General features: G+C 32.0%; 2 protein-coding genes and 4 long non-coding RNA genes across 6 annotated transcripts; 2 read left to right on the forward strand and 4 right to left on the reverse strand.

The window, feature by feature from the left end:
• The first annotated feature begins 10,311 nt into the window (after positions 1 to 10,311).
• Positions 10,312 to 76,138, forward strand: LOC143055919 (polyamine-transporting ATPase 13A3-like). Its single transcript, XM_076228972.1, has 33 exons — positions 10,312 to 10,404; positions 10,989 to 11,156; positions 15,023 to 15,081; positions 18,786 to 18,888; positions 19,943 to 20,020; positions 22,453 to 22,535; positions 23,226 to 23,303; positions 23,832 to 23,901; positions 24,582 to 24,716; positions 27,856 to 27,925; positions 28,656 to 28,787; positions 29,275 to 29,436; positions 31,003 to 31,160; positions 33,406 to 33,594; positions 36,207 to 36,268; positions 38,114 to 38,258; positions 38,850 to 38,951; positions 46,930 to 47,041; positions 47,108 to 47,149; positions 50,007 to 50,127; positions 51,702 to 51,826; positions 52,422 to 52,594; positions 60,431 to 60,538; positions 61,270 to 61,349; positions 61,684 to 61,726; positions 62,686 to 62,795; positions 64,031 to 64,127; positions 65,442 to 65,514; positions 67,025 to 67,175; positions 67,883 to 68,037; positions 68,757 to 68,845; positions 69,590 to 69,679; positions 71,573 to 76,138. Exons 2-33 carry the CDS (start codon positions 11,076 to 11,078, stop codon positions 71,777 to 71,779), a joined length of 3,483 nt encoding a protein of 1,160 aa, XP_076085087.1. The 5' UTR covers positions 10,312 to 10,404; positions 10,989 to 11,075; the 3' UTR covers positions 71,780 to 76,138.
• Positions 41,822 to 43,741, forward strand: LOC143055920 (uncharacterized). The gene is made up of 2 exons (XR_012972169.1): positions 41,822 to 42,684; positions 43,318 to 43,741. It is a non-coding gene; the product is annotated as an uncharacterized LOC143055920 (long non-coding RNA).
• Positions 47,567 to 48,849, reverse strand: LOC143055921 (uncharacterized). Its single transcript, XR_012972170.1, has 2 exons — positions 48,774 to 48,849; positions 47,567 to 48,551 (listed from the first exon to the last, which is right to left on the reverse strand). It is a non-coding gene; the product is annotated as an uncharacterized LOC143055921 (long non-coding RNA).
• A 1,676-nt stretch (positions 76,139 to 77,814) lies between the features above and the next one.
• On the reverse strand, positions 77,815 to 88,940 carry LOC143055922 (uncharacterized). The gene is made up of 6 exons (XR_012972171.1): positions 88,821 to 88,940; positions 84,848 to 84,859; positions 84,031 to 84,108; positions 80,958 to 81,130; positions 80,197 to 80,313; positions 77,815 to 77,947 (listed from the first exon to the last, which is right to left on the reverse strand). It is a non-coding gene; the product is annotated as an uncharacterized LOC143055922 (long non-coding RNA).
• A 1,957-nt stretch (positions 88,941 to 90,897) lies between these two features.
• Positions 90,898 to 95,900, reverse strand: LOC143055923 (uncharacterized). Its single transcript, XR_012972172.1, has 5 exons — positions 95,889 to 95,900; positions 94,681 to 94,782; positions 93,392 to 93,442; positions 91,674 to 91,688; positions 90,898 to 90,944 (listed from the first exon to the last, which is right to left on the reverse strand). It is a non-coding gene; the product is annotated as an uncharacterized LOC143055923 (long non-coding RNA).
• Positions 95,901 to 97,153: 1,253 nt separating this feature from the next.
• Positions 97,154 to 108,220, reverse strand: LOC143056159 (uncharacterized). Its single transcript, XM_076229242.1, has 8 exons — positions 108,084 to 108,220; positions 103,981 to 104,082; positions 103,070 to 103,141; positions 102,070 to 102,162; positions 100,600 to 100,623; positions 98,804 to 98,905; positions 97,611 to 97,631; positions 97,154 to 97,236 (listed from the first exon to the last, which is right to left on the reverse strand). Exons 2-8 carry the CDS (start codon positions 104,066 to 104,068, stop codon positions 97,154 to 97,156), a joined length of 483 nt encoding a protein of 160 aa, XP_076085357.1. The 5' UTR covers positions 104,069 to 104,082; positions 108,084 to 108,220.
• Between the last annotated feature and the right edge of the window lie 24,953 nt (positions 108,221 to 133,173).

Consider the following 133,173-nt stretch of genomic DNA (forward strand, 5'->3'; position numbering starts at 1 on the left):
TCTCATTTGGCAATAATACCAACTTCAAAACCACTAACATTTAATAAAAAAAATCATGCATCCAAGACTAAATTATCAATCAGTACACATCCAATTCCAATGGATTTAATGTAAGACGTTATAAACAGTTCAGAGAAAAAACATGGTATTGTGCAATGCTAAGATACAGATATAGACAGATTGTAGATCCATGAATGTATTTGTATATAACAATAATAGTACTTAGTTTGCTTTTATTTTAGTGATATCAAAATCAATATTAATACCAATGAAAACAATATTTAAAGATCTAATTATAATGTTGAATTGGTAATCTTTTAGAATAGGTTTATTTAAAGGATCGATAAGTTTGCCAGGATCTCTCTTAAACATGTTTGTGAGCGCTCCCCTAACCTGGGACTGTGGTGTCTCAGCACAACATAAGAACAAACTGTTAAAATCATTAAAATGGCTTAACTCATCAGATCCATACAAAGCATAACTTATAGCTAATGGCAACACATCATTTGGCTTCTTAAACAGAAATGTAAAAACATCATATCAGAATATCAAATCTCCGGCATATCTGGCGCTAGTCCGACCATATTCGTATTCAGTATTGGACCTGCACACAGTTGAACAGACCTCTAAAATCGAGATGGTCCAAGATCGTGCTGCCAGATACCGATATGTCTGTAACAGGTACCATAACATCAGTAGTCCGACAATCTTGATAAACTCATTAAACTGGCCCATACTACACGAAAGAAGACTACGCACAAGATTAATAAAATTTATTAACAAAATAGTACATCAAATCGTAGCAATCCCATCTGCTATTCTCATAGCATCAGATAGTAGAACCCGCAAAAACATAATCTCATTTTCAGACGCATTTCAACCAAAAAATATACATTAAACATGTTAAAGTTTTCATTTTTTTCCGTATACCATAACTCAGTGGAATTTACTGCCAATCCATAAGTCGCTGTCGCTACGGTCGACTATTTTCAGAGAAAGCATATCATCTATGAAAACATTAAATAGTAGAGTGCGTAAAATTAAACCTTTAGGCACGATAAACCTTTCTGTATGTCAGTCCAACTACTTAGAACACCATTGTCTTTGATTTGTTGTTTTCTGTTAGAAAGATATGAATGCAAGAGGAGTTTGTGCAGTAAAACATTGTAAGGACATTTGTATTTACTACAATATTGTTCTTTATCTCTAAAATACTAAATGAATGTGAGTACACTAATTTTATTTGATTTTTTTCCTGAACTTTAATATTGATATGAATAGATACTTGCAAAGCTCTGATAGGGGCAATGCAGAATATTTAACCACGTGGCTATCGCCAACAGAGTTAAGAAAATTGTGTTCTGACACTAGTCTGCTATACTAAATTCAACAACGGCTTGCCATACGAAACATATATGTTTGCCTCTGTGGACCTACACATTTCGGTAAATATAAAATAGTAGATGTGGTGTGACTGCCAATGGAAAAACTCTCCATACGAGACCAAATGGTACATACATTAACAACTATAGGTCACCGTACGGCCTTCAACAATGAACAAAGCCCAAACTGCTTAGTCAGCTATAAAAGGCCATGCAATGACTATGGAAAAACTTTCCATATGAGATCCTTCGCCTCCTCCTCATCATCCATCAACCATCATCCATTATCAAATAATTGTCAAAACAAAATGTCGAAGTGTCTTGGTTTTAAATGGCTTGATGGTGCTTGTGGTAGTGTTACCACAATAATTGGATATGCGTATAGAGCAGGGGATTTGAACACTATACTCTGCCGCTCCCTAGACTACTTTTAGGTGACACATAAAGCCGAGCGGGTCAGTCTGTTTAGCCAGTACAAAGCCTCAACATGTTTAAGACCTCTACAGTGCCTCTCAGCGACAGCCAACGGTAACTATGGTTTAGTATCCTAGGCTAAACTGCAGAGGATCTTGGAGTAGCAAGGTAACGAGAGGTGTAGTGTGTAGGCCCACCGATGTGTGGATATGCCCTAACACTCATCAACCTGGCCCCAGCTATGGGTAAATAATCAGGCAGATACGGGTTGTAAACCAGGTAAGACAACCTGCACATATATGAGAGAGAACTCTACACAAACTGGGTAGATCACCGCTCATCAGCCCAGCAAGGCAACTGATCTAGAGAACGGGAACCTCAATTATAAAACCCCTGATCCTCCAGGTTGGGGGTTAAGCATGATGCTAATAACCACATCTTATAAAATAAACGCTTATTACAGAAATCAACAAACAGCAGGTATTCCTTGGACGACGGCTGCACAGGTAGCAATATGATTGTGCAAGGAGAAAGCCCAACTCGGGAGGCTTTGGACAGGAGCCGAAATCTCACGGATCCCAAAAAGACCATTCAGATTGGCGCGTAAAATGTGAAAACTATGTTCCAGGTCACAAAAACTGCGCAAGCCATAAGAGAGATAGAAAGGTTCCATAGGAAGATTAGGCATCAGTAAATGCAGGTGGACAGAGTCAGGAAAAATAATCACACAGGATCATACCATCACGATTATACTCAGGCAGAAATGACAGCCAACATACAGAAGGAGTTGCAATCATTATGAAGAAGGAATGTACAAAGAGCTTGATAGAATGGGAACATGTAAACGAGCGATTGATCAGGGCTCGCTTTAATTCCAGCTATACCAAGACATTAATTATTCAGTGCTTCTCGTCTATGCGCGATGCGGAAGAAGAAATTAAAGACGCTTATTATGAAGCTCTTCAGGCTCAAAGTAGCAAAACACCATAATATCTCATTATACGAGACCAAAATGATAAAATTGGGTAGTAAATACAGAACATGAAAGAGCTATGGCAAGGAAAGCCATGGAGTAATGAATGTGAATGGAGAGAGACTTGCAAATATGTGTTCAAATATAATTGATTAATAATTGGAGGAACCCTATTTCAGCATAAAGACATACATAAAATTACATGGAATTCTCCAAACAACAGGGACAAAAATCAGATTGACCACATCATCATATATACGGCAATGGCAAATGGAGACGACCATTGCTCGATACCCGAGCATAAAGAGGAGCAGTCCCGAGCAGATGTGAACTTCGACTATCCTTTAGTTGTAGCTAAACTCCAACTGAAGCTGAAAAAGATACAAGACAATAACAAACCTGAGAGAACGATCACCAATGTCAAGAAATTCATATCAGAAATAGATTTCGAGCAATAAAGGGTCTTGATCAAACTGAAGACAATTCCATATAGAAAAGAGATTGGGGAAATCATCAAAGAGGTGTATCAAATCACAAAAGATCATTGGCTTCCGAAAGAATAGCAATAAACAAAAGTTGACATCAAATACATGGAAAGCAATTGATGAAAGAGCAAAATTCAAAGAAGAGGTCCTCAACACTAGATCATCTAGGTTAAAAGAACAAACACAGAAAGAATATGCAGTGAAAGATAAGGAGGTAAAGAAAAGAGCTAGAAAAGACAAGAGGAACCATCTTGAAGAACGAGCAGAAGAAGCAGAAAAGGCTACCGCCAGAGGTAATTTAAGTACAGTGTTCAAGATTACAAAAGAACTATGTGGACAAGCCAAACAACCACCTCCATGCAGTAGTAAAGACAAAAAGTAAACATCATTACACCTGAAAGGGAACAGGCTGCACATTCAATTCATTGAGTAGAACACTTCAAGGCTGTTTTAAATACTAGTCGATCAGAGCTTATAAACGAATTTCAGGGTTCACTCAAACTTGAAGATCTAGACATAAGCACTGACCCAACATCTAAAGAAGAAATAACAAAGGCAATTAAATCCACGAAATCGGGAAAGGCAGCAGGCATATATGGATTTCAAGCTGAACTACTGAAAGCTGACATCAACACAGCAACAGTCACTCTACATGGTCTCCTTAAAGACATATTAAGGAAAATAAAATCCCAGAAGACTGGGCAAAAGGTCTTATAATTATACTATCCAAGAAAGGTGATCTCTGGAATTGTGACAACTGGAGAGGAAAAGCGTTACCGTCTCAATACCCAGTTAAATGATTTGCAGAATACTGTTAAACAGAATAGACTCTGAACTGGATGACAGTTTGAGACAGGAACAAGCTGGGTTAAGAAAAGGGAAGGGATGTATTGATCAGATATTTGCTCTTAAGAACACCATTGAGCAAAGTATAAAATGGAAGACACCTCTATATATCATCTTTATCGATTTCAAGAAAGCTTTCCACAGTTTACACAGAGAGATTCTTTGGACAATCCGTATATTCTTCGGAATACTACAAAATATTGTAACACTGGCAACTTTGAATGTGCTGTGATACTTAAAAACAAGAAAACTGACTGGTTTGAATCTGGGCTACGCAAAAAAGACTCAAGAAATGCGACTTAAAACAATATCAAACTTAAGACTAAAGACGAGGGAACAGAAATCCAGATACATCTACCTATCTAGGAACTGTGGTTAGTACAGAAGATCCAACACAAAAAAGATAGGCTATAGAGCCAAGGCAAGATCTGCATTTCAAATATATATAGGAAGATGTGGTGTGAGTGCCAATGAGACAACTCTCCATCCAAATAACAATTTAAAAAAAAAACTATTATAGGTCATTGTACGGCCTTCAACACGCGGAGCCTTGGCTCACACCGAACAACAAGCTATAAAGGGCCCCAAAATTACTAGTGTAAAACCATTCAATCGGGAAAACCAACGGTCTAATCTATATAAAATAAAAAAAACGAGAAACGAGAAACACGTATAAATTACATAAACAAACGACAACTACTGTACATCCGATTCCTGACTTAGGACAGGTGCAAACATTTGCAGCGGGATTAAACGTTTTAATGGATCCAAACCTTCTCCCTTTTTCTGAAACAATAGAATAACATCACAACATAGAAAAACACACGGTAAAATATCAATTGGCAGGCTTAACTCAATCAAAAAACGTACATTAATACACTATAAACGAATAAATTTGATCTGCGATATCTGAATGCAAATGCCCAGTTAATAAAATATTAGGGACACACATTCAAAGCCAAAAAGCAAACAAACAAGTCCAAATAAAGCCATGGCAAGTCACCTCTGCGAAATATTTAACCCTACGAAAATATTCACTTTAGAAAAAAAAACTGTTTTAAAAAATACAGGTAAATCTTGAAACTTATACAAATGTAGTAAGAAGAAGTGAAACTTAGAATATATTCCAAATAATCAAAGCTGGTATAAAGACAAGATCCGTATAAATATAAAATAACAAAAAAGCATTATAAACAGTATCAACAGGTCGAATTAACAAGAAAATACGATTTGCGAGTACTCGCAGTTACTGACAGCTAGTTAAAAGCCAAAAATAATTAATATTAAAAAATAATGCATCAGAGACTAAAATCAACTAAAACACATCCCAGGGATTTAGTATTGTAACGTCATGAACAGTCAGAGAAGACATGACTTGTGCAATGCCAACTGAAATAAATGTATCGACAGGTAGTAGGATAGTCGCGGAGGAGCGACTTCTATAGAAATAAAAATTAACGTGTCTATGTCTCTATACATCCCGCCTCAAAAGAAGATACAATTTAGTTATGTTTTAATTTGCTAATGACAAAATCGATATTAGTTCCAATGATAACTATATTCAGAGATCTAAATACAATATTGGTAAGATAACATTTACTTATTGTCGAGCCTGCAACTTTTGTTGCAGAAAGCTTGACATAGGGATAGTGATCCGGCGGCTACGGCGGCGGCGTTAGCTCACTTCTTAAAAGCTTTATATTTTAGAAGGTGGAAGACCTGGATGCTTCATACTTTGTATATAGATGCTTCATGTTACGAAGTTTCCGTCAGTCACATGTCCAATGTCCTTGACCTCATTTTCATGGTTCAGTGACCACATGAAAAAAAAGTTCAAATTTTTTGTAATGTTGAATTCTCTCTTATTATAAGTAATAGGATAACTATATTTGATTCGTACCTTGCAAGGTCTTCATGTCTGTCAGACAGTTTTCACTTGACCTCGACCTCATTTCATGGATCAGTGAACAAGGTTAAGTTTTGGTGGTCAAGTCCATATCTCAGATACTATAAGTAATAGGGCTAGTATATTCGCTGTATGGAAGGACTGTAAGGTGTACATGTCCAACTGGCAGGTGTCATCTGACCTTGACCTCATTTTCATGGTTCAGTGGTTATAGTTAAATTTTTGTGTTTTGGTCTGTCTTTCTCATACTACATGCAATAGGTCTACTATATTTGTTGTATGGAATGATTGTAAGGTGTACATGTCTAGCGGGCAGATGTCATGTTACCCTGACCTCATTTTCATGGTTCAGTAGTCAAAGTTAAGTTTTTGAGTTTTGGTCTTTTTATCTAATATTATATGTCATAGGTCAACTATAATTGGTGTATGGAAATATTTTATGATCTTTATGTCAGTCACGCAGGTTTTATTTGACCGTGACCTCATTTTCACGGTTCATTGCACAGTGTTAAGTTTTTGTGTTTTGGTCTATTTTTCTTAAACTATAAGTAATGGGTCAACTATATATGTTGTATAGAAGCATTGTTAGCTGTACATATCTGCCTGGCATGTTTCATCTGACCTTGACCTCATTTTCAAGGTTCATTGGTCTTTGTTTAGTTATCTTGGTTAATGTTAAGTTTATGTGACAGTTGTATTAGCTTTATATTTAGGACTATCAACATAACATCAATGATTAGTATAGAAGGCGAGACATTTCAGCGTGTGCACTCTTGTAAGTTTGTTTAAAGGTTTGATGAGTTTACACGGATCACATAGTGATTTCCTCGCTTTAAGTACAATATTACCGTAAAATTTAGGATGTGAAATACCATTTTTAATAAGTTTTCTACAGGTATAGCCAAATTTACTAATCAAATCTTTGTATCTATGAAAGAATTTAGAGAAAGTTTTAAGTAATTTATGGTATTGAAATCCCTGACACAGCAATTTCCCAGTGATGCATTGATTACGTTCGTTAACTACGAATTCCCAGTAAATTCTTCATCATCCACACACGAATTTGTCACAGAAAAAAATATTTCTCTCAATTTCAGGTATAGAAATGTGATTTTTATTTTCTGAGACAAGTGCTTGTGACCACTTGCGATCACCCAATGTACAGTACTTCAGTACTTTGATTTGTTTCTTTTTAAAGGGAGGTAATAGTTCCCAGACTTTTACGGAATACCTTTGGAATTATCAATGTATTTTTAGTTCCGGGTAATACTTAAACTTTGCTGTTGACGTTTGCAAGTCCGACGAAATAATTCTTCTGATTGGAATATTAGGAGAATGACACCAACAATACCTTAAAATGAACAGTAAGGATCGTTTAACCACTAATTTTATCGTAATTAACCAATAGTTATGTTCATAATTATAAAAGTGTTTGATTTACAATGATTTATCTCGGACAATTAATTTAAAAAGGGGGATTATTTTCGATCTCCCAAAAACTGTATGAGAGTATGAGAATAACTGTTCATACTAAATACAAAAAGAAGATGTTGAAACTACCTAGCATTGTCTTTTCGGGTTTATCCATTTTCGTTTAAACAATAACTTGTGTCATTATCTAGGACCAATACTTTAAAATAGATTTGAACTGTAAAACTGTTGAACCCACACACCTTATCGCTATTTGTCCGCCATTATCATGATATCGTACAGGTTCTCGTAAAACTTTGACGTCACAATACAAAATATCTGACGCCACAATAGAAAAGTGATTATTGTATGCGTCAAAAGTTCAAGCGGCCGGGTCAACCGGGATTAGCGATAAGGTGTATTGACTCTCTTTGATCACAAACTCTTACATGTAGAACTGACCTTAGACTACTGAAACGAAGCATGTGATACCTCCCAAAGGGTTTCGGTTTTAAACAAGTTGAGTTCGCATGTTACTGTGAGTTAAAAATGTATATATACATTATACCATGACATTGTATACCAATGATTAACCATGTTTACATGTACATAAACAGTCACCTGTCATTTAGATCAATTTTATAGTAACCATGCATTATAATGGAAGCTTTGCATGAAAACAAGAGAAAAACTGATGCATGTATCTACACTGAGACATATATTTTAACTTCATTTGTTAAAATGTTCCTTTTGTTTGGACTGATCATGCTGATACACTGATATCATTAACGTCCAGCACCCACATAGCACGGTCAGTCATGTCAGTAACGAAATTGAGCTTAATTAGCATTGAAATATCGGACAAATTTTCTAAATAGTGACTTAGTGAATTTAAGTCTTCTTCAATGTGATCATGTCAATACAGTCATGACAGTGCATGCAGTGTAAGTTGTTTATTTCAAGTGACATCACTAAAAGCTCTCATGACTTAGAGTAGTGAGGAGACCTTCCAAATTATCATGTGAATGATTTAAATGGCAATATGTTTGGTTTAATTGACATACATTTACCTTCATAACCTTTATCATTGTTTATCTCTCACTTCATTATTTTGGCAGTTAATCTTTTTGAATTTTTTAACATCAAAATTATCATTTCTGGGTCATTCATAAATGTAGCTGTCTATGCAGTATGGGCTTTGCTGAGTTTGCTCATGGTTGAAAGCCATACTGTGACCAATAGTTATTAATTTCTGTGCAGTTTGGTCTCTGGTTGAGAGTTGTCTCATTGGCAATCATACCACATCTTCTTAGTTATATATTTAATAATTATGTCAATAAATGTAAATTCTATCATTTAGTCATTGTTAGTGGCAATTTAGATTCAAATAAGTTTTTCTCTCTTGACCAAAGTGAAAAACCCTGCTTCATTAAGCACAGTCGTGACAGTATGTTTTGGTTATTAAACATTGTTAAAGATTTAATATCAACAATGAATTCACAATTTAAATTTTTTTTATCTTATTTTAAATGCTATCATTTGTTTTAATTGAAATTTGGATCACACATGAATATAAAGAGTACTAATTCTGTATAAAAACAATTAAAACTTATTACTAAATCTTTTCCATTTTCTCATAATACAATTATTATACATATATACATGTACTGGCAATTGTAGATAAATTCAAATTGGGTATAAAATGTTAATAGGGATACATTTAAATAAATATTTCAACTAATTTCATGTACAACTGATTTGATGCTATTAGTAAACAATTGATTAATTATTTGACAATTTGCTTGTACATTGTAAGTCAGATGGGAACAATGGGCAATTTCTAATTCCAATAACGATACGGTACCATTTTCATATATAATCAGCATAGTTAAATTTACATTTTGCATGCCATCATATATCTTTTTAAACAACTTAAGATAAGATACATGTAATATCTACTCACATTTGTCAAAATAATTAAGTGTTTAGGCAACATGCAAGGTTTCTAGCTCAGAAACTTGTTCTCAAGACCAATGAAGACCAGATATATAATTATCAAAAACCCACATTTTGATTTTGAGATATAATAGAATTTTAACCATATTGATAAAGGTGTTTAAAAGTTTTCAAATTGAAAAAGGAAAATAAGAAATTGATTTTAGTGATTGTCAAATATTAAACATGTTATTAACATGTTAAAAGTGATGAAATCTGAAAATCATATTTTTTTGCTGGTATTTAAATGAAAAATGTACCATTTACTATAAAGACAATGAAAGAAAATGATTCTCTGTGTTAAAATTATTGGTTGCCCATGATTGATGAAAGTGCCCACCAAAATAAATAGTTATGGTAGTCATGATAGTGCTGGGAATTTAACAAAAATATATTAATCAAGAATATATATTTTATATATCCTGTATCAATTGCTGTTGTCAAAATTTATAAAAATTGACATTGCTTTGTATCAGTGGCTTTGCCTCACAATGTCACAAAGACACTTAGAAATGAGCAAGAGTGGCTCTTACTGACATGATGATGGAAGTGTTTAACGACCTTGACTGTCTATACGCTACAGCCTGCACACAGTCGGTCCTGCTGACATATATTTAGTTTTCGGCCTTTTATAGCTGACTGCTGTATGGGTTTGATAGTTGTTGAAAGCCGTACAGTAGACCTATAGCTGTTAATTTATGTGTCATTTGGTCTCTTGTGGAGAGTTGTCTTACAGTATTGGCTATAAATTATATCAAACTACACCTTCTTTTTTATATTCTAGTTATAATTAATAGAGTGATTAATATAAAATGCATTGCAAAAAGAATCCTTAAATCTCTAAAACAGCTCAAACCAAAATTAACCTGAAGATCTGTTATTTTTTTACATACATTTATAGGAAACACTAGAAGACGGAGCAGTGATCAGTTGATACTTGATCAGTTACTGGCAAATAGGACAGTTATAAATGATGGCACGGAAGATGAATTGGTATGTTAACCAATCCTATTAACTGTTAGAAAATGTAATTTATAATGCTTTACGTACCTGGTATATCATGTACAGTAAATCAATTACAGTAAATTAAAGAAATCTCATGTTTAAAAGCAGTTTTGAAACTTATACAGGGATGAACATGTACCTATCTAGGTATCTTCTCAAAGATTTTTATTCAAAGAATTGACCTTTTTTTCCTTGAATGCTACGAATGTACATGATTCAGAACACAACATATACATGTATATTGATTGATTGTTTGTAACACTACTTTTACACTATTGGCCTATTTTGTGGCAATCAGATTTTATACACGGAGGAAGCCCACAGAGAAACAGGCTGAGAACCTTCGACTGGAAAACTAAAATTCATAATCACTGTAAGATTGAAGTCAAATGCACCTGCCACATGGGAGATTCATAACCTCAGTGTTGACATGCTAGTGATACAATAGTCATATATACTGCTGAGACCATTGACCACCAAGGCCTGTACATTACATATGCATGCATTTCACTTTAGTAATCTATAGTTTCAGAACTTCATTGTGATTTTAACAAATGCAATTGTTATTTTAGCTTTGCTATGGTTACTGCTACAGCCAATGGAGAGTTATTGTGTTCCCCTTTTTGGTCCTCTTTACTGGTGGATTTATCCTATTATTGATGTCATGGAAACCTCAACTTCAATGTTACCTTAGAAAAAAGAAATGTTCTTTGCAATCAGCTGATCATATACTTGTACAGGTACTGTAACAATGTTTAGCTTTAAATTTTGCTTTTGAAATCTCATTACTTTCATAAAAATATGCACTTTTGGTTCTGTGATTATATATATAGCCATAAAATGACAGGATTATTGTAAAATGGCAAAATATACACTACTTTACGTGCAAATGCTTAGAAATGCCTTATGATAGGAATATGAAGGTTTATGACCATTAATATATATTACATTGGTGAAATTGCACCATTGATATATTACACTTTGAAATTGTGACCCATTCCAGTGGCACGTCTGTGTATACCTTTAGAAAGGAAGATACCTATACTTAGTGTTGTTCCGATGATCGGAATAAGTCGGAAATCAGTTGGTTTGGCCTCACGATGTCGATAATCGATTGGGATTTTGTTCAATCGATTGTCGCTATAGTTTCCGGACTTTTTGCGTATCAACTTCCGGTCCGTTTGCGGTTTGAATTTTATTTGCTCAGTCAAACAAATTGCAACGAAAATCTGAGAACGAAAAATATCAGTCGATGACAATAACAATGTCAAACATCCTATAATTAAAGACAAAACCATTTTTTCCCCTTTAAAACGTGACAAAAGTATTGACTATATATATATACAGATTGATCTTTAAAATAAATAACTTTGCATGAAATACTCTCTCAATACCGGATACTTGTTACTTGAGAGCGTACATGAAATCCTTCAGATTTTAGACAAAATAATTTCTTTACTTCATTAGAGCGTGTCGCAAATTGCCTTTTATTAATGTTTTATCCATTAGTAGCGTCAAAAGCGTCATATTCCTTCCCAAATTGCTTGTCAAACGTCGTTTATTTTTGTAAATTTTCTGAAATTTGTCCGCCATTGAAATACATTAGAATCACGGTTTGGATACGGTTCAACTATGTAATAATTCCGCATTTTTGCATTTATAAGTTCAGACGCTCGAATGACACAATTGACAGAAAAATGATGATCATAAAAGTGAGAAAAAAAAGCATTCTACACGAATTAACAGACATTGGCTGGATCCTCTTTGTTTACTGTATATATTTCAATGCAAATGCATTGTTTTATTTTTATACGACCGCAAAATTTGAAAAATTTTTCGTCGTATATTGCTATCACGTTGGCGTCGTCGTCGTCGTCGTCGTCGTCCGGCGTCCGAATACTTTTAGTTTTCGCACTCTAACTTTAGTAAAAGTGAATGGAAATCTATGAAATTTTAACACAAGGTTTATGACCACAAAAGGAAGGTTGGTATTGATTTTGGGAGTTTTGGTCCCAACATTTTAGGAATTAGGGGCCAAAAAGGGCCCAAATAAGCATTTTCTTGGTGTTCGCATTATAACTTTAGTTTAAGTTAATAGAAATCTATGAAATTTTGACACAAGGTTTATGACCACAAAAGAACGGTTGGGATTGATTTTGGGAGTTTAGGTTTCAACAGTTTAGGAATTAGGGGCCAAAAAAGGGCCCAAATAAGCATTATTCTTGGTTTTCGCACAATAACTTTAGTTTAAGTAAATAGAAATCAATGAAATTTAAACACAATGTTAATGACTACAAAAGGAAGGTTGGTATTGATTTTGGGAGTTTAGGTCCCAACAGTTTAGGAATTAGGGGCCAAAAAGGGACCCAAATAAGCATTTTTCTTGGTTTTCGCACCATAACGTTAGTATAAGTAAATAGAAATCTATGAAATTTAAACACAAGGTTTATGACCATAAAAGGAAGGTTGGTATTGATTTTGGGAGTTTTGGTCCCAACAGAATAAGGGGCCCAAAGGGTCCAAAATTAAACTTTGTTTGATTTCATCAAAATTGAATAATTGGGGTTCTTTGATATGCCGAATCTAACTGTCATGACTGTGTATGTAGATTCTTAACTTTTGGTCCCGTTTTCAAATTGGTCTACATTAAGGTCCAAAGGGTCCAAAATTAAACTTAGTTTGATTTTGACAAAAAATGAATCAGTTAGGTTCTTTGATATGCTGAATCTAAAAATGTACTTAGATTCTTGATTATTGGCCCAGTTTTCAAGTTGGTCCAAATCGGGGTCCAAAATTAAACTTTGTTTGATTTCATCAAAAATTGAATAAATGGGGTTCTTTGATATACCAAATCTAACTGTGTATGTAGATTCTTCATTTTTGGTCCTGTTTTCAAATTGGTCTACACTAAAGTCCAAAGGGTCCAAAATTAAACTTAGTCTGATTTCAACAAAAATTGAAATCTTGGGGTTCTTTGATATGCTGAATCCAAAAATGTACTTAGATTTTTTATTATGGGCCCAGTTTTCAAGTTGGTCCAAATCAGGATCTAAAATTATTATATTAAGTATTGTGCAATAGCAAGTCTTTTCAATTGCACAGTATTGCGCAATGGCAAGAAATATCTAATTGCACAATATTGTGAAATAGCAAATTTTTTTTTAATTAGAGTTATCTTTCTTTGTCCAGAATAGTAAGCAAGAAATATCTAATTGCAAAATATTGTGCAATAGCAAGATTTTTTTTTAATTGGAGTTATCTTTCTTTGTCCAGAATCAACTTAAATCTTTGTTATATACAATATACAATGTATATTCACTTTTTACTACCAACTGATAAATTATAATAAATAACATTCAGTGATAACAAGCAGTTTTTTTTACCTCTTAATATTTTATGATGTATTTAAATGAGTAGTTATTGTTGCAAACTCCATTAGAAATTTTAATTGAGATTAGTTTTGGAATAAGGGAAAGGGGGATGTGATTAAAAAAATTGGGTTCAATTTTTCTCATTTGAAATTTCATAAATAAAAAAGAAAATTTCTTCAAACATTTTTATGCCCCACCTACGATAGTAGAGGGGCATTATGTTTTCTGGTCTGTGCGTCCGTCCGTCCGTCCGTCTGTCCGTTCGTTCGTCCGTCCGTTCGTCCGTCCGTCTGTCCCGCTTCAGGTTAAAGTTTTTGGTCAAGGTAGTTTTTGATGAAGTTTAAGTCCAATCGACTTCAAACTTAGTACACATGTCCCGTATGATATGATCTTTCTAATTTTAATGCCAAATTAGAGTTTTTACCCCAATTTCACGGTCCACTGAACATGGAAAATGATAGTGCGAGTGGGGCATTCGTGTACTGAGGACACATTCTTGTTTTGAGAGGATTAATATTCAACAGCATAGTGAATTGCTCTAAGAGAAAACAAAAATTTTAAGTTCATTAGAACACATTCATTCTGTGTCAGAAACCTATGCTGTGTCAACTATTTAATCACAATCCAAATTTAGAGCTGAATCCAGCTTGAATGTTGTGTCCATACTTGCCCCAACCGTTCAGGGTTCAACCTCTGCGGTCGTATAAAGCTATGCCCTGCGGAGCATCTGGTTTCTGTTAATCTTAAATTTCTTAAAGTAAAATACTTTATATATATCTTTTCTTAATGTGAAACATTTAAATGTTTATACTGCTAAGTTATTGAAATTATAATGTGGGTTACACCATTGAAATTTAGAAAAGTTAGTGTCACTCTTGGTAATTAATGTTGTAATTATGAGATAAAATATGTTCAATCTGAATCTGGATTCTAATTAATTCATTTTTATAATTGCTAAATAAAATATGAAAAGGAAACAGAAGATCAAATATTAACATATAAAACTCTGCAATGAAATGGAATATACACATTAGACATGACCAATGAGACTAAAATGCATGATTTCATTTAAAAAAAGGGCAAAGTATTCTGATGCGATTATAACCGATAGTCGCTTGGTTGCTGTCAAACGATTGTAATAGATAATCGGTTGGTAATTTCAACCGATTATCCAACACTACCTATACTGCATATTTCATGTATTTTACTTATTTCTTTTAACCATTTTTTTTCAGGATACTTTCCATAATTGTCATGTCTGTGAAATAAAAGTAATAAACTTTGCTGCTGGCATGTAAGTATAATAGAAGAGCTGAGAAATTCAAGAATGATTGTTTTTTTTTATATTTCATTTTGACTGAATATGCTAAAAGAACAACAGAAATTTCGAATGCATTTGAATTGCTGAAAACTTTAGGATAGAATTGGGTTTTGCCTTTATTGATCAATGGCATGGTGCAATTGAATGACCATTGTAGCCTTAATGTATAACATAAAACCATAATCTCTGGAAAAAAACTAAGAACTACCATTACCTAACATGCCTATAAATTCTTCTCAGTATGAACTTAAATCAATCATATACTGATGTTGGTGCTGCTGAATTTTAGCTATTTGTTATCATGGATGTTTTTTTTTTTTTTTTTTAAAGATAAATGTATTGGCTATAGCTTGTATTTAATATTAAAAGACTGAACAAAAATGTGAGATTGATTATTGTAATATCAGTAAGAGCTTTATAAGGATATATGTATCAGACAATGTCAGATATCAGAATGCATCAGATATCAGAATGCAAGTTCTTCATTTAACAGTAATGCATCAAACCTATATGATACTCATGTTATTTATATAGCATATTTCTGTCTGTAATTTTGTCATGTATAAAACAACAATAATTTCATATGAAAGGTTAATTGTATAATTCATACAACTGAAGAAAAAAAATTATAATTTGTTTTTTAATTTAAATGCCATTTTTTGCTGAAGGACTTAAATTTTGATCATGATTTAAATTGGAGAGAAAATTATAAACTTAAAAAAGAAACCCCCTCACCTTATATTTTGTAAATATTTATTTATTTGTTCTAACAAAAGGTTAATCATATAGATACTAGTATTGACAGTTAACTAGATAAAGACGATAATGGATAGACATTTAATTTCAATACTTAATGACTAAGAATAATATATGATGTAACAGCTGGCTATAGACGTCAAATAGCTATTTGGAAAAAGGATTATATAAATCTTCATAACAAACAGTCTTGATTGATTCATGTATGTTACTTGGTTTTCATAAAGTTTTATCGTTACTTTTATTTATCATGTTTATATATGAAATCATGTATTTGCACAAACAAATACTCTTATTTTTTCATTCTAATTTGATTGAAAAATTAGTAAATCATATAAGGAACATCTACATGTATTTATTTTGCTTTCTTCATTTACAGATCTTACTAAATGATAATAACCCCTAAACTGTGACAAATAATTTATGAATATTGATATGTAAGAGTGTGACACACTTTACCTTATATTTTATAAATACATCCTCTTCAAGGCTTTAAAGACATAAGAGTTAACAAGTCTTAAACAAATGATGAAAACAGAAGTATATGTTTTAAATTAGTTAATAAAAGATATTGATTAGTCAATGCTCATAGAAATATTTGATAAGTATATATAAGGTCCTTTTAATTTTTTAGCTCACCTGGCCCAAAGGGCCAAGTGAGCTTTTCTCAGCACTTGGCGTCCGGCGTCCGGCGTCCGTCGTCTGTCGTCCGTCGTCTGGCGTCGTTAACTTTTACAAAAATCTTCTCCTCTGAAACTACTGGGCCAAATTTAACCAAACTTGGCCACAATCATCATTGGGGTATCTAGTTTAAAAAATGTGTCCGGTGACCCGGTCAACCAACCAAGATGGCCGCCATGGCTAAAAATAGAACATAGGGGTAAAATGCAGTTTTTGGCTTATAACTCAAAAACCAAAGCATTTAGAGCAAATCTGACATGGGGTAAAATTGTTCATCAGGTCAAGATCTATCTGCCCTGAAATTTTCAGATGAATCGGACAACCCGTTGTTGGGTTGCTGCCCCTGAATTGGTAATTTTAAGGAAATTTTACTGTTTTTGGTTATTATCTTGAATATTATTATAGATAGAGATAAACTGTAAACAGCAATAATGTTCAGCAAAGTAAGATTTACAAATAAGTCAACCTGACCCAAATGGTCAGTTGACCCCTTTAGGAGTTATTGCCCTTTATAGTCAATTTTTAACCATTTTTCGTAAATCTTTGTTATCTTTTAGAAAAATCTTCTCCTCTGAAACTACTGGGCCAAATTAAACCAAACTTGGCCACAATCATCATTGGGGTATCTAGTTTAAAAAATGTGTCCGGTGACCCGGCCAACTAACCAAGATGGCCACCACGGCTAAAAATAGAACATAGGGGTAAAATGCAGTTTTTGGCTTATAACTCAAAAACTAAAGCATTTAGAGCAAATCTGACATGGGGGTAAAATTGTTTATAGGGTCAAGATCTATCTGCCCTGAAATTTTCAGATGAATCGGACAACCTGATGTTGGGTTGCTGCCCCTGAATTGGTAATTTTAAGGAAATTTTGCTGTTCTTGGTTATTATCTTGAACATTATTATAGATAGAGATAAACTGTAAACAGCAATAATGTTAAGCAAAGTAAGATTAACAAATAAGTCTACATGACCGAAATGGTCAGTTGACCCCTTTAGGAGTTATTGCCCTTTATAGTCAATTTTTAACCATTTTTCGTAAATCTTAGTAATCTTTTAGAAAAATCTTCTCCTCTGAAACTACTGTGCCAAATTTAACCAAACTTAGCCATAATCATCATTGGGTATCTAGTTAAAAAAATGTGTCCGGTAACTTGGCCAACAAACCAAGATGGCCACCTTGGTTAAAAATAGAACAGGGGGGTAAAATGCAGTTTTTGGCTTATAACTCAAAAACCAAAGCATTAAGAGCAAATCTGAGAGGAAGTAAAATTGTTGATCAGGTCATGATCTATCTGCCCTGAAATTTTCAGATGAATCGGATAATCGGTTGTTAGGTTGCTGCCCCTGAATTGGTAATTTTGAGGAAATTTTGCTGTTTTTTTGTTGTTATCTTGAATATTATTATAGATAGAGATAAACTGTAAACAGCAATAATGTACAGCAAAGTAAGAACTAAAAATAAGTCAGTCTGACCAAAATATTCAATTGATCCCCTAAGGAGTTATTGCCCTTCATAGACAATTTTTAACAATTTTCTTAAAATTTGAAGATTTTCAATAACATTTTCCACAGAAAGTACTGTTATAGATAGAGATAATTGTAAGCAGCAAGAATGTTTAGTAAAGTAAGATCTACAAACACATCACCATCACCAAAACACAATTTTGTCATGAATCCATCTGTGTCCATTGTTTAATATTCACATGGACCAAGGTGAGCGACACAGGCTCTTTAGAGCCTCTAGTTATTCCCTATCTAGGGACATTATTTTTTTTTTCGGTCTGTGTGTCCTTTAGTTCCTCTGTGACTTTTCAACCTTCCATTCAATCGTTCCTCCCTTTATTCGCTTTAAGTTAAAGTTTTTGGTTAAAGTTTTTGGACAAGGTAGTATTTTGATGAAGTTGAAGTCCAATCAACTTGAAACTTAGTACACATGTTCCCTATGATAAGATATTTCCAATTTTAATTCCAAATTAGAGTTTTTACCCCAATTTTGAAGTCCACTGAACATAGAAAATGATAGTGCGAGTGGGGCATCTGTGCACTATCAAAACATTCTTGTTGATCCATTGATCTGGTTTTTCTATTATCATATTTTTAGGTCCAATTGTTCATATAGTTGGTCATGATTTTCTGTATTTCATTGGGCTACTCATGTAGCCTAAGAAGTTAAATTGAGAAAACCACTTGGGAGTTGTCAAATTTATAAAATGTTGTTTTCATTGTTCTTATGACAGTCCAAGTGATGTTGGGTTGAGCCAGCCAGTGCCGCCTGCAGATGATACCAGTTCAGAATCAAGTGAATCTAGTGACAAAGCCTTACTGGTAGAGAAAAGAAAGGTAAAACTAAAAAAATGCATTTAATCATGGAATATTTATTTATACTTTTACTGAAAATATTTGGTTTTCTTCTTTTCATCATTGATAAGTCGTAAATATGAAAATGAGGAAAAATGGTTTGATTTTAAATGAGACAACTATCTTCCTGAATAAATAAATAAAATAAATAAATAATCTTTATTTTAAGAGGATGATCCCATTAGTTAAAACTAATCTTCCTGAGAGTCCTCAAAATAATAATAACATATTTATAAGTACATAGAGTATTATAAAGTTATATTATACACAATATACAATTGTATTTAGATAATAATGAAAAAGCATATTAATTTGCACAATTGATGAAAAATTTGTAACATTTTGTTTTTAAAAGCTATGGACAAGGAATTATACAACTACAGGACACTGTACTTTCAGTCTTCAACAATGTGCAAAACCCATACCATATAATAAGTTATAGAATTGCCTCTGTGCAAGACAATTTTCAACGCTACAAATACAGATTTTTTTTGGCAAAAAACAATAAATGAAAAAATAAATAGATATGACAGTGAGCAACCAATGACAACCCCTGAATAACAGTTTCCTAACTTACTCATATAATAACTTTATGAATGCAGTCTTTATTTTGTTCTGTGGGGACCATGTAAAACAACTCAAATTTACATATGGATGAATACTTTTATGCTTGTGAATTAATTACAACTGAGAAAAGGAGCTGTGTGGATATTAAATACTTTACTAAAAGCATGTTCAAAGAATGTTATTAAAAATCTTGTCACCCTGAAGAGTTACTTACCCTTCAAATTTTTTTTTTGAATTTTTTTTGCTGCTTTTTCTCATAGATAGAAAAACCTTACACTAAGATAAATATTAACTTTCTTACACATAGGAAGTGTGTTAATTTTTATGATGTAAAACTGGAATCATAGTTAGCAATCGTAGTGTTGTACATATTTTCAATAAGATACGTGCAGAAACAGATAGGTTATGAATAGAACCATATTTTTACAGACATTAAAAATAATATTCTTAATGAAATATTTATTTTTAGAAAGGAGGTGGCCCTATTGGTTCATGGATTGCTAAATATAATAAATTTTCTGACAGCCAGTCTTTTACCAGTTTTAAGGTTAAAAACACTGTAGTCTAGATCTCTAGTGAAATTGTATCCATTGCATGGGTTAACTCCCTTGTTGTCTAATTTATATCAATTAATATCACCTTGTTTCATTTTTCTTTTACTAAATACATTTTGCTGTGACAACAAGCTTTCTATATCACTAATACACCTCTGAATAATATCAATTAGCATTATATATCAATTAGCAAGATTATTGCTAACAAATGTGGTATACATGGTACAGACAAGCTCTTGAATGTGTATCTTGTATTAAACTTTCTTTTTGATATTAATCTGGGGATTGGTTGCTTTAACAGTTACACTATCTTTTTATTTATGCTTTCTCTAACTTTTATATATTGATATGACATATGCAAATAAGAATATTAGTGTAGACACATTTGTGGAGGTAAAATGTTGCTGATTTCCCTTCAGAAGTGTTTTTGTTTGGTCACAGGAGTGAAACATAGCAATCCTACATAAATTCTCTCATAAGCATTATCAACATTTCGGGTTTATGATGAACAGACAGTATCATCAGTATCTAGAATAAAACTTTGAAAATGTTTATTGAGTATTTTTAAGATCGCCATAATTTTTGTTTATTTTACTGGATTTTTATTGATAGACAGACTTAAAGTTTTAAGAACTCAAAACAAACATCTAAATATAATGCTTGAAATAATTCATTAAACTGTTTACAATGTTCATGCTGATCTATTCACAGGATGAGAGGGACTTGTTTAGTGGGTCAGATAAATAAAGGCAACAGTAGTATACCGCTGTTCAAAACTCTTAAATCCATGGACAAAAAACTAAATCGGGGTAACAAACTAAAACCGAGGGAAACACATTAAATATAAGAGGAGAACAACGACACAACACTAAAATGTAACACACACAGAAACGGACCAAGCATCAGACAAGGCGGTCACTATCCTATATTAAACACCATAGGATAGCGATAGCCATTGACAGTAAAACCACGTCTGACCCACTGTGATCTGTTCTGATGTTGTTTTTTTTTATTATCATTGTTCATTTTATTATACTTAGTAGTGCATATTTTATTCAAAAACCTACAATTCTATAATTTCTTTCCTTTAGATGAACTATAGTACTATTAACTGTAAACAGGTAATGGTAACATTACTTTTATATCAAGTCTCCCAATTATAAACCCCCCTAGAATTCATTCAGCAAAAGTATATCAGCTTATTATTCCCCTTAAATAAATACATAACGTAGTATAGTATACAAGGTTTTGCTTGAATTGTCTCCAAGAAAAAGTAGAAATAGAAGTACTTTCTTTCGCTTTAAAGATTTTTATTTTTAAGCCTTCCTTTTAAAGTTCTTTCTTCAATACATTGTATACCACAGTTACTGATTAAGTGGTGGAGTTAGTCTTAAACCTATCAAAACCCTCCAAAAAATGTATTTAATCATCTCCCCAATGGTTTTGTGTACACCCAGTAGTATATTAAATAGGTTATTAGATAGTATATTGTTGTTTGGAGATTTGTATTAGTTAAGATTCATCTAGTATATTGAACAACATTGCTTATAAATCAAATATGTCATCTCTGTGAAAACAAGGAGATGTGGAATAAGGAACAAGAATACATACTGGTAGTCATAATCACAAAACTTTTCTACAGCTACAGGAACTCTAGATAAAATTCAAGTTACAGTAAAAAGAACTTATTTAAAATTACTAATACTGTTACTTCTGAAACTTTTGCAAAGTTTTTATTCTTGAAAAAATTCAAATGAGATAAATGTTGCACAAGAATACAAATTTGCATATTATTTAGGCTCATTTTAATTTCCGACGAGGTGAACACAAAGAAAAATATTTCAGAAAATGATAACAAACCCTTACAAAAATATTAAAAAAAAACAAAAAACAGGTGGATACAATAGTCCTCTACAACCTTTCTTGTCTTGTAACTGTGACTTTGTTACTATATTTATAATGTATATTTGATGTATGTGAAAAAACTGCTAACAAATACACTGCTTTAGTAACATTGCTTTCACACATTTATATTATTGGTTAGAATTAAATGCTTCTTATAGATGAGAAAATACATTCCATTTGATATGTATTTCAAAGTTCAATGGCCAAGGCACTTACAAGCAAATATTAAGGCAACTTAGTCAATTGAATTATGTGAGATTATGAATGGATCTGTATTGCACTGCCCATGTGCTTTTATGTAGGATAGAATATATATATATTGTAATATTTTGCTTGTTTTAAATTTAGAATAAAAAAAGACGGAAAATATATAGATCTTTAATATAAATCATGATCCATACATTCATGAATTCATTCACTCCTATATGTAATCATATATTTTTGGCCTGTACATTTTAGTGTTCTCATTTCTTTTTATACCAATCTTCTTGCTTATAATGTAATGTTGCTTATATTTCAGAGTGACAGTGATTTGAAATATTTTGATTATCAACATATCAGGTACATATGGGACCAAGGAGCAAGGAACTTCAATAAGTTGTTGTAAGTTTGATGTTAGAGATGGTCTGAACTATAAAATGTTTATTAGATAGCGTCAAGTCTTTAGTCAGATACCATTATCAACAATTTTAAGTTGATAATATTTTTGTTTGATTGTAATTGAATATTAGAAAATGTACTGAAATTATCATGTTTTCAAAAAAAAATTCAAATCAGTTTGCACAATATGATTAAAATTAGAGAACCACTAGAATTTGAAAGTATCTAAAACAAATTGGCCAACAAAGTAGATGACAAAAAAGCACCAAAGATAAAAGAAATAATGAACTGATTAAATGCTGAGTTCACACGTAATTCAAATTCGATTCGCATTAAATAATTCGAAATAGTTTAATTCGCATTCGAACGTTTAACGTCCTAGTATCAATTCTAATTCGAATTGGAATGCACGTCAAATTGGCTTAACTGTCCTAACGACATCAACTTTTAATTCAGATAACAAAAACGTATTTCTAATACGAATTAGTTAATGCGAATTAGTTAATTCGAATTAGCCAATTCGAATCAATTCGAATTAAAAAAGAAGAGTATGTGAACGTGATTAGCGAATTCGATTTGCATTCGATTGGAATTCAATTAGAATTAAAGGTACGTGTGAACAAGGCACAACTTTAATTTTAATCAGTTACAGTCTAAGTTAGCAAATTTTAACACATTGCTTTTTTTCGACAGAGATTTGTCAACCAATGTATCGTGCATTTCTATAACAGAAGATTTCCAGGGATTTACATCGAAAGAACAAGAACAAAAGTAAGTGTAAATGGAACGTGTCTATACAGAATCCTGCATACATAACAGAAACCTCACATAATTGTACTTTCTATAATGGAAAAGTCTGTTTTATCTAGGTCCTTGAGAAACTTTTTAAAAGTAAACCCCTTTATAAACAACTAGAAACCTTACTCAATGGTACCTTATACAGCTTCTATAATGGAAAAATCTGTCTTATTTTGATACACAGAAAACTTATTTAAACTGAACTCTGCTAAAACATAAACAATCAGAAACCTTCATGATGAAGAAATCTGTCTTATTTCAATTCTCGAAAAAAGTTTTCTACACTAAAGTCTGCATACAGTAGACTATTTAAAATGAAACCGTCCATACACCATAAACTTGTATAAATCGAACCCTGCATACAGTAAACATGTCTATATCAAACCCTCCATACACCAGAAACTTGTAGAAACTGAATCCTTCCTATAGTTTATGATATTTTGTAGGAGATTGGTGTATGGTGAAAATGTTATAAGTTACTGACTTTGTTATATTTTGTAGGAGATTGGTGTATGGTGACAATGTTATAGATGTAGATGTGAAATCCTATGGTAAACTTTTCATGGAAGAAGTAAGTAAAAATACCTTTAGGTACATTTAAAATCATTAAGTAAAGTTCAAGAGCAGAAAAGCACTCAACTCTGGAATATTGATACTGTTTATGATATGAAGACTTGTGAAGGGTTATAAAGTATGAGATAAGATTTGTACTGGTGATTAAAATTTAGATTATGCAAGTCAAGTTACTCAAGATTTTGAAAAATCGGGGCCATGAAACTCCTATTTATCCTAGTTTCCTGGCTTCGACAGAAAAATTAGTTTGCTTAAATATGCAAAAGGGATGAGATACAAGTTATTCAAACTTATAAAGTCTTCTCATATGCGGACAAACAAAGAAAGTGGCAGGGTTAACCTGGCACAGTGGTGTAAAAATACAATATTAGAACTATTTGTTAAAATTAGTAAGAAAGGTCTTGTCTTATCAGATCAGTAGTAAGTACTTAAACAAAAAGACAAAAAAAAAATAAAGTTCTTATCTAACAGTACTACTGTGGATGTTATAGAAAGTGTTCATGTGGATATGGTGTATGCCCTTATATTTTACAGTTGTGGATGTTTTGCTTGTAAGAGAGCTGTCTACATTCTTGTGTCATGTTTTTTTTGTTGCCATATATTATATCATGTATTATAGAAAAACAAAGGATATGGTTATTCACCCACATATATAATATCATGCTGTTTCTGTTACAGGTGATCAACCCCTTCTACATCTTCCAGATTTGCAGTATTATATTATGGAGTTGTGATTCGTATTATATATATGCTTCATGTATAGCCTTCATCTCACTAGTATCTATTGCTGTGTCATTGTATGAAACCAAAAGGGTAAGTAGAATAGAGGTTTCAGTATTATTTTAACTAATTATAATCGGGGAAAGCAAATATTTTCACACTATAAAATTTCTGAAAAGCAATGAAATTTTACACCATCTTTACAAACACTTAAGGATGTACACCTCTGAGGAGGCAAAAATTTCTAGAATTAAACCTTTTTTTTCTAAATCTGATTTTTGGGTTTATATGACTGTAAGAAACTAATTGGCGAAGAAAAAAATATATGGTGGTGCACTTCTTTTTCTGCTACGGCCATTTGAAAGTACACACATTTGATGATTTTCCCATTTTTCATCAATTTTTACCCATTTTTGGGATATTATTGTGAAAAAAATCACAGTTCCACAATTAAACTTTTTTTGATACTCTCAATAAAGATGAAGTGGACCAATCAGAATAAATTCAACTAAAAACAACTATAGGTAGGTGTTAATACAAGAAAGTTTTATCATATTTTGATGCTTTTTCGTGTCAAATTTACCATGTTGTCAATTTTGTAAATTTGTGATTTTTGTCAGTTTAAAGAACAAAATGCATATTATTTCAACTTCTTTGTAATAAATGATTGGAAAAAATACATATCTAAGAAATTTGAATAGAAAAAGTTATATGGGATGTTCATGTTTCTGGTAAAATCATTTTTTGGGGAAGACGGCTTCAAGCCGTCAATCCCCAATGGGGTTGACCAGAGTGACATTCCCTCACATCATTCATTTTGTTTTTATAGTGTGAAAAACCCCCAACAAATCTTACTGAAAATGATGAGATGGGGAGACACAAATGAATAAATTGACTTTAAACACTTTTTTACACATTTCCCTTATGTTTCTCTCAAAATTATCGTATATTGAGCTCTCCTTTACACTATTTACGTTTCTTTTACAATCCAGAAAAATCAGTATGACGAGATATTCTAAATATATCCAACCTACATTATATTTTATAGTGACGTCATTGTTGGAATGTCACACTACGCATAAGCAGGGATATCCTTCACTGGTTATTTAAATCGTTCTCAAAGATTGTGCACTTATTAAAAAATAGTATTTGTTAAATTTAAACATAATGATGTTTGCTGTAGATGATTCAAACATCAACATGCAATACTTTAATTTGTAGGTCAACAACTTTCAAAGTAAACAGGAAGTCCGAGGGGCTACATGAGATCGGGGAGAGAAACGATCTTTTCCATTTTTTTCTGTAAAACTCTGTTTTGAGAATCTTCCTCCAATTCAGGAGCACCTCAATTTTTGAGCTAATTATCCATTAAAATAAACACTTAAAATGTGACATTTAGTATATGATAAGTAGTCTTCCATTAAAACTAAATTTTGTGTACCAACATAATCATTGTAATAGTTACAAAAAAATTACAAATGTTGCATTTTGTAGTTTAAACCTATTTATTCATGAAATTTTACAAATATTTCAAAATGTAGGATTTGGAAACAAGCTTCACACAGTTTACATCAATCATATTGCTATTTTTATTAGTACCTGTATCCCTGTGATGAGAGATGTAAATGGGAACTTTATCAATGGAAATTTAAAACTGAATAGATTTTTCAGTCCTAACTTTCTTAAGAAATAAATTAAAAATCTGTACTGTCACAAAAAAAGGAAAATGGCCCTAGCCTGCAGTTCAGTCATACACTATTAAGATTTCAAAAATAATTGTAGTTGTTGTTAAATGACAGAATTCAACTAGTTGAATTTTAGATAATTAACTATCAACTTTAATTGAATGTTTAGATTTAGAAGATGCAGATCTCTTCCATTGGTCTAAATTGAATCCTAAACTAAAGAAACGAAATCACATTAAACAACAATTGATTCCAATAGTGTCAACCTTCCACATGTTCTAGCTGTTGTTTTTTTTCATTCTTTATATGAAGATTATCAAAAGATAACCCCCCCCCCCCTTCCCCCCAAAAAAAAACATGAAATAGAAACAAGAGCCATCTTTCCCCTCAGAGCTTTTCAGCTCTTTAATTGTACCCCTCACCTATTTTCTCAAAATTTTGACTGAAAAGACTGACTAGATAAGTAATAAATTTCGAAAATTGATTACTCAAAATTAAAACTACTTATTGGAAATACACAATCTTTTCACAGAGTTAAGTTTGATTATGATATTTATCAAATTCATTGCTATTTTCCACTTGCAACACATGATGACATGTTTTGGAAATAATTTCAGAACGAGATTTCAATGAAACTGAATAAGACTGAAATGTCAGAAGAATACATCCTTAAACGAAAGTCATAAAATCCTTCAAATTAAAAAAAATAAAGAATTACTTGCATGGCTTAGATGTGGAAATAGACTTTCTTTTAAAAGAAAATAATTTATTTATCCAAGTCTTCCCATAGTCTTATTAGCTGACAGCATTTCTGTATGCAGTAACCTTAGCTTATAGCCATGAAACCTGTTATTAGAACTTCTACAATTGCACAGTGCAAGTTAAAATGGAAAATCATGATTGAGAAAAAGTTAACAAACATGGAAGAAAGATAGTATTATCTAAATTTCAAAGAAAACAAAAGAAAAACATCGAAAAGATAAAAAACTAAAAAACAAAAAAGTGAATATTGCTTCATCCCCCACTTCCAAAACACATACTCCATGATTCTGTGTTGATGTTTACCAAGGTCAACAAAACCTGAAAGTTAAGGATAAAAAATCACTGCTCAAAATACTTTTGTTGATTATGATTGTACATTATGAATTGGTAATAAATGTAAAAACAAAACCAAGCTCAGAGATTTTAGATAGTTTAGTATTTATCTATACATTGGTTCAATAATTTTCCTAACACTATAATCACCAGAAACCTGTTTTATGTATTTTAAAAATGTGATGTCAGTTATGAATAATTTATGTGTGTTGTGTGAACTGTTATACACTTTTTTTTGTGAACCAAGTGAAACCTTCCCGCACTGTCATTTCCTCTAGATCTTGGTCAAGGTATTTAAATTTTTGTCAAGTCTATTGTCTCCTTGAATGAATACATTTAGCTCTTGTTGTGTACTTTATTGACTGGGACTTTTAAACTTCTTCTGAGAGAAATTCATTACTCATTGATTATTTTATTTGAGTATACCTACTTAGTTTATTTCTCCATTTCAGCAAAGTATAACCTTACATAATATGGTAGCTTTCTCATCATCGACAATCAGTGTTTGTAGAGGTGGAACAGGTAAGAGATATTCCCATTACTTGAAAGTGGAAGGTTAGAATAGGACTTCTGAAATCCCCTCCCAAACCAACATACTTTTTCAATTAATTTTTACGTATGTCAAATCAATAAACTTTTCAATAGATCAATTGGTCTAACAGTCATAAATGACCTTTGGACTGTCGTTCAGAAATAAAATTCTCCTTGCTTCCCTCACACACTTAAATGGAATAGCTTCAAGATGAATTAATTTGGACAAACCTGAAAAATATCTTGGATAACAATTTAGTGGAAATCAAGAAAGTTTGTTTATATAAGACAAGAAATGGGGTATATTCCACAAACTGAAGGATGAAATGGTAAAGAAATTAAGTGGTCATAGAAAATATGTTTCAACAATAGACAACTGTCTGTCTTGTTTATCAAGCTGGTTAAAGTCTATTGTCCTTTTTGTATCATTACCACTAAAAAAAACAGGAGAAATACATTTACGCACATAATAGACTTTCAATATGCCCAACTGATCATCTGATGTATCAGGTTAAGAACACTATAAAAGAATAATTTGTTAATTAAATTGCAGTTTACTTCTTTAAATGATTTTGTAGTATATTCTGTTAAGAAAAGGTCACCAATTCCAATCTTTCAACAATTGTATCTCTTATTACCATTAATCAAAATCATTATTCATAATCAAAAAGGAGGTTAACCAGGCAATAGTAAATGAATTGAATGAAATATATATTTACAGCATATGAGGATGTTCCTGTTAGTCATTTAGTTCCTGGTGATCTTATATCTATACCACATAATGGTTGTACTATGACTTGTGATGCAGTTCTCACAGCAGGAACATGTATCGTCAACGAAAGCATGCTGACAGGTATGGTATTTGTGATGTTTGACAGAAATTGATTTTGTTTGACATCAAACTTCTTTAACATGTAATAACCATTTGTTTAACACAAAGTATGTTTTATTTTAAAATAAATAGAAGTTGGTAACGTAAATACATAAATTATTGCAAGTTTTTTCTTTATTTGAATAATGTGGCTGGTTGGCTATCGAAATAATAAAAAACTCACATTCTTATATCTTTTACCTATTTTCCTGATACATGTATTGCAATATTCAACTCACACTTTTGCATTTTCTTATTTTTTTGTGTCCCTCAGGAAAGAGTTGACACCACAGAAGGTGCAGACCATATGACATCAACAAGTCAAATGTTGCCAACTCTAAAAACAATTTTCACAGATTGCAAGCCAAATTAAATTCTTTGTCAGTACTAGTTCATCTCTAAGTCAACACATTTTTGTAATGTTTCTTTAATAAAAAAATACATGTTTCTGTTGTCTTTATTATTTCAGGAGAAAGTGTTCCTGTCACTAAAACACAGTTGTCACATCAAGAGGATTCAGAAGTATATTCTGCAGACCTACATAAACGCCACACATTGTTTTCTGGGACCAAAGTTTTACAGACCAGATATTATGGTCATGCCAAAGTCACAGCTGTTGTTGTTAGAACAGGTAATATTTATAAACATTTACACATAAACATTCTGGGAGCAGAAATTTTTAAGAAAAACACGTTATGATCAGACATAGTAACAGCTATTGTTGTTGGATGGTTGATATTATAAGAATATTCAGAACCGTAGCCAGGAATTTCCAAAGGAGGGTTATTTGGACTCATGAACTCGACTTTAACAGTCACAATTTGAAAAGAACGTTGACTTTAACAGTGCTTATTTGGTTTCAAGGAGGGGGTTCGTCCTAACCCCCCAAACCCCCCTGGCTATGGGTATGATATATTTATTATTTAAATAAGCTTAGATTATGCTGAACAATATTCAATATAAATACCTATATATTTTTCTTCCCACCCTGAATGGTCTGGTTTTAAATTTCCGTTATGTTGATATAACATGAAAATCATTAAAGCGCATACATTTTACATCGTAAGGGAGCAGATAGTCATTGCTAGATATAGAACAACTCTTTGGATTTTTTTTTTCAATACCTTTCAAGTTCATTTCCAAATTGTTTTATTCAACCAAAACTGATGCGCCTTTATGTAAACCAAATTAACATAATGCCTATTGAAATATAAATCTGATATCTTTGATGGTTTTTTTGATGTAGCTGTTTATGTACAGTCAGGGGACTTACTTGAATAAGTGATTTTCTAAATCTCTGATTCAAGTAACCTTATTTCCATAAAGGTGAGAAGTTAGAGTTGTCTTTCTTTAATAATCACCTATTTAAGTAGTGCAAATTAATCACTAGAAGAAGTGATTTAATTTTATTGTAGCTTTAAATATAGAATACTAATGATCTAGGGACTAATTATGTTTCTAGACTTATCAGAACCAACATCTGTGTTGTCTAGGATGACCAGGTCATTTCAGGTGATGACCTTGTACTGAATCTAGGATAATGACATAAAAATCACTTGTTTAAGTATCAGACCTCAATTTCCTTCCCAAAAATCACTGCTTTAAGTATCATTCTTTTAATAACCCCCACTAATTTCAACACCTCCGAAAAGTGAAATTTTTATCGCGAACAGTAGAATTTTATTACATAATCTGAAAGATGAAACCTTGAACTTCACAGGAATAATACCCCCACTAATGGGAAAAATCTTTTAAGAAAGTATCAGTTCATTATGTAAAGCCATTATTATAGTATTTTTTCAACTAAAATAGAATTTTCAGCTGAATGATAGCATCAAAGTCGTAAAACCTTGCTACTTAAAAGAAGCAAAAAGTTCATTTTTTTTTTTTAAATTTTACTAATTAAAAGATATTATTTAAACCTATGTGTTTAAAATTTTGAAAAAACTACAAAATCCCAATTTGTGACAAAACCTCGAATATGCTACTCAAATAAGTGATTTAAAAATCACTTATTTCAGTAAGTCCCCTGACTGATGTATGCCCATTGAATCAAAATTAAGCTGCCCTTGAAATGTATGAACATGTTTGGGATCGGTCAGACACCTACCTCCTGCTTTCTGATTCTTTGAAATATCTGTGGGCTTTGCTTATTACCATAATGATTAAAATTGGATGTTTTAATGATATTTTATAGGTTTTAAAACTGCCAAAGGAGAGTTAGTGAGAGGAATTCTGTACCCCAAACCTCTAGGATTTAAATTTTACCAGGATGCTATGAAGTTTGTGTTGTTTCTGAGTGCTATAGCTTTGATGGGAATGACATATAGTGTTGTAATACTAGTCAGGAAAGGAGTAAGTAGCTTAATAGTGAATAGATGATATAAGATAGTTTTTGTCGAGCCTGCAACTTTTGTTGCAGAAAGCTCGACATAGGGATAGTGATCCGGCGGCGGCGGCTACGGCGGCGGTGGCGGCGGTGTTAGCTCACTTCTTCAAAGCTTTATATTTTAGAAGGTGGAAGACCTGGATGCTTCATACTTTGTATATAGATGCTTCATGTTTCAAAGTTTCTGTCAGTCACATGTCCAATAACCTTGACCTCATTTTCATGGTTCAGTGACTACTTGAAAAAAAAGTTCAAATTTTTTGTAATGTTGAATTCTCTCTTATTATAAGTAATAGGATAACTATATTTGATATGTGCGTACCTTGCAAGGTCCTCATGTCTGTCAGACAGTTTTCACTTGACCTCGATCTCATTTCATGGATCAGTGCACAAGGTTAAGTTTTGGTGGTCAAGTCCATATCTCAGATACTATAAGCAATAGGGCTAGCATAATCAGTCTATGGAAGGACTGTAAGGTGTACATATCCAACTGGCAGGTGTCATCTGACCTTGACCTCATTTTCATGGTTCAGTGGTTATAGTTAAATTTTTGTGTTTTGGTCTGTTTTTCTCATACTATATGCAATAGGTCTACTATATTTGTTGTATGGAATGATTGTAAGCTATACATGTCTAGCGGGCAGATGTCATGTGACCTTGACCTCATTTTCATGGTTCAGTGGTCAAAGTTAAGTTTTTGAGTTTTGGTCTTTTTATCTAATACTATATGCCATAGGTCAACTATATTTGGTGTATGGAAATATTTTATGATCTTTATGTCAGTCGCGCAGGTTTTATTTGACAGTGACCTCATTTTCACGGTTCATTGCACAGTGTTAAGTTTTTGTGTTTTGGTCTATTTTTCTTAAACTATCAGTAATGGGTCAACTATATATGTTGTATAGAAGCATTGTTAGCTGTATTTGTCTGCCTGGCATGGTTCATCTGACCTTGACCTCATTTTCAAGGTTCATTGGTCTTTGTTTAGTTATCTTGGTTAATGTTAAGTTAATGTGACAGTTGTAATAAAGCTTAGCTTTATACTTAGGACTATCAACATCACGGGGGGGTAACTTCGATATTTTCTTGGTAGGGGTGTGCCATTTTTGCCTCAAAAAACGTACCCATTTTAATATAACATTCACTGAAATTTAGTACCTATAGTTATATAAATATTTAAGAAAGAATGACCTATACTTATATACAATATTTAAAATATGACCCATGCTTATATAAGCACTAACTCACCGGGGTTCATTTGGGAACTTATTTAAAAGCACTTTGTTTGAAAGGTGAACTTTCAAATGAATTGATTTAATTTAATATAATAATTGACCATTAATAATGTATGATTCTCAATAGCATATTTATATATGATATGTAGATCATACCCCGAATCAATATATAGTTATCAAACGTAAATGCATTTTAATATAAGATGTCATTAAAAAGGAGGGTCATTTTTATATAAAATCTCGCAAAATTATGACCCATATTTTTGGCACATCCCCGTATACCCAATAATAGGAAGTTGACCCTCCGTGATCAACATAATATCAATGATTAGTATAGAAGGCGAGACATTTCAGCGTGTGCACTCTTGTATATATTCTATGTTTCTTAATCTTAACATTATTCCTTATGGTAGACTTATCTGAAAAAAAATATGATGCTTTTGCACTCATACTAAACTTTTACTACTACTTTGAAATGGAACAATTTGTAAGAAAAGGACTGGATGCTTACTATATTGAATTATCTTGGTTTTGTTGATAAAAGATTTCAAAGCTCTTGTCTAACGAATCCATTGGTGACAATCTTCACCATATTTTATGATTGAATTAATATGGAAATTCATGAAAAAGTATGTAATATTACATCAGGACTTAGTGAGAAGTTTTGGTGATATATTTCAGGTTGTGATACCAAAGATAATATTACGTGCCTTAGACATTATAACTTTGATATATTTCAGGTTGTGATACCAAAGATAATATTACGTGCCTTAGACATTATAACTTTGATATATTTCAGGTTGTGATACCAAAGATAATATTACGTGCCTTAGACATTATAACTTTGATATATTTCAGGTTGTGATACCAAAGATAATATTATGTGCCTTAGACATTATAACTTTGATATATTTCAGGTTGTGATACCAAAGATAATATTATGTGCCTTAGACATTATAACTTTGATATATTTCAGGTTGTGATACCAAAGATAATATTACGTGCCTTAGACATTATAACTGTGATAGTTCCTCCTGCCTTGCCTGCTGCCATGACGATTGGAACAGTTTATGCTCAAAATAGATTAAAAAAGACAGGAATATTTTGTATCAGTCCTCCAAGGATTAATTTTTGTGGCAGACTTGATCTCTTCTGTTTTGATAAGGTAATACTTTTTATGAAATTAATAGATGTCATATGACCTTGAACAATATTATATACTGTAGATTCATTTATTGTTCAACTATACCAATTTATGTAGATTGAAGAAAAATTGTCTTTTTGGGGGTGTTTTCGACAGTCTGTACACAAGCCCTTAGAAACAGTTCAATTGAACATTTAAATGAGTGATTAACTTTAAACCACAAATTCACAAAAATTAGTATCCCACTATATGATAATTCCAAGTATTCTGCATTGGTGTAAATGCATATGGAAGGTTATGGGTAAGACATTGATGGAAAAAATACAAACATTTATCAAAGGATGATCTGATTTAACTCAAAATAGAAGTAATTAATGGGATTAAAAATATTACTTAGTCTTTGTTCTAGACATAACCATCTTTTTGGTGGAAGAAGACATCAAGTCTTCTGAAGACCTATGGGGCTGACCATTGAGCCTCTGTATGCCGCATTCGTTTCTGTGTATTACAATTTCGTAACAACTTAGATTCCTGACACCGATTTTTACACATGATTAAGCATCTGAATCATTTAATTTGTAAATTAGGATTGAAAAACAATCACTGTCGTAAATATGACCCTTTTATTTATGTAAATTATTAGATTTCATCTCATCCACATGAACGTTATTTGTTTACTTGTAACCGGATGTTTTTACTGTAGATATTTGTATTACGCATGCGTGAATTTGGTATCGGGACAACTCGCCCTGTTTACAAGTTCGCCCTTGAAGTTACGAATTTGCAATCCTGCAGACAAGAAGATTTTGTTTTTTATAAATAAAAAGGATCTATTTCTTATTAAATTGTTGTCTTTATTCATTGTTTTCCTTTGTCATGTGAATTAGATGCCCTTCTACTTCAAATGGTTTGAATCTATTTATAAAATTATTCAAGACTCAGTTGACAAGAGCAGTACGTTGCTGTTTGGAGAATTTGATTAAACTCTAAATGCTCATAGAAAAAAAAATATAATTGAAACTGAATGTACCTCCTTCTGAATAATTTATTGCAATATAAATATAAATCCCTTTTGACAAGAGAAATCTGACTTTTGTCAGAAATATTTTTTTCACATATGCAAAGGTAATCACGTGTGGCGGCCATATTGGTTTGTTTACAACTATGTCAAGAAGCCTCTAGAACCATGACCTAAACATAAATAGTCTCTGAAAGCGTAAACTTTAAGCAATACTATTTTATCAATCATGAATATTTTCATAAATTTAAATTTGATTATTTAAAGAAATAAAATTATAACAATTACGATTTTAGATTAGAGATTCTACACAGACATGCTTTAATCTATTTATAGCCAAATTAGTTTACCTGTGTGAAAATGTAAATAATTTGTTTACTAAACAAGTAAAGACAAACTATTTATGGAAGATAATAATTTACATAAATACTTCAGGACATTTGATTGATTTTAATAAATATAGGATTTAAAAACTGCAAGTGGAAACAAATTTAATCATTAGCTACATAATCAGCTGATAATTTTTTTTTGCAAACATCGTGGTGATGTTATTGATAAAAATCACTCCATCAATCCTCCAGCCCTTTCACATATTAAGCAATAGATCTACTTATTATTGTAGAATATTCAATGAATATACATTCATCGTCTAATTGAATATATCGGGTAATCGGATATTTTTAGCTGACAATTTGGGTATCCCATTGGCCGGAGTCTACTGTACTACCATAAACATGATAAAGATAGTAAATAGTATTTTTTTCACTAATTTATTGATAATTTATTGACATAATACTGGTTGTAACATATTTTATTTTTGTATTCAGGTTGGGACTCCCCCCCCCCCCCTTTCCCCCAATTATGAGTGGTGTCCCTTAAATGAGGGACTGTCCCTAAAACAAGGGGTCATTTTACTGTTGAAAAAAAATAAAGAACATTTTTAAGATTTTTATTAAACTCAAAAGTGGGAAAATTCATTATATTTGGAACAACTTTTCTAAATGAGGGGTCAAATTAATAAAGAAGATATAAGTTTAGAAACAACAGAAAATTCTTTTGACATGTTTTGACCATTCAGTACTTAATAGATGCATAGTTCTTGGGGAAAAGTTTCATCAAATAATATGAATATAAATGACTTTTTTACAGTGGGTTGTAATGATCTTCCAGTAAGGTTACCCCTCATTTGGAGTGTTGTTCCTTAACCTGTTAAAGGTCCATCTTTGTGCATAATTCAAAATTGGAAATTTCTACAAGCATCTAATATTCTTACTCTAGAAAATAAACCCTGGTCTGCTAGCTACATGTATAATGTTTTACATTGTTATAAATAAAATATGAGAATTTGATTAAAATCGGTGAACATGAATTTGACAGCTAGTGCCCCTTTAAGAACATTTGTCATTCGTTGAACATTTAATTTCGTGGTTTAACTATACCCACGAAATCCATGAAAATTGGTATCCAACAAATAATAATGAATCCACATTATTTAAATGAGTATGCAGCTTCAGAATCTATCTGACACCTGCTTCCTGCTTGCAAGTACCTTGAATAACCAGTATATTTTTACTTAGCACAACAATGTGTGTATTCTTTTTCTTCATATCTTTAGACAGGAACACTTACAGAAGATGGATTGGATATGTCTGGTGTGTTACCTGTTAATGATCAAAGGTACTTAAGAAAAATGTAAAGATAAACAGCAACTTAACATCACAATTAAATCATGCAGTATGTAGTAACATCTGATGACTGTTGTTACCCAAACATACAACTTATCCTTATATCTATAAAGACCTTCTTGAAACATTTTATTGAAACAAAACTATTAAAAAGAGCTTGAGAAAACTGTACCAAACCTTAGAAAAGCTTTAGTTAACAGATCTTGAGGCAAGTTGTCTTAACCTGGCTTGGTGACTTCTTCATTTTAGATAATACTAGAACACACCCGCATTTACATCTTGTAAACTGTTGTAGGATGAATTTTTGTAATAAATTTTATGTCTGGAAAATTTCAGAAAAGGTATCAAAAGCCCTCTCCCTTTTTTCCAAAGTTTCCTATGTTTCCTTTCTATTAAACATGTTAAATTCTATTATTTTCACATTTCTGGCCTCAGATTACAATTATTCTTCCCCTTTGCTACAATGCATTTTTTTTTTGTAAAAGTCAAATTAAATTAAAAAATTTGCACTGCTTCCAACATCAAACATGAAATAAATATAACTGCTTATAGACCATTATCATTCTAACAAAATATGCTTTTTCCACATCTTTTACTTATTTCAATATATATGATATATGCAGCTGATATGGCCAGTAAACATTTCAAAGAAAACAGTAGACAGAATACTTAGGAAGCGTGACCCCATATAGTAATTGGGAACTATATTCCAAGACCATGAACAAAGGAAATTATTTTGATCTGAAGGCTTCTGTATACTATGAACATACCTCTATAATACCATCATAGATACCAGGATTAAATTTATGTTATAAATAAAGTGTATTTGCTATTAACTATCAATTCCAAGTTTCTTCTCTACGGCAATCACTGCTATAGTTATATAGAGAGTCTATGTAAATTATAGAAGAAATAGTATACATGTAGATAAACGTGAAAATAATTGTCCTCTCTTCCAGTACTTGTGCAAGTTTAAAACTAAACTGAATTCTGCTTGTATTACGCTACACTCAAACTATGAGCAAAGTGTAGTAATCAGGTGGGAACCAGCTTAGTTTAATACCAGAAGTCTTATCTATGACTAAAAGACGGTCTGATGACGGAAACAATATCTGACGCCTTTTTTTTTTTCGTTTTTCTCCCAAAATAAAGTCCATCTGAAAAACCATAAGAATGGATGACTAATGCCACTATGCATTGTACCTATAGGATACAGAGGCATGATGATTAATTTATTGTGTAAGGAAGAGATGCAACACACAAAATGTGGTCTTCTCGTTCAATAGTATAGATGGGGTTTAACCATTTTCAAGGTGCAAGTCTCTTACTTCTTTGTAAGTGAAATGAATAAAAAATATCAGACTTAACTACATTAAAAATATCAATATAGCCTATCAAGTTCTATATCTTACAGAAAGTTTTTCATCAGGATTGTGATGAAACTCCTTAACAGTTATTTATAAGAAATGTATATAACAAAACATTCCTGTTTCGTTCATTAGTCAGTAACAAAACATTCCTGTTTCGTTCATTAGTCAGTAACAAAACATTCCTGTTTCGTTCATTAGTCAGTAACAAAACATTCCTGTTTTGTTCATTAGTCAGGCTATAATTATTCTCATAAATATTCTCTGAATATTTTTATACTTTATCATGTTGTGGCCTTCAGAATCATGCAATGCTGTTTCGGTGTTGCTCTGTTTGAAGTCTGAACAATGACCTACAGTTGCAGTCACTGGTCTATTGTTGACAGGAGTCTCATTGACAATCATATCACATATGCTTATTTAGTATATCTGATTTAGTTAGCTATATGTTCTTCAAATTTTGTTTACAGGTTTATAGGAGTGGTGTACAACCCAGCAGAGCTAGAGAGAAACCATGTGATACAATGTATGGCTACCTGTCATTCTCTAACATTGATAGATGGTGAACTGTCTGGTGATCCTTTAGACCTTATCATGTTTGAATCCACCAAATGGGTAAAGTATTTCTTATTATAACTCATATTTGAGTTGGTTTAACTCAAGATGGACTACAATCTCAATGAAGGGTGATTTTGAGAGATAAAAATAGAACTAATTTACAGAAATCGTTTAAATTTTACAATAGTTTAGTTTTAGTAGAGCATATTTGAAAAATATAATAAAAGATAAAGGTCACGGATGAGTTAAAAAAGATATTTCAATTTTAATGCCAAAAAATGGCATTTTTGCACCAAAGGGAGATAATTTTGAGTTTTTTCAATGATATATACATCTTAAAAGTCATCTGGGGCCAAAACCAATTGATATTTTTGGTTGAATTTTGTACCATATGATAAAGTAACAACTAATAAAGTAACAAATAAAATTTATAAAAAAAAAGTTTTAAATTTTTGCTGAAATTTTTGTACCCTCAATATTCCTTAAGGTAACAATTATGAGATCAAAGACTAAGGAATTTAATATCAACATAAACTGAAATTATGGAAAAAAAGAAAGAAAAAAAACAGTGCCTCTAATTTACATGTGCCTGAACATGCTGAATGAGATACAAAAATACTCATCATTTTATTTCATATGTTTTTGTAGATTTTAGAAGAACCAGGTAGAGATACCAGTAAGTTTGATACCATCATGCCGACTGTAGTTAAACCATGTACAAAGGATACGTTCTTGACTAATGCTAAGGAGGTTTGTTATGGTTTGATGCAAAATTATTATTGAATTTCTTATTTAAAGATTTATTTGGATTATTAACAAAAACACAGCTGACTTATTCAACTTAAACTGAAATTATGGAAAAATTATTTTTGTGGCTTACAGAAGAATTAATATTTCTTTGCATTCCTAAAATATATATATATTTTTTTTTATTTCAAGAAGCTATTTATTCTTTTTTCACATAATATTGTCTATGTGTTTGCATGAAATATTTATGATGGATACCTTTTATTTGAAATTTATTACCATTTTGTAATGTTTTATAGCAAAAAGTAAGTAGTCAATTTGCAACTTATATTTCTAAAATTTGCTGACTTCTTTTATTTCTTCAGAAGCATTTTGAATTAACTATGCTAATTTTTCCTTTCATTATTAGCTAGAATGCAGTTTTATAAATCGTCGCTGGGCTTCTAAAATGTCGTAAATGACTTTTTTGGCTAAAAATACTTTTTGACACCAATGGTCTGGGCGGGAGGAAATCTTTGGTATTACAAATTAGCATACAGTTAAACCAATCAAAATGTGTGAAATAAGACATATTACAAAATTGCCAATGTTGTTTGTAAAGTTTGCTTCCAAAATGTTGTATGAAAACTTGAAAATAGTTGTAGAATGGCTTTGGGAAAACAATAGTTGTACATTTCTTTATTTCTGTGAAAATAATTTAAGTTCTTGGATAATCCAGAAATGTCAAAGTTTTTATTTCACTGCTATTTACAAAAATGTTCAAGTTCACATACAACATTTTGGAAGCATGCATTTTGTCAAAATTTTCAAAGCCTGTTTGTGAGATATATTTTTCTTGAAAATTTTGTAATTTACAATATTTTAGAAGCCCAGCGACGAAATGCATTTGCTATATATTAAAAATATGTATATCTTCACCTTCAACATTTTCAACAGTTTAGGAATTAGGGATTCAATGAGATACATCTGATATCTAATATCTTTTTCACTATGTTCCTGACTAATTCCATTTAAAAAACAGATGTTTTTTAAAAGTTCAATAATTCAAGGACTTCTGATAGGTACTGTCAATTTGAATCAAAGATAAATCTTTCAGTTGTATATTTTAGATACCAACAGTTGTAACTTAAATGCCTATATGTGCCCTACACACATTGTAGATTTCATTATTGCCTCGCATCAAGATGTCATAAATTTCCAGTGTGTTTGTATAGATTATAACATGCCTTTTTCCATATTGGCCCTGGTATCATCCCGAGACTCCCATATCGGCATCGAGGCTTTAGCTGAGGGTCGATATGGGTCGAGGGATGATACCCGGGCCAATATGGAAAAGACATGTTATAATCTTTTTATCACATATTTAAGTTCTGCAGAAAAAAGAAAAAAGTTCAATTAGAACAATTTAATGATACATAAAAGGTAAAATCTTAAACAATTTATTAAAAACGTGTCATTCAGGATGCAATGACGTCACGTCATTAGGTACAGGGCACAATATGGATATCTCTTTTTTGCCCCGGGCAATTTTGAGGTTATTGCATATGCAAAACCTAAGGTATTCATAACAAATATGTGATAATATCAGATTATTACATGGCATTTTTCATATCGCATGTATTATCAGCCCGAGGTTCAATATCAGCCCAAGAGCCGCATGGCTCGAGGGCTGATATTGACCGAGGGTTGATAATATATGCGATATGAAAAATGACATGTTATGATCTTTTTATCATATGCTTCAACAATGGAGAAAAATAACAGATTCATGTATTGATCCTTTTACGTGGTTCCCAAATAGAAGTTCAAAGAGTGAAAAGTTCACGGACGTCGGACCCAAAATTTTATACATTCGATATGAAATCTTTCTATCATATGCCTCAACAGAGACGAATCGACAAAAAAATAATTCAACAATATACATAATGAACATTAATTGTTTGGAAATTTTTTTTAAAGTAACTTTCTAAATTATGTTTCAGTGAAACTTTTAAAAAAATGCATTTATTTAATATTTTTTTTGTTTTTTGTTTTTGTTTTTTTTAAGTATTATTTTACACAATATACTTTCCAGTGTTCAAATAACTTGTAATGTACACTACTTTGTAATGTTTTTCACTGAAAACGTAGCATTGAGGTGTATTTTCCGGAATTTGCCGAGTATCACCGGAATGCCATGTGATAACGTTACGGAAAGGCATGTGATAACAATCGAAGCATGTGATAAACTTTTCATATCAGCCCGCTAAGCACCAATTCGAAAAATATGGAATATGCGTTAATTTAATGCTATTATCATACAGTAAAAATCATATGTTATTGAGTCTAAGTATATGATAAAACTATATATATATCCTGGCAAAACAAAAATATATCCCTGCAATAGCAGTTCATGAAAAGCCTTTTAAGCACCTATAAAGTTAAAAAAAAATAGAGGTCAATTTAGGGAGGTTTCTGTATTGACAAATGTGATATGAAACGGCCAATTCTTGATGAACAAAAAGTATGAAAATAGCTTGTAATAAGCTTTTTTACCAATTTGCACAAAACACATTGAATGATGAGCTTCAAGCAAGAAAACATTTAAAATAATTGCAAACACATCTCTAATGTGTGAACCGTTATATCAACATACAAAAGTTAAATTTGTAGAACAGCTGAACATTTTGAAAAGTAATAAATTTTACAAGTTTTACAATGCACTGCAAAACAAATTATAATTGCATGGCTGAAAGCTTTTCTACATTGTACAAAATGCAGTCTATAAGACAAATGCTACTTGAATATACCAGAATGCCATGATAACTCTTAATTTAAGTTGGAATGAATTTACTTTATTTTAAGAATGTGCAACCTCCATAGTACAGTTTTTTTAAAGGCAGTGCTTTAAGGCCTGACTTTCAAGTCATGAGGTTAATCTTTTCATACGCAATCTATGTAGGGGGTCTTTTGGCCAGAAATAGATTCGGAAATGTTCGAATTTCTCCTCTTCTTTTTATGGTATGATATGGTTTTTGTTTCTTTCATTTATATTGGGAACTAAAGAAACGATCAGTGTGTATTGTTCGTTTTATAGAACTTGTTATTAATGTGTATTTTGCATTATAAGCAGTCAACCTGACTACAAACTATCATTATTTGTATTCCGTGTGGAAAGAGGTCGGGTCAATTTCGAGTGTTATCTGACATCTAAAGATTTTTTAATTAGTTCAGACGTTGATATAACAATGAAAAGTCGACTGAACATGATTAATATTGCATCTTCTATAATTCAAAGCGGAATTCAGTTTATAAACGAGAAACCGTAAAGCGTTTTCAATTTCGGTATTAGTTATGTATGTTGTCTACGTATTATCCTGGTTCCCGGTACTACGTTCCGGGTATTAGCTATTTGATATATCTGATGTGTAACATTACGATCAGGTACCAGCCAATCTACGTGTGTATGTGTACATGATTTCCCGCCAAAATGACCGACTTACAGCTATGGAAAAATAGTCCATAAACGTTCCGTATAATGATATGCAAATTCATAATTAATCGTAACTTTTTTTTATCTTTGTATAATAAATATAACAAAATGGATTCCACAAAATTGAAAATAGCATTATTTTACGAGGATTTCTAATATTTTTTTCACTTCCGGGCGCAGTAATACGTATGTTTTGAAGAAGGTCGAAGAAATTGACAAAGTGAATTGAGAAGGAAACGGATAGATATACGTCCTTGCTATCAGGTAAAACAAATTAAATGTACAGAAAAAAACACATTTACTTCACACAAATAGTACAGGCTTAAGCATTGTATTGTCTTATACACGACTGTAGTCTAGTGTTTAAACGACGGCGGTGACCTACAAGGTACGGGTCATACTGGGTCAAGTCTAAATATGTAAACATATCCACGTGCTATTAGGTAGAAAGCATCGTAATGCAATATCTACAATTTTTTCCTCCTTTATACATCGTTTAACCAGATATATTTCTCTTTCAAATACACTTAAACACGGGTTGTATGTACGTATCTTTTCTAGTGTTTTCTTGTCCTTATTAAAGTTCATTTGTTGATGTTTTGAACGACTGAACACAGGAGTGAATAAATGCAACAATTATATATACTGAAGACTTGGGCTGTACAATGATAGTGTACGTATATCATACTGATAATTATTCTAGCAGTAATTATGTTAATTTAGGATGTAATGACAGGAATTCATGAGCTATGCCTCAGGCTTTCTGAAAAAATATCAATGACAATGTAAACAGGAACAAAACATTGACACGAATGATGCTCTCTTCTATTTTATAGTTATTTAGGTATGTGTGTTGCAAAAGTTTCAAAAAAACTTAAGTTATAAAACTTTTTTCAGGGCACAAACCCACTTTAAAGAGACTTGTCTACTGCCATACCCATCCTATTTTCATGCACCATTTGCAAGCAAGAGACTGAATGGTTTGCAAAATTAAAAATCAGGACGGTGTCCAATTAAACCAAAAGAACTAAACTGGATGAATATTGTAGGAGAAATCTAGAGGAAAGTTTTGATTTGTGAAATTGGTTTTCCTGAAAAGTCATTCATCCTAGCCTGCAGAAAGGAACTATAACTGTCCACCACCAACTGACGAGCTAATGTTGAGCTTCACATATGGAATTACTCAAATACCATCAATGTCTATGTTTTCAGCACAGATTTCACAAGTTATGACACACTGACAGCTGTGCTTTTTTTTTATACCTGTTAAAGAGTTGTATACTAAATTTTATTTTTTTATCAATAAATATATCTTGTGTCATTTAAGAACTTGTATTTTGCCAAACGATGCATACTAGTGAATGAAAGTGGTGCAGTTCATTTTGCTTTGGTATATAGAATTGAATTACAATTGTTCATGTTATTGGAATGCATATAAAAATAAGGAGATGTGGTACAATGTATATACATGATATTTAGTGAGTTTATTAAGCAAAAGTGAATAAGAAATAGGTATAAGCAGTTACAGGTACTACTGTACAATCTCAAACAATGAGAAAAACTCATACCGTAAAGAGAATTTCATATTTACAAGTAAGTTTTGTTTTTGCGTTGAATAATTTTCTTCTATTGTTTTAATTGCAAATATGGGAAGTGGTTAAAATGCTGATGAGACAGCTGTTATGGCCACAGAGCCTTAATTGAAAACTTCTTTTTCATTCATACCGGTAGATTTTGCCTGGAGTTAGAAACATATCTGCCAACTTTTCAAAATGCACATGGGGGTTTTACGTGAAAGATGGTTCATATAGTCATACAAAACCTTCAAGGGGGCCTTCAAATGGAAGCAGGACAAGTCGCCCCACTGGCTAATCGCCCACTTTTAAAAAAAACGCCACAAACTGATTTATCAAATCGCCCCACATGTGAAATTGGTTAAATCATGTTAAATATTACTCCTGCCAACCCGCCCTACTTATAAAAAATAAAAAAACGGTAATATTTAGATTAATATATATATATATAATTAAAAATAAAAACTCGCACCACTTTAATGAAAACTAATCTACACAGAAAACAAACAAACCAAAAATTTATTTAATTACTATTATTGATATACTGAAATTATAATTCTAAAAAAAAAATGTATTGTTGAAGAATAACTAAGTTTTGAAGCTTAGTTATTTGCATAACAATTGAAAAGAAACCTGTTAATTGTATCATAATGCAATATAAGGAATTTAACTTATATTCAACGGGATAACATCTTTTTCCATAAGTGGGGAGAGTTGGCATTACTAAATTCATCCTGGTTAATAATATATTTATCTAGATTACACCGATTTCCATTAGGTGGGACCAGTTAGCAGGAGTAATATTAACAGAATTTAACTTATATACAACGGGATAACATCTTTTTACATGAGTGGGGCGAGTTGGCATTAGTAAATTCTTCCTGGTTAATAATATATTTATCTAGATATTATCGTTTTCTATTAGGTGGGGCAAGTTGGCAGGAGTAATATTAAGGGATATAACACATTTCACAAGTGGGGCGATTTGGTTATCCAGGTTGGGGCAGTTTTTTTTTAAAGTGGGGCGAGTTAGCGAAAAAGTGGGGCTATTTGCTAATGGGGCGATTTGTCATGGATTCCCTTCAAATATATTCTAATGTGGTTTTTGGCTTCTTCGTGCATAAACAAGCTCATTGCCATTGTTGAATTAATTGTTTTCTTTAAAATAGTCGACAAAATTGCTCTTACAAAATTTCCATTTGGGAGCCTCGAGCTCGATGGGGAAAATACTCTGCAAATACTGACAGTTGGCAGGTATGGTCATCAAAAAAGTTGATGTGTTACTACGTACATTTACCATTATGTTACTTGATGTTCTTGCTATACACGCAGTACAGAGACTAGTCAATCTTTGTGAACTATTTTTTATGGGAGTCATAGAATATGCATATACAATCAATAATTAAAAATAGTCTATTTATATTGAAAAGGAAAAGTTCTTATATGTCTAAAGAAGAGGGACGAAAGACACCAAAGAGACAGTCAAACTCATAAATTTAAAGCAAACTGACAAGGCCATGGCTAAAAATGCATTTCATGGCGAGGCACAGAAAATATACTGTAAACAGTAGACTATAGATATAGGTGAACTAGGTACAAAAGAACTCTAAATCTTAAATTCTACAAACCACCTCTGTTCTATGGAAGATAATGATATAACTGGACTAGAAATACACACAACCTGTAATTAACTGCCTTTACAGCGCTTTCGCGCTTTGATTATGTAAACATTTTGTGTCATTGTTTAAGGTCGTACTGTGGCCTCTGATAACCTACTACCCCACCTCATTTTAGCTCTAGTGTATAGTTGTTTCATTGTCAATCAATAACACATCTCCACACTTTTATATTCAAACGCTATAAACAACCTTTGTGTTAGGTATTGCTTTGTTGATCTTAAAAGAGACTAGGTCTAATTTGATCAATTTGCCATGAAATCTGGAATTCAAAATTTCTTTAATTTGCAGAATTAAAAGTTCAATCTATATACATCTACCATTACATCATTTGGTCTCTAATGGATAGTTGTTTCATTGAAAATCAATCAAAATGTTTTATTTTATGTTCATAACATATGAAGTTTTGTTGAAAATCTTTTTTTTCCATGGTTAAAATAGACATGAAGTGTCAATGTCGGTAAAAATAGAGAAGTTATAGATAATTTTGCACACACATGCACAGAATAAATATAGAGGACGATAAATAACCAAAACCTTAATTATATAAGTGACACTTGTGCTAATTGATTATATAGCAAAATGTTTCTAAAACAGCTGAGAAGTCCACCATTTTTGTTGGATGGTCATATTTAATGTATAAACACATTTGATTGATATCAACTCTTTTCCAAGCACTTGAGTTATAATCAGTTATCATGCATGTTCTTTCATGTTATTCTTATGTTTAAGTTTGTTTTTCTTAAAAAAATATGCATTAGGTAATTTTTAGGACAACTCTTGTCATTAAAGAATCTTTACATTAAAGACTCTACTCTCCTCACAATAATTTAGGATTCAAATACGATATAGATTCAACTAAAAGTGTAAGAATTAATGAAGTTTAATATCTTTGTAGTAACATATTTATATTTTTATGACATGTATAAATTCTGTCATTAGCGTAACCCCAAAAGTGGTCTCGTGGTAGGTAAGTGCAAAAGAATGGAGATTCTATCCCTGTTCAAGTTTAACCAAAGACTTTGAAATTGTTTTTATTGCTGTTTCTTTTCTAAACATACATCATTAAGGAGTAAGAGCAGAAAACCAGGAAATGAAGTACCATGAAAAAATTCCTGAATCCACAAAAATTTGTACCAACAAAAATACATGAATCCACAGTATTGAAGTGGAAAGGGTCAAAGGTGTCTGTATGAGTGATAAAATTGATGCAATATTTTTGAAAGACTAAATAAAATTTCAACTTCTATATTTTTCAGTCTGATTATGAGATTGGTATCATCCGACAGTTTACATTTTCTTCGTCTCTACAAAGAATGAGTGTCATAACAAGGAAGATTGACGATGATCACATGGTTCTATATTGTAAAGGTGCTCCAGAGAAAGTTACTTCCCTTTGTGATCCTGAAACAGGTATTGTTATTTAGTATTGTAAAGGTGCTCCAGAGAAAGTTACTTCCCTTTGTGATCCAGAAACAGGTATTGACTAATTTATTAGTCTTACTCATTTTTTCTCTTTTAGAGTAATATTAAAAAAAAGAGATTCACTATATAGCTTATATATGTTGTCATCCTGAAATGCATGTAATAAATGTCACTGGATATTAAACAGTGACCAACCCACTTTCTTGGGAATTTTCATAATAGCTATTTTTAATAGTCAGACAACTGTAAAGAAATTTCATTTCTAGATTGATTTCAGCCAAAGTCATGGCTGAGGACTTGTTCAGTTAAGTTTGTAGAAAAAATGAATAATACCAGTTTTCTATTACTGTTTCCTGGAGACATAATTATTCCTTTATTTTACAGAAATGTAGTGCACATTTTAAACCTTAAGGGAAATAAAAATCTTCTATTATATTTTTTATCATTTTGAAACATAATTATGTAACAATCATTTGGTACTCTGTCAGAAACATTTTTATTAGTTTGTCCTAGAGTCTAATTATGGAAACAAGGCTTGTTAAAAACTATTGTATGCAAAACATGTTAAACTGGACTCTGAGCTTGCTGTACATTTGGATGGTTGTAGGTAATATCACAAGAAGTTTCTTCTACAAAAATTATAAATTCTCCAAGGGAATCAAAAGCTTTGAAAATATTGTCATTTATTTTGAAAGTGAGACTTGTATTTTTCAGTTCCGACACTTTTTTTTGCAATTCATTTTCATATTTTTGTAAGTACTTATTCATTTGATGAACCATAAGGAACACTTGTGAATTAGATCCCTGGTTTCTGATGGAACGAACTGCTTTTAACTGCATGTCATTCTTTCCTTTACAACGAAAAGCTTCTAATTCCTGAGACCTCAGGTCAGAGGTGATTACTTCTGATTTTTGATTTACTTCTTTACAGAATTTTTTTTGTAACTGAGTAATTTTGCTGATTATCTGATCTGTCATTGATTTGAAAGTTTCATTTATGTCCTGTCCATTTATGACCATTTCAATGGTAGCTTTATGTCGGTCATCAGCAATCTTTTTGTATGTTTTTGAAATGTACTCCAAGCGATCTATACAATCCAAAAATGTTATTGATTCACGAACTCCATACGATGCAGATTCTATGGGTACTTTGTTTGTACAAGTCTCGTGCCGTTCAGTAAGACAATCTTGACAAAAGAGTTCATCATGGTAACTGCAGAAATATTCTGGATTTTTATGATGAATTTCACATTTCATCTTAAACACAGAACATGAGTCTTTATATTTAATATCCATAATAAGATGATTTTTAAGACCTTTGAAAGAATTGTGTCCAGAAATGCAGGATGAACACAATGATTCTTCACACTCCATGCAATAGCATATCGCTACTTTATCAATGTTACGTGTTTGACATGGTTCACAACTTATACATGTTTTTGTCCCCATTTTTGCTCTGAAAAATTAGATATTGAATTCGAATTATTTATCTTTTATTTAAAAGACATTAAATTTAAAGATTAAGAATTCACTATATTTCTTTGCTTTTATGTGTTTTTTTGTTGTTGTGTATTTACTGATTTTGTGTCATGGATGAATGCCCCTCATCCTTTGTTTTTCTATTCCTTTGATGCGTTCTTCATACTCCCCCTTAAAGGTTAAAATACACTTTTCTTACCCTTTGAATTGTTTTTCCATTGTTGTTTTAAAGATATCTTTCAAATAATTGTAAGCAGTATATTAACATTTAATCAGCGTCCAAAGTCAATTAATGATAAGATATATATACATATCTTAAAACTCCATGTATTAATAGTTTGTTTTAACTTGTTTATTGATAAAATAACACTCTATTTAGATTAAGAAATTTGGTTGTATTTGTTTATTTATTTGATAGATACACACATGTGTTGAATTGTTGATATAAATGTTTGTTGTTTCTCACATTTGATTTGTAAGATTACTTAAGTCATTCAGTTGTCACTTTCTTATTAATTACTTTGGTCACCAAGATCTATACATAGTATCTAAAGAAAAAGTTTGATTCTTTTTTGGAAAACTGTATTTTACTGATAAAGAGACTTGCTTTTAACAGTCAACATTACACTTTTACAGTAATACACTGACAGTAATATCACAGGCAAGACACACAGTTTTGAAGAACCCTTACAAGTATTTCTTGTTGCTAGATGCTCTCAATAAGATTTTTGAAAAGTAGAAAAAGCTTTTAAAGACCTGTGCTTTACCTAACAGATACTGTTAATTCAGAAATTATTGCGAAAAATGCGACAGGGTTATAATCGCAATAATTAGAATTATTTTATGAATCAAACAGGACTTTTTCTGAATATCACAAAAACTAAAATCACATTGTCAATGGTTGTAGTCTTAAAAATGACAAAATCGCAATAATAAATGCACACAATAATTTCTGAATTTACAGTATTTGACATTCATGATTGAGGGAACATTATGAAGGTCTTTCCAAAAACATTTGATGGATAGTTTAATAGATTTTTAATCTATAAAACGGGCTGCAGGATGAGAAAAATGTTCTCAAAATCATGATATACATGTCTATGTCATAAAAAGGGAAAAAGCAGAAGTTGACAAGAATACACACAAAAATGAAATTATATCAATATGAAATAAGAGAATGTGATATTCGGTATGATTGCAAATGAGACAATTATCCACCAAAGACCAAAGCATGAAGAAGATATCAACTATAAGTCACCATACTAGAAAGCCCTCAACAATGAGCAAACACCATACCATTTAGCAAGCTATGAAAGGTTCTGAAAATAAAGTACTTGTCATATAGAACAGTTTTTCAATGTCATAGTGTATAAATTGAAAAGGATTTTATGTTCCTATCTTTTATAAAAGAATGTTATGTTTTATTTTGCAGTTCCTGATAATTTTCATGAAATATTACACCAATACTCAGTACAAGGCTACAGAATTATAGCCCTTGCTTACAGACAATTAGACCCTAAACTATCATGGCACCAGGCACAGAGAATATCAAGGTATCATTTATTATACAATCAGGAGAGACAGGAATCAATTTAGTTAGGGGTTAAAGGGCTGGATGAACTACATTAGGCATATCAGGGTTCATTGAAAACCTGTTCTCTTACTTTTAGTCTTATTATGATAGATTTAAAAATCTTGATATCACAAAGACTACCATACAGGTAATGCAGTATTATTACCACTTATGGTGGATAATTTTGTTTAACAAATACACACAAGTACATATACAAAATTAGCTAAAAGAGGGGCAAAGGATACCAGAGGGATATTCAAATTCAGTGATCGAAAAATAAACTGACCATTGCTAAAAATGAAAAACAGACAAATAATAGTACACAAGGCAAGAAAGGAAAAGTATTGTAGACAGTGTCTATGGTTGTAAACCATTTCTTGATGTTTTTTTAACATTTTTGTCTCGCTTTAACGGAGTCAAAAAGCAAGACATAGGTATGCTGTTTCCGGTGTCGGTGGTGTAGGCTGTGTCAACAATGTATTAGTTTGTGATTAGGTTTAGTTTATGGTGAACGGCAAGTGGTAGGTCAATCATATTTGGTATGCAGTTGTATAAGCATTGGCACATCTCATTTCCATGGAGATTATTTGGTCCTGCCCCCTCTGTCATGGTCTATTGACTTCGAAACTTTTGCTTATTTTTTTGCTTATTTTACATGTATTAGTTTGTGATTAGGTCAGTTTGTGGGAAACCACAAGTGGTACATGTAGGTTAATGATATTTGGTATGCAGTTGTATAAGCATTGGCATATCTCGTTTCCATGGAGATAATTTAGCTCCGCTCCCTTAGTCATGGTCTATTGACTTTGAACATTTTTCCAAGTTATCATGTATTAGTTTGTGATTAGGTCAGTTCAAGGGGAACCATTAGTGGAAGGCCAATGTTAAGCTTTGGCACATCTCGTTTCCATGAAGAATATTTGGCCTTGCCCCTCAGTCACAGTCTAATGACTTTAAAACTTATCTTAGTCTACATGTATTAGTTTGCGATTAGATTTGGTATGCCAATTTATTGGCATTTGCAAGTATTGTTTCCATGGAGATTATAAAGCCCCACCCCCTCTTCATGGTTCATTGACTTTGAAAATTTTACATGGTTTACAAGTTAATGTTTGTATTTAGATTTGGGAACGACTGATAATAAGTCAATGGTATTTGGTATGCAGTTGTATTAGCATTGGCACATTTCATTTACATGGAGATTGTTTAGCCATATAACTCAGTCATGGTTCATTGACATTGAATATTTGCATGACCTTAGTAAGATTTTAGAGTATTGCTATTTGGATTTCAACATTTGCATAATCAAAATTACAAAAAGGCGAGACATACCTCTGTGATGACAGTTTATTGTATCATTTGATAGCTGTTTTATTAACATCACCCCTAGATGTAAACTTCTCTAAGTCAGAATATATTTTTTAAGCAATTTACCTATATACCTTTATAAAAAGATGTTTTATTTAAATTTTTTCTTTTTTATCTCAATGAAATTACTCTCAGTAGTTAAATATGTCTTTTTTTGATTTATTAATGATTTAATTATAATAACAGAGATAAGATGGAACACAGTTTAACATTTGCTGGTCTCCTGTTTATGCAGAACAAACTGAAACAGGAAACCAAACCAGTGATTGGTATACTAAATGCTGCTAACATCAGAACTGTTATTATCACAGGTAAGTTTTGAATAGAGGAATAAAGTGGAAAAGTAAAACTTGAATTAATTGCACTTTTAAGGTAGTTGACAGCTGTTAGGACACTTAAATTTCTATATTTAGCAAACACATGTCTCTTTCCTCATCTGAAACAGACTTTTAGAGACTTGCTGCTGGTTTGTAATGCCTTATTGCAGTGACACATATATGTATTTTGACAAACATTTAAGCAGGCAAACATATATCTATACTGCTCATAACTAATATCAAACAAAAAACATTATTTGTATCATGTTTCCCCAAAAATTGTTTCATTCTTACTCTACTTATTTAATTGGTATTGTGATATTAGAAATTTTTAGAAATGAATAGTGAATGATGGTTGTACAAAATGAAATACAAGAATTGTTTGTCAAGTGCAATATAATAAAGAAGATTTGGTATGATTGCCAATGAGACAACTCTCCACAAGAGACAACAATGATACAGAAATTAACAACTATAGATCTCTGTACAGTTTTACTTTCTTTATTCAACATTATACAGGTATGATATATATTTGTAGTCATTAAAAGATGAATGATTTCAGTAATCAGGTTATATATCCTAATTCCAGGTGACATGATGCAGACAGCTGTGAGTGTTGCCAGGACATGTGGTATGATACCTCCTTGTGATGATGTTGTTATAGCTGATGCCCATCCACCTGACAGTCAGGGACCAGCAAGGATAGAATGGATACCAGTAGAGAATCCAGTTCAGGATAACATTCCAGAAGGGGAATTGCAGGTGAGAACAGATCTACATATAATTTTCGTTCTCATCAAGAATTATTTCTTATTTCTTAGTTGATCATGAAAAAGTTAGGAATTTAATGTACCCCCATTATCTATTTTGCCTCATCAGTGACAAAAGTTTCAGAAGGCTAGACATAGGTGTCATCTTCTTATATAGTTTCAACAACAATTGTTTTAAGTTTTCTGCTTAACTCAGTTTGATAGGAACTACTTTATGATAGATCTGTGATAATTTCTATAAAGTTGCATTACTATCAGTCAATCATAGTTGTCAGCAATTTCAAGGTCTGGCCTGCTAGTTCATGGTCCAGTGACTTTCAATTAATTACAAATTTTCAATGTTAAGTTTTCTACTTCAGTTAGTTTGATAGGAACTATTTCTAACAGACAATGATATTTTCTATAAAGATACATGACTATCATTTCACCTAAGTTTGTTGATTGGTCTAGCCACTTTAAATTAATTAGCAATTTATCAAACCTTTTTATAATGTTGCTTATAAAAGTGTTTTTATACTAAAGGAATACAGAATAATATACAAAGTAAGTGTATTGTTGATTATTGTTTTATACAGTGTTTATGTTATTATATTTACCAATTTGACTTATTTTTCTGCTGACTGGACAGTAAAATTCCGGGTTAACAGTTAATTTGTTTTATTTAGTGGTTTCCAAATTTTACAAAATTGTACTAAGTTTCATTATTGTATATTTGGATTTGTCTTTTTTGTATGTTTCTTATATTTTTATCTGGATCAATTGTTTTAACACAAATCTATTTCAAAATCCTTACAGATGATCTGCCCATAGCTAGGAACACTTGTATTATTACTTACCACTAATTTCTGAATCCGCTACTTGATGTTTATCTGTAAATATTTTTTGTTTGCATTAAAAGATTTTAAGTGATATAAAAATAGTCATCTTCATATAAGTCTGATTCCATGATGCACGGTCTATGAAAATATCAAAAGAATTCGAATTTTTTGCATCAATAGAACATATGATAACCCAGCATTGAGTTTGACATAGATTAGAAGAGATATCTATCTATTAGTGTTGTCAAGGGTTAACTGTCGGAAGGACAGAATACCGAATACCAAAAACGCTAACCAGTTTACCGGACTTTTTTCAATTTAAATAGATTTGATATAAATCTGTATTGAAACCATTAAATAATTTTGTTCTGTTTAAAAATTTCTGTCGAGGTAATTAATTTGACAGATCAATTGTCCAGTATATTGATTGCTATTGTTATTTAAAAACAAAACATGAAATTAATTAGAACTAAAGACAACTTGTCTATCAGCTCGGGGCAAGATCTTTTAAAAGTAAACATCATAAGTAAACATGTTTTTATACGACAGCAAAATTTGAAAAATTTTTCGTCGTATATTGCTATCACGTTGGCGTCGTCGTCTGCGTCGTCGTCATCGTCGTCCGAATACTTTTAGTTTTCGCACTCTAACTTTAGTAAAAGTGAATGGAAATCTATGAAATTTTAACGCAAGGTTTATGACCACAAAAGGAAGGTTGGTATTGATTTTGGGAGTTTTGGTCCCAACATTTTAGGAATTAGGGGCCAAAAAGGGCCCAAATAAGCATTTTCTTGGTTTTCGCACTATAACTTTAGTTTAAGTTAATAGAAATCTATGAAATTTTGACACAAGGTTTATGACCACAAAAGAACGGTTGGGATTGATTTTGGGAGTTTTGGTTTCAACAGTTTAGGAATTAGGGGCCAAAAAAGGGCCCAAATAAGCATTATTCTTGGTTTTCGCACAATAACTTTAGTTTAAGTAAATAGAAATCAATGAAATTTAAACACAATGTTAATGACTACAAAAGGAAGGTTGGTATTGATTTTGGGAGTTTAGGTCCCAACAGTTTAGGAATTAGGGGCCAAAAAGGGACCCAAATAAGCATTTTTCTTGGTTTTCGCACCATAACGTTAGTATAAGTAAATAGAAATCTATGAAATTTAAACACAAGGTTTATGACCATAAAAGGAAGGTTGGTATTGATTTTGGGAGTTTTGGTCCCAACAGAATAAGGGGCCCAAAGGGTCCAAAATTAAACTTTGTTTGATTTCATCAAAATTGAATAATTGGGGTTCTTTGATATGCCGAATCTAACTGTCATGACTGTGTATGTAGATTCTTAACTTTTGGTCCTGTTTTCAAATTGGTCTACATTAAGGTCCAAAGGGTCCAAAATTAAACTTAGTTTGATTTTGACAAAAAATGAATCAGTTAGGTTCTTTGATATGCTGAATCTAAAAATGTACTTAGATTCTTGATTATTGGCCCAGTTTTCAAGTTGGTCCAAATCGGGGTCCAAAATTAAACTTTGTTTGATTTCATCAAAAATTGAATAAATGGGGTTCTTTGATATACCAAATCTAACTGTGTATGTAGATTCTACATTTTTGGTCCTGTTTTCAAATTGGTCTACACTAAAGTCCAAAGGGTCCAAAATTAAACTTAGTCTGATTTTAACAAAAATTGAAATCTTGGGGTTCTTTGATATGCTGAATCCAAAAATGTACTTAGATTTTTTATTATGGGCCCAGTTTTCAAGTTGGTCCAAATCAGGATCTAAAATTATTATATTAAGTATTGTGCAATAGCAAGTCTTTTCAATTGCACAGTATTGCGCAATGGTAAGAAATATCTAATTGCACAATATTGTGAAATAGCAATTTTTTTTTTAATTAGAGTTATCTTTCTTTGTCCAGAATAGTAAACAAGAAATATCTAATTGCAAAATATTGTGCAATAGCAAGATTTTTTTTTAATTGGAGTTATCTTTCTTTGTCCAGAATCAACTTAAATCTTTGTTATATACAATATACAATGTATATTCACTTTTTACTACCAACTGATAAATTAAAATAATCTTTACCATTCAGTGATAACAAGCAGTTTTTTTACATCTTAATATTTTATGATGTATTTAAATGAGTAGTTATTGTTGCAAACTCCATTAGCAATTTTAATTGAGATTAGTTTTGGAATAAGGGAAAGGGGGATGTGATTAAAAAAATTGGGTTCAATTTTTCTCATTTGAAATTTCATAAATAAAAAAGAAAATTTTTTCAAACATTTTTTTGAGAGGATTAATATTCAACAGCATAGTGAATTGCTCTAAGAGAAAACAAAAATTTTAAGTTCATTAGAACACATTCATTCTGTGTCAGAAACCTATGCTGTGTCAACTATTTAATCACAATCCAAATTTAGAGCTGAATCCAGCTTGAATGTTGTGTCCATACTTGCCCCAACCGTTCAGGGTTCAACCTCTGCGGTCGTATAAAGCTACGCCCTGCGGAGCATCTGGTTTTAAACAGTAACTTTAAATTAGTAATCTGATTAATTTTTACGATTTACTTAATTATTTTATTTTTGATCATATCTAGCAGAGACCTATATCTGAATGTGCAACCTTCATCGTGCAAGGCTTTCCTTTAAACAAAATGCCAACTAAAAAATGTGTGATTGCAAATCAACGAGGATGTAATTGATGTATCTATACTTGATGGTATGAGTAATACGCTTAATCCTTTCAAATTAAAACACTTCACATTATTTTCTGAGACATCAAAAGTTAAAGTATCATAGGTTTCAGACATTTTCAATTCGACAAGATCAAGAAGGTTTTTTATGCAGTTAAGCTGCATTATGCGAGCACCCTAGATTTGTGTTCTACCCAATAAATCCTGAAATACTTGCCATTGTTATTATCTAGCTTGCTACTATGTTATATATAACTAATTGAACACTTTTTTAATACTTTTATTCTGGATTACAAAAAAAAATGACCAGAAAAACCTTAAATGATCGTCGATTTATCCAAAAGTTTTAAAGTTACACATAGGAAGTAGTGCTTATTAAGAATCCTTGTGTAGTTCATTATGACTTGTGCTTTCAGCTAAGATGTCAAAGAACAATTGTATGAAATATTTAATCGCCGAAAATCTCTTAAGACAAGTAGTTTAGATTTCCCAAATGACAAAAGTCGTAGGAATATTGTTTGTCATCAATACGTAGTACAACTACATAATAAGTTCAACTGTTCATGCTGTTGGCGGCAATTTCAAATTAGAAAAAGAAATTTTCGTAGCTTTTCAATTTGGAGGCAGGTGTGCAAATTAGAGTGGTCCGAGGTCCGCGACCTTCCACTTTTACAAGCGGAATTTCGACTAGGATAGTTGGTTTCTAGCTACGCCTGACGTAGTTACCTTCCATTTGAAAGAAAATAAGAAATTACTTTGAAAACCTTTTCACCATGTTCACCAAAGTCTCCAATTAAACGAGCTAAAAACTTATTTTTATCATTATTATTCATGACGGCGATGTTCATTTTGTTCAACCGCTAGCTTTATACAGAAAATCGCGGACAAATATTGTATAAATTCGAGTAAAATCGTATCTGATTGACTAAAACAACATTGTAAACACATAACAATGGCGGCCGTGAAGACAAAATTTTACAAAATCGGATCCGATTCCGGAAGCGGATAAGGGTAATTCCGGGTTTGGCGATCTTTTACAAAATAAATCCAAGCAGGTGAAAAAAATACATCTATGCATGTCATGCATGGTAAATGAATATAAACACTAGTATTGTAAACTAAAATATATATGTAAAAGAAAGCAGAAAAATATTTTATTCAGAAACTCAAAATTACTTTTTGACAAATTTTAATTTAAAAATCCAATACAACGTGACAGCTGGGAACAGTATATCTAACAATATACATGTTCATGGTCACAGTCTAAATTTTCTTTATAAATGATAAATGATGATAATGCATGTGAGATGCTTTTAAAGTGTAAACATATTACTGCAATTTCGAGGGGTTATTTGTTTTTTCTCAATTTGAAAGATCAATTAAAGTAGCTGAAAGTTTCTTTCTTTATTTTCACAAATAATGCAACTATATTATATATACCTTAATGTAAGTAAATCATATGACATATAGGTGGCATTCTTTGGGCAATCAGTGTTCTAGGATTTTTTTGGCACCTTGACTTACCAAGGGTAAGATCAATAAAAAAATTACTTACCCGCCATAATAACTTTGAATATTGTAATTTACTGAACAAAGCTGGATTCGGATACGATTGAATTTTGTACAAAATTTAAAAAAAAACGATTTCTTACTAAATTTGACAAATATGTTATAGTTATTACTATGTCATTTATTAAGAGCTATAATAAATGCAACTGTAAGTTTATTTTCCTCCGATGACAAGAAAAAAAATCGTTTATGTCCCGATTTAAGCACCAGTTATCAATCCGGATTTTCCGATTTTACCGACACCGTGACCGACTTTTAGAATGATAGGAGAAGAATGTGGTCTCTTTTGCGCTTGATTACACCTAGTAAACGAGTGCTTGAATAAAAGCGCCGATAGACATCGACAAAATCTTCGATCTTTTATCAAAGTTTTTTCTCGTGATTTAATAAAAATAAAAAGCAGATATGGGAAAATTGAAGAGGACCGGGAAATTTCAAGAGTTTTTCGGCTTCCCCGAACTTGAAAATTGACTTACCACCGGGTGACAAAGGCTAAAAAATGACTTACCCGTTGTCCTAATCCACTTACCCCGGGTAACGGGTAATGGGAATCCTAGAACACTGGGCAACTCTACCCCTTCCTGTTTGATAACTTGGAAACGGTCGAGCTCCCTACCCCTAAACCATATGAGGGGCAGATCCAGGATTTTAGGTTAGGAGGGACGCAAACTTAAATTTTCACCGAGCAGAGCGAGGTTAAAAAAAAATTGAGGTAAAATTATCGGAATATTCTTTATTAAGCTGAGAATCAACCCATGCTTTGCAAATTTAAGGGGGGTGCAAGCCCGCAACCCTCCCCCGTCTGAATCTGCCCCTTCATATATTCAAGTATAGGACAATATAAATAAAAAAATGAAATATAGGGGAGTCCCTGGAGTTACCCCACCCCTCCTGTTTGAGAACTTGGAAACGGTCGAGATCCACACCCCTTAACCATATATATTCATGTTTGTGACAATATGAAAAATCAAATGAAATATAGGAAGAGTCGCTAGGGGTCACCCCACCCCTCCTGTTTTAGAATTTAAAAATGGTCGAGATCACCACCCCTAAACCATATATATTCATGTATGGGACAATATAACAAATCAGATGAAATATAGGAGGAGTCCCTTGGGTCTCCCCACCCCTCCTGTTTGAGAATTTGAAACCCATTGAGATCGCCACCCCTTAACCATATATATTCATGTACAGGACAATATAACAATTCAAATGAAAGATAGGGGAGTCCCTGAGGTCACTGTTCACCCTCCTGTTTGAGAACTTGGAAATGGTCAAGACCCTTACCCCTAAACCATATATACTCATGTATGGGACAATATAACAAATCAAATGAAATATAGGGGAAGTCCCTGTGGTCATCCCAACCCTCCTGTTTGAGAACTTGGAAACGGTCGAGATCCCCACACCAAAACAATATATATTCATGTATGGGTCAATATAACTAATTAAATGAAATATAGGGGGAGTCCCTGGGGTCACCCTACCCCTCCTGTTTGAGAACTTGGAAACCAATGAGATCCCCACCCCTAAATCATATATATTCATGTATGGGACAATATAACAAATAAAATGAAATGTAGGGGAAGTCCCTAGGGTCACCCTACCCCCCCCCCCCCCCAGTGACGGATCCAGAAATTTTCATAAGTGGGGCCCACTGACTGACCTAAGAGAGGCCCGTTCCAGTCACGCTTTAGTGATTCCCTATATAAGCAACCAATTTTTTTCCTAAAAAGGGGGGGCCGGGCCCCCTGCCCCCCTAAATCCTCTGCATACCCTACCTGTTTGAGAACTTGAAAACCGTTGAGATCCCCACCCCTAAATTATATATATTCATATGTATGGGACAAAATAACAAATCATTTATATTTACTATGGGCAGGTCAGTCAGACCTCACCTTTGATCCCTGTTGTAGTGAACATTTGTCCGATTCGTGTCTCATAACTTTTGTACTATAGAACACAAACTCAGTTTTCTTTCCAGGGAAACCAGTCCATTCATACTATTACATGTTAATACTAAGTCAAATTGAACTTCTAGCAGTCAAATAAAACCAAGGTTAACTACCAAGTAGAACAACTGCAATCATTGGGAACTTGTACCACTGCAGACTCACCATAAAAAATATACATTGATATATGCATTGCTTTTGAAACCTTGATAGCATATAAATTATTTGCCTTAATAAATAAATCATTAGATAAACATGAATGTACTATATCTGAATGTTTAATGTTGAGGCAACATTGCCACAGTTTTCATAATTACGGTTGCCTTGGTTTTTGGTTAACTGCCTTCAGCGCTTACAGCGCTTTGATTTCAATCTGCAGTTATTACAAGTGCCATAGTAGATACGGTGTATTCGATTATTAAAAGTCAAAATTCGTCAGGAATCCCCACATGCACACAAACCTTATAATGACTAAAGACAAAGTTCAATTCATTGTATTATAAAAAGCGTACATTAGATACGGTTAACCGGTTAAGTGGTCGAAAGATTATCCGAGTAACCAGTTAGTCAAAACTGTGCAATTTGACAACACTACTATTTATCTATTTTCAAATCTCAAAAGTCTATTTAGGGGATACAAATGTAGGGTAAAAGTACTGAATTGGAGCGTATCATTTGAATTAACTCCAAAAGGAGATAGAGATGTTGTGCCAGGGTAAGGGTAATGTTTCTTTCATTTGACATATGAACCCAAAGCAAGATAAATATGACATAAATTTGTTTTATATGAAAGGGTTACCAGTCAGTAGATATGAGAGAAAACCTGGAGAGAACTCACCTGGCTGTGACAGGGAAATCATGGAAAGTTATAACAGATTACTTCAAAGATCTTATACCAAGGGTATGTAATTATTTATTTAGTTTGTAGCCAATTTATAGTTTTTCAACCAGTTGACTATCTTATCAAACAACCTGTGGTTAGTTTGATCTCAGTTCTTCATTGGTCTAAAACACCAATAATGACGCCAAATTGTTTTATCTTCCTATGAATTTGTTATTTTGAAGTCTAATAAAAAGGTGACCATTGCTGATAACATCACATAAAAAGAACACTTATGTATGCAGATCATTAGAAAAAAGTTTTGAAAGATTGTCTACCATACATATTGTATAAAAATCATTAATGAAACAGATCTTACCACCTATACACAAGGCTCTTTTTGCACTCTCAAAAGTTTAATTGTAAACATCTTTAATGCTCAACAAGTTTGAAATTGAAATTTAAATGAAAAGTGGAAATACTTTGACATAGGATTGCATTGGATTTGTAGGAGATGTTTATATTGGCCAATGGAAAATTTAAATTTGTCAATATTTAAATGAAAATTGAGTAGAAAGTTTTGATTTAAAATAAATATATGTGTTGTCTTTCTGTTTGCTATAGAAAATCAATTGGCTGAAATATCTGCCTCTCTAAGCAGTATTACATGGATGGTGAATTATTAGACACCTGATTAATATGTAAATGGATTCAAAAAGAATTTCCAAAAAGAATTTCCAATAAAATATTTCTTAGTAAATTCCAACAGACAACTGTTAGACATGTTAGAATGTTGTTGCATTTTATTACAGATTTGTGTGAAAGGATCTGTTTTCTGTAGAATGTCACCTGACCAGAAATGTCAACTTATTGAAAAAATGCAAGAAATTGAGTAAGTAATTTATATATAAATTGTAGGTTTGTAAATTATGAGTTATTCAAAAATTCTTATTTACTGAGAATGCAAATCTGTGAAAATTTTGTATTTAAAGGGGATTGAGTGACATATATATAATTTGTTTGAATTATTAAAGTAGAAAGTGATTTATGTGATTGGTTGGATTTGGGACCATTTTAGAGTATGATAATGGAATGTAATGTTTTAAAAAAGAACTCAATTTATTCTTCATTATTTTGATTTCTGTATCATGTATGTTATTTTGGATATGTTGTGGAAGACGACACTTTATTGCATATTTCCTCAATGATTAAATATCTTTTAACAGATACCAGGTTGGAATGTGTGGTGATGGAGCCAATGATTGTGAGGTAGGCAAATAATGAATTATATAGACTTTTTATAAAGCATTTCCTGTGTTTTTATGTACACCTAAGTAGAACTTTTACCTCAATCCTATTTGATAAGAACAAATAATTGTATAGCCCATGTATGTATTAATGTAAAGGAGTAGGTCCGGTAAGGGCCGATTTTGGCCTCAAATTTCAGGTTCATCTAACGAAAGATTTTGGACACTTTTTAAACACTTAAGTGTCTATTTCAATTGATTCAATTAGTTTATGTGAAAGATTTGAACTGATATAGTTATTAAAAACGCTCCGATTCAAGCTTAAATATGAAAAATCTATCAAATATGCCAAAACACGTCACTTTTCAGATGGTTTTTGTCAAATATAAAAGTGGCCGCATCCGTGTTCATCCTCAACCTTTATATATGTTATGTATTATCATCAAATACATTTTATATTTCAATATTATGAATGAACACGAATGCGGCCACTTTCATTTAAGACAGAAACCGTCTAAAATTTAACTAAAATGCTAAAATTGTGAAGATTTCAGTAATTTAGCATGACTTAAGGATGCTAGTACCCGATATATGTGCATTGTATTGTCAAAAACAGCCCATATTTATGTAGCAGAAGCATTCTACTTTCCAGTAAATAGATAAAAGATTACATTTTCACAATTTTGTAAAACTGCTATATTTTGGGGCCAAAAAGGAATCTTACTGAACCTACTCCTTTCAGTGAAAATGTAAATTATATAATTTTTTATTCTTTACATGCTATATGAAAATAAGAAGATGTGGTATGATTTCCAATGAGACAACTATCCACCAAAGTTTCAATGAAGTGTATGTACGCAATTATAGGTAAATGTATGCAATTTACTTTAAAAGTATCAGATTTCTTTTTCTCAACTATTCAAAAATTCAGTCAGTTGCTAATGAATGAATCTAGCTGCAACACCTTTTGTTTTGTTTTAGGCACTGAAAGCTGCTCATGCTGGAATATCTCTGTCAGAAGCTGAGGCATCTGTTGCAGCTCCTTTTACATCACACATACCAAATATAGAATGTGTAGTTACTGTCATGAGGTAGGTGGCAGCACCTAATATAGTATTTGAATAGTACATAAAACATGTTTACAGATTAGGTGTCAAGGTTGATGCATTATACATTAGAAATAAGGAGTCTTAAAGTTCCTCTTATGTACACCAAGGACAAGAGGAAGACAATCATTGCGTGTTTTGTTGACTAAAATAGGAAAGAATTCAAATGAGCAAAAGAATTGTATATCATTTTCAATGAGTTTCCTCTGTTTTATTTCGTTGAATGCTTAAAAAAGTTGGGGTATACTGTTTTACCTCTGTCTGTCCATCAGTCCGTCAGTCCATCCGTCTGTCCTTCTGTCCTTTGAATATTTTTGTCCCATTTTCCTCAGGAACCACAATACAAGGATTTCTGAAATTTGGTTTTCAGGGTTTATATAAGTCAGTTATACAGTGTGATGTGTTTTCAGATTCATCATTCACCAACTTCCTGTTTAACAAACTCTTGTAACATTTTAATAGCCAAGTTGAAATTTTCGTCACATTTTTCTCAGGAACAACGATTCAAGGCTTTCTGAAATTTGGTTTCAGGGTTTATATAAGTCAGCTATAGGTTGCATTTCTGTAAATATTGACAATGCAATTTCCCATAGGAACTCCTTTTACGGCTAAAACTGTACCACTTTTGCTATGAAGTTTTGAAAAAAATCTTATCCTAGAATTGAAAGTTCATATGCACTACAATTTTTTTCAAATGTCAAAATATAGGGCTGTGCGGCATATTTTCAACGTTTATATGCCCTGAACTTTTCATAGTTTAAACTAACACTAATTTTCTTAACTACCCCTACCTCGAATGAAGGGTTACCACAGATTTCAATGTAAACAATATGCACATGTATATTTACTGGTAACATTCCCAAGTTATGTCTCTATGAGATGGAACACAAAGAGCATAACTGGGAACCAGTATGTAAACAAAATTAATTTTCTATGAATATTCTAAATCTCCCCAAAAGAGGCATGGTTTGAGAAACAGCTGTATTTCCAAAGTGCAACCTATACTGTGTGATGTCTTTTTAGATTCATCACTCAACAACTTCCTGTTTACCGAAAACTAGCATATTTTTACACTATTAAAATTATCCACTTGCGGTGGGGTATCATCAGTGAGCAGTAGCTCGCATTTCACTTTTTTTTTTCTATTTTTGGATATTTTGCAAAGAAAGTTATTTATTTAGATTGAACATTAACTAATATTGGTATTCTTCTTGTTACAGGGAAGGAAGGTGTGCCTTAGCGACGTCCTTTGGATGTTTTAAGTACATGGCATTATACAGTTTTATCCAGTTTATATCTGTCTTAATACTCTACAATGTGAGTACAACTATTGGAATATTATGAAATAAAATTAAGATGCAATGAATTTTTATGCCCCACCTACGATAGTAGAGGGGCATTATGTTTTCTGGTCTGTGCGTCCGTTCGTCCGTCCTTCCATCCGTCCGTCCTTCCGTCCATTCGTTCAGGTTAAAGTTTTTGGTCAAGGTAGTTTTTGATGAAGTTGAAGTCCAATCAACTTCAAACTTAGTACACATGTTCCCTATGATATGATCTTTCTAATTTAATTGCCAAATTAGACTTTTGACCCCAATTTCACGGTCCACTGAACATAGAAAATAATAGTGCAAGTTTCAGGTTAAAGTTTTTGGTCAAGGTAGTTTTTGATGAAGTTGAAGTCCAATCAACTTCAAACTTAGTACACATGTTCCCTATGATATGATCTTTCTAATTTAATTGCCAAATTAGAGTTTTGACCCCAATTTCACGGTCTACTGAACATTGAAAATGATAATGCGAGTGGGGCATCCGTGTACTATGGACACATTCTTGTTATTCATATGCCTAAGCAGCTGTTAAGCATAGAATCAACTTATATTGTGCATTTCAAGATCTTACTGAACTTGTTTTCAAGTAATATTTTTAGATGCATATATAATTGCATTTACCTAAATCCCTTGAAGAACTATGTAAAATTGAATAAAAGAAAATAAGAAATATTTCTTAGTATATAACTTTATTTTTAACTTCTAGCACACACATATGTATTTTTAGGATACAAAAATTAGTCAATGAGTCAATTGGTGGGGTGTGAAGAATTTTGTGGAGGTCATACATTTGATCCTCCAGTTGAAGGTGTTAAAAAGGGTTGATCATATCTATGTGGCTTGCTAAAACCATTGGTTGAAGAAAAAACAGAAAACACCTTTTAAAATCTGTTGATATTCTCAAGGTCCACATGATGAAAATAACCAATGGGACATTTATCTATAACATCTTTTCAATGATTGAAAACAAAATGTCAGCCATGTAGTTGAGAGGAAAAATAAAGAACTGAAGAAGGCCAATGGCCGAAACGTCTTGAAAAATTGGTTTATTTATACAATTATATAAAGTATGTTCCCTATTGGAATTTTGAAAACAAGAATAACCAATCTCATGATGGAATAGAGTTACAATTTTGAAGTATTGAATATTCCTATAGGGAAATGTTGACATTATTAGAATCTTCAGTATTATTTTTATTCTCCAGATCTTGTTATATCTGTCACATGTAGCGTTAGAGGGTTTTGGGCTTCAGGAGTTATAAGTACATATGTATATAAAAATGAGTTTCTTTCTTTATTGCAGTACTCCTGTAACTTAGCAGACATGCAGTTTCTATATATAGATCTAGTCATTACTACCTCTATTGCAGTACTCAGTAAGTCTCTATATATAGATCTAGTCATTACTACCTCTATTGCAGTACTCAGTAAGTCTCTATATATAGATCTAGTCATTACTACCTCTATTGCAGTACTCAGTAAGTCTCTATATATAGATCTAGTCATTACTACCTCTATTGCAGTACTCAGTAAGTCTCTATATATAGATCTAGTCATTACTACTTTTATTGCAGTACTCAGTAAGTTTCTATATATAGATCTAGTCATTACTTCCTCTATTGCAGTACTCAGTAAGTCTCTATATATAGATCTAGTTATTACTACCTCTATTGCAGTACTCAGTAAGTCTCTATATATAGATCTAGTCATTACTACCTCTATTGCAGTACTCCGTAAGTCTCTATATATAGATCTAGTTATTACTACCTCTATTGCAGTACTCGGTAAGTTTCTATATATAGATCTAGTTATTACTACCTCTATTGCAGTACTCGGTAAGTTTCTATATATAGATCTAGTCATTACTTCCTCTATTGAAGTACTCGGTAAGTTTCTATATATAGATCTAGTCATTACTACCTCTATTGCAGTACTCGGTAAGTTTCTATATATAGATCTAGTCATTACTTCCTCTATTGCAGTACTCGGTAAGTTTCTATATATAGATCTAGTCATTACTTCCTCTATTGAAGTACTCGGTAAGTTTCTATATATAGATCTAGTCATTACTTCCTCTATTGAAGTACTCGGTAAGTTTCTATATATAGATCTAGTCATTACTACCTCTATTGCAGTACTCAGTAAGTTTCTATATATAGATCTAGTCATTACTTCCTCTATTGCAGTACTCGGTAAGTTTCTATATATAGATCTAGTCATTACTACCTCTATTGCAGTACTCGGTAAGTTTCTATATATAGATCTAGTCATTACTTCCTCTATTGCAGTACTCGGTAAGTTTCTATATATAGATCTAGTCATTACTACCTCTATTGCAGTACTCAGTAAGTTTCTATATATAGATCTAGTCATTACTACCTCTATTGCAGTACTCGGTAAGTTTCTATATATAGATCTAGTCATTACTACCTCTATTGAAGTACTCACTAAGTTTCAATATGACATCACTATTTACACAGGAAGGGACATCAGAGACCTATTTCATTTGTAAATACCCTCTCAAGAGAGGACAGGGTTTTTCCTAAAAAAAGGATAGTAAATTCATTTCAACACCTTGCACATTTTTTTTGAATGAGATATTAGACAAAAATCGGCCAGAGACCAAATAACGTAGATGTAAGCAACTATATGTAACAATACAACTTTTGAAAATGAGAAAAGCCCAAACCATATGGTGAGCTATAAAAAGCCTTGATGTTACCAAATTTAAAACAATTAAAATTTGAACATAATCTACAAGTTCTCTATTTAATACAAGACATTTGGAAACAGACTTTGTGACTTTGTATAAGGGATTTTATTTAGTGGAATATATTTTAGCATTTCAAAAACATCAAATATAATCATGATGTTTTTACATTTCAGTGGGATATACTGGTGCTTATAGACATTTGGTTGCCCAGCAACCACAGAGTAGTCTGATAGAGTTATCTAACCTGATTTCTATAGTTGGACAAGTATTGCTAGTACTTTTGTTTCAGCTTAGTGCTTTCTTCTTTCTTCAGTCTCAAAAGTGGTAAGTTTTGTCATTTATACATGCAAATTTTAAAAGATTTTAAAAAATATTATAAGTATTGCCACTTCAGTATATTTGGGACATGTTGAAGATAATTTGACAAACTACACATCTTCACAAGCTATATGCCATAATATGGCTATGTAGTAGAATAATATAAAAATAAGGAGATTTGGTAGAATCACCAATGAGACAACTATCCACCAAAGTTCAAATGAAATGGATTGAAGCAATTATAGGCAACAGTACAGCATACATTACAACAACGAGAAACCCATACAGTGTAGTTGTTTATTAAAGGTATCATAAATGATATGAAACAATTTATTTGAGAAAAATAACAACTTATTTACAAAAAATCAATTTACCGTAAACAAATGTGACAGACAACTACAAGCTCCTGACTTGGGACAGGCTCATTCAGTATGTGGCAGGGATAGACATATTTGCTTGAGCCAAACCCTCCCCCTAACATCAGACAATTCTCTGAAAAAAACATTGTTTCATTTAATACATGGTTCCTTTTCAACAGCTTTAAAATTCACATAAAAGATTTGATGAAGTAAGTGAATTTAATGCAGTTATATCACTTAATTCCAGATTATTGGTTTATTTCACAAATATTGAAAAAAGTTTTCATTAGTATTCTGATGTATTTGTCACTGAACTATTTTGTATTGATCACTTAACTCTGTATCTTATTATAGGTATCCATCTGTGATGTCTAAGGGAAGTAAAGATGCTGATAATGTAGATTCATGGGAAACAACTACTATATTTCTCATCTCTTCCTATCAGTATATAACAGTGGCATTCTGTTTCTCACAAGGTCCTCCCTTCAGAAAACCTATATATACTAATTGTAAGTAAACCTGACTGCTATTTAGTGTTTCAAATATCAGATCTAGAGAAAGGGGAGAGTAGTCTCTATTGGTTTATTGAGAACAGGGAGGGGTTGTCTTTATTGGTTTGCCATCTTTTATAAGATGTGGAAAAATAAATCGGCATTAATCAGAAAAAATGGTACTTATCTATTTGATCCGTGAACTTTAAACTTAATTTTCATAACATCACAAAGTACTGGTAAATAGAGCTAATTATATTTTATTAGAACAAAACTTGTTTTTCTTTCTATTCTTTTAGTACAAATAACAAGTGACATTGGAAAATGGTCTATTTCATTTTCAAATTGAGTGAATGTTTTGGAGTTATGGTTGATTCAAGTTATATATCCAGGGAAATAGTTTGTATATGGGTCTATTTTGTTGTCGCATTAAGTGATGTTTTTTTTTTCTTCCTATGAATTTTGCAGAATGCAAGACATTGCCATGATAATCCATAACAATGGAGTTGACTATTTGTGAAAAGTTTTATATTTCAGAAGGTAGAAAACCTAGATAATTCATATCTTGTTATCAAATACCTTATGTTAAAGTCTGGAAGAATTTATCTGACCTTGACCATATTTTCTTGATATTACAATTTTAGGTCTATTTCACAGCTATTGTAAGCAAATAGGTCAAATATTTTCAGTGCCATATTAAGTAACATTGCATTGTTGGTATATATTTTCTATTTCAGTACCATACTTGATAACATTGATGCTATTATTTTCCTTCTCAACATTCCTACTATTGTTACCACAACGACCACTACTGAACTTTTTCTCAGTAAGTAGTATGTTTATTCATAGACATTGTAACAAAAAGACAGAAGATACCAAAAAAGTTAAATCACAAAAATACTGAACTCCAATGAAAATTCTAAACAGAAAGTCCCCTTATCTAATGGCAAAATTAAAAGCTCAAACACATCAAACGAATGGACAACAACTGTCATATTCCTGGCTTGGTACAGGCATTTTCTTATGTAGAAAAAGGAGAGTCTAAACTCATAACATAAAAAGAGACTTAGACAAGTTCAAAAAGTATAAACAATGTAAAAACAGTTCTGTCAACAAAGCATTGTATAAAAAACCTAAAGACAGCAAAACAAACTCCATCCAAAGCCTAGATAATCTCAGGTGCCTCGGACAGTTAAGCAGTATACATAAGTAATATGCATATTAGTGGTGATATAGTAACAACCAAACTACCTTTATCTTAAAAATACTGTATTGAAAGATTGGAAAAAATGACAACACTTTCAATTGCAGTTCAAAATAGATCCTGCAATTCATTGAAGTGAGCGTCACTGATGAGTCTTATGTAGACAAAACGCGCATCTGGCGTACTAAGTTATAATCCTGGTACCTTTGATAACTATTATTTAGTTCAGAAGCTGATAATCCTGACATTAAAGAATGAATTTTTCAATATATGAATTTTATAATCAATTTATAACATTGAAATTAACCTGTACTTTTTAAAAAATTAGTAAGACATAAAATGATATAAGATTTGTTTTGTTTACAGGTGATGCCTCTGGATGAGAAACCTTTTATGTTCCGACTGTTTCTATTTTTATTTCCTGTTATTCACTTTATTTTATGTGGCATCTTTGAGGTAAGTTGTTACCTAGTAATAATTAAATACATAAACATTTGAAATAAATATTATGATTATTATATTAAAAACAAGGATAAATATTATTGGTGAAAGAAAAAGTTATTGTTTTATGGTATAAGTGAATTCTTGGTCTTGTTGTCTGACTCCGAAATTGTTCATAACTGGAGTAACAGTTGACTTATCCTTTGAAATTTTAAAGGATGTAATGCCTGTGCTTTGTCCAATCAAATGCCTCTTAGTATTCTTTTAAAAACATTGTCACATAATTCAGATTATATCTATTTAATACTTATTAGAGTTTCAAGCATATTTTTTCTTTGAATATTTTATGAAAATTGATGTAGTCAACAGATTGAAAATTCATAAGTTGGTTGAGATCTAAAATAAATAATACAACTTTGCCATACAATCACCTTTCTGTCTCCAATCTTTTGAACTTTTCCTTTCTTTTGTGATGATGAAATAACTTTTATAGTCTTTATTGATATTTTTTTCAAAAACACTTGTTTAGAATGGGTCAATTAAAGGCTTGATATATTGAATAGACACTAAATTATTGTTGAAGGGTATACTGACCCCTGGATGATTGAATAGACACTAAGTTATTGTTGAAGGGTATACTGACTCCTGGATGATTGAATAGACACTAAGTTATTGTTGAAGGGTATACTGACCCCTGGATGATTGAATAGACACTAAGTTATTGTTGAAGGGTATACTGACCCCTGGATGATTGAAGAATAGACACTAAATTATTGTTGAAGGGTATACTGACCCCTGGATGCCTTGATTTCCTGTCTTATACACTTATATCCAACATCCACTGTTTCATGTTAACATAACTTCCTTCTTCCTTGGATATAAAGTAAATCCCTCACAGCCCAAAATTAAATCTAACTCTTAATCATTGATTTCAAGTAATCCTTCAATTCTTCATTTAATTCTTAATGACAATTTCTCTCAGTAATTTGCCATATGATTTGAAGTATTTTTGAATTCTTAGAATTCCATGATTATTCCTGTAAGAATAAATAATGTATCGTAAGCTTGCTCCATAAATGTATATCATTTTAAATGTATCCTTAAGAAATATTTTCCTCAGATAGTGAGAGATATATGCTTTGGATTTTTAAGAAGGGGTGTGTTTGATGGCACTCATTTATTTTTACAAGTACTCTGGAAAAAAAAAGTCTTCTGTTTCAATATGCTCTAACCTCCTAGCCATGTGAAAGTCATAGTTTTAAGCTTTAGAAGCTAATGATTAGTTAACAAATACCAATTAAACAATTACTTACTTAAACTGATTTCTTCATCTTTAAGCATAATGGCACAGTATGATTAAAAGACTAGACTAGGCTCAACATTTTAGCCCTGGCTTTATATATTTATCTTATTGATATTCTTATAAATAATTTACCATACAATGCAGATATATTGCCGTGAGTTTTTAACCAGAAAAATATACAACTTTTTGGACAATTATGGAAAGGTAATATTGTGGGGTTTATACTCCGTATCATTTGGGTTTCAAGCTTATTATATTTACTACTTTTATTTTACCCTTAAATGTGGTATATTCATGCTTCAACGAGCTGACATAGGCTTAACTTTTCTTGTTCAAACTGGATGAGTATTTTAATAATAAGAATTTGCACTATATCTCTGACATGATATATGTATCTGTATGGAGGCTTTATTGAAATAACAATAATCAATCGGGCATTATTGTCATTTCTTAAAAAGTTGCAATAATAAATGAAGGCATTAATTTCTGAATTGACAGTATTTGAACTGTTTTTCATGGTCTAACTGGTTAATTATATTTTTTTTCTTTGTTCTTTTATTTGTAATTGATTTTCTTTTTTAATGGTTGATTTGTTTTTCTTTCAGTATGCAATCACAGACAACAAAATAACCAAAAAACTCATACACAAAATAAAACCAGAAAAATTAGGCCCACTTCATCAGAAATCTGTTTTAAAAGAATTGGAGTTATCTGATTGGCCACCTGTAGGTCAGGTGACTTACAGTGAAGAGGAAGATGTCTTAATGCAGAATATTCCAGCACTTGCTTTGACTTCTAACTCTATCAACTAATAAGATGATTGGTTTGATTACGATTTAATCACTGCTGAGCAAATTAATAGCACAATATTATAAGCAATCTGTTTTTGAATTAACGAATTTAGTTCAATATGTGGGACATTACTTGATTTTTCTACAAATATTTAAATATTAATGTCATTGTGTGAGGACATTAATAGCAGATCAAAGAATTTGATATTTTAATGGGACAAATATTAATCATCTTGAATTACTTAATTTATGTATAAAACATAGACAATGTTATACATTGTTTTATAGTAGTGTATTAGAGGTGAAAATACAATATTTTAATGAGTTTTATATATGAATAAATCACACTACAAAATTGTCTTTCTAATTTAGTAATAAGATATTAATATTGATCAATTTTATTTGTTTTACTTCATGTGGACCATTTGTTGAAAAAGGGCATTTTAATTGTATGTTTTTAAAATAAGTAAAAATAAGATGTTACATACATGTTTTTGCCATCAAAATATTACTGATGAACATTTGTTTTTCTTCCTATATTGTGTATTCCTATTGTGCTTTAAGAAATAAGTTATACAAATAACAATCAAAATCTGCTTTAATATTTATAATGAATAAAACATAAAATTGTCAACTTTCTTTTTCACAAATATAATAATATACCAAAGAAGGATAAATGTAAATACACCTTGAAATAGTCAAAAGAAGTTTTACTACATGAACAGGGTTGTGAAACATTTTGTTTTATAGTGTTTTAAAGTACTGTAAATTCAGAAATTATTGCGTGCATGTATTATTGCGATTTTGTCATTTAAGACTTAAAGTTGATTTTAATTTTTAAGATTTTAAGAAAAATTATAATTCATATAAAAGATTTCAAAATGCGAGTTTAAATTATTGCGTTTTTCGCAATATAAAATCCTTGCAATAATTTCTGAATTTGCAGTAATTTATTAGGCTGTGCATAAGTCATAATATTTTCTTTGAACAGAACATCTGAGCCTATTGAATTAAACCAAGTTGTGAATTATGGTTTAGGTACTTTATGTACAGTGATTTGTTGTATCTAAATGGATGACTCTAATCTAAATACTCAATACCATCCTGTTTTTATACAAATTTTGATCACATTCTTATGGTCAAATATATATTTGATATGTTATAAAATTTGAAATATGAAAGTATATTTGTCATATTTGATATATTATAATCTATATAAACTTATTTAAAAATTGTAATACTTTATTCTACCTTCCAAGTTTAATTAGATCAAATGTGTAAAGAATTTATCAGCAAGACTTCCTAATGTATATTCTATTTTTAGATTATAGTAATTGCAGTACAATCATATGAATGTATGATTTAATACGTTTTTTAAATTATGTAAACTGGGTTATATTTATAACAAAAACAAATTTTGAACTTTTGATACCTATCAAGTAATATTTTTGAAATAATGAAAATTGTAATTTGCAATCATTAATCTTGAAAATTTGAATAATATTTTGGGAAGTTTTTCTGTAGATCAAAGACCATGATCAAATTAAAACATATTTTAAAGATGATGATATACTTTAAATGAACGCAATGATAATATTGTTTGTACATTTGTGTTTGTACTTGATTTGACCTGATATCCCTTAAATTATTTTTGTTATGAAGATGTATGTATAAAACACAAACTGCCAAAGGAATATTTTACATTCCAAACTCTTATGAGTCTTCCATTATAAAATCAATGTCTCGGTATGTTTTCAATAGTATTTATTGTATATTCATAGCATAAAATTTTCAAGAAGCTTTATCATAATGCTGTCATTGTAATGATTTCAAGGCATTGTTTTATTTTTGCTCATTGAACTTCAACTGGGAGCTTCTTATTTAACTGTTGTTTTATGTGAACCATAAGTGAAACAGAGGATTTTAGCGAATTTTACATGTAAGTCAAATAAGTTTGGTGTTTTGTTGCTCTATATAATTATACAGAACAGTATTTATCCCAGAACCTTAAAAATTCATTACATCATTTAAATTTAATTCTTCATAAAAAAACTGACTATGAAACTATTAAAATCGGTTTAATTGGCTTAAAGATCATTGTAGCTGTCATTGGATCTTTGTTTATTTCTTAATTTTATCACCTCCTTTAAAATTAATTTGCTGATATAAACAAAAAGTGACTAGAATAAGCTTATTTTTTTTCTTTCCATAAAATTCAATTTAAATGTGATTAAAAACATAGCTGTGAATAAGTATTTGTTTATTCTGATTTTCCTTTCTATTCATCAGACTACTAAATCAAGTAGGTCTGACTACTGATCAGTATACATGTATGGTAGATTTAAAGATTAATGGTATGTAAAATGTTAAGTGGAACAATATCATTTGTGTTTGAACAGTAAACATGACTGTATCTAAAGTTTTATATATGTTTTTACTTGATTGTGTGTCTACTCGGATCCAGAATCATTAGACTTCATGATATAAGCTGTGTCGGATAGAAATTGATTTATGCAAGTGCACGTTGACATGAGCAATTATATCTCATTGATTAATTTTGAATATTCAAATACGAAATAAAAGTTAAATTTAGTCTGTTATGATGGTTCTTGTAAAAACTCAATATTCATACAGATACTGGCTTCATAGAGAATTTTTCAATCCGAAAAAGGTTAACAGATATTTTGATATTCATTTGCATATAGTCAATTTTATTTTGAAATTTTGGGTACTCAATGCTCTTCAACTTTATAATTGTTTGGCTTTATAACTATTTTGATCTGAGCGTCACTGATGAGTCTTATGTAGACAAAACGTGCGTCTGGGGTATTAAATTATAATCCTGGTACCTTTGATAACTATCTATCTTGACACAGCTGATATATTGGTGGTTTGGTATTATACTCATTCATTCATAACAATGGTTACAATGTTTTATTGTTTGCTAATGTGTCTATCAGTGGCTCTATCAAATGAAACCATTTGTCCAATTTTGTCAGAGTTTTCTGTGTAAAACAATCCCTTTCTTTGTTGATTAGTTGTTTTCTGTTCCAATTGCTTTTTGTTAACTTGACCAACAATTTTGAACCATAAATTGTTATTTTTTATTGTTTTTTAACATTTGTGCAATACTTTGACTTTATTTATTGATTTATTTAGGAGATAATGAACAACATAGTGTACCTTATTGGTTTTAAACAGGGATTTATATTTGTGTGTTATAATTTTTATGATTTCAATGAACAAAAATTTGATGATCAGACAATTTCTTCTTACGATCACACAAGTTTAAAAGAAGGGCTGTGATGTCCTTTAATGGTGGACAAATAGCCTGCTGTCTGTTTAAATTGTTGATTTCTGCAAACTACCATATGTTTTAACATAATTAGATATTTTCAGTGCACTGCTCCCTAGAAAATGTAAATGATTACTTTAAAGTAAAAGAGAACTATTGAAATTGATATTATATTTAATATTTGAATAATTTCAATTTAATGGACACAAGTTGTATAAAAATTGATATGATATTAGATATTGGAAGATGGTAATTTATATGACACAAATTAATTTAATGCTGTTTTTTGCATATTTCATACTTAAAGTTTTTTAGGTATGGTTAAATAACGTTTATAATTTATAAGATTAATCTTTATTATTTATCATGGCCAACAAACTTAAAACAGCAAGTTTTCACTTTTTATAAAAGTGATACAAGTCCTATCAAGAAGTTAATTAGTTTAAATTCTAGGGTGAATAAATGTTGTAACTTGAAAAGAACAATTTTCCTGACTTTCTTGTTTTTAATCAACTATTTAAGGATGTCTGCTGATGAAAATAGAAACTTTGCGATTAAAATCTTTTTCAATAAAGAATTTGTAACATATCTTTATTTTGGATAAATAAAGGAAGGTCCATATGACTAATTTTTGCATACAAGCAATTGAACATTTTTATTGTATGACAAATGTCTGTTTTTTTTTCATATTAAAGTTTTGAGGAACTGTATTATAAATCTGTGTGACATACAAAGCAGAAACAACAAAAACTTGAAAATATTTGTTAGAAATAATTTCAGATGTTTTTGTTTAAATTTGTGAAAAATCAAGAGGTTACTAAGCAAGACGTTTCAGTGCATTACTCAGAAAAATGCAGAGGAGTTACTAAAATTTATAAAAAGTTTTAAAATTTTCTCAGCAAACATCCTTAAGGAGGAACATGGCAATTTTATGTAATGTATTTTAAGAAATGATTCATGTGGTATTTTATTTATGAGATTAATTTATTAATAAAGTTGTTAGATACAAATCTATGCATTAAGTATAAATGTGGGTCAAGTTGTTTTAGAGGTATTGACTTATTAAATAAATTATATTTTATGAATTTGTTTTGACTTCTTCTTTTTCTGTTCAATTGAATGTACAAACAAGAGGAGGGGGAATGATTGTTATTGGAACTATTCTCCCCAAAGACCAAATGACATATAAGTAAAAACTTTAACTATATATAACATGCCACAAAATGACAAATGTTAAAGGAGGGGCTTAATATATCAGAGGGACATTTAAACTCATAAATAGAAAGTAAATGAACAACACCATGGCTAAAAATGAAAAGGACAAACAATAAACCACAAAACTAAACATAGAAAAATATTAAGTTCACAAATCGAAATCTGAAATCATCACTTTTGTCGTAAAGTTTTGTTTTCAGCTGACCCTCATTGTCAATTTCTAGATGTAAGTCAAGATATGAGGCAGACTTAACTGTATCTGTTTATTCTTTTATCTCTAGTTCGATGGAATAGACGCTTTCAACTTAGTCACCAAATATTGAATTATTTAGTGAGAGAACATGATCTATCTACCTGAAATTAGAGAGAAAGGATACTGCTAACTTCTTTTCTTTCTTCTTAAGAAGTTCTGTTTATGAAGCTCAAACCGAAAACACGAACAATTGATTTATTTGATTTACTAAAAACAAATACATTGTATGATAAAAAGCGAAAAGACATAACTCATCAGATCGATAGAACCAAATGGTCCACTTGATTCCTTCTAGTAAAGTCAACAATGAAAATATAACCTGTGCGTCTTGTATGGATGTAAATGAAAGGAAATCATAGGGAAACTTCAATGAGAAAGCAATTAAATGACAGATATAACCGAAAGCTATCTATCTTATGTGTCCTGTGGTGATAAAATTGAGAATGGGAATGGGGATTATTTCAAAGAGACACCAACCCGACCAAAGTGCAAAAAGCAGCCGAAAGCCACAAATGGGTCTTCAATACAGCGTCCCCCTCAACAAATTTGTTCTTGTGCAGATGAACTAAAATTGAAAATCGTACATGACTAACCATGCTAACAAAGACAAGAGGCAAAGACACAGAAGTGCTGACTACTGGGCTGGTGATACCCTCGGGGAAATAAATCTCCACCAGCAGTGGCATCGACCCAGTGGTTGCAAATAAACTCATCATAGATACCAGGATAAAAAATTGATATTTACGTCAGACGCGCGTTTCGTCTAAAAAGACTCATAAGTTTGACATAAATTATCAAAGATTTAACAACTTTTGTTGAATGCACATCGTACAATGCGATGAAATGTAGAAAACTGGTGTAAAGTACTATTATAAAGCTGTGGCTTTGTTTTCCTTGCAGTTTTTATTTGTTTTGTTATAAATTTATTTTTTACTTTACCAAAACATTTCAATTGCAACTGAAGGACGTGTATGATATAATTGTTTTGTAAAATTACTTGTAGGCTATTTATGAACTCCATATGGGATTTTTCGTCAAAAGAAGGTGTAGCATCGTAAAAGAAAAGGAAATGTTCATAATGAGTGGAACGTATGGTAAAATCAAAAACCATATCTTAAAAATTTGCACTTTTACAAAAGTAACATGTTGAAGTTCTTCAAGAAATATTTTCCTGTTTGTTTTGTTTTATTTATTTCTATTCTTATTTTTAAATTTGTATTTGACAACATACTGTCTCTTGAAACAATTCTTCACCATTTAGTGTTTCATACAAGAAAAGACGAAATAGTGATATAAGTAATTATAATTTTAATATTTCGATTGTAAAAAACAGCAATCATATCCATTCCACTGTGTAAAACGAGTCTGAATCCGGCCAGGTCACTCCAGAAATGTGAAAATCTTGATCACAGGTCTGAGTAAACATCTGTGAAATAAAATCAAAATTGATATATGACATTCATACATTTTATGGACGAAGTGAATTGATTTAACCTCTAATCAAAAGGATCTCATGAGATCTCACACTTTGTTCAACTCAAATTCTGTCAGTATCGAGGCAACTTCTACTAGCTGATGCTACTAAAATTCCAGCAGCAACGGTATATACCAGCTGGTAGTGAACAGAATAAACACAAGTTTTGTGCGTACGAAGCATTTTTTCTCGATTTTTACAATTTTATTCCAAAATGAAAGATATCATCACAGTAAGACTTCTGATATTTTAGTCACATGTAATTTGCTAACTGGATTTTCTTCGTCAGTTATACACCCGATTAATAAGTTGCCTATACAATCGATACTCAAACTATATGGGAACTTTATCCCGAATTGTTCTGTATTTTGTAATCCAATGACGTCACCATTTGAGTTTAACACATGCAGAGTACTATTATCAACGTCCGAAATTATGACGTAATTACTCGGACTTATGACCATACCTTCCGGGTTGAATGAATCGTAAACGGTGTTGACGCTATGATGACCCTCGTATCTGAATTTAAGATTGCCAGTTTTATCTATTCCTACAATATTTCCAGTATGGCTATGATTTTTCCAGTTAATGATGTATATCATTCCGTCAGAATCTGTAGCAATTCGAGCGAGGTAAGTAAAAAGTCTATTCCCCGATTTATCAAATTCAAATGATTGAGTTTGTTTATAATTAGAATCAAACACAGCTAATTGTCTCTTTGAACATTCAGTAAGATCATACTTTGGACCATTATCCCGAAGACCAATCATCAGATTGTCCTCACTAGTTAGGTGCACCGCAAGTATTATCATCGGAGGAGCATAGTACAGAGTTCGTTGATCATCGTCTGTGGACGTTCGTATTCTTAATTCATGCCCAGGACGAGGCGAGAATACTATGTCGCCAATACGACTCAAAGTAAAATCAAAGCATTCAATATCGAAGTTTTGCAGAACTTCCATGGAGTCTTTAGTAAGTTTGACCTTTGTGAACTTATAATGTGGATCGTTTGTTATATGATTGTAATACACCATTCCGTCATTAGAACACTCAATGTTGTGTATCCCTTCCAGCGTCACATATCTATTTAACACTGCTACTATAACTTTTGATGTAATAGAATCATGGCCAACAGAAATAAGGTCGTTTTTATGCTTTCCCATTTCTTCAAACGATTGTAAAAATCTTACTGTTTCCGTTCCGGATAGTCGATCATGTTTATAAATAACACATTGCGTCAATAGAGTTAAAAATAAATATTAAATTAGAAAATCTATATATTTAGTGATAGTAAGTATTAGTGTTATACTAATTTTACCAGCTCGTACATGGCATGAATGAATATGTAATTAATAGACTCAGCCGATAAAGAAACACATTAATGTTCGCGTCTTATTTGTATTTATATATAATAGTGTAACTTGACATACAATCCACTGTTATTGACAAGTCGTATTGAATTAAGTGGTTGATTGAAATCTGATTGAGATTCAATATTTTATTTTAGACCCACTACCTTAAAGCAGGATAATAAATTTCACAAACAACCATAAACAAAAATATTTTTCTATGCATTCAACAATACTTTAACGCAAATTTATTATTCGATAGTAATCATTTATTTATATCTTTTAACCACATCCAATCGAAATTGACGAATGCAATTAAAAGTGATAAATTCGCACTCATTTTTTTGCGACTGTCACAAAATATGAGAGGTTTAGATACATGTATATATAAACATAAGGTTTAATCCAACATTTTCTACATAAGGAAATGGCTGTACCAAGTTAGGAATAAGACAGTTGTTTATTATTACTTTGATGTATTTATGATTCTGCCAATTGTTGAAGGAATTTTCGTTTTGAGTTTTCCTTGAAATTCGGTAATTCTGTTATTTAAACTGTCATATTCCAGACTTGGCAAAGGCAATTTCTGAAGACAAGGGTCGGTTAAAACTGCTTTTAGAGCTAGGTGAAACCTCTCAAATGCACGATGAATGTTTATATTTTCCATCTATATTGACAAAATATTGTTTGAGCATGCAATTTCAGAAAGATTGTACGGATGGCAAACCCATTATGAGTACATATAACCTTTGACAATTCTTACTAATGTTTTCTTTTGAATACTGATTTGCAAGACTAATACAAAAAGGGTGAAGTCCATTAAAATTTAAAAAAAAAACAACATATATTTACCTCAAAACGCTCGCTTCCGTCACATTTTATGAAAACTCCAGTGTTCAGTGTAGCTACTCCATGATGAAACTGTGCAACAGCAGAATATTTTGGCAAAGTATCACAGTTCTGAGAAACCTAATTAAAGAAATAAAATAATATATATTATTTTAATTATACGATCGTGTATATCGAAATAAATATACTTCATATAGAATGTAAAACAGCATTCTTATTGATCAAAGAGCAAAGTCATACTTTGACTTTAACATTGGTATTTGATTTCTTTTAACCAGGCTTTCAGTAAGTGCTTGAAATGTCGACCCAAAGCGAGAATCATGTATACTTGTAAGTGATATGACGACGGGTGCCAAATGTGGAGTAGGATCTGCTCACCCTTTCGGAGCACCTAAGACCACCCCTTGCAGTTTTTGGTGGGGTACGTGTTGCTTAGTCTTTACTTTTGTTATGTTGTGTCTTCTGTACTATTATTTGTCTGTTTGTCTTTATTTCTTAACCATGGCATTGTGAGTTTATTTTCAATTATGATCTCGTACTAAGACATTATGGATGCTTTCAACTTTAGAATGTTTAGAACATACATTATTTTGATAAATGCAATAAGAGAGTTGTCAGAAATTCAGTGTTTAATAATGTTAATTCGGTGTTGAATATGTCAACAAGACGCCTGCGGAAGCGGCTTTAGCTATACTTTCACCTCTGAGGCTTGTTTATCATTTATTTGCGATGAATTACACTTTTAATCGAATGTTATCTATTACCTGAGCACCAGCTTTCCATTGGTTTAAGGGTTTTGCCGAGCAATGCTTGAACAAGATAGCGTCTGATTCTGACTTTCCATTTGGACATGTTCTAGCATTAGTGTGATTTACTCGATGACCAGATGAAAGTAGGAGAATCAGTTCAAGTTCATTGCAGACAACATAAGAGCGCTCTACAATGAGTTAAAGCAGGTATTTAAACATCTGACACCAACTTTTAAAAATAGTAATAATGGCTATGAATGTATTAATGTAATACATTTTAAAGTTAACATTTAGTTTTTGTTTGCTGATCTTTCATTCCCTGGAAACTCAGTAACTCATCACAGGAATATCCAGACTACCACTGTTATATAAATAAAATGTAAAACAACAGTTCTGCAATACATTTTGTTCAATTGTTAAAAGGTATGTACAACCTTTCGATAGAAAAACGGATACAAGTTTATTAGTCTGTAAATAGCAAGAGAGAAGAAAAATAAGACCTCGTTGCTATTACGATTTCGTGATTAAGAATACTTTACAACGTTTTCTTTTGTTTATATAAACTTTATTTCTGATATGACAATTGATATCAAATTGAGAATGGAAATGTGAAATATACCAAAGATACAACAACCCGACCAAAGAGCAGATAAAAGTCGAAGGCCACAAATTGGTCTTAAACGCATCAAGAAATCCCGCACCCGGTGGTGGACCCCTTAATAAAAATGTTTACTAGTTCAGTGAAAATGAACGTCATACTAAACTCCAAAATATATAGAATGAAATTCAAAACAGTGTGGCTGTGGCCATTGATTGACACATTAAATTCATCCATTGACTGGGACAATTTACGTGAACATTTGTCTGTAACGACCACTGTTCACGACGTACCTACGATAGACATTTAAACTGTGGGGTCACCAAGGTTTCTTAACGCCTTTTATTATAAAATAATGCGAAAAATTAATCAGAAATAACCTTTATGTTTTGATTTATATAATTAATATAAATAAAAACATCGTGTTATTTCTGATTAATTTTTTCGAATTACTTTATTAAGGTGCTGAGAACCTTTGGTGACCCCATAGTTTAAGTGTCTTTAAAAAGTACACAGTGAGCAATGGTCGTTACAAACAAACGTTCACCTAAATTGTCCCAGTCAATGGATGAATTTAATTTGTCAATCAATGGCCACAGCCACACTGTTTTGAATTTCATTCTAAATGAACTTAAATTAAAAATCCCGTACTAGACTAACAAAGGCAAGTGACTCATGACTGGGGATATGGCAAACATTCGGCGGGATTAACATATTTTGTGAAATCTCAACCCGCCCCCTATACCTCTTCCTTATGTAGAATAAAGAAACACACAGCAATACGCACAGTTAATCTCGGTTTAAGAAATGTTCAAGTCCGATGTCAGAATAGGTAACAAAAGAAACTAAGCGAAATGACAATGATACATAAATTAACAAAGGACTACTAGCAGTTAACTGACATGCCAGTTTCAGATCTCAACTAAACTGATTGAAAAATCATGTCTTCATTATATGAAAATCAAGCAAAATCCCTCACGTTGTGGGTTAAGTATCATAGCATCATAAAATATACGGGAAGAACATAACCCGTATCATGCCAACAACAGGTTTCAGATTAAATGTGTTTATTTCAAAAGCAAAGACCCCATATTATATACAAACTCCTTTCAATGTCAATATAAACTGACCAGTAAGAAAACCGTCTGTTGAAACATTTTCTTTGGGATAATTACATATTTATAATGTCATATTGCAAAAATGCTGCTTTTGTACTTGTACTCGGCTTATTAAAAATACAAACCAGGTTTGAGCAGCACGCTTAATAAAGGCAACAATAGTATACCGCTGTTCGAAATTCATAAATCGATTGACCAAAAAACCAAATCCGGGTTACAAACTAAAACTGAGGGAAACACATCAGATATAAGAGGAGAACTACGACACAACAGAAACTAACTATATTATTACAATGGCTATTTTCCTGACTTGGTACAGCACATTTTAATAAAAAAAAATGCGGGTTGAGCCTGGTTTTGTGACATGCCAAACCTCCGGCTTTTATGGCAATGTTAAATAGAACATTAAAATGAAAACATTACATGATAGGACTACAATACAAATAAATGGGAGAACATATAGAACAGAGAAACACTCGAATAATAGCTAACAAAAGGTACCAGGTTTAAAATTTAAAACGCCAGACGCGTGTTTCGTCCACACAAGACTCTGACGCTCTGATGAAAAAAGTTCGAAAGCCAACAAAAGTACAAAGTTGAAGAGCTTTGAGGATCAAAAGTTCGAAAAAGTTGTGCCCAATACGGCTAGGGTTTTCTGCCTGGGATAAGAACATCCTTATTATTTAGAATTATTCTTACTGTTTCAAAAAGTAAATTTTTATAAAATGACTATATAATAGACATAAATGAAAAAAACGGTGACTAACTACAAAATAAAAACGGCCTTCAACAATGAGCAAAAGCCCATACCACATAGTTTGCAAGTCGATTAAGAAGGTACATATCATGTCAATATCCACAAACTGAGGGAATATGTAGTGCACACTTTACTGTACTCTTAAAAGGAGTGAGACCTGGTACAGCGACATAATACCTGATTTAACATACAACCAGCCTAGCGAATCCACACTCTGTTAGAATGCCAATCTCGGAAAAAAGGACACACTTATTAACATAACAGGTCAGAGGACTTCTCTAACATCAATAAAATTCCTAGGATTAAAATTAGTATTAGTATTTGAACATCACACAGACATGCAACATCTATAACTTGTATTGAAACGGATGCCCTGTAGCAGCTGGAGTTGGCGTTTCGACCAGTCTTATATACGTCATACCTCTACACAAATATGTTATTTCACAAACTTAATAAAATGAATGCAATTGTGTATTTATACATCTCGCACAATAAAACATCATTATCTGCAGGAATGGTTGTAGAAGTAGTAAAAACATTTTATAAAATTAAAATGTTATATTTTCAATGCCTTGATAAGCCGGTTTGACTCCTTAAAACTCCTCAAAAACCTACCTGTAGCTGCTGGTATGTCAGGGCCGAAAGTTTGTCCTGGCTTAAGTGTCAACGATTGTAATGGATCAAATGTAGGACCTTAAACAAAAAACAAAAAAAAAAAAATACTTTTTTTTTTACTTTATAAAATGTCCTTTTGAACTTATAAAAAAAAATTACAATTATCAGCTCTTTTTGTTTACATTATAAAATAAATAGTGCTAATTTTATCTTTCGTCAGCTTGAAAATTTAACTTTCAAAGATGTACTAATGTTATTCCGTATTTATTGTGATAATTTGTTTTGTTTAGATTGTGAAGGTTATTTTAGTTTATCAATATAGCGGAACTATAAATATCTGTCACACCACTGGGAAATTTAGCTAGATATAACTAGCTTTAACCTATAATTTTCTTCGCCTATACCAAATCAGGAATATGACAGTTGATTTTTCACTCGTTCCTTTTGGTTGATTTTGACAGTGTTTATGGACTTCTCCATGAAATAACCTTAGCGTTCCATAATTATTTGAAATTTTACATTTCATCCAATTAAAAAACTACATATCATAACAATGCAATTTTTTGCGAACATAATAGAAATATTTTGACTATGAAAAAAACTTGTTTTTCGTTCAATTACTACACTCACTCTAGCTATTCAAACTACAGAATATATCAAATTTGCACTATTCTATTATGACATGAAACGTGTATGCAATTAAAAAGTACCACTATATTTGGTTCAAATATACCCGGATTTGTTTTTTCTCGATCGTTTTTATGACTTATGCGATACTGAGATATAATTCATGAATACTACTTAAACCATAACATACCTGTTGTAGTCACTGTAAAAATAAAGGGTGAGAGATTTAATTTTCAGTTTTTTAGATGATCTATGACTTAAGTTGCAACATACGATTAAAAAATCACGATTTGACAGCGTAATGCGAGGTGAGTAGTTAATATATACATATATAGTGATTTAATATGTTTTTCAAACGGTATGAACACACGATCATGATTTCAAATTTTCAAATATCTGACAGGTTGCTTGCATTGCCTATCATGATTTTCTTGATAGAGGTTTGCTGCTCACAAGGAAGCTATTAAACCAAGAATTCCAAATGGTGAAGTTGAAATCATCCCTTCGTAAATTTTACGGACGCCATCACGAGTTGGTTGACCGTTATGGAATAGGTAGCAATAAACAGTTAGGAAAAAATACTAAAATTTGCCCTCATGAATTTTACCATCCCCTTTTCATTGCTTTCTTGCAATATCAAGCTTACTGTTTGTGTCATATATGGGCATATGTATGTAATCAGAATCTTCCATAGATTTTATATCCAGTATATAAAATGGTAAAATATAATTTCTTTTCGGTGTAACCATGGCAACAATCTGCATGTATTTATTATAAAATATTGCAAAAAGGGGGGGAAAGATGTCACATATTTCCCCAAAATTTGGCTAAAAGTAGAATTTCAATCGCTTGAAGTAATACCTTTTCTGAAACTGTGTACATATATCATTCAGCAAATCCAATGAAAACCATATGTCTTTCGTCTCATTTTTTTGTAAAATTGCGTCAAAAACTTCGTGTAGAAAAAGAGTGTTTGTAAACAGTACATTAATTTCTGGACCGATGGCCGGTCTAGCTATGAAAATACGGATTGTCAAACAGAAAACAGCCTATAAAACATGTAAAAAATAATCTTGGTGCACTTATAAACCATCTTTGAAGGCTAAATTAGCACTCATCTGTCTAAAAATGAATTTTATTACACAATAACTTTCCTATTTGAAAAATCCACAGGGGCCAAAATGCGAAACTAAACTCCTAACTGTGTATTGCTACCTTAATAGTAAATATTTTTTTCAAATTCTCCCTTTTAACTTATTTTCTGAGTTCTGCTACCTAATACGAGTAAAATGGCCTTTTATTTTTGAAAATTGGTTGAGTAATGAATATTTTATGAAGGTTAGCAGTTGACACTGAAACGCGACAAAAATTGATTTTAAAGAAAGGTGCCAAGTCAAAGTGTAAAATCTTGTCTCTACCTCAATTTTTAGCCAAATCTTAAAAACTGTACCTCTTTTGTCAGTTTTTTAATGTTGAATATCTTAATAAGATCTCTGATGATGCAACATTGTATAAAATTTAGCAATTTCAAGCATAAAAATGTTAATCTTTATGCTTATTGCATACCAAAGACTTGATTAAAAAACTTGGTGATAGGGAATCAATTTCTTACATCTGATTTAACTATACATTTAATATATGCCAAAATGTAATATGAAATCTAGATAAAAACAATAATTTGATATATTCGCAAGAAAAAAACCAACGCCTTCAATACTTAGGCTACTACATGCAGCCCGATCCATCAGAAGCAAGAGTTAAGCCGATAGAGTACAAATATAAGCCTTGTGTCAAAATGTCTAATTTTGGTTGCTAAGGACTGTAAACAATAAAATTGACATATATTGTCATTCTTAAACACTTAATTTACTCAGAAGTTGATTTAGAATCTAAATATCAATAGATTTGTGACATGAAAAGTATTAAATTATACAATTCTGAGCTTGGTAAGTATGCCATAATAGTAAATATTTTTTTCAAATTCTCCCTTTTAACTTATTTTCTGAGTTCTGCTACCTAATACGAGTAAAATGGCCTTTTATTTTTGAAAATTGGTTGAGTAATGAATATTTTATGAAGGTTAGCAGTTGACACTGAAACGCGACAAAAATTGATTTTAAAGAAAGGTGCCAAGTCAAAGTGTAAAATCTTGTCTCTACCTCAATTTTTAGCCAAATCTTAAAAACTGTACCTCTTTTGTCAGTTTTTTAATGTTGAATATCTTAATAAGATCTCTGATGATGCAACATTGTATAAAATTTAGCAATTTCAAGCATAAAAATGTTAATCTTTATGCTTATTGCATACCAAAGACTTGATTAAAAAACTTGGTGATAGGGAATCAATTTCTTACATCTGATTTAACTATACATTTAATATATGCCAAAATGTAATATGAAATCTAGATAAAAACAATAATTTGATATATTCGCAAGAAAAAAACCAACGCCTTCAATACTTAGGCTACTACATGCAGCCCGATCCATCAGAAGCAAGAGTTAAGCCGATAGAGTACAAATATAAGCCTTGTGTCAAAATGTCTAATTTTGGTTGCTAAGGACTGTAAACAATAAAATTGACATATATTGTCATTCTTAAACACTTAATTTACTCAGAAGTTGATTTAGAATCTAAATATCAATAGATTTGTGACATGAAAAGTATTAAATTATACAATTCTGAGCTTGGTAAGTATGCCATAAGGTAGCAATAAACAGTTAGGAAAAAATACTAAAATTTGCCCTCATGAATTTTACCATCCCCTTTTCATTGCTTTCTTGCAATATCAAGCTTACTGTTTGTGTCATATATGGGCATATGTATGTAATCAGAATCTTCCATAGATTTTATATCCAGTATATAAAATGGTAAAATATAATTTCTTTTCGGTGTAACCATGGCAACAATCTGCATGTATTTATTATAAAATATTGCAAAAAGGGGGGGAAAGATGTCACATATTTCCCCAAAATTTGGCTAAAAGTAGAATTTCAATCGCTTGAAGTAATACCTTTTCTGAAACTGTGTACATATATCATTCAGCAAATCCAATGAAAACCATATGTCTTTCGTCTCATTTTTTTGTAAAATTGCGTCAAAAACTTCGTGTAGAAAAAGAGTGTTTGTAAACAGTACATTAATTTCTGGACCGATGGCCGGTCTAGCTATGAAAATACGGATTGTCAAACAGAAAACAGCCTATAAAACATGTAAAAAATAATCTTGGTGCACTTATAAACCATCTTTGAAGGCTAAATTAGCACTCATCTGTCTAAAAATGAATTTTATTACACAATAACTTTCCTATTTGAAAAATCCACAGGGGCCAAAATGCGAAACTAAACTCCTAACTGTGTATTGCTACCATAACCGTTTCACAAATGATATCGGATATGTTCCTTACGTCGTAACTACAATCCCCTTCCCTTTCATGAATATGACCTACCGAATTAGACTATTAACCGGATTTGTAATCACATAAGCAACACGACGGGTGCCACATGTGGAGCAGGATCTGCTTACCCTTCCGGAGCACCTGAGATCACCCCTAGTTTTGTTGGGGTTCGTGTTGTTTATTCTTTAGTTTTCTATGTTGTGTCGTGTGTACTATTGTTTTTCTGTTTGTCTTTTTCATTTTTAGCCATGGCGTTGTCAGTTTGTTTTAGATTTATGAGTTTGACTGTCCCTTTGGTATCTTTCGTCCCTCTTTGAACATAGTTCCCTGGTACCTGATTCTGAAGTACCTTAAACATAACAGTTGTTCGAAGTGTGATATTTAAAGGCAATTGAAATATTATCATTATGATTCAAAATTCAATTCATAATTCTGTAGTGTTCTTCATGATGAGTTAAAAGAGTAAATTTTTGATTTAAAGTAGACGTAAGAAACAATCTGATTGAAATATCTAAAAATTGAATGATTATTTTCGTAATTTTATAGGGTCATGTGTAAGAGTTTCCAAATAAGCATAAATTTTTTTACCATGGTTATTTTTTTTTATCAAATTAGCTTCTATATTGTTCATTGTCGTACACTAGTAATGATGTATTGTTGTTTTGTCACTGACGTAAACCTTCATCTTTTTTTGTTTATGCATCCAATTTTACAAAATCAAGTACTAGTGTAAACTGAATCTCTTTAAAAATCTTTGAAGTAGTCATACCGTTTTCACAATTTGTTCCTTCAAATCCGTCTTGGCATATGCATACGTAAATGTTACCATCATCGTAACAATGACCATTATTCAGACACGGATTGCTATGGCAACCTTAAATAAAACATGCTATATACAAACAGCTTCTTAGTTTCTTGATTAAACAAAATAGCATTTTCTTTTAAATGTAAATTAATTCATTAAAGATTCCAGGCTTATACTGTTAAATATAAGACTACCTTTTCAACTGCAAAAGACTTGTCAGCGAACAATATGAATGATTATTTACACAAACACAGACGTTCTCACAATTAATGAACGGCTATGACATCATTTTATATATACAAAACGATACTTTGATATTTCAAATAAATGCATTAAAATTATATTGTGCTTGTCTTTGTTGTTTTTCAATTTATTGATTCTACTAGTAGACACTGTATATGTACTCTCTATATCACCGTATATACAATAATAACAAACTAGACCATTTGCGTTACTTAAACTGTTTAATACATCATGTTCGCATCACTTTACATTAGATGAAATGCTTAATATATTGCTGAGTTTTGGAGACTGATATCTACAGAGAAGCTTGTCTCTCCGTTTGTTCTGCAATTTGTTTTGTTCGATGAAAATAAGATTGACACACAGTGTTTGTATTTATCTGTCGGTTTTGATCGTTTTTGTTACGTGCTGCTTTTTTCAGTTACGTGATGCAAAATCTAGCGTTCATGTATTGAGTATTCATTTACAGAATTATATCAAAATAAGTAGATATATCTCTATTTTTCCACATTTAAAAAATACTTGTACCAAGTCAAGAAAATGACATTTGCTATCCATTCGTTTGATATGTTTGAGCTTTTGATTGTGCCATTTGATTAGGGATTTTCCGTTTTGATTTTTTTTGTCGGATTTCAGTATTTTTGGGATTTTAAATTTTCGTATTGTAAAAGTATCAAATATCTCTTTTAAACGACGAATGGTGAATTCTAAATGAATACATTCTTCGCATTTTACTTACCTTCTAATTCTACAAGTGAATGAAAATAAAATGATTTAATATTAATAATGCTTTCCCCTAAAATGTTAATTGTAATGTTGATCAACAGCAAAGCATACACACATGTGTTATTCTGTTAAAATTATTACTTGTGCGTAGGACCGCTGAATTAATGATCTTTACTGTAGAATGTTATACAATGGTAATTTCTTCAAACGCTATGGTGCGTGAAGGCCGTGGAAAGGTTTTCACGTGCAATGTATACTCTCCTGTATTTTTATAGCTATAGTGTATTTATTCTTGATGATAACTTATCAATTGTGTGCCACCACCTTTTATTGGTCCTAATTCCTGTTGGTACTGATTTTGTGTTATGGATGCATACCCCATATCCTTTGTTTTTCTATGATATTCATTTCATTAAAACATCTTTTCTTTAAGTTAGGTGAATAATTTTGAAACATGAATAATTTTTCCGGCTACATTATTGTTAATAAATTGCAAGTTGAAAAAATAAAACACATTTACAGTTTATTTTCTTTTGTTTTAAATTAAAATTTGAAAACGGAAATATATGATATTTGACTGTAATTTCGCAAGCAGGAGCTTTTCTAATTTTACTATAATTTAGTGTTTCTGTACAATTACGTAATTTCGCATCTTGCATTTTGCCAATTTCATCAAACGTCCATTTTCTGACCTAAGACGATTGATCTTATTTTCGAATTCCGTTAACCACCGTTTACAAGCGAGATTTAATTGCTTTATGTATAACGTGACGAAACTCGTAAACGTCTGAAAAGCCATATATTTTACATGTTCCATTAAAAATGTCTTGTTTTTGGCACTGAAGTTACATGCCCTTGGATTCTTTCTCAGTTAAAAAAAAGCTTGTATAGACATTCAGTTGCAAATCCCTCGTAAGTTGTAATTAAAAAGTTCAATATAACGATAAACCTAGAGATGCTCTAAAGAATCGGTTTCAACTGCTTTCAACATTTTTATATATATACTACAATATTTACCTTGTTCACAATGTTTGCCTGCATATCCACTGGGACAGTAGCAAAAGTAATCATCTTTATTTGGTAAACACACTCCACGAACACATGGCCCAAATGCACAGACTAAAGAGAAGACGTATATTTTAAGTAAGGTAATTAGTGAAGCAAACTATTCCTATCTTTCACAATAACATTGAAGTTATAATTTAATACTTTTATCAGATCTAAATTATATAAGTATCTTCCACTGTTATAAAATTCACTAACTATAAATTGACAAAAAGAAAGAGAAATGTATATATTATTGATATACTTATTAGACCATACTTGAACAATGCAACATTCATGTACACATACTAAAGTTGGCACTTTTGCAAATAAAAATAGTCTTTAATGTATAGCATTCTTCACAAAAAAAAATCATACATTTATTAAACATTTAATGATGATGTTATTTAGCTCTAGTCACACAATTAAAAACTTGAACTAAATGAAAACGTTATCATAACTTTTGGATCCTACAAGTCGACAAACGGTTCTGTTACGGTTCTGTTATGAAGCAATTATGAACCATTTCAAATTTTGAAATCAGAGTCAGAGTTATTAACTGAAACTTACAGCCAATTTAACAAAATTGAGAATGAAAATGGGGAATTAGTCAAAGAGACAATAACCCGACAATAGAACAGACAACAGCTGTATGGCTAATGTTTGTGTTATTTTTGAATCTCGGTCAATCTAAAAACAATCATCTGTGTTATTGCATTGAATGCAATGCAATTAATAGTCCAGACCACATTATTTTCTGACGAATATTCCATTTTTATGATACTTCTACTATAGTATACTTACTGTCAACGTGTGGACCTAGTGTGAAAACAAAATCATATCAAATTACGCCATGCTTGTTAAGTTAAAATTAAAGCTGGTACTATATACTAGTATAGTAATGAGGGAATTCAGTTTTTTTCTTGATATACAACATCAGCTTAACATTGAGATGTCGATTGACTAGTTGCATATATATATTTATTGAGATACATTTCATACAATTATATACGTTCAGCAAAGAAAATATTTAAACACTATTCCATCTAGCTTGCAAATTAAAAGTGTGTTCGATTTGGTCGGTCTGGTGAATGGGAACTATTATAATCGGTGCGTTATGTCTTAGCCCAATTTCATATTTTTACGCACTATTAGAAACTTGTGTAATTGAATAAGCTAGTATTTAGAATGCATACCTAATTTGATGTCGCTTTATTCAGAGTTAGTTTCTTAATATGTGGTTTTTGTTTATCTTAAATTTTTTTATGTACACCTGTTTTGATAATTTTGATTGTTTTCAATCCTTTTACGTTTTTTCAATATTATTGAATGAATAAGCATAACTCATTTGAAATATATATCAATCTTCTGAAAAAAGTAAAATCACAAAAATACTGAACACCGATGAAAATTCCAAACGGAAATTCCCTTATCAAATGGCAAAATCAAATGATACACACATTAAACGAATAGACAACTGCTGTCATATTTATGACTTGTTACAGGCATTTTCAAAAATGTAGAAAATGTTGAATTATCTTTATTGCGCTAAACCTCTCACTTGTATGACAGTCGCATCAAATTCTATTGTATTAAAAACGATGCGTGAACAAAACAGACATAATAGGTAAAATAGTCAAAATATGGGTACAACAGTCATCACTGTGTCACAATTTCAAAACAAACAAATATTTAACAAAAAAGCACAAATCAAATTTAAAAACCTCATTCATTGATTCGCGTGTTTGACGTCAGAAAATGTAAACGTCACCGGAGGAAATATGAAATAATTTTGTCGTTCAAAATATTTAAGAAAAAAACGTATAATTTCGCATGGGGAAGGGTTGTATACAGGGTTAAAAAATCAAAAGGTATGCAAATTTCAGAAACAGATCGAGATTTCAAATTATCAAGAAATTCTTTAGATTTTTTAGTGTACATAAAATTATTATACATTAGAAATTTCGAAGTGGTGAGATCACCGCAAGCTTTTGGTGGGGTTCGTGTTGCTTAGTCTTTAGTTGTTTATGTTGCGTCTTGTGTACTATTATTTGTCTGTTTGTCTTTTTCATTTTAGCCATGACGTTGTCAATTTATTTCGATCTATGAGTTTTACTGTCCCTCTGGTATATTTTGCACCTCTTTTTAGATAGAATAACTAACATACGATAAAGGTATCTAAGAAAAATTACAACATGACATTTGATTCAATGTTTTTTAAGGAACTAGTCCTATGAGTACACATAAACCTTGATCAACCTATTCTGAAAGGTTATCAATTCAACCTTTGTACGACCTACACGTATTGTGTTCATAGTTATTTGACATTTGTTTTTGTTCACTTCAATATTTGCACACCAAAATAACAACAAAGTCTAGTTCTAGTCAAAGATAAGGACCATGAAATAAGTTTTGAGACCTTTACAACATTTCTGTAAATTTGGCATGAGCTATTCCAATTGAAATTACAAGTCCCAGAGATTAAGGGTAAATATAGCTGGTATAAAATGTATAATACTCACTGGTAGTCACAACTGTAGTGGTGGCAGTAGTTGTGGTAGTTACGATCAAGACTGCAAAAAAAAAAATCATAATATAAAAGATGAATGTAAGATTTATAGAATGAATTATAATAACTAATCGAAGAATTCAAATAGAGAAAAATATTCAACGAGTGACCGAACAACACATTAATTTACGAATGCGCGAACTCTGTTCGGTCACGAGTTGAATATTTTTCGATATTAGAATTCTTTAATGAGTTAATCTTTTTATTACATTGGCAAATGGCTTTTTAAAACAAACTTAATGTAAAACATGTAAGAAACTATATCTTCTTTTTATGCATTCACAATTTGTTTTGATCCGCCGTTATCAACATCTTGACAACGCCTATTGTTGTATGACGTCACAGAATGAAATAACACGTTTATTTCACATGTGAAATTATCGGTTTTTATTTAACTGGGAAATCAATGTAATTCATTGCAACCAATGTAATAAGTGTATATATTGAAAAATCTCCGGCATTATCTGAAACTTCATGACATTATATCTAATAATCCTTCAGAGTTAACTTATTTCAATATCTTTTATTTAATAATTACGAATATCTCTTATATGCAGACAAAACTACATACACTATATTTAACATGTTTTATATATGTTGACGATCTTTAATATTGAATTTACTTTATATATCGCTTAGGTTTTTTTAAAAATAGGACTGTATCACTTTGACAAGTCTTCAGCATATTACTAATAATAGCAATACATTTGCTCCAGCTGTAACAGATATTGTATATGAACTAGTTTTGCATGGAATACTCTATAGCTTGTGTCTCCTGAATCTATTTACGCTGAACCACAATCGTGAGACCATAAATTGTTCTGTGAGAGTTGTATTTAGTCTCAAACTCTTAAGAAGTTGTGTTATAATTGTAAATGTTTTAAACAATATAAAGACAGTAGAACAACGATGGACAAAAAGACAGGTGTCCGTTCTGTCTTCAACCCAATGTAATGTAAAACAAAAATCAGAATATGTCATTTGTCCAACGATATCAAATGATGTTTGTTTATTATATATACCTTGTTCATAACTCTATAAATAAACTCGTCATAGATACCAGGATTGAAATTTAGTATTTGCGTCAGATGCGCGTTTCGTCAGTGACGTTCGGTCCAAAAAAGTTACAAAGCCTAAATACAAAGTTGAAAAGTATTGAGGACCAAAACTTCCTAAAAGTATAGAGTATCAAACACACAGATGCTAAACAACACTATTAAGGTTACGTTTATACACACATACCTTCACAACGAGATCCAGTATACTGGGATGAACATTTACAGAAATATCCACTGTGGTCATAGTAACAATGTCCTCCGTGTTGGCATGGCGATCTTCCACACCCTTTTTTAAATAAAAAAATATGAAGGACTATTGTATTTATCTTAGATAGCTTTTGTAATTCAATATGGAACAAATTCCTGATTGGATGAACCATAGCGTCAAAATAAGATAATCAGGTATTTCCATTTTTCAGTGGGAAGACCTTTTGGTTTTATTGTGAATAATGTTTTTGTTTTGCACGCCAAATGTTTTTCTAGTGCTGTATTTTTGTTTCAAGAGATATCGGTTAATATCACACTGTCTATACGCTTTTGATACTGACGCTGTTTAACCGAATACTTATCTCCCCGAAAATTGTTTTTCTTGTTATGAGATCTCCTTCGCAATCGCCAAAGAAAGCGACAAATATAGTTTTCCAAAATGCTTATTATATCCTCAAAATGTTATGTTTTATTTTGACCGAAGCTGTCCGAGGGTTATTCTCACTTATGCATTTGATAGAAATGATATGCATTTATAACTGGTATACCACAAGTGATAGAGACCTAGAATATTTTAATTTGATGTCCTTGGTCCAAATAAAAAGAAAGAAAATCCGGTCATGGTCAGAGGTCAAGGTCATATTCTTTACTTAGATTTGGCTTATGTTCACTCCTTTTCAAAAACCGTATAAGATATCGACATACTAAATTGTGTGTTGCAACATGTCGTAACACATACATTTGGTTGAAAATCATCTATCAATTTACACTGAAAATGACATTTTAAAAGATTTTAATATGTTTGGATCTCAATAGACCTTTTAATGTAGAAAAACTTTTCAATTGTTCTCTGAAAAAAAGTTTTTAATTGTTTCAGGACTATTTTTTCGATTATAGTTAGATCGTTGTTAAATTTTTTTTTTTTAATATTGCGGAAACGTAGATTGCAATAACGTTGTATCGAATTACTTTGAACTTCAACTGTAAAAATCGTGACAAGCAACCAATCATTCAATCAAAATTGGTTACTGTATATAGCATATTGCAAAAGAATATTCATATTAATTTCTTTTCTAGTTTTGCATTAGAATAGTAAAAACGCGTCACTAATCAAACTACATTGTAAAACATAGTTGTCTTACTCCTTAATGTTTAACGCATCAGAAAAATATAAGTTATACTTACAGTCTTTTTCTGGAAAATAAGATTTCCAATATAAGTTTTATATTACTGCAACTATTCTAAGACTTTTTTTAAATTATCATCACTTATACGATACTAGTTCTAAAAGTTTCATGGCTTTTGCATTGAAGTTTTCTGCAACGATTTTATAATTTTGTATGCAGATTTTGTGAAAACATTTAAATCCAATATCACCCAGGCCTCTCACCTCATTTAATAGAACTACCTAAATGTACAGTAATTTGATATAGGAAGATGTGGTATGAGTGCCAATATTTAAATAAGGGTTATGGACGTCACGCGCACAAGGGTGTCACTTGCTCAGTAGACACCCTTTCCAAACTAAAATAAGATATCATTGTTAAGTAATTCTCTGTTACCTTCTCAAACAATGCCGTATTTGGCAAAACCTTTTCAACTTTTGATCTTCAGTGCTGTACAACTTTGTACTTTTTTCACTTTCGATCTTTTATATCTGGGCGTCACTAGTGAGTCTTGTGTGGACAAGACGCGTTTTTGGCGTATTGAATTTTAAACCTGATGCTTTTTGTTATCTATTAATCATGCTTTTCTTTGTCTAATATGGTCTCCTTTTTATTTGTATTGTAGTCCTGTAATATTATGTTGTCATTTCAATTGCCATTAAAGTGCGAGGTTTGGCATGCCATAAAACCAGGTTCAACCCACCACTTTTATTCCCCTTTAAAAGTGTCCTGTACCAAGTCAGGAAGATGGCCATTGTTATAATATTGTTCGTTTCTGTGTGTGTGTGTTGCATTTTAACGTTGAGTCGTTTGTGTCTTCTCTTATTTTTGAGATAAGACGTGGCACGGTACTTGTCTATCCCAAATTCATGTATTTGGTTTTGATGCTATATTTGTTATTCTCGTGGTGTTTTGTCTGTTGCTTGGTCCGTTTCTGTGTGTGTTGCGTTTCGCTGTTGTGTCGTTGTTCTCCTCTTATATTTAATGCGTTTCCCTCGGTTTTAGTTTGTTACCCCGATTTTGTTTTTTGTCCATGGATTTATGAGTTTTGAACAGCGGTATACTACTGTTGCCTTTATTTACCTCACTGTTTTGGTGAAACAAATCATTCAAAATACAAAGTTTTTTTCCCCATTAGTAATATACGGATGTAGCTAGATTTGGATCATGTTTGTTTCGAATTATTGATTATACTGCTCTGCATATCGTCAGAACTTAATTGAATATAACTTTGGTTCGTCGGGCAACTTAGTTTTTGTTTGTAAATCAAACGTCCAAATAGGTTTACATATGATTAAATACTTGCACGTAAGTTTGATTTAGTGTGAGAATCATATACAAAATACCTGTTATCACAACTGTTGCAGCTGAAAAATGAAAAAAAAACCCACATAACAATTAGACAAGCAGTTAATTAAAAAAATTATATTCTACAATTCAAAAAGCACACACAATATGTCCTTAAATCAATATTAATTGCATTTAAGTTTATCAAGAATGTTTTAATACAATTTTGAAATTGCCTTTAAAAGTTTCTTGCAAATGTATCAAAATCACAATAACGGACCAAGAAAAGCGTAATTTTGCCATATACATTACACAGAATTTGAGGATTACTATATAGTCTTTCCCCTTAACATGCTAAAGTATATTCTAAATTATGAAGAAATCCCTTTCATATAATATATTCAACTCTCAATTAACTATTCGATCCATCTCACAATAAAAAACAAATATGTACCTGTTGTTGCGACTTGACGCTCTAAAAAAAGAAAAGAAAAAATGTATGAAATGTTATAATTATTTCAGATGTCAAATATTATTTCCTATTTTCATTTTGTATCTTTTTTGTATTGACGCTTATTTCTTTGTTTGATGGTAAGTATGTAAACCTCATCGCGATACAACATCCAGACTTATACATTAAATCATTAGAGAAAAGACATATTGGTGTATAGCGAAATATGTCTGTATGATGTCTTCATTGAAATAAGCATGGCCTGATTTCAGGTTTTTTTATGTTCAGATTACTCATTTTGTTTCCCATTTTTAGGAATAGAACTTTTTTTTATTATATTAAAAGTTCACTTTATTTTTATTTCATTGTAAACTACTGTAACAGACAATTCTGATTCCAGTGATACCTAGTTTATTGCAAGTATCTTAATTAAAAAATACTACCACACACTAAAGGTCACTTATGGATAGTCCCTCAAAATGTTGGTTGCATCCAAAATTACATTAGAGTAAATTATCCGGGCTAATACTGAAATGTGATTAGATACCTTGACAATGTATGTGATACACGCTGTCAACAAATCAAAGGTCTGAAGTCGGTTTCACAAAAGAACTTACGACTAAGATAGATCGTAAGTTATGACAATTCAGTGTACTTACGATTAATCTTAGTCGACTCAAGAATTTTAATTAAAGTTGTAACCAAGACACTCCAATAATATATAATTAATATTCGGGCCTCATAGAGGCTATGGGCACGTATTCCCTGTTAGTGCCCAATATTCCTTTCGCCAAACAGCTTACATGGTTAAACACACTGACAAGGAATATGAGCCCATAACACCAGTGAAAATCCCTAATACCAGATATGTTTACGAACCTGTAAATATCATTTGAGCTTGGACTTAAAAAAAACACCCACACATATTGATTATTAAATATCACGGTTTATAAGAAGAACCATTGATTCATACATATCTTTGAATTTCTTTATGAAACAAAGTTTTACTGTTGCTACGATACTGAAGAAATACGAATACCTATCATTTGGTTTAAGGTGGATGAGTGTCTCATTGGCAACAATACCATATCTTCTTATTCTTTTATCTATGTTCGTAAAATTTCACACAGCCATCCGTAAGAAATATAATTTGAAATAAATATAGAACAAAGGTAAATGATAAAAAATTAAATTACGTTCGCATCTCACTCCGGTGTATCCAATACGACAAGCACAATATAACTGGCTGCCATCGTGGTAACAATGACCACCGTTAAAACAGGAATGTGAGTTACATGCTGTAAATATAAAATATTTTCCAATTAATTCATTTAGTTGTATTCACTGTTTATTCTATAACAATACTGATAAAAGTAGTATTGATAATAAATAGTAACAATAATCGTAATAAAATAAATAAAAATAAAACTTTTTTTACAATAGTATCAATATTAATAATGATGGTATTATTGAGATGAGATATTCATAAAACTGTTGAATGTTCATGCTGCCAAGTTATATATCAGTAGTATATTTTTTAAAGGATCAATCAAAGGTCACCAAATGTTATACTTCCAATGTCTAGTGTTGACCACACTGATTTCGGCTTTCAGAGTACGTATTGAGGCACCCTGTACACATCTTCATGAGTTTTGGACCTAGTTTGTCATGTTTAGAGTCACACTGACAATGTCTACACATGTTATTGAGACTGTAAGGCCTTCGGATTTACACACTGAACAGGTCTAGCTATGTTATAGACCACATATCTCTTGAGTTAAACATTGACAATGTAAACCCAATGTTCCTATTGAAATACACAGAACACATATTGCATAACGCAGCTTGTATCCAATATCTCCCGTCGAGATATATACCAACAATGTTTTAATAAGTTATAGACCAAATGTCTCTGCTGAGATACACACTGATATCTACATATGTTATTGACTCAGTGACGTCTTTGTTAAAACTTTATATTTGCTATGTTGGTTTTAATTTCTAATATGACGTCAGTAGAGATAGCAACGTTGCAAACTCGATGTGCAATTGTCTGTATCGTGTTAAAACATATTAAAGTTTGCATATCTAAAGATCTTTATTTTTGCTGTATGCTTTACGTTACGACAAACTTTATAAATGTAACACTTATTTCATCATCGTAAATGTGCACATAATATCAGTAAAATTTTTAATGCACACTTTGACATTTCTACATTACACAAAATTTAAACTTATGTTTACAGAGAAATAAAAAAAATGTTAACGAATTTGACCCCAAAACCCATAATACTACGTATACAATTTTCATGTTTACATACAACATTTTGGAAGCAAACTTAACATACAATAGAGATTAGCAATTTTTTCATATTTTAAATTTTTCGATAAGTCTTACTGTATGCTATTTTAGAATATCAAAGATTTCTGTTCGCCAAAACCACTTGTGTCAAAACGTAGTTTAAGTCACAAATGACATACAGAACATTTTGGAAGCCAATGGATATGGAACTTTGACGTGTTAATGCAAGTGTTTTCAATGATTCTTTTAAAAATTCTGTATGTTGAGCTAAAGACGATTAAATATACACGATAGTGAACAAATTGAAGTTGACTATTTTGTAAAATATTATGCAACTTCACACTTTATTTTAGACAAAAGCACCCCATTGAGCGGAATTCATAAAAAAGGCCATACAAATATGTTTGTGTGTGAATCAAATTCTTATAAAAAGGGTCTCACAGGCATCCCAAACACATTTTAAAACTGTTCTTTAAAAATATAAATTAAAAAAAAAGTCAATGAACATTAAAAAAAACCCCAACCGGGATGACATATGGAATTATTTCTTTGTACCGTAACGTAAAGTGTAAATAGTAATCTAATTGAGCAGCATTAAATTTTAGGTGCATTTATGTTGTCTTTTCATAACTTATTTTTAAAATTGGTAACAGTAAGACTTTAGCGACATATAGTATGTTGTTTACTCACGATTTGTTTCTATTTGTGATTCAGCTACAATGAAATAATTAGTAATGATAAATATAAAATGTAATCGAAATTATTTCAACATCCAAGTATAAGCCACTGTCACACATTGGTGAAATGCCTTGGCAAAATTTGTCCTTTTGATCTAAATAGATAAAATAGTTTGGTAAGGACATACAAACAACTTTTTACCAAAGGACAAAGATGTGAATAGCTATAGCTGTATGCGCATCCTTAACCAGTGGATTAACACATAACAAAATTTCCTATAGAAAAGTTTAACTAATAGGTTAGTTAAATACTGTATCCAGCTTAAATCAAGCCGTTAGTTTTCTCAATTGAAAAGTTTAAAATTTATTATCCTTCAGAAAGTTAAGGTAGATATACGGTTGGTTTTACTTTAATTGGTCGTAGATATTTGGTAGTCTTATTCCCATGGACTTTAACTTTGTACTTTGTTGTGCCTTCAACACTTTTTTTATTTGGGTATGATAAATACATCTTATGTAGACGAAACGCGCGTCTGGCGTACAAGATGCTAATCTTTGTATCTATAATGCGCTTTTTTGTTTACTCCATCGTCATTAGTCTATGTGATATCGCATCGGCAATCATACCACATCGAATATTCTATATGAATGACAACCATCATGCTGTTAGGAATGACTGGATTATCTACCTTCAGATTAAATCTCATAATAAAATTTGTAGATCATATTAAACTATCGCGATCAAATGTAACCATTAAATACAGTGGAGACTTCAATACAATAGAGGGAGATATGCTGTACGGTAATCTGTACGATATTCCCGGGCTTTTATTTCCTACCATTATTTCCTTGATAGAGGATTGCTGCTCACAAAAAAGCTATTTAACCAAGAGTACCAAAGGGTTAAATTGAATTCATCTCTCCGTAAATTTTACAGACGGCATCACGAGTTGGTTGACGGTTATGGAATAACCATTTCACTGATGATATCGGATATGTTCATTAAGTCGTAACTACAACCCCGTGCTCCTTTCGCGAATGTGACCTACCAAGTGAGACTATTTACAAGGTTTTTATAATCATTACCAACACGACGGGTGCCACATCTGGAGCAGAATCTGTATACCCTTCCGGAGCACCTGAGATCACCCCAAATATATGCCGGGATTTGTGTTGCTTAGTTTTTTGATTTTCTATGTTGTGTCTTGTGTACCTTTATTTGTCCTTTTTTCTTTTTTTCTTTTAGCTATGACGTTGTCAGTTTATTTTTTATCTTATGTGTTTAAATGTCCGTCTGCTACTTTCGTCCCTTTTTCTTGATTTTGAGACTATTAACAATGCCACTGATCGAAACACATACGTGTTATTTATTTAACTAAAAAGATATTTGGCATCAAAGTTTCTTTATTAACTGCATTCCAGAAAATTGCCTTGTACGTTTATAAATATATACGATTCCATAAAAAGAGTTTATAAAGCTTACATATCTGACAATGTGTTCCTATATAACCTGTTCTACATTTACAATGATGATGATGGTGATCCAACTCGCCTCCATGATAGCATTTCGGATTCTCTGTAAAAAAACAATTCTCTATTATCAATAAATGAATATCTAGAAACACTGTAAACTGTCTCCCATGCTCTTCAACTTCATACTTTATTTGGCCTTCGTAGCTTTTTGGTATTCGAGTGTCACTGATGAGTGTTTTGTATACGAAACGCGCGTGTGGCGTATAATACAAATTTTAGTCCTGGTATCTATGACGAGTTATTTGAACTTGTAATACATTTTCATCATTTTTTCATTCTTAAATAATAGTTTTTTTGGTTTTGTATTTTAATCTTTTTGTGTTTCATTGTTTTTAGTAAAATACAAATTCACATGAGGCTTTTTTCTACATTAACACATATATTTAAGACTATGTTATGTAATATGACTGATTAATATGATTGAATGCCACAGAGCCATACAACTTTCATAAATATAACATGAATACACATAGAGAGACGGACACACAGAAAAAGAGGCAGACAAAATTGCTGTGACAGACGAACCTACCCATATAGAAAAAGACAGATAAAAGATATATTTCTACGATGAAAAGATTAAGGATGTTTGGTCCTCTTGTTTTTAAATTTTTGCCAGATATTCGGAGTACTATGGTTTTATCAATGTAGTGCCAATAAAATGTTTTGCAAGCTAACTCCTACTTTTTTCAAAATTTTATTACATATAGTTTAAAAACCATTTTTCGAAAATCTTATAAAATCCTTAGGTTTTTTTCATTGTTTTTGGGAGATAAAAGGTGTTAATGTTAAATATATTAAAAATCTAGCCAGAATAATTTCCCGCCAAATTGTCCATGTCTTAAACTAAAAAAAAAGCACACTAACCCTTCATTTTTTTTCATTTATATACTATCACTCTATAACAGTCTTTTATTTTGTACCAGAGTAGCGAAAAACATTAAGAGACTTACCACAATGTGGTTCTGTCCAATCTTTATCACAGATACATTCGTCATGAACATTTTTTGTTCCATGTATACATTCTAAAACAAAGCGACATTGAGTCATTAAAAGACTGTGAAATAGATTTACAGCACATGGACATGAATATCACATTTCTATCTCTTGGAAATAGCGTTTTGTATTGTTGATAAAAACTTGACCAATACCATTGTGGCTATTGTATTATCTATGAACAAACCTATTTCGCATCTATTATGACACAATTGACAGCAAATAGAATATTACAAATTCAGGTAACAAATTATATGAAGTAGTCGTTGACAATTTGACCTGCATGCAATGACATATGTAGCTTTTGCAAATTGAATAAAAATAAATCAATAAAAGGAGTTCCCTAAAAGAAGGTGTTTTAGTATTACTAAAATGATGGGTTATTAGTTACTCAAAGTGTTCCCGAAATTTGCATTGACACAATTAAAAAAATCATAATTACTGAAACATATATATTTTTCAATGTTTTCATCTCATGTTGTTTGTCTGCGGTATTGTCTGTTTTGACTTGGGAGTTCAGTATTTTGGTTATACTTTTTCTTCGACATATGATAATTGGTTGTCAGTCAGAATCTACTGACTTTTTATTAAGAATAAATGTCGACTGATTCATAGATATACTAGTAAACCTGAATTGTTTTACATTGTCATTTCGGGGCCTTTTATAGCTGACTATGCGGTATGGTATTTGTTCATTGTTGAAGGTCGTACCGTGACCTATAGTTGTTAATTTCTGTGTCATTGGCAATCATACCACATCTTCTTTTTTATACTTACGGACACCTTATTTTATTTGAGATAATTCAGAAACAACTTTTCTTTTTTTTTATTATTAGCTATCTGATGATCATAACATTTCAATGACTACCTCCCGGCCCGTGCCTTGCAGTCCTAACGCACTCTGTGTTCAAGACTGAACAAAAGATGACGAAAAGGGCGATACCAAACATTGTCATACTGATTCAAGTTTCTGTAATAAAATAGTGTGTAATTAAGTAAAGAGCAAATGATACACATAAAATTACAAATAATGAACAATAAGAACAAAAAAACACGGACACGACATTGCATTTAAGGTTAAATTTTAATGTTAAATCGATATAAGTCTACTATAAACAAAAAGCAAAAAATATATATAATATATGTTTACTTAATGTAAAGTATAAGACGTTTACTGCATTTATAATGAGAGATTGTACATGGTTCAAATAAGAGTATTTATGGATTACCAGAATACATCTGAATTAAAATGTTTGTCAATAAGTAAAGATGAGTAAAAATGTATTTACAAACCGGAAACCAAACTCTTAATTTGAATGTTTCCAACGACAAAGAACAGATATAATTCTTGAACGGAATACAGGAAAAGGTATGAAATTCAGATTTGTCTGTGTGTACTGGTCAAAAATTGCACGAAACAATCCCTAACCTTGAAGTACACACAATAATAAGGAAGGAGTGATGTAAGCCATTAAGGGTACAACTATAAATAAACTCATCATAGATACCAGGTTTAAATTTTGTATTTACGCCAGACGCGTGCTTCGTCTACAAAAGACTCATCAGTGACGCTCGAATCCAAAAAAAAGTTAAAAAGGCCAAATAAAGTACAAAAGACCAAAATTCCTAAAAGTTTTGCCAAATACATCGAAGGTAACCTATTCCCGAGGTAGAAAAGCCTTAGTATTTCAAAAATTCAAATGTTTTGTAAACAGTTAATTTATAAATATGACCATTACAATGATAACTCATGTCAGCTGACTACTGGGCTGTTGATACCATCGGGGAATTAAAACTCCACCAGCAGTGGCATCGACCATGGATATAATCTTGACACTCTTTTGTATTATATAGTTTTGCATAAAGAGCAAAGATGGCAAGAGACCATTCAATACTCAGAATAGAAGTCAATCTGAAAAAGCTAGGTAAAAACGAACGAATTACGACGAAATGATAAAGTTCACAAAACACTCAATAGAAAACTAAAGACCGAGTTAAACGAACGCCACCAAATACAGGGATGATCTCACGGGTTCCGCTAATAAATCTGTTCTGTTAAGCTTGTTATGGTGGCATTTTAGTGTCCTTAAAATAAGCTAATCAAATGGCGTTTGATCAAACAATATTTTTAATAATATTCGAAAACCACAAAGCATAGAACTTTCAAGGATTTTACAAGGTATGAACTTAAAACAATGTTCTATACAAAATGTATTCGGTAAGACTAATTCTGGTTTGACTGATAACATATTTGACCTAGATACTAAAATTTAAATTGCATAAGATTATTAAAAGAAAAAGAATTGAAAACATTATAGTTATATCTGACATGAAACCATAACCCTTGAAAACATAGTAACCCTTGACAATATTTGTACGAAACGTATCATGTCTCTTCTGTTTGGTATCCTCTGTGAAAATGTAGCAATTTTAAAATGAACAAGTGTATAATTTAAACTTCCTTAGGCAGGATATACAGTGCATTTGGAATAAATATCAGGGGTATTGCCCGTATAAAAATAGGAGGATTTGGTATGATTGCCATTGGTACATCTCTTCATCGGAGACCAAATGGCGTAGAAGTCAACGTATGGCGTTCACCAAGGAAGTTCATTTTCCCAGAAACTATATTATAGCGAATGTATTGGCCGCTAAATTGAAATGTTTAAAAATTGAAATAATCTTATTTTTAAGAAAAAAGGTATAAAAATAATACCAATACTCAAAGGTAAATTAAAAAAATGTGAAGTTCATTAAAAACTGAAATTAATCAAACGCCATCAACTAACGGAACGGATCGAGTGAAATACAACTGCTATATTTATTATACACGCAATGCCTTACAATATACATGCAATCAACTAACGGAACGGATCAAGTGAAATACAACTGCTATATTTATTATACACGTAATGGCTAACAATATACATGCAAAGACTTACAATTCCTTCCTATTCCAGTGAGGCACTTTAATAAAGCCTTATCAGTGTTAACATCAGGTTCGTGATTATTAATATCTGAAGGCGTCCATAACAGGCCAAGGTAATTAAATACTTCACGTGAAAAGGAATATCATTGATAAAGTTGAAATACTTTGGATTCATTATAATTCGTATGATACCAATTTTCGTTGGCAAAGGTGAACCACGAGTTCAAATGTCAACGAATTACAGATTTTCTATAGGCTGTGTATGCTGCGATAAGTAAGACGACGAAATCAAAATCCATGAAAATGCAAGTTTTCCTTAACCCACCAAAATAAATGAATTAACAGTAGTTCAAATGAAAAAAGTTTTTACTTTAAAAATTTAAGCAAAGATACCGAATACCAAGTTAAATTCAAAAACAGAAAGTCAATAGTCACTAAGAAAATTAAATGTTATCAACAAACGGAATAAGTTGGAAACAACTGTAATATTCTGCATTATTTTAATTTCACCTTACACACAGTGCATAATCACCTAATCTTATTTATCATATTCAATTTCTATTGAAAATATTTCTACTCGACGGATCTGACTGCCAAAATGTCTTTAATAATATGTCTATAAAAAAATAAGATTTGTCATGATAACCAATGAGCCAACTTTCCGCAAGAGAACAATTGATATAGAAATTAAACACTATAGGTGATCACCGTACCGCCTTCAATGTGAGCAACAAGCATACCGCATAGTCCCCTATAATATGCCCTTGCTGTTTCAAGTGACCTAACTGTTTAGATAACGAACACTTTATCATGGTATGTAAAAGCCTAGATAAGAATATTCAGTAGAAATTGAATATTTGATATCAAATTATATAACCCCAAAAGAAAACATCTTTGGTTACCATTACACCACCAAACCTTTGTTAGAAATTGTGTATACGTTCCTTCATTTTAAGACACTGGCATTGAGAACCCGAACACGAATCAAGAAATATTTGAAAATCGTTAACACTTAAAATTTTAAAAAAGCAGAGTAGCCAACCCAAAGGATTTTTCAAATTGCTACAAAAGAGGGACGAAAGATACCAAAGGGACAGTCAAACTACGAGGAAAGTCCTAAACATAAAGTCCCTAAGCAAATGATAAAATCAAAAGTTCAAACACACCAAGCAAATAGATAACAACTATCCGACTTGGTGCAGTCATTTTTTGAACCTAGTATTAAAGCTAGCTAAACCTCTCACTTGTATAACAGTCGCAACAAATTATATCATATTTACAACGATGTGTGAACAAATCAAAACAGACATAATAGGCAAAATTGTCAATAAAGGGTACAGCAGTCATCATTGTGTTATAATCATAATCACTATCAAAACAAGCAAATATGCCATCTAAGACAAACTAACAGGCACAAACAGGCATAAAGGCAAAGCAAACAAGAATACCAAAAAACTACCATATCCTAATAACGTCAAATGGATATTGCCAAAAATATACTTAAAGGGTTAAGCAATAAGCAATAATTTACAAAGACAAAGGAAAAAATAAAATAACACGTTATTAAGATAATAAACAACGTCAGTACCTAGAATCTATGGTTCAAGACCATCGTGTATTATTTGTGATATTGATACGGGAATATTTATCAACAAGGTATAGATATCTTTCTATGATCTTTTTTTTTAAGAAAAAGGCCGAGATATTCTTTGACATACAACTGGTTCATCGACTTTCTGCTTAGACACTGGTGATGGTTTACTATAGCAGATTCAAGCTCTTGAATACCGAATGAGTTAGGGAATTGGTATCACATATGCAGGTGAAGTTCGTATATTGCTACTAAGGTGGGGAAATTGATAATTTAAAAATTAAAATCGCCTCGTTTATCATTGATTCTGGTACTAAGATGACCGTTTGTGTCAAATTCGAGGTATATGTCTAAAAATGAGGCAGAGGAAGCCATGTCAATGGGTCTTTGTCACAATATTTATGGTAATTTTTCATGTCATCACGAAATAAACATGTTGGTGCTACTGTACCTTCTGAATTTTTCGAGTTCAATGTTTTCCTGTCTTTGGTTCCACAAGTGTTAAATGACAACAAGAGGAAAACAGGTTAAAGTTTATCAAGATGGACTAAGTCGAACTTTAACACAACACTGTTATCAAGAATGGCATTAAGTGTAGGTCTTAAAATACTGAAAACAAATCATTTGTACTATATTAAGCATAGTTAAATTTGAGACATATTAGGAATACACATAAATAGATAAAGTACTGTCAGATAAAGTTCAGATGATCAATGACGAATGTCAATTTAGCTTTATTTCTTTGGGTGTACAATAAAAGTAACGACCAGTAAATTGCTTCGCTACACGGTGCGAATCTTAAAGTTTAAGTCATTGTAAACAACATTTGAAGTTTACAATCACTTTTGACGAGCATATATTTAGGAAACTTTGTAGAGGTTCTATAACGCTTCGATAAAATAAATACAAGTATGTCAAAATAGAGCGAGTCTTACGTACATGTATGATTTGTCAAGTATACATACCTTTCGTAAAACTGTCATTAAGCTCAAAACTGATTTTAGATTACTTGCTTTTATGTTTGGCAAAGACTCTTGTGTGCTGGAAAGAGAACACCAAAAAAGGGAAAAGCAATAAATTTCGATAGTCTGACAGTATGGGTATTTGGGATCAGATGAATGAATATAGGTTCCGATGGGTCATTCGTTGGATGAGCACTGCCAGTCTAATTTGAAAAGACTACATCCATCGTGTAGTTTTTTTGTAGGAATGACCGATCTGAACCAGGGAAAAGAACTGAAATCAAGACTATTCATATGTGTTGGTCAGCAATAAGAACTAATTGATCGATATGTATATTTCTAAATTCAAGAGAGAAATGTTTTCGTGTTCTTAAATCTCAAAAAAAGTAAAGTCACAAAAATACTGAACTCCGAGGAAATCTCAAACACACCAAACGAATGGATAACATCTGTTGTACTCCTGACTTGGTACAGAGATTTCCTATGTAGAAATTGGTGGTTTAAACCTTGTTTTAAATCTAGCTAAACCTCTTACTTGTATGACAGTAGCATCAAATTTCATTATAATGACAACAATGTCTGAACAAAAAAACCCAGACATAAATGCAAAAAAGTCCAAGATAGGGGTACAGCAAACAACAGTGTGTTATAATTTTAATTACTTTTAAATTGAAGACAGGAATCCACAGTTACCATAGTAGAATAACGATATTCATAAGTACAGAGCTGCGTCAGATATGTATCAAAGAAATAAAAAAAGGCATACAGACAAAGCACATTAGCAAAAATTAAAGACAACAATACAAAAAATGTTTTACAATAGCACAATACCGGGATGTATGAGTACAGAGACATGTCATAGGTATCAAAGAAAAACCAAAAGGCACATAGACAAAGCACATTAGCAAAAATAAAGAATAAGAAAGAGAATTATCATAGAACAATAACACAATGACGGGATGTACAAGAATACTAGTATAGCACGTTATTAAGATGATAAACAACGTCAGTACAATCGTGTATCATTTTTGAAGTTGATACGGAATATTTATCAACAAGGTCAAAAAGATTCAGGAATAATCAACTTGTGAAGGAATTAAACGAGTTTTTCCAATTCCATATGCTGATAGTTTGACGGATTATTACGGATTTAAATATCGAATGATGCATGCACAGCAGAGGATCATTACGACAAAGGTCACGTGGGGCAGAATTATTGATGTATGGTTTTTTTTTTTAATACCGACTATAAATTGGCAAAGGAAACTTCGAATTATAGGTCTTCGTTTCTTAATATTTCATTCGAGTCAAAACCAACTTCTTAATATTAAGTAATGTTAATGCTTTAGTTTCTCATTGATATATTACATCATAAGGAAATCTGAGTAATGTAATGCTTTTCAACTTGGACATTGTTTTGGCCTTCCAACTGTTTTTATTTGAGCGCGGCTTATGAATTTATGTTTCTAAAAATGTGCGTCTGACGTAACGAATTATAAGCCTCCGATGATGTTTTCGATAATTTCGTATCACACTGAACAGCAACTACAAATGATCCACACTAAACATGCTAAACACCAAATCGTTTCAAGGAGAAACACGAATACAAAAGTTGAAAAAAGAAAAGATATCGAAACGAAACTCAGTAAGGAATGATCTGAAGACTAGAGACAGTCGACCACTGACGTTATCCTGTGTTCTGTGAAAAATACAATTACAGGCATCGGGCTTTACTTAGCGCTTGCAAACTCACCTTTCCCGGGTTTCATCTTCTGTTATAATATGGAAAGACTTCTTATGAATTATATATCTTAGTAAATAGTTCTAAAAAGTTCGAAACTTGCCGACTTGTTTTTTATTATTATTATGAGGCTGACTGCATATAGGAACTTCTTAGGAAGAAAGATAAGAAGTTAGCCATATCCTTTAACTCTACTTTCCGCTATATAGATTGTTCTTTCACTAAAACATTGACTATGGTGATCGCATCTATCCCATCGAACTAGAGATAAAGGATACAACAGCTACAGTGACGCCTCATATCTTGACTAACATCTAGAAATTAACAATGAGGGTCGGTTGAAAACAAAACTTTACGACAAAAGATATGATTTCAGCTTTCCAATTGTGAACTTTCCATTTCTAAGTAGCAACATTCCAGCAGCACCTGCATACGGGGTATATACCTCCGAATTGATACGATATTCCCGTGCTTGCATTTCCTGTCATGATTTTCTAGATAGAGGGTTGTTGCTCGCAAGGAAGCTACAAAGCCAAGAGTTCCAAATGGTGAGGTTGAAATAATCCCTCCGTAAGTTTTACGGACGCCATCACGAGTTGGTTGACCGTTATGGAATAACCGTTTCACGAATGATATCGTATATGTTCCTTACGTCGTAACTTCAATCCCATTCCCTTTCATGAATGTGACATACCGAATTAGACTATTTACCGGATTTGTTATAACATGAGCAACACGACGTGTGCCACATGTGGAGCAGGATCTGCTAACCCTTCCAGAGCACCTGAGATACCCTTAGTTTTTGGAGGGGTTCGTGTTGCTTATTCTGTAGTTTTCTATGTTGTGTCATGTGTACTATTGTTTGTCTGTTTATCTTTTTTCATTTTTAGACATGGCGTTGTCAGTTTATTTTCGATTTATGAGTTTGACTGTCCCTCTGTTACATATTTCGCTGAATATTGATGAGCCATTGGTTGCTTTCAGGGACATTGACAGTATAAAAAGAAAACTTGCAAGTGTCTGGTCTTAGAAACGTACCTGATTGAGGTATTCTGTTTCAAGAGATGCCCTAAATTGCGCACGCTGTGTTTTATTTTGGAATGAGTATACGTGGTAAATCGTTCCTTACCACGCCCGATTGGTTCAACACCCATAACTATATTAAGCGACAAGAACAAATCATTTTCTAATAATGATCAATGCTCCCTCCATTTCGTCGATGTCAAGGAATCTACGACCGAACCGATCACTTCATTGTCTTAGACGAAACGCAAGAATAACATTGAACGTAACAGACACAAACTTAGCTAGATCATCGACGTGTTAATAATTTGTGGTCGTCATAAAATTGCCATCAGGAGCATACTCCAGAAAAAAGTCACTTTATGTCAATTTTGTACAATACAGCCAAACAAGACGAAATATTGAAATCTCATTTAGACAACCAATTTGCGAAAGTCTGGTATAGTTCTTTAAACATACAAAATGAGATACTGACCATGTGTGCCGAGATCGTACAAAATCGTAACGTTCGCGATTGTAATATTAAAGCAAATGTCTTTGCTTTTATTGGGGATGAAGCAACCGATGTTTCCACTCAAGAACAGTTGTCTGTTTGAGTAAGGTTTGTCGATATAATTGAAGGTAAAATCATTACGAGAGAGGAGTTTTTAGGGTTGTTAAGACATGAGCAACAACAGGCGAGGTTCTACCTGATTTGTTTATTTCCAAACTCGAACAATATGGTATACAAATTGGAAATATGAGGAAACAAGCGTATGACGGCGCGGCCAATATATCCGGCATACACAAAGGCGTCCAAGCTAGGATTTAAGAAATCGTACCTACGGCAAATTATGTGCACTTTAAAGCACACATGTTGAACCTTGTCATTGTACATGTTAATCCGTGAAAATTAGAGAAACGACATAGCGGTATTCAATTGTCTGTACGACGTAGCCGTCGAGTTTAATAGCCGAACATTTTGAAATCGTTCCTTCGAAACCAAGAAATACCAGTCGTCAACGTAATCGGGCGACATCCGATGTTATCTGATCGGCATTCTAGATTGTAGGCGCGTCGCACTGTATATCAATTTTAAGACCAGCTTCTATATAAAAGACCTAAGAGATCGTCTTGTCAATTCGGAAGAACACTTTCTTGCCAAGATGCTTCTTCAAAACAATTTGAAAAGTTTGAATCGGGACCATCAAATTCGCATATTTTCGGGCCTGCGAGTCCGACCTTCAATCACAAGATCAGTTTCTTCTTGAAATTAAAAGGTGGGTTGCGCGATTGAATATTAATCCATCTAAGAAACCACACAAACTCTATGCAACACTGGAGATAACGCCGAAAAAACCTTTAACCAAATATATTCTGTATTCTGCAAATACTTCTCACCATGCCACCCTCAACCGCTACTGCTGAACCATCTTTATCTCTCTGAAACGCGTAAAAAACGTATGTGAGATCGACCATGGTAAAAGAAATATTTTGTTTTTGCACCCTTACTTCTCCACGTTCATTCTGATTTTGACATTGACACTAATAAAGTTGTTGAAACGTTTAACAATGATAGGCAAAGGAAAATGTTACTCTCCTTAAAAGGACATCGGTTGTTAACTTCAGTCTTACATACGAACGTCACATACATATATCATCAAATTTAAAATTGATTGTTTAAAATTGCTTTGTTTTCGTATCATGAGATGGTCCAGTTCTCTAACCCTTTCTTTCTCTGAAGTATAATGGCGAGCATTGCAAAGTTTTTTATATTTTTGTAGTCAGTTTTAGGTCTTTGAGTTAAGGTCTTTGATTTAAGGAGTGTATATCAAAATATACCAAAGGATACATGCGACTTAATTAAAAATGTTAAAACCTAGAGGAAGCTAAACATATTTTTGATGGTTTGGGATTTGAGCATTTAAAATTAAATTATTAATATAAATACAGTTTATAACATTGGATTCAAATATTCCAAACTCGTTATTAAGCAAATAGCGTTTCAAATCGAAGATACAAAGAGATTCTTCACACAAGAAGTATAAGATTAGTTCATCGATGTTCACATACACTTAGGATGATACACATCAATGTAAATATTAAATCTGAGGGAACCGCATGCATTATAAACGGAGTAAGATCGAGTGCGACTTTGGAATTCAAGACCGCATGCATTATAAAGGGAGTAAGATCGAGTGCGACTTTAAAATTCACGAACGCGATGTTCAAATCTCCTAAATCAATAAAGAAAATAAAAATAAAGGTAACTAACAAAACTGAATCGTAAAATTTTCAATATAAGACTACTATTCTGGTTTCTTACGGTAGTCGTTAGTGAGTTTTTGACAGGACATTATCCATTAAAACTGATTCGACTCATCATTATGTTACTAAAATGTCATGTATCAAGTCAGGAATATGGTAGATATTTGTCCGTGTCTATGTATGTTGGCGTTTGTTTTCGTTGTTCCGTTGAGCAAGGAATTGTATTCCTTGGTTGTACTTAATGTGTTTCCCTCGGTTTTAGTTTGTAACCCAGATTTGTTTTCTCTCGAAAGATTCATAACTATTAAACCGCAGTATACTACTAGCCGTTCCCTTTATTAATTTGCTTTGTAACGAATGAGGAGTAATATCTGTTTATTTGTACTGAACGGCAGTGCCAATCTGTATACATCCTTCACAAAGTGTGTTCTATTTATTAAGTGTAACTTTATCATTTCCACATTGATATACAAAGATACAATGAACATTTCTCAGTTTCAGTTTCTTGCCTCCAAGTTTCAACATGACATTACTGACTTACAAACCATGCCAAATTAGAACTGTGCTTATCATACTAGAACAAGGCATGTCAAACGCTTGTCTCAACGGGGAAGTGAAAAATGTCAAAAATTAATTTGGAAGTGGGAAGAATTTTCTACATGGACTGAAAATGAAAATGGGGTTACCTCATGTGGTCAGGAGGATGTTTATTTGTGACGTCAGTTTTATTTTTCAAAACCTATGGAATGCTGGGTTTTAATTGCTTTTCTATTTCGGACTTAATTTGGCCCTTATAATTCGAGCGTCATTATTGAGTCTGTTGTAGACAATTTTAATCCAAGTATCTATGACGAGTTTACGTTACCATACTTATTAACCATCGCCACATGAATAATTCTACTATACCCTGATACAAGACCGAAGATTGAAAGTTTGGTATCGAAACAACAAAATATGTACAAGAGTTCTGATTGTTCTTGAAAATACATTCAGTGAAAAAAAAATAGCACGAATGCAACAAAAGAATAAACGTTATAACGATTTACATATATATTATGTTTTTAAGAGCATAATATATTTTCTAGCACTGACTTCTGTGTAGAGTTTAAAACCAACAAAGGTATTTCCATTTTGATAGATAAAGTTAACACGCTTAGCGGAAGGGAAGTAACTCTAGTTGTCTCGCTGATATAAAAATGTCTGTATGATTGATCGTTAGCTGTATGGTCGGCGAAAAGTAAAGTAAATGATATTTAAAGCCAGTGGCAGATAGTTCACGCATGTTCAGGACAACAACTTAATTGCATCACATAAAATGGGTATGTCCGGTAATACAGGCGGTCCAGATAAACGTTTGGGGAAAGTTAGATGCTATCGGAATATCATGGAGGGTGTATTAAATAAGGGACATACATTTGTACTTGCATCAAGCCTTCTCAAAGAGTTATTGCAATGATTCTTGTCGTACAGAGAGTATGACACTCTATTAACACCAGACATCGGGTCCAACGTCGTTCTGACCTAACGTGGCTGCGTATTTCTACATTCCCGCACAGTCGAACAGACGTCTTTCATAGGGGGGGTATTATTGTCGGTCGGAAGAAGACCAAGGGCCGGGATTATAATCAAATTCCCAGTCGCCCTATTAATGTATGATATAATGCCACAGTTTTGTTATATACAAAAACAACCATTTAGTATTTCTTACAGCTGCAAGTAAAACTTCATAATGTTCTTAACTAATTTCTAATAATTCCTGGTTGAAAGTTTGTACTAATAACATTTTAAATCGGTTAGTTGTACAATGTAAACATTCAAACCAATCCCTTAATAATAAATAATCTACTAACATTTTGGAAATCTGAAATACGACTATCAAATATATATAAACAACTAAATGATATATGTAATGGGACTTATATGGGGTACATTTAACGACACCTAGTACAAACATAAACATGTATCATTTATGTATATACATGTCATCATATGAAGAAAAGTTAGTGGTCACATTGAGGCTTCTGATGTCGACCAAACAATTCGTGGAATGCAGATTAATTATATGTATATATACATATGCTCTGTACAATCTGTATTTTTTTCAGGTAAACATGTCCCACATGTTTTAAAATGCATACATATGCATTATATATATGCAAATTTGTATTAGATTCATGTTTATTAACCCTTTACAAAAAAAAAAAAACGAACAGGAAATGGAACGATTTATTCGCTTTTCATTTTTGAATACAAACAGTTTTTTTTTAATTATTTTATGCCCAAGATATTTGTGCATGTTTAAGATGTTGATATACACTAGGGTTCTGTTAACCAAAGATATGTCTGAATGTGAAACAAAAAGTAAAATCACAAAAAAAAAAACTCCGAGGAAAATTCAAAACGGCAAGTCTCATCAAATGACAAAGCCGAAAGCTCAAACACATCAAACGAATGGATAACAACTGTCCTGACTTGCTACAGGCATGTTCTTGGGTAGAAATTGGTGGATTGAGTCTGGTTTTATAGCTAGCTAAACCTCCAACTTGTATGACAGTCGAATAAATTCCATTATATTGACAACTATGTGTGAACTAAACAAACTAACATAAAAGGTAAAAATGTCATGAATGGTTGATATGCACAGAATAAGTTCGGTCTTTCGTGTATAACTGAATGACATTGAACAAGCAAACAACATTGTCTTGACTTTTTAGTCACAATTTAGATAGTCCTTCTTTGAACTTTTTGAAATTTGATCTATCTCCTATATCTTGTGAAAAGAGAGCATCAGTCTCTCAGCAAGTAAAATAAAAATCGCAACGACGTTTTGAGTGGTCGGTATTTGACCTGTTGCAACGCTTACACAATATTTTTCAAGTGGCAGACAATTTGACTCGCTCAGTAGTACGTGTAGTATTTGACATATAGAGTTTAAGGAGTATCCATATTGCACATGCATAACATGTTTAACATTAAACTTTCAAAAACATCAACTCATCAATCAATCATCAAAGCAATAACCCCAAAGGTCAAAGAGGAATAGAAATATGGCAACTTCGGTCTGTTTCCGACTGGTAGGAAATCCTTGTCGAAGTAAAGCGTCCGTTAGACAATGTCGGATGTACAAGTACGCAGCCACATTTGGTAAGAATGGGAACGTATTTCTCATCCCTTCTGTAGAGAGAAAGCCACACTGTCTGCATGTTTGAAAACTATTGGATCAACTCATTGAGGGGTCCTTAGCCAAGAGAATATTTCTGTCGATCCAATATGCCGTCATTTTCCAGAGGTAGTATACGTTTTCCTTGACCGCCTCTAATACAGTACTTGCCTATTGTATTTATTGTTAATTTGTTCTAGTCCTGAACATGCCTGACATATTTTCCACTGGACATAAAGCAAGCATAAACCAATCAATATAATCAATAAATTACCATACAATCAAAGTTGTAAGGCGAATAATAGTATTACTTGAAGTTTTATTTCACTTTATGATCATAAAAAATTATCGCAGTACCAGCCGTCCCTGTAAAGAAAGTTTTTCCAGATAAACTAAAGTTTTTATCTGTTTTTAGATTATCTTTAAGCTACATTACAACAGTTATCATGGTAGAACCATATCTCTTGCATTTTGACCATGTCATCGTTCTTGCTTTTTGTTCGAAATAAAATAAAAATTTTATTGCGGTAGCTATAACATTGTCTTGCATATTTTTCATTGTTTGGGCCTAATTACAATGAGTCGAGAACAAGTGAATGCTAAACCGTCTTGAAATTGAGGTTAAAAATAAACAGTGTGTTTAAGTCGGAAACCACACGTCTAACAGAAAATTATTTTTAAAACAAGATTATATCATGTATGAAGCTATCTGCTAATCTGATTATCTTGAAAATTTATATGCTAAATTGATTTCCTTACTTTCAATATTTAACAAGAAAAAGATACAGATAAACTTCGTATCACGGATTTAAAAAAGAAAAATTTCTATAAAACAGATCTGCATAAATGTAGTCCGAGATTACTCTGACGTCCAAGGCCTGTTGGACGTCAGAGTAATCTTGGACTACATAAATAAAACTGTCTTTGATGAATGAATAATACCCAGAGAATCTTATAACTACTGTACATACATCGAGTGCCACTGTTTTACTATAACTACTGTACATACATCGAGTGCCATTGTTTTTACTATAACTACTGTACATACATCGAGTGCCACTGTTTTACTTGTAGTCTGATGCATTATGTTTACATTTTTCTAAATAATCCATTGTTGAACAACTTAATTTTCGAGAGAGAGAAAAAAAAAACAATTTGAAAATAATTTGGTATGATTGCCCGAGTTCAAATAAGGTATTTGAAGTATACTCCTTTTCATTTAAGTTTTTTATATAAACATTTTGGATGTTTAAAAACTGATAATCTTCTTGTATCTGTTCAGGTTAAAAACCCAAAAGACACCAGCAATCGATCTATTCGAAAAAGTTATTTTAGAGCGATTACTAGTAATAGAAAAGGTTATCGCTTTAGATCCCGTTTTGTCATACAGCTCTTCGTGTGATTAGACATCCTTTGCTTCAAATGATAAGATTTTCAGCGTTCCTGAAGAAGGAGCATATAATAAACCACACCGAACGCAAGCAATGAACATGGCGTTATTTTTATTTAGGATGTGGTGTGTTGTAAATATACTTAGTCTTATCTGTTTACTGGTATTGCCTGACCGTATAACATTCTTCTTTTAGAATTTAGTAGTGTTATGTTGCAGCATATCAGTAGATTTTTATTATTACTTATCTTACTTGGTACATACATGTAGTAGATGTCGTTTGTTGGTGTGGTTTATGAGGGGTTCTCGTTTCTCGTTTTTATATAGATTAGACCGTTGGTTTTCCCGTTTTAATGGTTTTACACTGGTATTTATTTTGGGGCCCTGTACAGCTTGCTGTGCGATGAGAGACAAACCTTAATCCTTAATTAATAGTATGTGCTTAGCAGAAAGGCTGTAAATATAAAATAAATATATATGTGGTTTGATTGCCAATGAGATAACTCTCCACAAGAGACCAAAATGACACAGAAATTAAGAATTATAGGTCACCGTACGGCCTTCAACAATGAGCAAAGCCCATACCGCATTTGTAAAACTTACAAAACACCGGAGAGTTTACCTATTGCTTTTATGTCGCATTACGTCCTTCACGTGTTTGATGCCTTAAACATCTTCAACATTGAAAAATAATATTTTAGCATTTCTAATGAAGGTAAATTCAAGTAAACGAGTCGGATGCAAACAATTATAAAGTGTATAATATTTATATTTTATTTTAAATTATTGGTTTTTCCCATAACCAGAATTCGCAATCACTGTTTGATGGTCAACAATCATATGTTCAATCTTACAAATCTCTTCAAGACCTACAATGGACATGGACAGTACGAAAATAAACTACAAGGTTATCTGACATTGATAAAATGAATAACTTTTGCTCATGGCACGTAATTGATTAAGTGGACCCTGACCTTGCATACAAACGTCCATGTCTCCGGCTCATTTTCCAATCATTCTAATAATGATATATAAACACCTATTCGCTTCTGACAATTGTTGTAATAGAGACGCCCTGGTGAAGAAATATTTCAGATTGTTATAGCTTCGGGTTTGTTATACTCTTGATCAGCAGGTGAATGACATTTCACAAAAGAAATTGATAGTTTCCCTTGATATAATACCTATTATTATACAGTTAAACTACCTCGGGTGTTCTGACATCCCTAAACATAAGGTTATGAAAAGAATACACATGTATACTACAGTATATACAATAGGTTACAAATATACATTTTAGTCTTTAGTGACCTTACTAGTATGTATATTGAACTGTTCGGGCGGGCATTGTCAATAAGGGTCGGCTTTGTTAAACACGTGGGTCAAATTTACTATAAGCATAGTTATCCTTTTATAGGTCGCAGTGATCACCCGATGATGATGGAGTTGATGTTCTGTACAATGTGTTGTCTATACGTTTCAGCTGTGTAGTGCTTTGTCTATACGTTTTAGCTGTGTAGTGCTTTGTCTATACGTTTTAGCTGTGTAGTGCTTTGTCTATTATACGTTCATATGTAATGTTTTGTCTATACGTTTCTGTATGTGCTGTGTTTTGTCTGTACGTGTCAGCTGTGTAGTGTCTATTATACGTTCATATGTATGTAATGTTTTGTCTATACGTTTCTGTGCTGTGTTTTGTCTGTACGTGTCAGCTGTGTAGTGTCTATTATACGTTCATATGTATGTAATGTTTTGTCTATACGTTTCTGCATGTGCTGTGTTTTGTCTGTACGTGTCAGCTGTGTAGTGTCTATTATACGTTCATATGTATGTAATGTTTTGTCTATACGTTTCTGCATGTGCTGTGTTTTGTCTGTACGTGTCAGCTGTGTAGTGTCTATTATACGTTCATATGTAATGTTTTGTCTATACCTTTCTGTGCTGTGTTTTGTCTGTACGTGTCAGCTGTGTAGTGTTATGTCAATTATACACTTCTATGTAGACTATAGTGTTTTGTGTTTACTTTTCTGTGTAGTGCTTTCTCTATTCGTTTCTATGTAGAGTTTTAAGTTCGTTCATTGTTTTACGGCTTTATTTATTGCGTAATGGAATTGTCTGTTTTCCTTTATTTAAAATTTCTGATTGTCCCTTTGGTATACGTGTCATCTGCTTCTTTTGTGAAATATTAAAGCATATAATGGTCTGTAAGTTTATGTTGTATCAGGGCTTTCTATATGATCCAGTAATAACTATTTGTCAATAAATCGTACATGTATTTATTTTTTTTTTGGTCATGCAGATCTTCTAATTTCGGTTGCAATTTTGTATTCTCCCCTCATCGGGATTTGAACCTTTATTTTTTTGTGTTTGACAACGTTAGACTTACTATAACGTATAAGGCGACCAAGACTTACATTTTTATTTTCATCTAAATGTTCTAGCAGTAAAAGCATACCAATTTAGATTCCATATAAAATTAAAACATTATATAGACTACAGAAAAGATAGTAATTTATTAAGTTCATACCATAGGAAACACGATACAATCAACATACCGAATTATCATCCTATTCTCGTCACATTTAATAGTCAAACTGTTCATATCGTAAAAGTGTTGCATTATACGTTTACTTTATGTAGTCGTTTTGGTGACATCTGATCTAATCTGACAAAAGATTTTATTTCTTTAAAAATCGTCTTTAGAACAAGTAATCGGGTATGATGACATAAAATTTATAAAAAATGTGTCTGTAATATTAATGTATAAATCTGACTGCAGTGAGCATGACAAGGGTCTTTGAAATGTTAACCTACAACATGATCTTAAGCAACAGAACACAACGTAAGAAAACTAAACAAATGCATTTTTTTTAACAACATAAATAAATATTTATTTCAAATATTGGCTTGTTACAATATCCTTCAGGAGTCCAAGCTCCCCCTGATGTTCCCTGTTACAATCCACTAATCACTCAGGGTAGGGATTAGTTGTAAAATACGTATTACATTTTGTACATTAAATATATATTAAATAATATCACTTAATCACTTAATATGACTATTCATATGTTTTCTAATAGTAGTTAAAACATTACTTTTAATTTTCAAACATACTCTTCTATTGAAGTCATTGAGAAAAATGAGAAAACATTGACATTTTTTGTCTTTTGATCAGATATGTAGTAGGCTTTGTAAATCGAAAAACCCACAATTGTTAAAAAATAGTTAAGAATCAAAATATTCTTCTTCAGAAGTTTTATATCCAAATACTAAGTGTCTTAGTTTTATCTTAAAAGTTATTTTACTGTTCTTTAAAACTTCATTTATTTTATTCCAAAAAAGTTTTGAATACGGACACAGTATAAAGAAGTGATCATAATCTTCTTCTTGTGTACAAAAATTACAAGAACTGTTGTTTACAATTTTCCACCTGCATAAAAGTTTCTTTGTAGGTAGAAAATGTTGAAGTAATTTCCATCTAAAAGTTGTAAGTTTATTTTCTTTTAAATATCTGAATAAAAATTTATATAAACAATTTTGATATAACAGTCTTGTAGCAGCAATATGGACTTGAAACATTTGGCTAAAAGATAATACTGTTATATATAGAATAAAACCATATAGATATACATGTGTTGATACCTCGTCTGAAATTTAGCCCAACAGTGAAACCTGCTGCGGATTTCGAATGATTTTCTTTTTTACATTGATTACTGCGAAATTTTATCCCGTAACTTGGCTGATGAATTAGACATTTTTTTTTTAAATCCTTTTGTTTGGTTTATTTGACCGCATTCCAGGACATGTTGGTATTAAAAATATATGCAAACATTTAACGTATAAAATTTCATTTTTTTTTATATTTCGAACGTGATTTGAATATGAAATACAGCGATATTGATTAAATAACATGTCGGTCACAAATTTTTACATTATAACACCAGATGTTATCATTGCAATGGCGTGGAAAATTTATTGTACCCCGAGGTAGTGAAATGTTTTATATGAAAATACATCATATATGTCAAATATTCCTAGTATAATGAACATTTTAATTGTTGTGGATTTAAACGTTTCAAGTTCACTACACACTTACGGGTGTATAATATGTCTCTGAATTTTATAACATTAATATATACCTGTTACAGACGAATGTAAAATCAGGTTTATACATTTCCGAAGCTTGCACTTAGGTTTTTAGGGAGCGCGAAAGATAAAGTTAATAGGATAGATTATTGATGTGTAAACAACACTCCTTACTTATTCGACGTGAAATTTTGCTTCCGAAATATTGATATGACATTAATATTTATCCGAAACAAATTTCCGTAATCAAATGACCGCACACAGTCAAATTTGAGCCAAGTACGTGTAGGTTTAGAATGTCTTATTTGTTCGGTTTTATGTCGCTTAAGCTGTCCATTGTGCTTTATTTTCTTTCTTCAATCCCCATGTACATATATGTCACACCATCAGCCTACCAATGTCACTTTGGTATCTTTTGCCTTTTCTATCATGAGTTGTCTTTCAACATTACTATTGTGTTTAAAAGATTTTGCTTTATAATATAAGAGAAGAGTGACCAGTCGGATTAAGTACATTGCTCATTGTTGAAGGCCGTACTGTGTCCCAAGATTAATTACTTCCTTTGACAAAGCGTTGACTAGTAGTTTCAAAGAAGTACATGCACATATGAATGTTAATAGACGATGGAACAAGGTGATGACAAAAGTTACTTCAGACAGGAACATACGAAAGAGGGGCGAAAGATACCAGAGGTCCTAGATCGAAAATAAACTGACAACGCCATGGTTAAAATAGAAAAAAAGACTAAAAATAGTACACAACATAACATAGAAAAACTAAAGACTAATCAACATGAACCCTACCAAAAACTGGGAGTTATCTCAGGTGCTCTGGGAGGGAAACATCATTGGTCCGAAAGTATTTTTTAAAAGACACCATCATCGTCATTTTTCTTTCTTTATCACTTTTCTTGTATACAGTTCAGTGTTGTAGTATAAGGTTCTGTTATATATAAAATTTATCAAGTATATGTGTCATTAGCTAGCACTGTGCTAGTGTACAGTTTGTACCCGAGGGTCTCACCAACTCAGTAGTCAGGGCTTCGGTACTGACATGATTTAAAAGAAATCTTCGCTGAAATTCAAATTCATTAATTCGGAAATTAAGAAATCACCAAGAAACAAAGTTTCCAACTCCCTCATGCAAATGTGACCTAAACTGAATTTGGCTAATCTGTTTGGGTTCTTTTTTTTTTTAGCTCACCTGACCCAAAGGGCCAAGTGAGCTTTTCCCATCAATTTGCGTCCGTCGTCGTTAACTTTTACAAAAATCTTCTCCTCTGAAACTACTGGGCCAAATTAAACTAAACTTGGCCACAATCATTATTGGGGTATCTATTTTACAAAATGTGTCCGGTGACCCGGCCAACCAACCAAGATGGCCGCCACGGCTAAAAATAGAACATAGGGGTAAAATGCAGTTTTTGGCTTATAACTCCAAAACCAGGTAAAGATCTATCTGCCCTAAAATTTTCAGATGAATCGGACAACCCGTTGTTGGGTTGCTGCCCCTAAATTGGTAATTTTAAGGAAATTTTACTGTTTTTGGTTATTATCTTGAATATTATTATAGATAGAGATAAACTGTAAACAGCAATAATGTTCAGTAAAGAAAGATTTACAAATAAGTCAACATGACCAAAATTGTCATTTGACCCCTTAAGGAGTTATTGCCCTTTATTGTCATTTTTTACCACTTTTTCATAGTATTTTGTAATCTTTTACAAAAATCTTCTCCTCTGAAACAACTGCAAGTTTAACCAAACTTGGCCACAATTATCACTGGAGTATCTAGTTTAAAAAATGTGTGGGGTGACCGGGCCAACCAACCAAGATGGTGGCAATGACTAAAAAAAGAACATAGGGGTAAAATGTAGATTTTGGCTTATAATTCTGAAACCAAAGCATTTAGAGCAAACTGGTGTTGGATTGCTGCCCCTCAATTGGTAATTTTTAAAGAAATTTTACCGCTTTTGGTTATTATCTTGAATATTTTTATAGATAGAGATATACTGTAAACATCAATAAAGTTCAGCAGAGTCAGATCTACAAATAGGTCAACATGACCAAAATTGTCAGTTGACTCCTCAAGGAGTTATTGCCCTATATAGTCAATTTACAAAATATTTTCCTCTGTTACTAATGGGCCAAGTTCATTGTAGATAGAGATAATTTTAAGTAGCAAGAACGTTCAGTAAAGTAAGAACTTAATTCAAACACATCACCATCTAACACCAAAACACAATTTTGTCATGAATCCATCTGTGTCCTTTGTTTGATATTGACAAACACCAAGGTGAGCGACACAGGCTCTTTAGAGCCTCTAGTTTTATTTATCAAATAGCTTCCAACATTCCAGCGTACTAGTATTGAATGCAGACCTTGCTTTCGAGCGATACTGATTAAGAATATATCAATAAAAGCGTTCCGAACTTTTGAAATTTCCCAAGTGTTAACTTTTATCACATATGCCCAAAGGATGAATATGAATTAGATATATGGTCACTACGGGTCGTTTTTCGACTAGGAGTAAAACGTTTGCCTAAGTTAGGCGTTCGTTTGTCTGCGGGATGTACAAGTACACAGCCACGTCCGGAGAGAATGGTGACGTTAAATCCTAGTATGCTTCATGTAAAGAGAGTGTCACGATTTCTACCTATTACAACTCGTTCATAGGTCCGTAGGTGGACTGTTGCATGGTCAAATTTCTGCCCCTATTCCATAAACCCTCAATTTACAGTGGCTGGCAAAATATCACAAATCCTCACCCCGGATTGCTAACTTGTTTTCGTACTGAAGATGCAAGAAATATTTGCCACCGGACGTTAAGCAATCAATAATTGATCAATATATTTCATACTCACTTTAATGCTACATTGATAAAACTATTGTACTATAGAGGATGAAGACTACCCAAGTTTGCTATGTGTATATTTGTGTCTTATCCATTTTGCTTTGGTTAAATATAATGTGTTTAAATAAACTTTAAAAATCTATATAGATTTAAAAAGGTTACATGATATACAAGGCTTAAATTGCACATGATTTATGTCCATATGGTTAAAAACTTCTATATGTGAGTGTGCATTACAGCAATGTCATACATAATACTAGGAACTTTAAATTCATAGTTAAATAATTATGATTTTATATAAAGTCTATCGGTACTGCATGGATTAATACCAATAATGGTTTTATGGGCAATTAATTGTAATATTAACATCTTCTACTTTACAAAGACGTCTTATTTTGCGTCTTTCTTTAGATCTTCAAAGAGCATGTGAAACGGGATCGTGTGAAACCCACCAGGTTGATTTGAGAATATAATTCAGTTCAACTTTTAATTGGTATTAAGATTTAAGGTTATATGTAGTATATTCTTACATCTTTAAGGAAAAACTATATAAAGTAAATATGCTTTTCAGTTCAAATTATTCGCAGCTGCAGAGACATTGTAGTTATTCCCTTGCATTGTTGTACTACTAACCTATATAGTATTCATTTAGATAGTATCTATTCTCTGCCGATCTACTTTCACATATCACGTTCAACTACTTCACTTTACAACACAGCAGACTTCACAGACTCAGTATACTATAAATAGTAATTAGAGTATTTATAATCATTCGGCAATCCTCGGTAGAATCCGCTACTCTCCTTCGATTAGATGAGGGTACGGAATCGGCCGAGTTCAGACGAATGTGTTAATAATATGATACTAATTTAAAGTGCAAATGGTTTATGTTTATTAACGTAATTTTTTCATCAATAAAATTAAGCATTGAAACAGGGCAAGATTTTCAAGACCACACTGTTTGGAAGCCAAACGTCACAAGTCTGCTTGTTAAGTCGAATATGGTAACTAAATATCTTGTTAAGCATTTTACATTGTCGAAGCAAGTTAATGTTCAATTAGTTGACATTGCAGTGTGCTAGTATAATTTGTTGTTATCCATTCCTTTGAGTTTTCTTCAGAGTTCGATATTTTTGTTATTTTACTCTTTCTTTATTCGTTTAGTACCGTAGTCGTTGGAGTTATATGCGCAACATTTTGTTTTCTATAAAAATATCCAAAAACCCAAAGGTGAAAGGGTACCCATAAAGTTAGGTCTCAGGTGTGTAGATTTAAAGCTACACCCCTGCAATATGATATTAATGTAGAAAATTACATACTCCCATTTATCTACAGTGTCAGAATCTAAATTATATTTGACGGCCACAAATGGTCAAATAAGAAAGCCATATGGTATGCGGTGTCCAATGTAACATTCCGACCTTAATGATAATATCTAATGCCAGAATAATTTATTTCCCTCAGTTAACACCCAGAGAACTATAATTAGATTCTTTACTTTAAATCTGTCATATTCGTGTTTACTGACATACTATACATCATGAAAGGGAAATTAGTTGTTTAGTGAAAAAAGTTGAAATACAATAGAAATTGTGCTTTTCACTTATAAGCATTTAAGGCTGTTATTAAATTTAAATATGTTGTTCGGTTATAAACTTTCAATTATATCTGACACTGATCGCGTTATGATAAATTATCCAATCTAGCAACATATATATTTTCAAAAATGATCTGTCGGATCACGCTAAGGGTACGTACCCCCATTGCACATTTATGTTTCCAGACAGAATGATCATTAGTGGCGCTAACGAGGAACATGTGCGATTTATTCAAAGACTACAAATAAAGACAAAAGTTGTATACCGCTAATCAATAGTCAAAATCGAGAAAGCGAAATAAATCCGGTTCTCAAAAGCGTTTCTTAATTTATGTTAAATTGTTGCTTGCAGAACTGCGACCAGTTTGCGCTGAAAATATTTCCGTGAGGAAATGCAAAACAATACGCCACGAAACCGGTTTATATATACTAGTATATCATGTCTGCTAACGATTTCTACAAGGTGTAAGTGTTCAAATATAAAGCTGGATAGTCTGATACATATAGATTTATTTCGCATTGAGCGTGTGGCTGGGAGGGATACATAAATACATAGTCTCGTTAATAATAAGTTTCATTGAAGACAAACCAAAGAAACTTCAGTCGATCATTTGGATCTATCCTTATCAAGAAAATCAAACCACCATTGCATGTAATTGCTGACGACTTCTTTCGTTCAGCTGAAAAATCCGTGGGGCTGTTTTGGATGCGTACATACGCAGTCACTCTCAGTCTCGGGGAACATCACGAAATAGAATTTATGTTAACAGTGTCCAATGATATAAAAGTAAGTCTACTTGAAAGAGACTATGTAAAATATGACGTAGTTAAATTGCTTTGGACGACTAACATTTTGCCCTGTTAGAAATTAAATAACTTTATATTTTGGATCCCTCCAGCCGTTCAGGTATATAAGTTTAGTTTCTTTAATGCAAAAAATACTTCCTTGGGTGGAGTAATATTCGAATACAAGAATCAAAGGAAAAAGATAAAAAAAAAATTATCTTTGTAATCGGTTATAATAAATTATCTACCTTGCAACCATTTCCCTCCTCCATTGTCAGTTTTAGACATTATAATTTGATTTTATGAAACTCGTAACGAACAAGATTACAGCAACATTTAAACTTTTAAATGCTATCAGGACGAAAATGACACTATAACGCTTACTATTGGGATTTTTAGCTAGCTATACAACCAGGTTAAGCCAATAGTTTCTTTGGAAATGTCATGAATATGACCGTCGATTTCAACTTGTTCCCTACGTTCTGTGAGGTTTTCTGGCCCTTTTTAGCTCACCTGGCCCGAAGGGCCAAATAAGCTGTTCTTATCACTTGGCGTCCGTCGTCCGTCGTCGTTAACTTTTACAAAAATCTTCTCTTCTGAAACTAATGGGCCAAATTTAACCCAACTTGGCCACAATCATCATTGGGGTATCTTATTCGCTAAAATTTGCAAAAATTGGCTAAAAATAGAACATAGGGTAAAATGTAGATTTTGGCTTCTATCTCTTTGAAAGCAAAGCATTAAGAGCAAATCTGACATGAGGTAAAATTGTTCATCAGGTGAAGATATATATGCTCGAAAATTTTCAGCTGAATCAGACAACCCATTATTGGGTCGCTGTCCCATAATTGGTATTTTTAAGGATTTTTTGCTGCTTTTGGTTATTATCTTGAATATTATTATAGATAGAGATTAATTTAAACAGCAATAATGTTCAGCAAAGTAATATCTACAAATAAGTCAACAGGACTAAAATGGTCAGTTGACCCTTTAAGGAGTTATTGCCCTTTATAGTAATTTTGTTAACAATTTTTTGTAAATTTTTGTAATCTTTTACAAAAAACTTCTCCTCTGAAACTACTAAGATTGATTTAACCAAATTTGCCAACAATCATCAGTAGGGTATCTAATTTAAAAAAAATGTTTCCGATTACTTTGCCGGCGAACGAAGATGACCGACATGGCTAAAAATAGTACATAGGGTAAAATGCAGTTTTTGGCTCATACATTTGTATCTCTGAAACCAAAGCATTTACAGCAAATCTGTTGATAATATAAAATTGTTCATTAGGTCAAGATCTCTCTGGCCTGAAATCATTAGACCAATCAGGCAACCGGTTGTTGAATTGCTGCCCTTGAATTGGTAAATTTAAGAAAATGTTGCAGATTTTGGTTATTATCTTGAATATTACTATAGATAAAGATAAACTGTAAACAACAATAATGTACAGCAAAGTAAGAACTAAAAATAACAAGTAACCTGATCAAAATGGTCAATTGACTCCTTAAGGAGTTGTTGCGCTTTATAGTAAATTTTTAACAATTTTCCTAAATTTTGTAAATTTTTTGTAAATTTTTATAAAATATTTACCACTGTAACTACTGGGCCAAGCTTATTATAGATAGGGACAATTGTAAGCAGCTTGAATGTTCAGTAAAGTAAGATCTACAAACACATCACCAAAACACTATTTTATCATGAATCCATCTGCGTCCTTTGTTTAATAATCACATAGACCACGGTGAGCGACACAGGCTCTTTAGAGCCTCTAGTTAATTTTACTTTGGAGTTGGGTATTTTTGTAAATACATTTTATTATCATAGTTCGTATTTGTTAACTGCAAAAATGTAACTATAGTATATGCAAATGATTAAAATTTTGTATTTGTGCCAAGCGCGCATTTCGTCTACAAAAGACTCATCAGTAAAAAAACTTAAAAGAAGCCAAAAAAAAAAAGTACAAACGTGAAGAGAATTGAGGGTCAAAAATTCCAAAAGTTGTAACCCTCTTGTCCTTATCTTGTACCTGGTATTTAGGCTTAATCGATTTATGAATACAGCGGTATTCTACAATTGCCTTTGTCTGTCCTTTCTTTACCTTAGATATAAATATTAAATTTCTCAATTTAAAGATATGCATGTAGTACGTTCTACTTTTCAGTCATCGAGTAACTTACAAACAAAGCATGGTTTGTGACCTGAATTTAGAAATGTGTTCATTCCATCTCAAGGTGAAACCATTTGTTTTGAGATATATCAGTTTAGCTGTGCGGGATGTATAATTACGCAGCCACGTCCAGTCGAGAAGCGAACGTTAATTTGCTGCATAGTTGTACATGTATATTGATTTATGCACTTTACAGAACCTGTGAAGGTTGAAGATCGAGTCCGCTGTTGGCTTGTAGCTAGGCAAACTGTCTACCCCAACATATTTTTAGTGTATGTTAAAATTCCTATTCATTGACCTGCTTTGCATACCGACCTACCGTTAATCGCTAATGTGTTCTTGTTCCAAATATGCATGACCTGTTGGTCGCTAGACGTTAGGTAAACAATAATTAATAGACAGGCGGAAGCTATCAGAAGAATATTCAATTCATTAGTCGAAAAAGAAACTGACAACGCCATGGCTAAAAAAGCAAAATTCCAATACAATAGTACACAAAACACAACATAGAAAACTAAAGACTAAGCAACATGCGCCCGATCAAAAACTGTTGGTGATCTCAATCGATATATCAAATTATCCACACAGAGTACAGTGATTCAGCACTTCCATTTTAAATGCTGTTATAAAATTGATTGTTCTTTATTGTATTGGTTTATACAAAAATGTAGCACAATAAGGCTACTTATAACCATTGTTTACTATTTAGTTCCGTTTTTTTTTATTATTATGTGGGCATAATATAGATAACTTTCTGTGGAGGCGAAAGAGTTGATATTAGGAGTTTATGTTAGGTATTTCTATGTTTTCATGCTCTGGACGTGATAGATGCCTTAGTTTAGGAGGTGAAAGAGTTGATCTTTGGCGATGTTGATTGTTTTGTATGTTTACTTCCAATGAGTAATACAACGGGCGCAACCTTTTTAGTATGAACTGCCTATACTTTTGTAAGTGCTAGGTTCGTGTTCCTTATATAAGTGTTTTGCTGTTGTTGTCTCTTCGTCTTTTTTTTATTTTGTCATGGTGTTTTGATTATTTTTCCTCTTGGCAATTTCTCTTTCTTTCTTTTTTATCGCCTTTCATTTCCTAACTATTATAGAAGGCAGTCGGTATTATGGTATGCTTAGTTTTTGTTTTAATGTCCCAAGTATGATAACGTAGAGGAGCAACATTAGGAGATTGGTGAATTGTGAAATTTTAAAGTTTTGAGTAGGAGAAAAAACTTGATGATCAGATTTCTTACATCTCTCAAAAAACTACATTACATTAGTCAGAGCACATTTACGACAAAGTCCATATAATTATGACATATTCTAAAGATTGTTATAGAAGAGAGAAAAGGGCTTCGATAAACGGATTGATAGGCTTTGATATTCATAACTTAAAGGTTACAAAAGATGTATTGCAGGGGCGGATCCAACCAATTTTCAAAAGAGGTTCCAACCCATTAAAAAAAGGGGTTCCATCCATATTTCCTATTCAAAAGCATTGATCTTCAACACGTGACCCCCTGTATCCGCCACTGTTCTGTGGACATATGTGTCAAAATTTTCATATACGTGCAAAACTTTTCAGATGTTTTTGCAGACAGTAGCAAATTGAGGTTAACATTCAAGTGTTACCGACAAGGACATTTAAGTGCTGCTTGTAAGAATATTCAAGTGCACATTATTCCTGAGAGTTGTGGCACTTTGGAAATTAACAACAATAGACATATGAACACCCCTGTACTTCTCTCGTCCGATAATACATACTTTTGCTGATGAGGGCCGCGTCCACTTTGTTGTCTGGGATATACATATACGCAACCTTCTTTTTAGTCAGAATGGGGACGTTAAATCCGGTGCCTTGTGTACGATGTGTGTCACACTCTTTGAATCTTAAAGGACCTAAAACTTGAAAAAAATTAGTCTTGTCCTCAAAATACATCTAACATGTGCCACTGGACATCACGCATGCATTCAAATACTTTTAATGTGCACAATGTTTTGTTGTTGATTATTTTGCGTAGAGTAATACAAGGTCGATGGCTTTTTTTCAGTCTCAAATATAGCATGCAAAGACGACATCGTGATGTGAATTAATAAAACACCATGTCTCGTTCTGACACCAACAAAAATGAGCCGGATATTGTAAACTCTAGATAAAGGAAGGAGAAAAGTACGCAGGAAGACATGTTACATTACCTACCACTCAATCATTCTTCGCTCCTACTCTCGATATCACATCGATACTTCATGTGCTTAAGCGTGAAAAGGCATATATCAATTTTCAGGACTTTTAAATTACATTATTATTATTTCTTACCCCGCCTGCTATTTTGATCAAAGCTTTCAATAGCAATAGCATGAGACGGTGGGTTTTATTCTGAACCGAATTGTCATTTTGTTTATACAACTGGAATACATGTATTAAAGTTATCATTTTTTTTAATTTTGTGAAGTTCAATATTACATCATTGAAAACAAACGATCCGCCATTAACGTCCGAAGTTCATTTTCAAAAAGTATCAATTTCAGTATATACGTTCTTTGTTTCTTAGTAACATTAATTTAATTGACACCAACATACCAATTTTGTTGAGACCGATGCATATTTCAGGATTAATTTTTATCAAGAACGCTCTGAATCAAACGTGATGACATCAAATGTATAAACATGGGAATATTTTACATAATCAGTTGATACTTCAAAGAACTGATAAACCCAAGATACACAATTTCTCATAAAAAAATCACGAATGCTAAAATGTTGAAGTTGATAGGACCACACGAGAATACCCAAAACATTAATTCATGCTGTACATGGTTAACTTTGCGAAAAGACTGTATATAATACGTTATGAAATGTGATGTCGAAAGCTCTAAACGGGGTTAGGTAGTTATACATTCATGGCTGTTAACGTTTATGAAAGAGATTTCATTATGAAAGCAAATTCACACGGAAAAGCGCCTCAGTCGCAGACTATTAATAAAGTTCTTTTTTTCTTTTGTATTTGGCTTGCATGGATTCAAATAGTAAAAAGTCATGAAACAACATTTGTTCTGTTAAGAAATATTTATTACTTAACTAATGTACAATAAATAAAATTCAAAAAATGAGATTACAATAAAAAAGAAATGTGAAGTATTTGTCGTTGGACGTAAATAACAAAGAGAAAAGCAAAAAATGCTCAACCGCATTTATATATGACAGTACATGTGTTCTGTTATGCATAGTTAGATGCGCAAATGAAAGCACTAAACTAATATTGTGTTTGTCTAAAACAATAGAGAGATAAACTAAAGCCACGTGTTTTGGATGTTGATTTCACGTCACGTGATTAAGGTATTCTTATCGCTATCTCAAAGGATGTGATTTAACATTATAGATATTTTGGTGTTTAGGTTACGTTGAAATGATAGTTTCACTTCAATTAAGAGTTAAGAAAGAGCTACGCGATATCTCCTTAACTTTTTATTAGGAAGATGTTAATGAAAAACGATCCAGGTTATACGAATTGTCCAAGTTTATTCATGCATTTAAAGA

The sequence above is a fragment of the Mytilus galloprovincialis genome, chromosome 13, assembly GCF_965363235.1.
Source record: "Mytilus galloprovincialis chromosome 13, xbMytGall1.hap1.1, whole genome shotgun sequence".
In the NCBI taxonomy this organism is placed as follows: domain Eukaryota; kingdom Metazoa; phylum Mollusca; class Bivalvia; order Mytilida; family Mytilidae; genus Mytilus; species Mytilus galloprovincialis.

Bases quoted from the DNA above. Each gene is read 5' to 3' on its own strand.
- LOC143056159 (XM_076229242.1), bottom strand. From the start codon at position 104,068: ATGACAATGTTTGGTATCGCCCTTTTCGTCATCTTTTGTTCAGTCTTG. The intron at 98,906-100,599 runs GTGAGTAAACAA...TTATATTTACAG, and splicing joins ATCACAAATAGAAACAAATC to CATGTAACTCACATTCCTGT. The intron at 97,237-97,610 runs GTACATATTTGT...TTCATTTTTCAG, and splicing joins GCGTCAAGTCGCAACAACAG to CTGCAACAGTTGTGATAACA.
- LOC143055919 (XM_076228972.1), top strand. From the start codon at position 11,076: ATGTCATGGAAACCTCAACTTCAATGTTACCTTAGAAAAAAGAAATGT. The intron at 33,595-36,206 runs GTAATACTTTTT...TCATATCTTTAG, and splicing joins ATCTCTTCTGTTTTGATAAG to ACAGGAACACTTACAGAAGA. The intron at 64,128-65,441 runs GTGAGTACAACT...TCTTTATTGCAG, and splicing joins CTGTCTTAATACTCTACAAT to TACTCCTGTAACTTAGCAGA.